This window comes from Palaemon carinicauda, chromosome 3 (genome assembly GCF_036898095.1).
Source record: "Palaemon carinicauda isolate YSFRI2023 chromosome 3, ASM3689809v2, whole genome shotgun sequence".
In the NCBI taxonomy this organism is placed as follows: Eukaryota; Metazoa; Arthropoda; class Malacostraca; order Decapoda; family Palaemonidae; genus Palaemon; species Palaemon carinicauda.
In genome coordinates this window covers 137,096,128-137,240,306 of record NC_090727.1, presented here as the reverse complement: position 1 = coordinate 137,240,306, position 144,179 = coordinate 137,096,128, and the positions used below count along the sequence as shown (strand labels likewise).

Here is a 144,179-nt window from a genome sequence, read left to right as displayed (position 1 = left end):
TCCCGGAGATAGCGGACTTCTTGGTTTATCTCAGGGACGTGGTCAACATGTCCATCCCGGCCATCAAGGGAGTACGGGCTGCTCTGGGTCAAGTCTTCCTCCTGAAAGGCATCGACCTGGGAACCTCCAGACATCTCTCGATGCTCATTAAGAGCTTCGAGCAATCGTGTCCCCCACAAGCCGTTCGGGTGCCACAGTGGGACGTGGGCAGGGTCCTGAAGATGTTGTCAGAGCCTCCCTTCGAATACCCCTAAAGGACATCGTGGACAAGGATCTCACCCTCAAGACAGTTTTCCTATTGGCATTAGCTTAGGCGAAACGAGTAGGGGAGATACATGGACTGTCCTACGAGGTCTCTCACTCGAAGGGTTGGCGGGAGTTCACCTTTAGGTTTGTGCCATCCTTCGTCGCGAAGACCCAGAATCCGGCCGTGTGGGATCCCAGGTTTGAGGGGTTCTCAATACCAGCAATTCCTTGATCGGACAACTCGAAGGACTTGCGTCTGTGCCCTGTCAGGGCCGTAAGAAATTACTTAGAGAGGACAGCCAGACTTCGGCCCGAGATCAAAAGTCTGTTTGTGTCCACGGGCCTGGTGAAGAAGCCAGTCTCGAAGAACACTATCTCTTGACTGAGGCAGGTGATCATCAGGGCCTACAGTAAGGCGGATATCCCCCTGCCGGGAAAGCCCAGACCCCACGACATTAGGGGTCTGAGTACCACGTAAGCCTTCAAGAAGAATATGGCAGTAGGCCAAAGTCCTGAGAGCAGGCACCTGGGCTAACCAGTCTACCTTCACTGCTCATTACTTGAAGGACTATTCAAGAAAATCCCTGGACGGGTTCTCGATAGGAACCGTCGTTTCTGCGCTCCAAACGGTTTAAAGGTCTAGCCCCAGTGATAACCACGGGTAGAAAGTACAAGAGACACAGGTTCGTTCCTTAACCCCCTTGTTCTTCCTCCCCCTATTCCGCTTAAAATGGTCTCAGATAGGACTCTGAACCGGGATACAAGGACCCCTACTTTGGAAGGACATGGCTCCTAGGATTTCTTGCAGAGGTGAGTTATTTAGACACTAAGATGAGCTTTTTGTGTAGGTACCTCTATTCTCGTTTTTCCTTGGGGTCATCAAGACCTAGCCTCCTATCTAGGTCTTTGGATATATCTCAGCACGGTCTCAGAAGATTTAAGGCCACTCCCACTTCCTAAAGTATAAGTCTCCTAAGAAAGTAGTTCGAGGTAAGTACTCCGTGTTGGAACAAATCACAAATTTTAAGTAATTTGTATTTTTCCTAACAGTACTTACCTCGAACTACTTTCGGGTAATGGCCCGCCCTTCCTTCCCCGAGTGCCTTATGGAATTCTTAGAGACCTAAAACTACCAAGAACTTACTGGAGGTCGAGACCTGAGCAAGCATGCTCTCTGACCCAGGGTTAGCCTCAGGGTGCGTATCACTCCGCCTGAGGTTACCCCTCATAGAAAATGGGTATAGGGTAAACTACACAAAACTCTGGTCGGTTGGGAGGAGATCCAAGATACTCCTAAGAAAGTACGTAGTTCGAGGTAAGTACTGTTAGGAAAAATAGAAATTACTTAAAATTTGTGATTTTTACAAATAAATGTACATACATGCAGTACTTGTAAATGTAGATGTCTACAATTTGGCAATTCTCCTCCCAACCGACTAGAATTTTGTGTAGTTTCCCCTATCTCCGTTTTCTATAGTGGGTCCCTCTGTGGCGGAAGGATACTCGCCCTGAGGCGACCCGGGTCAGCGTGCGAGAGCATGGAGCTAGGTCTTGGTCACCAGTAAGCTTCTGGTTGCGGCGTGATTCACATCTAGCCGCTCTCTCACATCCCGTGCGACCCTTTGTCCCCCCACGTTGTTACCACGTGTTTACCGATTCCCTTGTATCCTTTCATCCACCTCTTTCCCCTGTGTTCTTGTGTTGCTTGGTGCTTTTGTGTTCTAGTATGGATCACCAACGGCGTTGCCCCGGGCCTAAGACCGGTAAATCGTGTGGTGCGTTTTTATCTAAACCGGAGGTTGACCCGCATACCCTGTGTTCATCGTGCAGGGGTAGCGTGTGTTCCCCGTCCGCCACGTGTCCGGAGTGGGAGGCCTTATACGGGACAAAGAAGAAGAAGGCATCTAAGAGATCTAAGAAGGTGGGCGCCGCCTCGCCCTTGGTTTCGGCCACGGCTCCTTCGGAGAGAGGTTCCCCTTCACCTTCCCCTACCCAGAGTAGGGGACGAGGTAAGTCCGTTGCGTGGAAGCAGCCCATTGCCGCTCCCCATGAGTCCGATGTTCCTGATGTGGGGGATGTTGTTTCTTCGCAGGCGGGAGTGTGCTCGGGAGACTAAGTCCTGGTGCCCACAGGACCCGCCTCTACCGAAGACCCGGTGTGGGGGAAGACGGCTCCGGCTCCTTCCCCTGCATCATGGCAGTGTGTTTCAGGTACTTCAGCGCCCGGGGGAGAAGTAGACAAGGAGAGGCCACCGACAGGTTCGTCGGACCCTGACTCCATCGTTTGGACGACGCCTAGGACGCCCTTCAGGTTGCCGATGTGCCAAGAGGAAGAGTTCGGCGGCTGGTTCCCGTCCAGGAAGACTATTCGGACTCCCCCGGTGCCGTCGTCGACACTCCCGCCCGACTTTATGCAGCCGTTCACGCCGGTGAAGTAGCGCGTGGACCCTACATCGGCATCGGAGGTCTTCGGCGAACTCTTCTTCCACCTCTTCTTCGTCCTCCTCTTCACCATCCTCGTCAGACTCGTCCTGTTCGGAAGACTGATCCCCGTGAGGAAAGAAAGTAGCGGAAGAGGTCCCGGAGAAGGTCTCGCTCCCGCTCAGCCCCGTCCAGGAAACGATCGAGGACCTCCAAGAAGAAAAGCAAGAAAGGGCGTTCGTCCAGGGATAAGTGGGTCTGTGTGACGATTCCCCGCAGCGAGTTGATCAGGGCAGCCTCCGCTCCAGGCTCATCCGGGTGGAAAACGGCTTAAGCTCTTAAAGACCCCGAAGTAAGACGACAACAACACGTTTTCATAGTTTATTCTCTAATATAGTGATACTATAGTAATACCTCTTGATACGAAGTTTCTATATACGAAAAATTCATGATACAAAGAGAAACAAAGATTTTTTTCACCTCATATTACGAAAAACCCGTCATGATACATAAGTTTCACCCGGCCGCCGATAAACGTTAATCTCGCCATCATTGTCCTGCTCTCCATTGGTTATCTCCCTATGCTGATGTTAGCTACCTTACCGCCAAAAGATCCTGCTCTCCTATTGGTCAACATTTTTACCACCATAAGATCCTGCTCTCCTATTAGTCAACATCTTTCTCATCATGCATCTATGTATCAGTGCCTTCAAACATTTTGTTTCAGTAACGCTATTGTTCAGAATAAATTTGTGTAGGTGATTTCGATTTCGTACCTAAAGTTTTCGTGTTGCTTTATTCAACCCATAATTCTATAGCCATGGATCCCAAGACTGTTGCTGATGTCCAAGGTAAGAAGATGATGCTTTCTATGGAGATAAAGCTAGAGATAATCAAGAAGTATGAGGGTGGCATGCGGTTGAGTATCACTAAGGGGTACAGTATGGCCAAAATCTGTCAACGACAGGCACCATACTTGAGTAGAAAGAAGCCATCAAAGCAGCAACACATTATAAGGCCGTGACTGTCCTTTCTAGTAAAAGGAGCCACGTCCATGATAAAATGAAGAGATTTCTTCTGTGAATTAATGACAAGGAAATCGCTGGCGACACGATCACCAAAAGGCCAGCACCATTTTCTGTGATCTCGTGCATGCTCAGGCTGAAGACGATGCAGGAGAACGGATAGCAGCAGGCACCCCCTGAGTTCAAGCCTTCATGCGGGTGGTTTGAGAAATTCAGGCGGACTAGCGTTCATTCGGTGGTGCGGCATGGGGAGACTGCCAGCTTGGACACGAAAGCAGCTGAAACATTTCTTAAGAAATTCGACAAGTTGATTCCGTAGGAAATCTACATTCCACAGCAAGTCTTCAACTGTGACGAAACTGGGCTCCTTTGGAAAAAAAAATGGCTCATTGGACTTATATCATGGCAGAAGAGAAGAAGCTGCCCAGGCATAAGCCTATGAAGGACAGGCTTACCCTTGCACTTAGTGTCAATGCCATTGGGGATTAGTAAGGTCAAGCCGCTACTGGTGCCTTCAAGGCCCACAAAGTGCTAAAGGAGAAGCTTTCAGTGATGTGGAGAACTAATGCAAAAGCCGGGGTAACGAGACAGTTTTTCGTTGAGAGGTTAAACCTTTGTTTTGGTCCTACTCTTGAAAATTATCTGGAAGAGAACCTCCTCCCTCTGAAATGTCTGTTGTTGTTGGAAAACACCCCTGCTCAACCTCCTGGCCTCGAGGAAGATATCCTCAAAGAATATTCCTTTATCAAACAAGTCTTCCGTCCACTTAACACCACCCCTCTCCTCTAGCCCAATGGACCAGCAAGTGATTTTTAATTTCAAGAAGTTCTTTACGTCAAGACGTTTCGAAAAAACTGACAGCACAAACCTCACCCTTCATTGATTTTGGAAGGATCATTTTGTTAGTGTGATATGCCTCATACTCATCAATCAAGCTTGGCAAGAGATTTCCAGGCACACCTTGAACTTTTTGTGGAAGAAGCTGTGGCCTGATGCCGTCTCTGCACGAGACTTCAAGGGATTTGACGTAGGCCTAACTGAAGGCTTAGCCAAAATTGTTGACGATCCTGAACCTCTTTCGTAACCTGAGATTGAGAAAATCGTTTCACTCAGGAGGTCTATGGAGCTGGTCGTCGATGAGGATGACCTTAACGAGCTTCTCGAGGAGCTCACGACGGATAACCTGAAGCAGTTGGAGGCCATGCAACAAAGTCGTTCAGGAACAATTCTCTGGTGGCGAGGAGGAGGCAGACAAAGACATAACTACAACAATGGCAGAAATTAAGATGCTATCTTATCATAAACTGGCAGATTTCATAGAAAAGAAACTCCTCAAAAAGGGGTTTCAGAGGTCGTGCTCTTGCTCAGTGTAATGACATTTGCCTAAGTCGTTTCAGAAAGTAGACAGAAACAAGGTTCCTTAGATTGTTATTTTACAAAGAGGCCATTAGTAAGCCAAGGTGAAGGTCAAAGTGATCCAAAAAAAACAGTGGAAGTGAAGAAGAAATTGATGAAATTTAGAAAGTGCAAAACAAAGTAAAAAGAAAAACTAGAAAGCAGAAAAAATAATAGTTAATATTAAGTATTTAAGTGTTTCGTAAAATTAAGTGTTAATGTTTTCTGCCATTTCTAAATTGGTTTCGTAAAGAAGTGTTATTGTTTTCTGCTGTTTTCCCTCCTCCTCTGCCCCCATTTTTACTTTTGGACATCACCTCACTCGAAAGTTAAGGTTCCACATTTTCGTATTATTTTCCATTTATTATTGCATTATTCTAATATCTACTTCACTTGAAGTTATTACCGGTTAGGTTAGGTACATGGAATGATCCAAAGGTATTTAGTTTTATTTCAATTCTGGTTAACTTTATTATAAAATTTAATGTGGTATTTTTGTAGGGCTTGGAACGAATTAGGCTATTTACATGTAAAATGGCTCATTATACGAAAAAATCTTGTTACGAAAGCCACTCCCTGAGGCATAACTGTATTCCCTCTGAAGGGACCTTATGCCACCCCACCTGCCATGTTCTGAGGGGCGAGCAAGTGAAACAGTTACAAAAAAAGGAAATTAACAAAGAATGCCATTGCTAATCAGATTAATGAAGTAGTACCATCTAACCTCACGTATCATCGTAACTTGAATGGCCTGAAGGGTTGAAAAACTATACAGCACTATTCAAAGGTCCAGAAATACAAAATACTCTGATACTTTAATTTTATTATAGTTTATTTCTATGAGCCTTACCTTCAAATAGTAAAATGCTGAATCACACATTTCCCTGGCAGATGCAAGGTGTTATGCAAAAGACTTATGAAACCCTATACTGTATAACCTTTAAACTAAAGGATATACAATAGAGAAAAAGAATAATTACTAAGTTTTTACCTCTAACTCAACTTTGTTTCGTAAATGGAATACAAACCACGCTATCTAATAGGGGTATTATTTCAGCGTAGCTGAAATGACGAGCCATTCATTTTTAACGATGGTTAACTACCCACACCGCTAGTTAGCGGGGGGTAGAAAGGGTAGCTTGCTACCACTCCCCCTCACACACCTGTGATTGAGCTCACTTTGCTTTCGGCTCGGATGGTGAACGGTCGTTGCCGCTCTTCATCCTCGCCGACTTTTGGCAGCCATTAATGCCATTTTGTTTTCTCTTTTTCTCTTAGAGAGTGTGTGTGTGAAGTTGACTTCTGCGACCATGCGCACCTGCCCTGGACTCTCCGGCCGCCCTTGTGGAACATATATGTCGGCGGTCGAGACTGATCCTCACTCCCTTTGGCCTTCCTGCAGAGGTCAACGGTGTAATAGTGTTAAGTGTAGTGAGTGCAGGAAGTGGTCTTCCTCCCAGTGGGAGAGGTTTGCGCGATGGCGGAAGGAGAAGTCCAAGCGGGATATTTCTCCTTCAAAGGTTGCTTTGAAGGGAGAAAAACCCAAGGGCTCTTCTTCCGTCGCATAACCCTCCTCCGACGCTCCTACTCGGTCGAGTAGTAGCGTAGACCAAGTTATTTCTGACCAACCCCGGGTCTCAAGAGATGAGGTTGCTTCCCCTAGCGAAGCAGCCCCACCTCTCCCCCTGGGTGAGGCCTTGTCACTAACTTCCATTTTTCAGATATGGTACTCCGTGGGGCTCACAGGTTCGCCCTCCAAGGAGGCTCTGCTGCAGTTCATCCGCATGGGTGCTTCTGTTAAGCAATCTTCGTCGCTGTCAGAGGTAAATCCCCTGACACTTGTCGACGTTGTTGTGTCAGAGGTGTCTCATGCGGCATCATCCATCTCCTCTGCCACTCCATTACAGCTGTAGCTGCCGACGTAGTTTCCCCTGTTCCTGACCATCCGTCGAGGGGGAAACTAAGTTCAACGTCGGTCTATCCTGCAAGTGTTTCCTTATAGAGACTCCTCTTCGGAGGACTGCCGACGGTCAGCTTGCTGATCCAACGACCCCCAGAGGGCACATCCGTCGGAAGGCTTGCATTCCTCTTCGCCTTAGAGGTCAAGAGGCGCCTCTTTGGTTCAACGTCATCACTGCAGTCCCCCGCAGAGGAGCCTCCGTCAGACCTTCATACATCATCCATCACTGCACCTGCAACCAGTCTTGTGACTTTGGTCCTGGACCTCTCTGCAGATCATTTGCGATCTCCTTCGGTGGATGGTCGTCCTTACAAAGGACACATCAACCATCCGTTCTCCAGAGCTGCTGATCTTCCATCATCTTTCCTGACGCCTGTAGAGCCGACTGTAGCTCCACCGAAGTGCGCAACTGCGCGCCGCACTCTCGCCCTGTGCAACACGCCCCAACGCGCCCAGACCTCCTGTGCTCACCAGCAGCTCGTCACTCAACATGCCCTTCGGCGCGCCCCTGATCCTGCTCGCCCTCACAGACGGCAGCATCCTCACGAGCTTGCATGCCAACACGCGCTTACGCGCCAACGGTTTCCTACACGTCAGCGCTCTCCTACACACCCACGATCACCTGCGCACCCTGCCCGCACAAGCCCAGGGTTGCCCACGCGCCAGCACACCACAGCATATTTTTGCTCCTGCGTGCCCATGATCTCCTACGCGCCAGCGCTCTCCTGCGCCTACGCGCATACGATCTACGTGCCAATGCTCGCCCACACGCCAGCAGTCTCCTGCGCGCCAATGCTCACCTGCGCGTCGGTGCTCACCTGCGCGCCAATATTCCCCCGTGTGCCAGCGCTCACCTGCGCGCCAACATGTGCGCTCTTCATCACCCGCGCGCCAACGTGCGCTCTTCATCACCCGCGCGCCATCATTCTCCAGCGCACAAGTCTGTAGGGGAGACGACAACCACGTTGCCGCCCTCACCTACGTGCCAACCTTTACCAGCGCGCCAGCGCTTGCCTGAACTTTCGGGCTCACCTGCGCGCTGACTATCTCCCGCGCGCACACAGAGATGCGCCCGTGCGCCAACTCTCTCCTACGGACAGGCGCCAACACTCAGGCGTGCCCGCGCTCGCTCGCCAGCATTCTCCCGCGCACCAATATTCTCCCGCATGAGCATAGATGCGTCATCCGGAAAGGTCGCCATCACCTCATTCCCCTCCTCGCAAGTGCATACCAACTCGCACTGTGGGAGAAGGGAAACACTTTCATGCAAAGGGGTTCAGGATCCCTAAACTGCCTTCACAGTAACTCCTCGTAGGGAACCTTCGGTCCCTTTCCCTTTAGGGGATCTGTCTGACAGTGCATCTGTCAGCCAGCAGCCCTGGTTCAGTGCCTTAGTCAGAGCCATAACACAGGCTTTCAAGCCTGTCTTGTCTGATCGCTCATTAGAATGACCTAGACCTAAGGCACGGAACCATGGCTTCCTCTACCCCTTTGAAGAGGAAAAAGAGGAGTTTCTGACACGGTCACTTCCCCGAGGGCGAAGCTGACTCCATGCAAACCATCGAGGCAAGTTCCTCCTGTTTCTCAGAGAGAGAGAGACTCCCTCCCTGTCGGACGAAGATCTCCCGTCACCTAGGGAACCACGCAAGGAGAGAGACTCCCCCATCGCACCAATGGAAGAAATCTCTCTTCACACCTTGAGTTCCCCGCAATCTGAGATCAGAAGGGACATGCCACACAGGTCATCGATGTTGGAGTCTTTCCTCCTTCCCCGGAAGGAATCCAAAGACTCCAAAACTCTGCCGAAGTCCTCCACTAGGGCTAGAATGGAGACGGCCAGCAACTCAGGGAATGTCCACAACTCGCCCCAAGAAGAGCCTTTAGGGTTAGAAGGAGACTTCGCTGCAAGTCCTACAGCAGGAGGAGACCAGGAAGAGTCAGAGTATGCATTCTGGCAGGTTCTGACTCTGAGGGTTCTCAATGGGTTTTCTTTGGTACTCAGAAACCCTCAAAGACCAGGGCAGCCCTGCCATGGTCTCAAGGGGTGAAGAGTACCAGGGACAAGATCTCCCAACAGTTCTCTGAGTTTGCCTCCTCCAACCGTGCCGGTACCACGAACAAGCTCCTCCCACCTCCTTGGGTACAGCAGAGGAGGTACTTTGAGATCCTTGAGGAACCCAGTTCAGCTCTTCCTCTTCACCACTCTCTGGAAGAGCTAACCAGGGGAATCCCTCTTGAGAGACTCTCCATCTGGCAGGTCTCGTTCTCAGCAACCGAGATCCTTAATCAGAAGGTCACAAAGTATGCTATGCAAGCTACTTCGTGGCTGGACATCTGGTTAGGGACCTTAGGTATCCTGATACGATCCGAGGACTTTTCCAAGGAATGTACTAGGAAAGCTATGGAAACCTTCCTACTCTCAGGCACTCGCACGATCAAGTTTCTTGCCCAACAAGTCTTGAACTTGTGGGCAAACACCACCTTGAAATGTCGAGATGCAGTGTCTGAGAGGTTCCACCAGAAGGCCCCTGGCGTCGAGATAAACAGGCTCAGACATTCCTCTCTAGAGGGGTCTCATCTGTTTGAGCCTAAGGATGTGGAACTTGCTGCTGGGAGGGAGGAAGTCTCATCAAGACTCCCTCATCCATAGGGATTTAATATCTAAGCCCTATAAACCTCCAGCACCACAGCAGTCCTGTCCAATCAAAACCACAACGATGACAAAAACAGCAGGAAAGACAATGGTGTCTAAGCCCTTTCTTGTCAAAGACAGGAAAGGCAAAAAGTGTCTCCAGGGGAGGAAAAAATCCTAGAGGGAGCAGCCAAGGCCGCAAACGCTAGGATAGGCAGTCCCCCTGCATTTCCACCAGTGGGGAAATGCCTACAAAGTTGCGCAGACAGGTGGAAGTAACTCTGGGCCGATTCCTGGACAATCTCCGTGATCAGTCTAGGATATCGCGTCCCGTTCATAACATCTCTACCTCCCATGACCAGGAATCCAGTGTCATTGAACTCCCTTGCCATGGGATTGGCAAGGGTGGCAAGCCCTTCGGGAAGAAGTCCAGACCCTGTGGAAGAAGGGCGCTCTCCAAGAGGTCGTCGACGGATCCCCAGGCTTCTTCAGTCTACTCTTTCTTGTAAAGAAGGCGTCTGGAGGCTGTAGACCAGTCATCAACCTCTCAGCCCTGAACAAGTTTGTCAAACAAACTCCGTTCAGCATGGAGACGGCAGACTAGCAGTAAGACCGCAAGACTTCATGTGTACACAGGACCTAAAAGACGCGTACTTCCAGATCCCAGTCCATCCGTCTTCAAGGAAGTACTTAAGATTCAGCCTAGACAACAGAATGTACCAGTTCAAGGTGCTGTGCTTCGGTCTTTCCACAGCACCACAAGTCTTCACCAGAGTGTTTACCCTAGTGTCATCTTGGGCACACAGGATTGGCGTCCGTCTCCTCCATTATCTGGACGACAGGCTAATCCTAGCAGACTCAGTGTCAACCCTTCTTCAACACCGAGAGAAACTTCTGAGACTTTGCCAGGATCTGGGGATCGTGGTAAATCTCGAGAAGTCCTATCTGCTTCCTACTCAGAGACTGGTATACTTAGGCATGATTATAGACACCAATCTCCACAAAGCCAAACCATCAGATGACAGGATAACAAGGCTGAGAAAGATCGCAAGACCTTTTCTCAGACGAGAAGAACTTTCAGCCCAATCGTGGTTACGTCTCCTCGGTCACCTTTCATCGCTGGCCCGTCTAGTTCCCAATGGTCGCCTCAGGACGAGATCCCTCCAGTGGCGACTCAAGTCCTGATGGAATCAAGTTCACGACTTCCCGGACATCCAGATCCCCATGGGACCTGCGGAACTGACAGACCTTCAGTGGTAGGTGACAGACGAGAATCTACGAAAGGGAGTGGACCTTCTCGTCCGTCCCCTGAATTTGATGCTTTTCTCAGATGCTTCAAAAAAATGGTGGGCGGGCCCAAGTGGTGCACCACACGACCTCAGGCCTGTGGTCAGTCAGAAAAGTACCTCCACATAAATCTCCTAGAGATGAAGGCTGTCTTTCTGGCCCTTCAACAGTTCCAACAGTTCCTGGCAAGCCACTCAGTGGTGGTGATTAGTGACAACACCACAGTAGTCGCCTACATCAACAAGCAAGGAGGTACTTTTTCGCAGCAACTATTCCATCCAGCAGTAGAGATACGTAGATGGGCCGAAATCCACTCGATACCACTATCGGCACACTTCATTACGGGCAAAAGGAATGTGCTCGCCGACAATCTGAACAGAGCATCTCAGATAGTGAATACCGAGTGGTCTTTGGTTCATCTAGTAGCCAACAAAGTCCCGACTTTGTGGGGTTCTCTGACTGTGGACTTCTTCGCAACGGCCCTGAACTTCAGGCTCCAGCTGTATTGTTTCCCAGTCCCAGACCCCAAGGCTCTCTGGCAAGATGCTTTCCAACAATGGTGGGACAACATCAACGTTTACGCCTGTCCCCCGTTCTATCTGATGAGGAGGGTACTCAACAAGACCAGAACATCGGTCAATCTTTCAATGACCCTCATAGCTCCGCTATGGCATCACGCAGAATGGTTTCCGAACCTTCTGCAACTCCTAACGGAGCCTCCAAAAGAACTCCCTCCACGACACAATCTACTCAAACAACCACATGCCAACATCTTTCACAAAGCCGTAGCGAAGAGCCTGGAGACTATCCCGTATTTCCTCTCACAGAGAGGATTTTCGCAACAAGTTGCCATCAGGATGTCTGGATACCTGTGAAAATCATCAGCTGCAGTCTACCAGGCAAAGAGGATAGTGTTCTGAGGTTGGTGTCGTGGAAGGGGTATCTCTCCACTCGATGCCACTATTCCAGCAATAGCGGAGTTCCCTGTGTATTTGCGTGAAGAAATGCGCCTTTCAGTCTCGCCAGTGAAAGGCTATCGCTCAGCCTTAAGCCTCGCCTTCAGACTGAAAGGAATGGATATTTCCATTTCTTCATCGCTAGAACTTTCTTTACTCATATGGAGTTATGAACTTACCTGCCCCCAGTCAGAAGTGAGACCTCCCCCCATGGAACGTGGTTCAAGTAATCAGGTTTCTTAAGAGACCTCCCTATGAACCATTACGCAAGGTAACAAATCGCCACCTGACTTGGAAGACGGTGATTGTGCTAGCTTTGGCCAAACGAGTCGGTTTACTTCATGGTCTCTCGTACCACATCGCCCATTCAAGGGGATGGGGAGAGGCAACGTTCAGCTTCGTCCCTGAGTTTATTGCTAAGACTCAGAACCCGGGAGTAGGGGATCCTCGATACAACTCCTTCCGGATTTCTAGTCTCCGTACTGTAACAGATGACCCAGACCATCTCTTACTATGCCCAGTAAGGAGTTTGAGGCTGTACCTTAAGAGAACAGCCGCAGCCCGTCCTCGTGTGCCTGCACTATTCGTCAGCACAGGAAGGACCAAGAGGAGGGTCACCAAGAACACCATCTCAGCATGGATTCGCAGGGTCTTTGACCATGCACTGAATCCAGACCCTCCTCCGTCACGTCGCCCCCGAGCTCACGATGTCAGGGGCATAGCTACGTCCCTGGCCTTCAAAAGAAACTATTCAGTGACGCAGGTTCTTCAAGCTGGGGTGTGGAAGCGTCGGAACACGTTCACATCCCACTACCTGCAAGACGTGACCTACAGGAGACTTGATATGTTTTCTATCGGTCCTGTGGTGGCTGCACAACAGCTGGTTTAAAACCTCAACCTCCTTATTGGAGAAGTAGTAGAAGGTTGAGGGCATTGTTACCCGGTTTTAGTCTGCATGAATGAAAAGGTTTGACTGGCCCTTATTCTTTTCTTCATTCTCCCCTCTCTTGGGGAAAGCAGCATTCTGGGTTCTCTGCATAGCTGACCTTAAACCACTGCAGGTAAACCATGTTCCCTTGTATACCTAGTATTAACCCTTTTACCCCCAGGCTATTTGGAAATTTCCAACCCTTAACCCCCAGGGAGTTATTTTTTTCCCAGCACATTTTGCAGTATATTTTTTTTAAATTGCTCTAACGGCGTTAATTTTTGTCATAGAGAGGTCAGGTTGGTCTCATTCTCTTGGAAAATAACTGATTTTTCTCAAAAAATTATAAATATGAAAAAAATTTTTTTATAGCATTTTTATGCAAGAACGTATCTGTACGTCCATGGGGGTAAAGGGATGGCTTTTGTGAAACGTACCAGTACGTCCTTTGGGGGTAAAAGGGTTAAGATTAATACTGTTGCGTCCTTATACCCTGACGAGGTGGTATTGGGAAAGTCATAGTGCACAGTTTTTCCATCTAAAGAACTCGGAATAACTTTCCTAGGACAGTCACACTTCTACATACCTTCACAGACAGCTTGCGTAGAACGTGAACCTTGCGCAGCAAGGTTTTAGCAAGGCGCAGGGACTCCTTATTCCATGAGTGCTAACACACTCGGATAAGGAGCCCCCGGGTAAAGCCAAAACGCCAGATTGGCTGGGACGTCTACCCCTCCTAATGGGTGAGTCACCCCTATTAACCCACGAAGGACGACCCGTCCATTTAACAGATGCATTAATTGTCATCAACTTGCGAGCGTCTATATTGTGGATGCATTTTTTTCTTCCTTTCTCCCTCATACGTATGCCTTTAGCTCCGCCTTCTATTGATGTCACAGGCTACTTTAACCAATCAGTGATCGTTTACAAAGCAAAGTTGCCAGAAATCTTATACTTTGAGGTTATAGGAGTGTGCTAAGCATGCGCCGTTGGCGATGGGTGTAGGTGCCGTTTGGCTTATTGATAGAGATTTTATCTGTTGGCGGGATAAAAGATATTGATTATCTTTATGATTCAGAAACAAGTGCTGATGATTTGGACAGCCCTAGTGAGCATGATAATGATTATATTACTAATAGCGATGTCTATGACGACGGTCTTGACATTGAACCTGTTGCTTCATCCTCTAGCAGAAGCCCTACTAACAAAAGATATCCCTCACAGGAACAATAAAGATTAATTCTATATTTAGTTCTAAATGCTTATATTATCTATCAGCAAAATACTGATAGTCCATCCAAGAGATAATTATGAACGCTGTAATATTTTTGTAAATCCGCATTACCAAATGGTGAAAAAGTGTCACTTGATATGTTATATAATTTTTTTTTTATCACGTTATTACTGGATAGAATATTCTGTTTTTTTAGGACTTTTTCAAAATTACATTCTTTACAAAATTAGCACTGTTATAACAAATAGGAATAATAAGTTTTGTAATAATCAATCATCAAAGTGCCTTTGATTCCAAAGTAATTAATGTATTAAACAATAAATGCCCTATTAAAAAAGCTCATCTTCTTGTGGTTTCAATGTTACCAAATACTCATATATTAGAGTGAAAAATAATATATTTACAGTTTTTGTTTCTTTCTTCTATAAATATCAATAAACCGTCGTCATCCTTTGGTGGCGCCGCCCTTCGTCCTTTGTGGGTTAAATAGCGTGGTTTGTATTCCAGTTACGGAACAAATGACAAATTCATAGATAATTTGTATTTTTCCCAACTATACAAACCTTAGCTATTTAACCAAACTTGCCCGCCAGCCCTATCCCCCTTGAAGTCCTACCTCCAAGCAAAGTGAGCTCAATCACAGGTGTGTGAGAGGGAGCGTTAAAAATTAATGGCTCGTCATTTCAGCTACGCCGAAAGTAATACCCCTGTTAAATAGCTAAGGTTTGTATAGTTAGGAAAAGCACAAATTATCTACGAATTTGTCATTTTATTCAGTTTTACCCATGTCATAATACATTCAACATTTCCTCTTTCATTTTAATATTACCAATGTTATTCTGAAATATGGTAAGGAATAGAAATAATTCATATCTACTCAAAAGAAAATTTAAATATTTTAGCATAACACAAAAACTACCAGTTTTCACCTGAAACTTGCAATATTATATAGACAAACTGTATACCTTAATTTACAACAAATCTACAGAATTTAGAATTACCATATTTCCCGTGTCATAAGACACTACAAGTGGTAAGACGCACCCTTAAATTACCAAATCTGTTTTTGGAAAATATCGAATAGAGGGTTTTACAAGCTATCTTGGCAGCATAATCAGCACTCAAGTGACATTTTTGTCTGGCACAGTAGATTTTCATATTTTGGGTTTATTATGAAATGTCTAAGTTAATATTGATTAGCTGCATCCCAGTTACCCCAATTTTATTGCATATTCATATAAGAAATCATTAAACCAGTCGTAGTTGCCATTACAACTACAGTTTAGTGTTTAAAGTGTTTACATAAAAGCAGTGTTGCCAAATGTTCTCAATCAAATTTTAGTAAAGAAGTAAAAATTCCAGTAATATTTTTCAAATTCCTCATATAGCCTACACAGTTTCACACAAACTTAATTATTGATCAAAAGTCTCTAGAAATTCCTCTAGGTGGAATACTTTTGCTTTTGTATGTGACTCTAGGTCTTGGTAACACTGCACTCAACTGATCACCAAAAGAAACAAAGAACTTGCTACTGTACTACATTAAATGAAGTGCAATATAAAAATAAATTTATTTATTAGTTATAAATAATAATTGTAGGTTTATATTTTACGTCTGGTGAGTATGAGTGCTTGTATGTCATTAGTTGGGTGTTTGAGGGTTGTCAAACTCCCATATACAAATTTTTCTTAGTGTTGAGATGCATGGTGATTTTTGGGGTAATTTTTTCAGAAGAAAAGGTGCTTCTTATGACACAGGATACTGTATACGGTATACTGTACGGTTGCCGCAAAACAACCCCTACAAAAATTAAAGGACCAAGACTAAGCACATCCTCCAATTCATATAATTGCTCCAGATAATTAGCAAATATTGTCACCATAGATCTCCATGAGGTGCTGTCGGCACTTTCTCTATCGATAAATTCTTAACTATGTTAAAATTTGTGACCATCCCTTTGATATGATGTGCTTGAACTTCCAATAGAAAGTCCTTGAGTTACAACGGTATTGACATTTCAAGGATATGATACATCCAGAAATTATGAACATTTTTCAACCTAAGTTTGCCTTGTAAATATGAATGGGCATACAAATTCTGAGTGCAGCACAAAAAAATATCCTTTGGTGGTAGAACAACATGGTGCATCATGCTGCCTGAATGAAGAGCACAGCATCCTCTCTTCCTAGTGGTAGACTGTTCTGGATTGTTGCCATCTCTGAGCTTTTTTTACCAAGAGCCTTTTGCCCTTCATTATTTGCCCCAAGCATAAAGCAGACAAAGATGACAGCACTTTTAAGATGAGGAAAGCCATCAGTATGGAAGTGAAAATGACATATCTGGAAGTAATTTGTAATTTTCCTACCAATATAAACCTGAAATACTTTACAGGTTTGTACTCTATATGAGAACAATTAGATACTGTGGAAAAAGTAAAAGGTAAAGATCACCCACATGCTACAACTAAGCCATTAACCTATCGTGACGATTATCAATGATTAAGATTATAGTCTTGAACATGTGAAGGAGTCTTATCACATGAAATTGACAGTAATTTCAAAGCTTTGTAATTTCATTATTGAGATGGAGATGAGACAGTTCATTCTTTGGTTGGAAGACCAGTGTCAACAGTATATCCCAGTGAGTCTCATGCTAATTCTGGAGAAATAAAAAAAAAATTAAAAATAGGAAGAGAAAGAAATTGAGGAGTTTGTGGCCTATAGGGGTTGGTTAGGCAGTTTAAGGATTGTGCAAATTACCATAAACTTAAATAACAAGTTTAAGCTGCTAGTGGTGATAAGAATGGATCAAGTGTATATCCTAATGTGTTAGTTAATACAATTAAGGGCATAAGAAATATTAAAAATTTAAGTAATTTGTATTTTTCCCAAATAAACAAACTGAGTCTGGATCCTGTGTAGTGTTCTTCTGAAATACACGAGAATCCTTTACACGTATACACGACGTTATTTTAGGCGTAAATTTTCCGAGGGAGAGAAAGAGGGGTTAGTTGGAAACCTCCTACCCTCTGATGTTTAGAAAAACTTGAGATTGAACGAAATTTGTTTATTCCTATGATGATAGAAGACGGTCCCTACTGGACACTCTTTGGAATAGGGAATGTGAGGTCTACCCAAATTATATCGGAGACAATTTATAATTGTTGGCAAAAAAAACTACTGAATTCAGGGTGATCTTTATCCATAATGGGATCAATGTGAGAATCACCCTTACTAGTAAAGTAACTGGATGTCGATGGTCACGACTCAGGAGTCAGGGAAGTCTGTTGGCTAGACCTACCAGTCATAAAAATGCCCGAGGTCTGAAGAGCGCACACATTATATGCATGCATTTAGCTCTCGCAGGCAACAAAGTCTATTATGAAAGAGAATTCACACTTGCGCTCTTATGAGGCGCTTAAGAGTGATTCACGTAACGTTGAGGTGGGGTAAACAACCTATTCAATACTTCTAACTGGCTGAGCACATGCCAGGGGTTTAGTAAGGTTAGTTCTTCTACATGCACATTCATAAATGCCATGTTTAGGTGTGCTTGCATTGGCAGACCATGCAAGTACTCAGAAGAGCGAGCTTGCTCCAGTGAGAGTGAGAGTCCTGTGTTCAACTTGAACATCCGCATGTAGGCGATTAAGTCTAGTGAGGCTTCTACATGATGCTGATCTGGGCAATGGCCGTCTGAGTGAGGCATGTCTGGGCGCAACCACCGAAGGCGCATCTGGTTGTGGCACGTGTAGGTGTCTGGTAGAAACTCGTCTGTATTCTTCAAGATGATGAAGAGATCCCACAAAGGTTGACGTGCAACTTTGCTGAGGGTTGAGAGTGCTCACTTGGCAAGCACTTTTCAAGTCTAAAAAGCGAGATGATCGTAGACCAAGTCTGGCAATCAGTTAACTATTTGCGAGGTTGAGAACATTGATTCAACAGCCCTCGCTGGGGGACCTGTTGCTTGAGTGTATATCCAAAGAAGTTAACAATTTCTTTGGGAAGGAGCTTGTTCCTTCAACATCAAGAGTTTAACTTAAAGGTGAGAATCCTGCATTCTCCTTCAGCCAACCGATCGAGTTGTGGGAGACGTTATCTTTAAGCATATTTCAAACTCAAGGACAGTGTCCCAAGAAACTATAGCATCACACCCGGAAAAGGCAAGTGCTATCATAATGACTACTCAATAAGCAAGCAGAGTGACGGGGCTTCCCAGCTCCCAGCCAGGTAACTACGGGCCACCTACTTACACCTCGTTTTACAAGTTTTAGCTGTCGCATTCTCCAGCTTCACTGTTATCTCTCCTATGTAAAGGATGATGAGTTGTATTTTTGTAATGGAACAAGTGAACATTTCAACATAAACTTTATTATAAATTTTATTAAAAGACAATAAAAATTTACTGTCCATCTTTACTTTATGGTAAGACAATAAAAATTTACTGTCCATCTTTACTTTATGGTAAGACAATAAAAATTTACTGTCCATCTTTACTTTATGGTAAGACAATAAAAATTTACTGTCCATCTTTACTTTATGGTAAGACAATAAAAATTTACTGTCCATCTTTACTTTATTATATGACAATAAAAATTTACTGTCCATCTTTACTTTATGGCTGCTCAATTTCTTCCAAACAATGCATAGCAGTTTTATTTTTACCACAATTTATTAAGCTTTCAAATGTAATATTCAATTTCTTTATATCTTCATTCCTTAGTTAGTTATGCTACAAATGTTAACGTAATTTCGCATTTTATAATCAATCACCACTCCTTATCAATCGCATTTATAGCAAAATCATTGATACAGCATGGCAGATCAGCTATTTCTACACAATTTCCTTATAGAATAAAGTCCCCTAACAAAAATATATTGTGAATATTTTTACAAGTACAGTACAGGTGTATCTAACATTTTTGTAAAATTTTCACATTATCCTCACTTTTTTTAATGCTTCCTAGCATTGCAAAGATATTCTGCTTACATCATTAAAGAAAGATAATTTTCAACATAATAAACCAGAATTTCATATCTGTTATAGTTTGGCCATACTGAGGTGCAGAAACAATTTCTCATCAGGTGCATAAATTTTGGCCCTAGCCAAAAGTCATGAGCCTGACAGCAATTTTGTTCTGCTGAAGATCATAAAGAGTTGAAGAGCATACAGTATATTGTACTTAAAAATACATATTTTCATGTTACATATATCCATATATTTTACTGCAAGCAGTACGCTTAGTGTCAAATGAAGAAAATGAGAGGGAATTGTTGTATTGGTACTGAGGAAAGTTCCAAATAATCCATGCTATCTTCATAAATTTACAGCAATTTTGACCTTGGATGATTCCTCGTGCTATCTTTTAAATAGATTAAGTTTAATTCACTTGAATTATGCTGTATGGACTACGAGAGGTACAATCGCAGGTTTCGACTGTTTTGACAATATTCTCATTGTTTATCACTTCTAGTAAAGCTCCCACCTCTATAATACAGTATGTACTATAAACTTGTATGGTTAATAGTACTTTTTATTCTTAATGCCCTTTTCTTACTTTTTCACTCGGAACAAAATGGACATCCTTTTTTTTTATAACTAAGGCAAGTACCATAAAATTACATCATTCAATATATTCACTGAAAAAATAATTCAACATATCCTAATTTTTCTTTGTAAAATCATATTTTAAGAATTATTTGAATTTTTCCTAGCTGTACAATCCTGAGTCATTTAAAATGGATATACTCTAGCACGCAAGCTGGTATGGCAGATGAAAAATCATCAAGGATCTGGCAACCAATATGGCATGCCCTACTCGCCCAAATATCGAATCAAGAGTCTGTGGCATGAAGGGGAAAACCCGCTAAATCCAGGTGGGACTTGAGGGGTGGATGTGGCGGGAAGAAAAACTTAAATGTCTCAGGTTTGTATAGATAGTTGAAATACTATTTTCAAAATTTCTGTTTTGTTTCTACATGAAAACAAACCTTTGTCATTTAAAACGGGAGTCTACTTAAGGTAGGAGAAATTTCCGTTGGCCATCTGGCTAGCAAACAACCCAGAATGAATATGCACATTCTGGTAAGGTGAAAAAGAGTGCATGTAACCCTTGCATCCCGTGACACAAGAATAACTTATAATGGGTCACAGCCCACCGTGTTAGATGATATGCTCTCGTCTGTGAACGACATATTGACTGCAAAAGTTGTAATATGATTAAGGATTTGAAGATTAACTACAATCTCCTTTGAAAAGACCATGAGGATAATACTTCTACTTATCGTAAAAAACTGCCCATCACTAGTGAGCTTACCTGCATAAGTATCTGGCCAGCAGTAACGTCGTACATGACGATTCCAAGAGAGGATGATGACGATGAAGAGATGAAAAGAAGCATAGAAAAATTATGGGTGCAACTGCCAACTCACACACATGATATTTGTTCTGTATGGAGTGGGTTCACAACACCAATTGCTGGGCATCTACCATGTGTCCAATGGAAAACATTTACAGACATGAGCTTTAAGGTCTTGTGCCCTTGAATGGATCTTACAGAAAGCCATAGTAGGCTTTGGAAGTGGATTACATAGATGAATCTCCCCTATTCTTGAATGCTCTCATGATGATTTCCCAAAGATAGAAAGAGATGGTGTTTATACTTTCCTCTTTGTCCTCCCTGTACTGACAAAAGGATTCAGTATTTTAGGACAACAATAACATGTTTGTTTCAGTACTGTAAAGACAAATTGCCCGTACAAGCCAGAGAGTAACAGATCATCCATATTATGTTACTTCCCTTAGTGACGAAAGAGTCAAACTAGATGGGTCCTCAATCATAATTGGAGATGGAGAATCAGTGAGGTCTCTCCTAGGCCTTTTACTCTGCAGAGAAGCATAAGCATCTTCCTGCTTGATTAAGGGACGACAACTATTGCACCTTTCAAGAATACCTTAACGTTGTCTAACCAAGTCATTTGCAGGAACGGAGGAAAGAGACGGTGACAAAACCTGATCGTGCCAGGGCAACTCCACTGGAGAGGTTGGGTCAGGGACAGGGTATTGTTTAGCAGAGGGAAGCAGAGGTTTAACATCCTCCTCCCTTGACGTTGGGTAAAATTCAATCAGGATCAAACAGTAATCTCTTTTAAAACATCCCTTCTTAGAAGCAGTCGTAACACGAGACTCTGGAAGACGCGCATTAGAAACATATAGAATCGGGGGAGTACTAGGTCTAATGTGCCTAATCCCTCTTCAAGGATGATCCTCGGTAACCATCCTAGGGAATATAGGTAAAGTTTCTAGAAGCTGCTTTCTTTCAAATGTTGTGGAAGCAAAACGCCACAGCTGCCTTCTTAGGGACTGGGAAATTTCCACTTCTCTGAGGAATCGATCTAGGAGGTGGACGTGCCTAACCTGCAACACCTCATCCTCCTCCAATAAAACAAGTGGTGGCAGAGAATGAGTTTCCTTATGAGGTACTGAATAATCCACCCCTGAAGGATGACACTGTAAAAGACGAGAGCATGCACCAAACTGCAGAATGGCGGACGCACCTCTGATCTGCAGTATGACGGACAGGCCACCGGATTTTGGTTTGGTGACACACAACTAACTTGCTGTATGGCACGCGCCTCTCATACTCCCCTGAATGGTATGAAGGTGGGTGTGCCTTACTAACTTGTACTCTTTTTTGTTACTGATGACTCCCGTTACTATGTTGATGCTCTGTTCTGGGGATAAAATCATGACATTGAACTCTGTGAGCAACCCTCACCTGACGGGCCACCTTTAATGACGCTGTCAGAGAAGATTGGTGGATATACCTTGATTATCACGAAGTCGTGGCTCTCAAGGTGTAAGCGGAAAGCCAGACTTTATTGCACAAAGTGGAGAAGAGTAGGATGTTAAGAAAGGCAAAGGAATAGAGTTGGGCGAGGTTAATGAGTACGCTCAGGTGATGGTTGGCGCTCTGGCATGCATTCAAGCAAATGCTCAGGAGATTGTTCTGGAGAATGTTCTAAAAACCTCAGATGCAAATCACGAGAAGTATAACATGAGAACTCACTTTGATACCCCAAGTCAGAAATAAAGACCTGATCATAATAGGCCAGAGCACTGAAATATGGCGAAGGAGATAATTCAACATGATGCTCTTTAGCTGTCATGTGGCGAGTATCAGTAGAAGCAAACTCAAAGACCGGAGACAAAGAGATAACAAGGGGACTATCCTCTAATGTAAATTAAGTATCTCCTATCTCACTATGGAGGACAGAAGAATCTACATCTTCAAGATAAACCTGGAGAATTAAATGGTAGCCATCCTTCATCGGTTGGCCTGGTGGAAGACAATGAAGGCTCAGTCAGGGGAATTTCCAGAGTCACAGTAGAGATCTAGACTTCTTCTGATTCAACACTGAAGCAGTCGAAGGAGAATAAGAATGATCCTATTTAGATTTCTTCTTCCATCAGTGAAATTTCTTCCATTGGGAGACCAACCACTCCCTACAAACAGCAGAAGGGACTCTGAGGAGCATCGACGTCCCCTACACGTTGTATACAAAAGGATGAAGGTCAACTTCCACACGTCTCTTGAAAGCCCCACAGAGATGTCCTTCCACACCAGGGCAAGTCCTCATCTTGCTCTACTTGCACTCATTCTGGAAGACAAGAGAAAAACAATCAATGTAAAAGCAATGAAAACTTCAAAAGGCCAACAACGGATGTCTGAGTGTCAGCAGAGCTGAAGTTAGAGTGGGTTACCTGCTTCAAGCCACAGCCCGTCAATCCTAAATACAGGCAAGTAGGGCATGTCATATTAGTTATCGGAACCTCAATAATTCTTCATTGGAAGTACCAGCTTGTACACTAAACTATACCAATTACAAATAACAAAGGTTTGTTTTTGCGCAGGAATAACAGACAATTAACAGATACAGTACTTGCATAAAAATTAATGCTCTATGCAATTTATGGTATCAAATAGAATAATGTCACAAAATAAATAAAAAGATAATAGGACCTTGAAAAATATAATTTGGATTACGTTACAACTTATTCTTCCTTAATATCATGGAATCAAAATTCCAATGACGAACAGATTGATGGCTTGAATGTTCTTTCATGAAGATCCTACACGGTCACGAGGAATTAGTCGAAGCTCTGAGCCATGCTTTAAAAACACCGTTCCTGTGGACAACAATAACAATACTGTACAATAAATATGACAAATTCGAAGATAATTTGTATTTTTCCTAACCATACAAACCTTAGCTATTTACAAAGGGTTACCTTTTAGCGCAGCTGAAATGGCGAGCCATTAGAATTTAACGAGGGTGTATTACCCCCGCGCTAGTTAGCGGGGGGGTAGGGGAGTGGTAGCTAGCTACCCCTCCTCCCCCTCACACACAGGTGAATACTCACTTTCACTTAGAGGTAGGACTTGTCTTGGGGGACAGGGCTGGCGGGCAAATATGTGTAAATAGCTAAGGTTTGTATGGTTAGGAAAAATACAAATTATCTTCGAATTTGTCATTTGTTCCGTAACCGAAATACAAACCACGCTATTTACAAAGGGTGACTTACCCCTTAGGAAGGGTGGAAAGTCCCCAGCCATATTGGCTTTGGCTTTACCCGGGGACTCAGAATCCGAGTGAGTCGCACTCGAGAAAAGGAGTCCCTGCACCTCACAAGTTCCTTGCTCCTCAAGGAACCATGTGGTCTACGTAAGCTTGTGTGTGAAGGAAGAAGTGTGACCCGTCCTAGGCAGTTGACCTGGAGCTCCAGAAGGAACTCTGGGTTAGGACGTTCCCAATACCACCTCGTCAGGGTATGGGGGACGCGACAGTATTGACTCAATACTCGGAACACAAGGAAGCATGGTTTACCTGCAGAGGTTCGAGGTCAGCTATGCAGAGACCAGGATGCTGCTTCCCCGTAGAGGGGATGATGAAGAAAGAAGTAAGGGCCAGACATACTTCTTTCGTTCATGCAGACTAAAACCTGATAACAATGCCCTCAACCTTCTGCTACCTGTCCAAAAAGGAGCCTGAGGTTAGACCAGCTGTTGTGTAGCCACCACAGAGCGATAGAAAACGTATCGAGACTCCTGTGGGTCACGCCCTGCAGGAAGCGGGCTGCGAAGGTCATTAGACGCTTCCAGACTCCAGCTTGTAGCACCTGCGTCACAGAGTAGTATTACTCGAAGGCGAGGGACGTTGCGATGTATCCAACATCGTGCTGTAGGGCGACATGACGGGGGAGGGTCTGGAGACAGGTCGAGATGAATGTCCTTGAGTCCGGCCTGAAGAGGTATACTGGAGACTCTCCCCCATGTCCTCCTTGTGCTCCAAAATTGACTGCAACTGAGGACAAACTGCAGCTGTTCCCAGCGCTAACCTCTCGATTCCTTTACTGGCAAGAAAGAGAAGGTCTTGGGACATCAGATACAGAATGGAGACTCGAAATCTTGAATGAATCGGATCGAAGGGCCGGGACCCCCAGATTCTGAGTCTAGCCAACAACTCAGGAGCGAGCCTGAATGTTGCCTTCCCCTCTTCCTTAGAAAGGGGGGAGTCGTAAGAGACCAAGAAGATTGCTTACACACTGGCCGTGGCCAGAGTGAGCAGGAGACCCAAGGCGGAAAACAATCCGAGGCCTGTCGTAAAGGGTCTTGAGAAGATCTCTTAAAGGCCTAAAAGTCCGAGCCATGCTCCAAGTTAGAGGTCTTCTTCCGACTAGGGCAGGGACGATCGTAGCTTCGCATGAGCGAGGATAGATCCAGCGGGCAGGAAAAAGATATTCCTTTAAGCCTGAAGGTCAGGGAAAGGCTGAGCGACAGGCTTCATTGCCGAGAGCGGAAAGGAGTTTCCTCCCGCCGAAAGGCAATAAGACCGTTATTGCTGGAGAAGAGGCCTCAAGGGAAGAGGTATATCTCCCACGGCACCAACCACCTTAGACTCTTCACTTTGCCTGGGAGACCCCTGTGGATGACTATCGCAGATGACGCGACCTCCGTACCGCGACTGTAGCGGGTTGTCTCTTCTTGAGGAGGAAGCGTAGTGTCTCCAGGCATGAAGCCGAAGCGACGCCCCGGTTCGGGAGAGATGTCGCAGTGTGGTTGCTTGAGTAGTCTGCGCCGTGGGAGAAGCTCTCCCGGGAGTTCCGTCAGGGAAGCAGAGAGTCCAGAAACCATTCTGCGCAAAGTCCCAGTGGAGCTCTCCCATTGAAAGGTTGACAGACAACCTGGTCTTGTTGAGACCCATTGTCCACAGACAAAAAGGAGGGAAGACGCAGGCGTCGAAGTTGTCCCACCATCACCGGAATGCATCTTGCCAGAGCCTCGGGGTCTGAGACTGGGGGGAAGAATAGCGGAAGCTTGAGGTTCCAAGCTGTCGCGATCAGGTCCCCCAGACCAGTACTTGCTGGTTACCCAAGGTCAAAGACCCCCAGGTACACTCTCTCTACGAGGCTCTGCTCGGATAGTCTGAGAGAACATTCCCCTGCCTGGAATGAGAGAGCCGATGGTGGTATTGAGAGAATCTCAATCATCCCGGTATCTCTACTGCAAGATGTGAAGGTGTGAAAATGCGTCCCCTGCTGGTTAGAATACGCCAGAATCATGAAGTCGACGCGCACGGGGCGACTCGGCAGGAGCTGTAGGATCTGTAGAGGGGCCAGACTAAGGCCCCTAAGCCTGCCTGAATGATGGAGAGGTATCCTTCAGGTCTTGACCATAGGCCTGGACCGGAACATGCCCCCCCCCTTTCCTTTGACGAGTCCGAGAACCGCATCAAGAATGTGGGGAAAGGACGAGAATATCCACTACCATCAAGAGGCTCCATAGGTCAACACCCATTGCAGGTCTAATAGTTCCGCTGGTCCCATAGGGCCAGGGAGTCCGGTTAAACATTGCCTGAAGCCACCGGAACTTGGATCGCCCCACATGGAACTTATCCTGAGGCGACCGTTCGGACTATAGACGGGTCAATGAGGAAAGGAGAACTAGGAAACGTTCCAAGGTAGGGCTGAAAGCTCTGCTTGACTGAGAACAGGTACTGCGACTCTCCTCAGTCTTGCCACAGTCAACCGAAAGGAAGGCTCGGAGGATGTGGTAACAGAATCTGGCGTCCCCAGGTGGTCACCCATCCAAGTACCGACGTTGCTTAACCTCGCTGGACGGACGAGAAGCGGGGTTCCCAACGTGGTAAGGCCGTTGACTCAATATCATGGCCAGATACTCCAGATGTTGAGGCAGAGGAAGAGAAGGCCCCAAGTAAAATACCATGAGCCCACACTCATGGTAAGCATCCGGAAGCTTGTCCCGGCGCTGAAGAAGGTCGAACCTGAGCCTACCGGAGTTGACCAGCCCTCCAAACAGCAGAGGAGGCGGAAGCCCGCACCTGAGCGGCCAAGAGGAAGGCAGGGAGAGTTCTCTGGGGAAACAAACCTGCTATGCCACGGCGGGATAGCCACACTGCATCATAAGCAGGAATACTTGCAGTCTAGGCTGAATTCGATGAGCACCCTGGAAGATGGATGGAATGGAAACTGAAAGTACCCTTCCTTCCGATCCAGGGTTTAAGGAGTCCTGTCGCCTCGTTACCAGTCTGATCGATTCTGCTGGTCTACGCTGGCCGAAGTTTGTTCGACAAACTTGATCAGGGCTGAGAGGTAGACTACGGACATCCCCTCTCAGATCCTTCCTTACAAGAAAGGATCGACTGAGGGGGCCGGGGGTGAAGCCGTCGATGATCCTAAGGAAGACCTTCGCCTAAGGTATGGATAATTCTGCCCAACCGGGCCACTCTGCTGACGCTATGGCATAGAGGTTCAGAGACACTGAATTCGCTGACAGAGACGGCAGGCACGATATCCTTGGCTAATCACAGAGATTGTGCGGGAATGGGCATCGGGAAGCTGTCATTCGGATGAGTAACCTTTAGCATCCTCCCAGCGAAAAACCTGCAATCCTAGAGTTCGTGAACTCCTTTTAGGACTATGCCCCCCCGGGGGAGTCTCCCGTGCCATCTGTTCCTGACAGGAGGAAACTGCAATTGGACACCTTGTCCCAGTTGTCGTAGCCGATAACTTAGGCTGACGTGGTTGAAAGAAAAGGGCGCTGGAGCCCTGCAGAGTCTGGAAGAAAGCGCCTTGGAGGAGTGAAACCGGAAGTCGATTTCCTCCGCACAGCAGCTGTCTAAGTCTCTGTCCTTGGGCACAAACAAACTCTTCTCAAGGATGGAAGGGTGTCTGAGGTCGTCGACCTCCACAGATGAGACACCCGAAGGAAGCCCTCAGTCACCGCGTCCAGATGGTACAACATCGAGCTTGTCCGCAAGTTAGATACTTAACGACGAAAGGCCAAGGTGCCTGAGCTCGAGAGGAGGAAAGTACCCCTGATCTTCCTGTAGCTTCCTTGAACCAAACCTCGGGCCGTAACCGAGGAGGGAAAGAACCTGGTAAGCTCCCAGAGGAAGGGGTAAGCCGTCACCCCTTGTCCGATGGAGAAATCTCGAACGGAAAGCCCCCCCGCCAAAAATCCTTCCAGGGAATGACGGGGAAGGGCTAACCAGGTTCAGGAAAGAGGAGTGTTGCTCAGATCTCCCTTAAGTTTCTCCTATTCTTGCAAGTGCCATGCTCTGCGTTTATGGGGTGAGGCCGTGTTCTGGAAAAACGCTCCAGAAGAACTCGCCAGGCTGGCCATGCTGCGAAAACCCCATTGGGAGTCGTGGTCGCAATCGCCCTGGAGCTCGCGCGACGGTAATTCAAAGATTTTCGAGTGGGCGCACGTGGAAGCGCCCATGCGCGGTAACGCACACGGAGGTGAGCGAAGGAGCGCAAGCTGGTGGTCGGCGAGCAATAACCCATAGACGAGCAATGGATACTGCAAGAAGTAAGCCGACGTTTGTGCGAAGAAACACTGTAGGTTCGCGCGACGGAACACCATCCGTCCGCGTGATGGAAAACCGTTGGTTCGCGCGTGGGCGAACATTGGAGAGCATGGGCGTGGACGCGCATGAGCGTAGACGTGCAGGAACGTGGGCGTGTGGGCGCGCAGGCGAATGGTCGTGCGGGCGCACAGGCGAGTGGTCGCGCGGGCGCACAGGCGAGTGGTCGCGCGGTCGCGCAGGCGAGCGGTCGTGAGGGTGGGCAGGTGGATGAGCGCGAGTCCGAGGCCGATGGCGAGGAAGACCACTGGCGATATGGATCAACAAGCGATCGGTGGTGAGCCGGTGAGCGCTGACGCGCAGGTTGGCGATGGCGCGTTGTGTTATGCCGACGCGATGGTCGAGCAGCATGCGCAGGTGAGCGATCGTGCGTTGGCGAGCAATATGCGAAGGTGAGCGATCGCGAGCAGCATGTGCAGGAGGGCGATCGCGCGATGGTGATCAGCATGCGCAGATGGGCGGTCGCGCGATGGCGAGCAGCCTCTGCAGGTCGGCGATCAGCATGCGCAGGGTCGCGCGATGGTGATCCGCATCCGCAGGTGTGCGGTCGCGCGATGGCGATCCGCATCCGCAGTTGAGGGTCGCGCGATGGCGATCCGCATCCGCAGTTGAGGGTCGCGCGATGGCGATCAGCATCCGCAGTTGAGGGTCGCGCGATGGCGATCAGCATCCGCAGTTGAGGGTCGCGCGATGGCGATCAGCATCCGCAGGTGAGGGTCGCGCGATGGCGATCAGCATCCGCAGTTGAGGGTCGCGCGATGGCGATCAGCATCCGCAGGTGAGGGTCGCGCGATGGCGAACAGCATCCGCAGGTGAGGGTCGCGCGATGGCGATCAGCATCCGCAGGTGAGGGTCGCGCGATGGCGATCAGCATCCGCAGGTGAGGGTCGCGCGATGGCGATCAGCATCCGCAGGTGAGGGTCGCGCGATGGCGATCAGCATCCGCAGGTGAGGGTCGCGCGATGGCGATCAGCATCCGCAGGTGAGGGTCGCGCGATGGCGATCAGCATCCGCAGGTGAGGGTCGCGCGATGGCGATCAGCATCCGCAGGTGAGGGTCGCGCGATGGCGATCAGCATCCGCAGGTGAGGGTCGCGCGATGGCGATCAGCATCCGCAGGTGAGGGTCGCGCGATGGCGATCAGCATCCGCAGTTGAGGGTCGCGCGATGGCGATCAGCATGCGCAGGTGAGCTAGTAGCTGGCGAACCATGTTCCTTCAGAAGAGTTGGAGAACGTTGGCGTGCCGGCTGTAACACACGAGGGCGATCCGGAGATCGCCGAGAGACAGGTGATCGCTGGCGAGCTGATGATCGCTGACGAGCTGATGATCGCTGATTGACCCCGACCCGAACCGAAGTTCGAGATCGCGAGGGCGAACGTGGGCGCACAGGGCGCGTAACAGGAACCAACAGGAACCGCAGGGATGATCATCATGAAAGCGCTGACGAAGAGGAGAGCGCTGAAGAGCAGAAGAGCGCCTGTGCGTTAACACTGAGCAGGAGCAAGAGAGAACACATCAGAAGGGCGCGCAGGGAAACCCTAACACGCAAGGGAAGAACCCCCGTGGGAGGCAACCCTTTGCCCCGAAGGGATCGTTGTCCGCCGGGAGACTGATGTCCGTCGGAAGATCGCTGTCCGTCGGGAAGACCGTTGCCCGTCGGGAAGACCGTTGCCCGTCGGAAGACGAGATCAGACTGCTGTCCATTTGCACCAAGGCGGAAGATCGAGAAAAGGGAGTTGTAGGCTGCAAACGGAGATTCAAAAAGGCGCCTCAAGCACCCTTATAGGGAGATGAGAGGCCCTTACGACGAGGCGGACGGTGGGCCTTACGGCGAGGGAGGCCAACAGCAACAGCAACAGAAGAAACCTCCGAAGAGGAGTCTCTATGAGTGTACTCTCTCGCGAACGAAAGAGAAACACTTCGTAGAAGAGACTGGTCAGCCAGTGACCTAAAAGGAGCAATCCTCCGAAGAGGAGCTCCTGCAGTTGCCCAGCCCCTTGAGCGAAACTGCAGGTGTGACCGCTCAGCACCAAGAGCATAGTCGCACGAAAAAAAAGGCAAGAGGAGAACCCTCCATAAGGGGAAAAACTCAAGCCTGGACAGGAAAAACTTCCCTCGGAAGGAAAGTTACCTGCCCAATGAGGCAAGCCTCCTGAGAGTTCTAAAATGAACTGGAGAGCTGTCCGTCGTCGCGGGAGTACTTCCAGTAGAAGGAGACACGCCCCTGACGAAAACACAAGGGGGGAGGCAGCAACAGCCGAATCCCCAGGACTCAACAAGACAGCTCACACCGTTGCCATATTACAGAAACGAACTAGATCGGTAACTGTAAAAAAATAAAACAAAAAAACATTAGTACACATTCATTCCCCCGGGAAGGCTCCGAAGAGGAATCCCGAGGGAAAGGAAACAAGAATTACACAACAGGCACGTGCCCTCACAACCACTTACACTCACGAGAGGAGAGCTGTAACCAAAACAGAATTATAATTATAATTATGTAACTATGTAATTATGTAATTTAAAAATGAATGAACACTAAAGAAAGAACGAAAACCCCGAAAGGAATCGTTCTACAAAGCTGAAAAATCAACAAATACAATTAGATTCATAAACTAATTGAGACAAACGTACGGCGTAGCAAACCCCCCACACGGAAAGGAAGCTACAAGGGCGTAGTAACACGTAGTAAAAGGGTGAACGACCTCAAGAGAGAGAGAGAGAGAGAGAGAAAGACATAAGTCAAACTCGATCGCCACCCATAACGCCGTGGCGGCCAACTGTCGAGGACACCACGTAGAAGTACACTACACACACAAATCTGAAAAGGAAACTTACTGATTTCTAAACTCAAATATGTATACAAACATGAAAACACGTTTACATATATATTGAGTAAATGAAAAGTAAGCGATTAAGTAAAGACAAAACAAACAATGGCTGCCAAGAGAGGACCAAGACAGAGACGTCTGTCACAGTCCGAGCCTAAAGTGAAAGTGAGTATTCACCTGTGTGTGAGGGGGAGGAGGGGTAGCTAGCTACCACTCCCCTACCCCCCCGCTAACTAGCGCGGGGGTAATACACCCTCGTTAAATTCTAATGGCTCGCCATTTCAGCTGCGCTAAAAGGTAACCCTTTGTAAATAGCGTGGTTTGTATTTCGGTTACGGAACAAATTTTTTTTTATATTCTGACATAAAATCAGATGTAGTCTTAACTTACCAGTATCAGTAATTCTCTCTCAAATTAGATTACCTTTGCATGTTCTCTTCAACTTGATTATCATGTGCACGACTTATGCTAGATTACACTTTGTTCTCATTGACTCAATCATTAAATGCAAACTAAATTTTAGATTACTTGTATATTCAGTGTATTATTTCAGATTTTATTCATTTAATTTCCTAAATCCTTAAAAGAAAGTAATTTTAGATCATATAAGTATTTAATAATCAAATAAACTGTTTATTCTACATTATTATTAGTCAGTCATGCTCTTTTTAACTTAATCTTTAAATACAGTTAACTGTTTGGGATTATATTTGTTCTCTGACTTATTTATTAAAAAGTTTATTCTTGATTATATTTTTATGTTCCCTTCAACTTCAATTATCAAATACAGTAATACTGTCTTTATGCCAGTTCAACAAATGTCGGTTCTAACATGGTGGTCATCCTTGAATATTAAATACAAATACAGTATCAAATTTACATAACGCCATTTGACCCAACCTTACATCTCTCTGTAAGTCGTACAATGACAATGAAGTACTGTACATGGAGGTTTATTAATGAAGCTATCTGGTTTTTATAACATTACAGGTTATAAGTACTTTTTCCCGTTCAGTATGTGTATCGGGGAAGTATAAGTTACTTTATTCAGTAAATATCTGAACAATGTCGAATGTCGAAAACCAACTATTGTTCCAGATTACATGTATAGTAACATCCAACCATATGATCACTGTACTAATAACAACCTCTCAGCTAATACTGTGTGTAAAAATGTATTTCAATATTAATCTTTTTTATTTCTATATTCACCTGATTTTCATATTACTTCTTTCTCCAGAAGCTAGGTTTATTGACATTTACCCTTAAAATTTTTGAAAAATAAATCCCACTTTCTTTCCTTTCAAAAGACATATACCAATAGTAAAATAATGAGACACTAGCAGTTAATGGCAAGAAGGCCCTTGTTCCAGTTTCAAAGTCAAACTATTTCCTGTTCTCTGATATCAAGTTAGTGGGAAGGAGGGTAGTCATGTATATGAACAGCAGTTGAGTATAGAAATAAAAATGTTTATTATTAAGATGTTTATTTCTATAAAACTCCCTAATATTCATATTGCTGTCTCCCACACACTGATGGAGAAAGAGATAGGTACTGGTAAATAATACAATTAAAAAAGTATTGTAGTATAATCAAAATTCTAAACTCCGAAGTGATCTAGATTACAGGTAACAAACCTTCAAATATGAGACTCCTGACTGTTTTCCTCAGGATATTTGAAAATTTTTTTAAATATGAAAATCATATATTAACTGAACTGAGCCCAGTAATCTCAAAAAGAAAACTTGAACTCTTCAAAGTAATATTCAGCGAACAACATGGTGATGCCATTGAGCCGCCTCATTTGATATCTGCAAAAATTTAAGAGATGCAGATTTAATCCTAGTATCCTGATAGAGTAGCCAGGTGTACACTAGCACCCTCACGCGAGCTACACAGAACCATTCCATGAATCTCCAGATTTTCCATGCCCATAGAATGTCTCTAGAGGGGAGAAGGGGGGGAATAAAGGTTATATAACCAGCGGGTAAGTATGTTCAAAAATTTATTTTGTTATGAAAATATCATTTTTAAACATTAAACTTACCCGCTGGTAGACGAGAATGACCATGAATGCATGAATGGGAGGTAAATCAGTTTTTGTTTGCGGTTGATACTGTACTGGTTGCAGACACAGAAGAGAAGCGTGGATGATTAGTGACATAATTTGGAAGTGTGTGTGTGAGAGAAGGAAGTTGAGAGTTAATGTGGGTAAGAGTAAGGTTATGAGATGTACGAGAAGGGAAGGTGGTGCAAGGTTGAATGTCATGTTGAATGGAGAGTTACTTGAGGAGGTAGATCAGTTTAAGTACTTGGGGTCTGTTGTTGCAGCAAATGGTGGAGTGGAAGCAGATGTACGTCTGAGAGTGAATGAAGGTTGCAAAGTGTTGGGGGCAGTTAAGGGAGTGGTAAAAAATAGAGGGTTGGGCATGAATGTAAAGAGAGTTCTATATGGAAAAGTGATTGTACCAACTGTGATGTATGGATCGGAGTTGTGGGGAATGAAAGTGATGGAGAGACAGAAATTGAATGTGTTTGAGATGAAGTGAGTATGGCTGGTGTATCTCGAGTAGATAGGGTTAGGAACGAAGTTGTGAGGGTGAGAACGGGTGTAAGAAATGAGTTAGCAGCTAGAGTGGATATGAATGTGTTGAGGTGGTTTGGCCATGTTGAGAGAATGGAAAATGGCTGTCTGCTAAAGAAGGTGATGAATGCAAGAGTTGATGGGAGAAGTACGAGAGGAAGGCCAAGGTTTGGGTGGATGGATGGAGTGAAGGAAGCTCTGGGTGATAGGAGGATAGATGTGAGCGAGGCAAGAGAGCGTGCTAGAAATAGGAGTGAATGGCGAGCGATTGTGGCGCAGTTCCGGTAGGCCCTGCTGCTGCCTCCGATGCCTTAGATGACCGCGGAGGTAGCAGCAGTACGGGATTCAGCATTATGAAGCTTCATCTGTGGTGGATAATGTGGGAGGGTGGGCTGTGACACCCTAGCAGTACTAGCTGAACTCGGTTGAGTCCCTTGTTAGGCTGGGAGGAACATAGAGAGTAGAGGTCCCCTTTTGGTTTTTGTTTCTTTGTTGATGTCGGCTACCCCCCAAAATTGGGGGAAGTGCCTTGGTATATGTATGTATGTATCCTGAACATTAACCTTCAGAGCCTTTGTAAGATTTACCTCCAATTTACTTTGGGAATTTTTATGATCAAACTTTTTACTAGAAATGTGAATTTTCAACACAATGATTTGGTATCCTAATCTCCAATAACAACCTAAGGTTCAATTAATGAATGGCTCTTACCAGACAAAGAAATTTTTCAGATGCATTTTTATCTTACATCCATTTCCAACAAAGGGGAGTGAAAAAATTGTGGCAGACTCTCCGTCTGGAGATGATGTTTGCTCTGAAGGAAGGCATTACACAAAATCACCTTAAACTACTAAAGCTTACCTTATAAGATGTGTGTCCACAGCAAAATATGCATTTAAATGAAGCCAATGCTAATAGGAAAAGTATTTTAGCTGGGAAATCCGAAAGTTAAATATTTTTCTAATGTTCAAAAGTCGAGTCTTTTAAATACTGTAAAACCACCTTCAAACGCTAAAAATCAAAACTGATTACTGATGGCCTTTTAATAATAAAAACCCCAAATATGATATTTTCATAATAAAATAAAATTTTGAACATACTTACCCGCTGGTTATATAAGAATAGCTTGAGTCCTCTGACGTCCGGCAGAAATTCAAAACTCGTGGCAATCGCAGATAGAGTAGCCAGGTGTACACTAGCACCCTCACGCGAGCTACACAGAACCATTCCATGAATCTCCAGATTTTCCATGCCCATAGAATGTCTCTAGAGGGGAGGAGGGGGGGAATAAAGGTTATATAACCAGCGGGTAAGTATGTTCAAAAATTTATTCTATTATGAAAATATCATTTTTAAACATTAAACTTACCTGCTGGATATATAGGAATAGCTGATTGACACCCTTGGTGGAGGGTTAGAAACAGCAACATTGTTGGAATATTACTTAAGAGTTAATTGAAACAAGCTTAAGGGTTTGTAGCGGTTAGGGAAGCTGACTTCAATGATTCTCTGCCTCATTATGTCTGCTATCCTTATGAGATACAGCGATCCACCCAGGGGGCTGAAGATCTCTAGGAGCTGTCAAATGGGTAAATAACCTCTATGCTGACAGGACCTCAACTAATAGCCTTGTTCCGGGCGCTCTCAAGGAACAAAATGACCACCTGACTAAATCAAAGATTGCGGAAGATTGTCGACCAATCTCCACATACAACCATAAAAATATATAAAAGTTCCAAGAGAAGAACAAGGGTACTAGGGATTTTTGGAACGTAGTGGTAGATCCTTCACCTACTACTGCACTCGCTGCTACGAATGGTCCCAAAGTGTAGCAGTCCTCATAAAGAGCCTGGACACGTTTCAAGTAATGCGAAGCGAATACAGATTTACTCCTCCAAATGGTTGTATCCATGATGCTTTGCAGAGAACAATTTTGTTTAAAAGCTACAGAAGTTGCCACAGCTCTAACTTCATGAGTCTTTACTTTCAGCAGCTTAAGGTCTGCCTCACCACAGTGTGAGTGAGCCTCTCTAATTAAAAGTCTTATAAAAAAAAGATAGGGCGTTTTTAGACATGAAGAGCTTCTGAATTGCCTCTTAAATCTTTAGTTCTGTCCAGATAGAACTTCAGTGCTCTAACAGGACACAGGACTTTCTCCAGCTCTTCACCAACCATATCAGAGAGGTTAGCAATCGCAAAAGATTTAGGCCATGGATGAGAAGGACGTTCGCTTTTGGCCAGGAATCCAAGTTGCAAGGAGCATATGGCTTTTCCGTTTCTGAAGCTAATATTCTTGCTAAAAGCGTGAACTTCACTGACTCTCTTAGCTGGTGCCAGACTTACTAAGAAAAGTGTCTTCAAAATCAGATCTTTAAAAGAAGCCGAGTGTAAAGGCTCGAATCTGTCACTCATGAGGAATTTTAAAACAACATCTAAATTCCAGGCTGGTGATTCTTGTTGACGCTTCTTAGAAGTCTCAAAAGATCTGAGATCTTGAAGGTCTTTATTATTTGAGAGATCTAAATTCCTGTGTCTGAATACAGCTGCCAGCATACTCCTGTACCCCTTGATGGTCGAGGAAGAAAAGTTGTGCTTTCTTCTACGGTCTAAGAAGAAATCAGCAATTTGCGTTACAGAGGTACTGAATGAAGAAACTGATTTAGTTCTACAACATTCTCTAAAAACCTCCCACTTGGACTGATAAACTTTTATGGTAGAAGTCGTCCTTGCTCTAGCGATAGCCCTAGCTGCCTCCTTCGAAAATCCTCTAGCGCTTGCGAGTTTTTCGATAGTCTGAAGGCAGTCAGATGTAGAACTTGGAGGTTTAGATGGTTTCTTGCCAAGAGAGGTTGTTTGAGAAGATCTATTCTCAATGGCAGGCTTCTTGGAACGCCCACCATCCAATCCAGTACCTCTGTGAACCACCTTCTTGACGGCCAGAAAGGAGCCACTAAAGTCAACCTGGTTCCCTCGTGAGACACGAACTTTTGTAACACCTTGTACCGCACTTTAAATGGTGGGAACGCTTACAAGTTCATGTCACGAGCTGTTTGACGCTCGGGGTCGCATTGTGCTTGATGGTTAATGTTGCGTCTCGATAGACACTCGACGTCACGTCTTGCTGGACGCTCGACGTCACATCCTGCAAGATGTCCTGTTCCGCTGGAAGCTCGACGTCCTGTTAGGTGAACGTTTGACGTCACGTCTGTTTGCTTGACTCCTTGGGTTAAAAATGGCTAAAATACGACATTTAACTAGGGAGTTGTAAAGACATTCGTCATCAAGAACATCTTGACTAGTAGCCTCACTACGCTTGGTGTCCAGGTGTGAAGTTACCTGACACTCAGGGTCCAGGCCTGCTACCTTCTTGTTGTTCGCAGGCCGATAAACTAGCATGAGCGAAGAGAGCTTCTGTTGCATATCTAGCAGCATAATAAAAATAGGGTCTACACCGTTTAAAAAACACGCAGAGCGTCCAGAAGAAGATAACCAGTTTGACGGTGGAGAAGGAGCATGAACCGATGTCCTGCTAGGCCCAGACAACTGTCCTGCAACTGGGCGAGTTGGACGTTATTTGACAGTTCAATGGAATCGGCACTCGAGACAGTGGAGGAAGAGAGAGCGTGAACGGGATACGATACCCTGAAAGAATCACCTCGACCGTCCAGGGTTCGGCCCCGTGGTGAAGCCATCTCTGCCAGCGGCTTTGCAGGCAACCCCCCACAGGTGGGCAAATGGGAGGATTGCCTGTCTTATTGGGATCGGCCTTGACCAGATCACTTCTTACCCTTTCCTCCACAGAACGACTTTTTGCCGTGAAAGGCCTGCTTTGCACCCTTTTTACCCTGCTGTTTTGGGTCTCTAGCACTTTTCGGCTGCGGGTTTTTCTGTGCTTTCCGCTGTGGCTGAGAGGGGTAAGGTCTAGCTGTTAAGACCTTTTGGACGAGGGAGTCCTAACTGGACTTCCTCCACCTCTCTGCCACCCGCTCGACATCCTCGGGATGTAACAAAGCATTGCCCTCGAAAGGAGCGTTTCTCAGACTCGCTACTTCGGCCTGAGGGAGATGTCTATAGAGCTTGCCTATGACGGCATCTCTCCTCTTCAGGATAGTGTTGGCCCAAAGGTTCACTACCTGATGGGAGAGGAACTCGATGGCCCGAGTGCCAGACAATAGGAAAGTCTCCAAAGACTTCCTGGAGGACTCCCGAGACAAGTCTTTAGACCCCATCAGTTGTCCAAAGGATCCTAACCAGAAATCCAGCCACGAAGTAGCCTGCATGGCGTACTTCGCCACCTTTTCCTGGTTTAGGATTTCAGAGGCCGAAAAGGAGACGAAGTCCCATAAGTTTCTCGAAGGGGGTGGCCTTCGAGAGTGCCTCTATAGAGTGGTCGAGAGGCAGCGTTGGAAGAGATTCCCCGAGGATCTCGTAGTACCTCCTCTGAAACACATACGGAGGAGGTAGGAGCTTGGAGGACGAGTTGGAGCGGAGAGAAGAGGTAGACCCAGTTGCCTGGGACACTGCCTTCTGTTTGGCACTCTTCAACCCCTTTGACCAGGGCAAAGCTGCACTGGTCCTATGAGGTTTCTGAGTGCCATAGAACTGGTCAAGGACCGTTTCTTTTCCATCTAGAGGGTCTGCCGATGGATCTGTTAGCCCATTGATGAAACGGATGCAGGCTAGGACCTGCCAGAAGGCATGTTGCGACTCCTTCCTCTCATCCTCTGTAAGCTTAGGGCTAGCGGCTGCTGGGAAAGCGTCATCCTCGAGATCGCTCTGCCCTTCCACGTCCCAGCTTTCATCCATAGGAGCCCGGCATGGGTCGAAGTCATCAACTGTATAGAATGGGGATAGGGAGACTACCGGGGAGGTGCTTGCTTCCAGCTGCCTGGGAGGCAGTGAGGAAGAAAGCCTGGCCGAGGATTTGGGGATGGTGAACAAATCCTTCGGTTCCCTCCTACGAGGCCGGAGGTCTTCTGTCCCCAAGGGCCTAGAGGACTCCATCGGCTTACGGGTGGAATGTAAGTCCATTGCCGTACGGGGTGAATCCCGTCCGGTCGCAGGTCGTGCCTCCTTAGACACTATCTCGACCGGTAAAGAACGGAAGGAGTCTCCATAGTAAGTAACCCTATCCTCCTTGGTGGGCGAAGGACGAATCCTTTTCCTTTCCCCCTTTGGCCTGGCCTGTGGCGTCTTGAACTGCTGGGGGCTACCCTGAGGTTCATGCCTAATCTCCTCCAGAGGTCTTTTGCGAGGGGATGATTGTCTCCCCTTGCCTGAAGGACCCGCCTGTGCGGGAACTTCCGACCTCCTCCTAGGATCGGAGGGAAGAGAGGACCCTGGGAAAAGAGGAGGCGACAAGGGAATCCTAGGTGTATCGCCTAAGGGCTGGGAGCGGTGAACGACTCCCTTCATGGCTTGGCGCATTACATTGAATAAGGTGCTAAGTCACGGGCTCCTGAGGAACTAGCGGGAAGGTCCTTAGGAAAGGACTGCTCCCTGGGTTTAGGAACCTGAGCAGGTTTCCTAACACTCTTGTCTGATGGAGGCTTCCCTACAGGCAAGATAGGCACAGGTCTACCCTTAGGGATAGGATCTGGCCTCGGTCACACAGGTGACCGTTGTCTCTGTTGAGGCCTAAGAGGCTCGAGAGATCGATTGTGAGCGCCAAGATAATCGTGCGCTCTTGCGCCGAACTGTTGGTAGGCGGAAGGGAGCTCGTGCGCGCGCCTTTCCCGATTGAGCGCACCTTTTTCGCGCTCCTGGAGCGCATGAGGGGTTTCGCGCACCTGGCGCGCATAATGTTGCTCGCGCGCATGGTGCGCAGTGTGTTGTTCGTGCGCATGGCGAGCAACAGGATGTTCGTGCATATGGCGTGCCATAGGATGAACCCGCGCACCATGATCGCCATTTTGTTTGCGCGCGCCAAGACGGTCATGCGCGCTAACTTGGTCGTGCGCGCGAGAGCTCTCAGGTTGGTGAGAGAACTCATTGCTACTCTCACCCGAAGGTTCACGATAGCTTGTGTTGTGTAACCGCGAACAATCAACACAACGAGAGTTTAAAAACTCTGTCATAAAAAGAATGACTCTGGTGACGAGAACCCGAAAGTTCAGCGTGAACTGTGTTGCGTGAACCCGAAGGATCAACGCAACGAGAAACCAGAGTTTCTCTGTCACGATACACCGAAGTGTTAGCGTGACTAGAGTTACGAGAGCCCAATGGTTCAGCGTAACTCAGGTTAAGAGACCCCGAAGGGTCAGCGTAACGAGGAATCGAGGTTCCTCTGTCACGAGATCCCGAAGGATCAACGTGACTGACGGTATGAGAACCCGGAGGTTCAACGTTACCGTCGTTACGAGAGCCCGAGGGTTCAGCGTAAGAGAAACCCAAAGGTTTCAAGTCACGAGAGCCCGAAGGTTCAGCGCGACGGAGACCTGAAGGACACCTACTGTCATGAGAACCCGCAGGATCAACATGACGAGAGCCCGAAGGCTTACGATCACGCCAGCCCAAAGGGTGATCATCACGAGACCCCGAAGGGTCAACGTGAGGAGAACCAGCAGGTTCAAAAAGACGTCTCCTCACAGCCCGAGGAGGAGAACGCCCGGGGTGGAGAGGGGTTACCCACCCCTCCACTCTACGAACCTCCGGAGAGGAACATACAACAGACTCCGCCCGAGGGAGAGAGTGATTAAGGTCAACAGATAAATCCTCCGCAGGGGAGGAAAGTTCGCCCGAAGGAGAACTACGCTTATAACAAGGTTCTCTTTCCGCCCCTGGAGGAGAACCTAAAGCGTAAGGAGATTGCCGATGCACAGAGGCAACCTTCTCCCGCGAACGAGAGATATGTTCCCCCGAAGGGAAAGCTCACCTTGGAGAGAGCCCTGCCACCGCTCCTGGTGGGTTAGCTAACTCCTCGGTGTCGGAACCAGACCCAAGGTCTGGAAAAGAACAGGCACTCCCAGGGGGAAGAGAAGGAGCCGACTCACTAGGGGAGTCGGCATCCTCGTCTATCCTACAGGGATGACCTGGAGTCACAAGACCTGCGCTACTGCTCGACCGTACCCCGGAAGGGCCTGGTCGAGGATTAGCTTCGGGCAGAGATTTGGGCGTAGAGGAAGCAGAAGCCCGCGATTTCTTCGATTTCGAGGAAGACCCCGAAAGCGAAGATTCGCATTTAGACTTCTTTTTCTGCTTACGTGCAAACCTCTCCCACTGGGAGGCAGGCCACTCCCTACACTCGGAACAGGTGTTGTCCCGCGAACACAGAGTTCCCCGGCAAGCCGGGCATAAAGGGTGTGGGTCCGTCTCCACGGATGACATGAAGGTGCCACAGCGGCGGCCTTCAATCCCTGGACATGTCCGCATAGCGGGACAATAACCATACACACACAGACACACACAAAAGAAAAAGAAAAAGTAATAAAGTCAAGGCAGTTTGTTTAACGTGGTTACTCAACCGACAGGTGTGAGTGAGTGGGGTAGCTAGTCTACCCCAACCCCCTACCGCTAACTAGCGGATGGGGTAATTATCCCTCACTAAAATTGTCTTGGCTGGTTTCCAGCGTTGCCGAAAGTAATACCCTATAAATAGCGAAGGTTTGTATCTTTGTCAGAACAAACATTAGTAAAGAACAAACATTAGTAAAGAATATTTTTGTGCTTCATATGAACACAAGTAAAAATAATAGAGGAAAATATTACTAACCAGCACTCTGACTTGGATTGATGCCTATCCCATCATCAGTAATAATAGCCGAAGTTGCAGGCGCAACCTTAAATTCCTCCGCAGCAAACTTCAATACGGCAGTAAATGGGGTGTTTTCAGGTACACTAAGCCTGTGAGAGGATTGGAGATTGTGAAATAAATAAATATTAATGGAAAACTGACGACAGCATAATCACACAATATGTGAAGCATAATTGTACAATCAAGAATATCATTTCATGTTTTCAAAGATAGCCTTAATTTCACAAGTACAGTATAGTACTTTTTATCCCACTGCACAGTGGACAAACCCTTCACTCAAACTTAGGTGACCTCTTAATAAGAAATACAGTACCAAAGTCATAAGTGGATACTCCATGTATCAATTATTATCAAAATGGGATATTACCTAGCCCTATGAATCAAACTCACCTCTTAGAGAGCAGGCTTGAATAAATTCAAAAGAAAATATAAAATAATGAATATAGGTAATAAAAAATAATAAAAAAAAAAAAAATTCTGTAACAGAAATTCAAATTGTATTTACTGAATATGTGTTCTTTAAAATTGTTAAAATCTTAGATACAGAATCTGATACAATGTCGTAGATAGTTTTCTGATCTTTGTTTTTGAAAACCTGCATTCACAAAAAATTACTTTATCTTTAACTCATGTCACACTCACTGCACTTGGGACATCTCATGAGTGCATATTAAAAACAAAGCTCATTGCATGACCAATATGCAAAATAACTTCAAGGATAAACAGTTATGATTTTTCCCATTTATTACTTTCCAAAACATTAACCCACACAGTTCACCGTTTTCTTACTATAAAATTCTTTACTGCGCTTAGGTAATCCTTGACGGGGAGGTTAATGGTATGTTGTGGTAAATTTTTGCTGATATAGCAGCAACATCTGCTTTTTCATTACCAACAACTCCAACATAGGCCAGAATCCAGCATATCTCAATATTTACCAGTTGATCATAAAATCTAAGGAGCTCTTTTATTTGTAATACAGTACCAGTTGGCTCGTGTGTGTAACCTTTGAGAGCTTCTATAGCACTTCTCAAATCAGAATAAAGGACAAACTTCAGATTCACCCAATCTGCAATTGTTTCGATGTTAATTGCAACCAAAGTGTGGATAGTTTAGATGTAAATATAAATGCTTCATTAGATAATGGGGAGAGACATGTTTGTCTGAGGAATCAAATATTTAGTCTTCTGGCAAAAAGTGAGGGAAACCTATTTTTCGCGGTTTATGTATACCGGTAATTACACTGCCATATAAAGTACACGTAAAGTTAAGCTAGCCTAGCCTAGTTTATTGGTACAGGGCTGGAGTACATTATTTTATACAAGTTCACTACTATAGAAGAATGGCACTACAAAGAATACTTTAACCCTGGATAGGTACGATGGGTCGTTTGCGACCCCGAGCGTCAAAAAAAAACAGGTTTTTCTCACGTGACTCACCCCCGTGACTGAATTTGTGGGTGATCGACCTGCAGGAGGTGTCTCCCCTACACGCTCTAGTAGTGTCCAGATGTGCATTGCTGTAGCTGTACTCCTTCCCCGATTTCTGAGACGCGTCGGGGTCGAGCGCGACCGAGTTTACCCTTCTAAGGTAGTTTGCATAATTATCAAAGTTATTACGTATTATGAAATTGTCGTAGAATGGTGCAACTTGTATAGGTTATCAGTTGTGGAAAGTCTTGGTGGATTGTTTGGCTACCATGTGCATGATTTTTTTTTTAGTTAAAATGTCGTTCATCACCACGAGGACAATTTTACCACGAGTGCCCCTTTTTCATTTTTTTGCCAAGTCATTTTTCCGTAAGATATTGCCAAATAGGGTCGTAAAACTTTTGCTTGTTTAGTGTTGGAAAGTGTGTCTAGATGATCTGGCTACCCATGCATGACTTTGTTTTTGTCAGATACGACGTAGTTATTGGTATATTGGGTATTTAACTGTGGTTACCAATTTCTGTTTTTTTTCAATATTTGTAAAAATTACTACGTAGTAAGGAATTGCCGTATATTATTGATTTTTTTTTCATGTTTATGTGTTAGAAAGTGTGCCTTGATGGTTGGGCTAACACGTGCATGTCTTTTTTTTTATCTGAGATGCCGTATATTAGAATGTCGGGCATTCTACCGCGAGTGTCCCTTTTTCATTTTTTTTTCATTTTTTTGCCAAGTCATTTTTCCGTAAGATATTGCGAAAGTGTCGTAAAACTTTTGCTTTTTTAGTGTTGGAAAGTGTGTCTAGATGATCTGGCTACCCATGCGTGATTTTGTTTTTGTCAGATACGACGTAGTTATTGGTATATTGGGTATTTAACTGCGGTTGCCAATTTCTGTTTTTTTTCAATATTTGTAAAAATTTACTACGTAGTAAGGAATTGCCGTATATTATTGATTTTTTTTTCATGTTTATGTGTTAGAAAGTGTGCCTTGATGGTTGGGCTAACACGTGCATGTCTTTTTTTTTTATCTGAGATGCCGTATATTAGAATGTTGGGCATTTTTCCGCGAGTGCCCCTTTTTATTTGTTTTGCATTTTTTTGCTTAGTCATGTTACCGTAAGGAATTGGCAAGTAGTGTCGCAAAACTTATATTTTTATAGTGTTGGAAAGTGTTTCTAGATGATCTGGCTACCCATGCCTATTTTTTTTTTAGCCAGATATGGCGTATATATAAGTATGTGTTCGATTTTCCTGTGATTGCCATTTTTTCGTTTTTTCCCATTTCTTTCAAAATTACTATGTACTAAGGAACTATCACAGAGTAATATTTCATTTATATGTTTATTTGTCGGAAAATGTGCCTTGATGGTTTGCCTAGCACGTGGCTGAAATTTTTTTTTTCTGAAATGCCGTATATTAGAATGGCCATTTTTCCACGAGTGCCCCTTTTTATTTGTTTTGCATTTTTTTGCTTAGTCATGTTACCGTAAGGAATTGGCAAGTAGTGTCGCAAAACTTATAATTTTATAGTGTTGGAAAGTGTTTCTAGATGATCTGGCTACCCATGCCTATCTTCTTTTTTTAGCCAGATATGGCGTATATATAGGTATGTGTTCGATTTTCCTGTGATTGCCATTTTTTCGTTTTTTCCCATTTCTTTCAAAATTACTACGTACTAAGGAACTATCACAGAGTAATTATTCATTTAGATGTTTATTTGTCGGAAAATGTGCCTTGATGGTTTGCCTAGCACGTGGCTGAATTTTTTTTTTCTGAAATGCTGTATATTAGAATGTTAGCCATTTTTCCGCGAGTGCCCCTTTTTATTTGTTTTGCATTTTTTTGCTTAGTCATGTTACCGTAAGGAATTGGCAAGTAGTGTCGCAAAACTTATATTTTTATAGTGTTGGAAAGTGTTTCTAGATGATCTGGCTACCCATGCCTATCTTTTTTTTAGCCAGATATGGCGTATATATAGGTATGTGTTCGATTTTCCGGTGATTGCCATTTTTTCGTTTTTTCCCAATTCTTTCAAAATTACTACGTACTAAGGAACTATCACAGAGTAATGATTCCTCTAGATGTTTATTTGTCGGAAAATTTTGTTTATTTTTTTTTTGATTGAATATCATCAAATTTTTTTAGCTAAAATATTATATTGTTTTACATTTTTTTTTTCGATTTTATTTCCCTTCAAAAAATTTTTTTGGGTCAGAATTTTAATTTTATAGTCGTAAAATAATCGACAATTATCCAGCAACCCACCATACAATTTTTATGCATATCCAATAATAATTAGATTAGTAAATAACACCTTGAAATTGACATACCCTTCCTACATTTCAAGTGGCAGATTAGGGAGTCTGAGTCAGTGTGGTTGGCGGCCATTTTGTGGACATATCCGAAGCGTAAGCTGCCCTATCTATATATATTCTTGTTCCCTATAGAATTTGTGATATTTTGGTATATTTTTACCTGCATAAATATCATATTATATATTAAATATATGTATTTTTTTACGAAATTTCTAAGTACTCAAAAAATTACCTTTAGATATGGCCCCTGATATAAATGTAATTTACAAAATAATGAAGATTTTTTTACATATTTCTATTTTAGGATAACATATGTTTATTCCCTAAAAAAATTAGCCACTTCCTATTTCATTTGGGTACCCAAAAAAATTCATGAAATTTGGACAAATTTTTTTGGCCAAAAAAAGTTACCCTTTTTTTCTCATTTCAGATCTTCACCTCCATGGGTCTGACTTCATCCAAAATACATCAAGATGTGTCCTAAACATTCAAGAATCAATTCCTAAAAGGATTTGTGTATATATGTATAAACTTTTTTTTATGAATTTTTATGTCAGGTCTTTTTTTTTTCTACTTAATTTTTTAAAATATTTATAATAAATAGTTTTTCTGCAGATGAGTAGTATTTATCTTTACAGTTGTTTTAAGCATTCATTGAAGTTTTTTTTTGGCAAAAGAAAAAAGGAGGTTACTGCAAAAACTGATTTTTCAAGAATTTTTTTTGGCGTCGGGGTCGTTCGCGTCCGAGTATACCCTTAAAGGGGTGTCCGAGGAGCGTACCTATCCAGGGTTAAGGCTACTGGACAGTGAGAATTTCTCTAGAACATTACTATGTAACTTAAGGCTGCAGGACATGGAGAATTTGTCTAAAACATTACTATGTAATTTAAGGCTAAGGGACATGGAATATTTCTCTGACACTATTTTATTCAAAAAAATTTATATTTTGCTACATGCATATCTAACCATTCCTAAATAATTTTAAATAATTTTAATTGATTCTGTAGGGGGTACTTACCTACGATACACAGTCCAATGAAACTTTAATGATGAAGGCATGATAAATTAGCGGTGCAGCAGATGATGATGAAGAAAATTATATTTACTTCACAGCCAACTGTAGGCACCATTGTGATGTTTGATTGAAATTAATCAGATTAAAACTTTAACGAAAGTATACGTATGGCTTGGAAAACGTAAAGTAGAAAACAACAAGGAAAGAGGCTGCCTGGCCTAGCATCATTTTCTTGGCTGATGCTAGGATCCGAGGGCCAATCATCAGCCAGGATACAGATACCTATGCCCCAATTGGTTGACTCTCATCTGTCAGCCAATAGCGTGTGGTATACGATCTCACATGAGCAACAAAGATGATATAAGAAGTCTCAGCCCAGCGTCAGAATACACAGGCCTAGTGTATTTTCTATCATACTCTTGTTCCACCATGCTTTATTTATATTTTGTTACAATAACATATTTTTATCTAGTTTTGTTATATTTTTATTATTTTTCAACTTGTTGGGGTAGAAAATTATCAAATTATCATTAAAATTATTAAAATAATGGAATTTATTTATTTATGGCAAAATTCAGCACATTTCGTGTTTCGCAGTGATTTTCAAGACCATGAGATGAGCATAGATGAGAGCATATTCTTGTAATACTTATAATCCAAGGTAGAGAAAGAGAGATGATTGAATAAGGGTCATTCTGATGTTTGTAGATTGAATAGCCTATTTGTTGTACGTGAGCATGTAGGTTCATAATTGTTTATAATCATACATCACTTGGGTTCAAAAGGTTCTTCTTGGAAGTGGTGGTGGACATGATCTTCAAAGCACTTCACATTGTTACAAACTCTCTTTATACGGACAAAGGTGGCTCCCAACTTTTACATAAAACTGAAATAATTGAAGGAGATCTAAAGGCTCTACTACAAAATCTCATATATGTATTGAATCAAAAGATTCTAAAGCAGGTTCAAAGCCCAGTCCATATATTAGGCTACCATATTCTATCTAGAACATAAGAATGCTTTATAAATTGTCAGTACAGCTGAACACCTTACACCCAACTTTGTATAAGATACTTTCGTCATTAGGTTCAGAGCATTACTGCATTACATTTAATTTAATGTAAAATAGATACATGTGCTCTCCAACTGAACTGGGTATCTGATATTAATCCCATAAATTTTATATTATCTTTTAATTGGATTTGAACATCTCCTAATGTGAGATTTGTGTCTAGGTTTTGCTTCCACCTACTATTCTAGTAAAACATTATCACTCGAGTTGTTCCTGCATTACGTTTGAAACCAACTGATGCAGTCCAAGCATCACAAATTTGAAAAGTAATTTATATTCCTCTTAACTAAACCAACCTGTGTCCTTTAATAACCCACTGGATGAGGAGAGCCCTAGTTCTGAATCTTCCAGTGATCAAGATATTGAAAGAGCTGATTTATTTTCTGATACCAAGAAATAACTTTTCCTTATCGAGTGACAGGACAAAAGAGAGAGGAAGAGAGATCCCTTCACTTTAGTTGCTGATTCTAGTGGGTAATTTGTGGCAGAAAATAAAAAAACTCCTAATACTTTTATGGTGGATGGTGTGACAATACAAAAGAAGCAGGGTCATTCAGAGAGGGGGGAGGATGCATAACAGGTTAAGGATTCAAGGGAGGCACTTGACCCACAGAACTTAGATTTCTCCTAGTCAGCTTCATTTGTTTTCTACCATTGAATAGGAATTGGTGTATACTCTAATGTACTGCTATAAAGGTAGCCTAGGGTGTTCCATTCAAACCCATCAACAATGCAAGTGGAACAAAAGAGTTAAATCTATTGATGAATAGTATGTTCCACGAGATTTTGAATAGTAAGAGCTTACATCAGAAGCCAAGAAGGGTGTGCCTTCTGATCTGATTCTCTCAAGGGAAGACTCCTCATAAGTGTGAACACTGAGGAGTCAAAACTGAAGAGGTACTGATGCAAAAGACACTGACCTCCAGAACCTCAATGCCTCAAAGCGTGGGGGGGGGGGGGGTTTGTGGGACTGACTGCAAGCAAGAGATTTATCGGATCCACAGATCTGATAGCCAATCCATTCTAGGGCCAAACAGCAAGATCCAACCATGGCAGGTCCAGAGAAGGCCTTAGCCTTTGAGAGGCACCCAAGCATTGACCAACGACCAAAGACCTACCTTTGGTTGGGGTCATTGTCACCATATCCATTGGTTGCATTCACAAACAAATGCAAGAGCCTCCACAAAGTACAGTGCACTATGACAATGGGTTCTCTGCTTCTGTTGGTATTGGGCTCAGGTCTGTACCTTCAGGGCAAAAGAATCCAGAGTCCTCATCTCTTGCAAGGGATCAAGGCGTGGCAGTTTCCTCCAGAGGTGTACTTTCCATGACAATAACAAGCAATCTGTCCCCAAAGCCAAAACCAGCAACATAATCAGGGGCTGATGAGGGGCCAAGCTGGTTCTTATTGATGATTTAATTAAACACAGATCTGGTATCAGTACCCTTCTCTCAGTTGATTGTGGTAGACAGTAAGGGACTCTAAGTATGGTAAACAGCTCTTCTGGGAGGACACTCCAAAATCAAACCATTGTTCTCTGGTCTTGGGTAGTGCCATATCCTCTGTCCCATGGTCTTCCACTGCCTTGCGGTAGAGTTCTCTTGCTAGAGGGTACACTTAGGAACACTTTCTATTCTATTTCTCTTCAGACTTAGTTTAAGACTTATTTTAATGTTGTTACTGATCTTAAAAATATTTTATTTTAATTGTTAATTATTTTCTTGTAGTTTATTTATTTCCTATTTACCTTTCCTCACTGGGCTATTTTGCCTGTTGGAGACCTTGTGCTTATGGCATCCTGCTTTTCCAATTAGGGTTGTAGCTTAGCAGACTTATTTTAATGTTGTTACTGATCTTAAAAATATTTTATTTTAATTGTTAATTATTTTCTTGTAGTTTATTTATTTCCTATTTACCTTTCCTCACTGGGCTATTTTGCCTGTTGGAGACCTTGTGCTTATGGCATCCTGCTTTTCCAATTAGGGTTGTAGCTTAGCAAGTAGTAGTAGTAGTAGTAGTAGTAAATAATAATAATAATAATAATAATAATAATAATAATAATAATAATAATAACAATAATAGTCAACTTAATAATAGGGCCAGTAAACGAGGCATATGGTGCAAACACTCCTGAAAAAGCAATAATATTGCTAATGACTGAAGAAATGATTGATGAAACAGTGCAGTGGACAAATATGAGGATTCCAACTGAATCTGTGAAGCAGAAATGGACAATATCAGTTGTAAGACTAACAGAACCATCCGAGATGAAGGCTCTTCTTCGAGTATTGATACTTTGTGGTGCTCAGAGAGATAACCACCTATCAAAAGAGAAATGTGGGACACCAAGACAGGGTCACCCACTTATTGAATAGCCATGTCTGAAGCTCTATTCAAATTCCTGATAAGCTGCTTAAGATCTGATGATCGAGATGCACAGGATGCAAGACATGCAGTTGACAAATTTGCTCCACTTAGGAAACTTTGCAACATGTTTATAAGAATTGTGAAATCATGTATGTCCCTACAGAAACTCTGACTGTAGCTGAACAGCTATTTGCATTCAGAGGCCATGTCCTTTCAGAATATACAGACCAAAAAAGCTAGCAAAATATAGCATCAAAATTGAGTTCATATGTGGCAATCAGAACAAGTACATTTTTGGGGCTACACCACACACAACTGTTCTTCTCTGTACCTTTTCTGCAGAACTACTAAACAAATGTGGTATTACTAATGTCGGAACCATGAAAGTCACCAATTAAGAAATACAGCAAGAAATTAAAAATAAAAAAATATCAAAAAGCAGGTACTAGTGCCCTTTTCTTCATTAATGAAAAGATACTGGTCTCATACCAAAGCGTCAACAACGATGGTAAACACAAAATAAGAGATTTTAAAAATAAAACTAGTGGTAGATTAGACAGTTTTGATCAAATGTACTCTATGTACAGTATTCATGTGGAAGAGAGGCCAAACGGTGGCCTGTGCGTGTTTTCTACGGAATGATAAATACCAAAACTATCAACTCATAGATTATACATTCTGAAAACCTTGAAAGTATTGACAGTTTTTATAAGGAATACATGACTTCACCCTACAAATTTCTGTAGAAGATTTAAGTCAGAAAGTTCACGAATCGAGACTCTGCCATAGTGTGTGTTCGCGAAATAAGATTCACCTAGAGCGCGCTCGCAAAAAGAGACTTGCCTCTAGAGAGCAATCATGAAATGAGACTCACCACTGGCACGTACCCATGAGACGAGACTCGCCACTAGCATGTACCAATGAAACGAGACTCTCAACTGGCGCACACTCGTGAAACGAGATTCGCCCCTGCCGCAAGCTCACGAATGACACTTGTCCCTGACTCGCACTTGTGAACGAAACCTTGCCTCTGATTGTGATTTGCCACTAGTGCTTGCTCGTGATCGCGACTCATAACTGGTGCATGATTGTGAACAAGACCTGCCCCAAGTGCATTACCTTGGGTACCGCTCTATATCTCATGAGATAATGTGTGAAAGTGAGACAGATAGCTGGGCTGAAAGCGTGAAACTGTCTACACCAAGGATCCCCGAAAGGTCTGCCAGCTCAGAGAGGTGAGGATAAAGGTGTCCATCACCAGATTGAGCGAGTTCGGCGAACACTTTCATTCTGAGAGGAGGGCATGATAAAGAAGTGTTCCCATGAGCACTATCTTGCAGATCATTGAATGGAAAAGGATCTACTAATGCCAAAGGTGTAAGCCAGGTCCCTTTGCTATTATATTAGTACCCTGCATGTTAGAGCCGGGAAGCAGATGCATTACCTATAATAATCCAGTACTGTAGTAACCTGAGCACCTGCTCAGGTCTGTAATTTTAGGATTCATTTACTTTTCATCCACTAACTAACCCGCTTAGAGGTGTCAGATGTGTCACTCCTGCGGGCAGGCTAGAGGGAATATGACTTGAAAATGTCTGCTCTGTCGTGCCACTCTCTTATAAGAGTGCAAACCCCTAGCAGTCCATCTAGTGAAGCTCTACTGAGAGAGCAAACTAGAGGATTTACTAAAATAGTGAGAAATCGCAAAACAAATTAGCAAACACAAACACAGATGGAAAATGTTCCGAAATGCATGTAAACATTCCAGAGCTGCTTGTCTCAAGGTGTCAATCCAATGCTTGCTCGCCCGAAGTAAGGTTGGCAAGGCCTCAAAAGATCGCTAACAAGGATCGTTCAAGAAGGAAACTCCACAGTGCTCAACTATTGTAGTTTCTTTGTCCTCAATGAGGGGCTGATTAACCTTATTTCTTCCAATGGCAGAGAAAAGAATGACGGTAGCATTCAATGAATTTCTAACTGAATGGTCTTTAAAGACTATGCTTAAACAAAAGAAAATGGTCCCATTTTCTTTCAATTGAACCCCGTCAGCTGAGAGTTCAAGATTCTTTAAACTCTCTCTTCATCCGCAACTACAAAGGTTTCTGTCTTTCCCTTGTAATTCTTACGAAATTTGACCACCCTACATGAAAGGCTGTTCACAAACTTTTTCAAGAAGACTTCCGAGTCCGTAACTACAATACTGTACTGTACTATGTTCTTATATCTGAACTTAAACCTGAGACAACTGCCTACAACAAGTGACTGAAAACACTGACAGCTTATACTGAAGTAGTATGTGAATAAAATTTCACAAAAGAAAAGATTCCAATTGCAGGAATGTGGGCACATAACCACTGCTCCCATCACCTAGAAGGATAGATAACCTCGAGTAAGAAATACCTATCTCCCTACAGTACCAATAGCAGATGAATATGAATATGGAAAGATAAGTCTCCATAGCAGGAGGGTTACTGTGAAGTTATTGAATGCTAACGAGGAAAGAAAATGTCCAACATCATGTAGTCAAGATAATTTAAGTCAACAGTACCCTAAAATAAAATTATTGAGGGAATAATCAAAATTTATTTAGGAAGTTAAAAGGAAAATATTTTGGACATAATGAAGATGAGCAACTTAGATTTCACTAAAAAAAAGAAAATGGTCTCAAGACAGGAGAAAGAAATTAGAATACAGTGCACTATTTTACATAGCCTTCATATAGTACTTTATACCATACAAACTTTAGAGTACATACTCTTTTCAAAGATACTATTCCTTACAAATATTTGCATATGAACGCTTGCAAAAGAAACTTTTCTTATACAAATTTTATGCGAATGAACATGTTTTTAAAGAACATTCAATCTTAGGATTTTTTCCCATTACGAACATTTATGATTTTTTTCCATTACGAACTTTTGACATGAAGAGCTTTATACCCTATGTTGAGATACTACCACTAGAGAGTCCTTTGACTGTCCTCATACACCTGACAACACTGATATTACCAAAAATTCTTCTTCACCCAAGTGGTTCACTATTGCACTGTAATTGTTCAGTGGCCATTTCCCTCTTGGTAAGGGTAGAAGTAACTCTTTAGTAGTAATGGTAAGCAGCTCTTCTAGGAGAAGGACAATCCGAAATCAAACCATTGTTCTCTAGTCATGGATAGTGCCATAGCCTCTGTTCCATGGTCTTTCACTGTCTTGGGTTGGAGTTCTTTTGCTTGAGGGTACACTCAGGCACACTATTCTATTTTATTTCCCTTCCTCTTTTTTTTTGTTAAATTTTTTATAGTTTATATAGGAAATATTTATTTTATTACTGTTCTTAAATTATTTTTCCCCTTCTTTCCTTTTCTCACTGGGCTATTTTCTATATTAGAGCCCCTGGGCTTATAGCATCCTGCTTTTCCAACTAGGGTTGTAGCTTAGCAAGTAATAATGATAATAATAATACTTAGGCACACAAACTTTATCCAAAAAATTTTTTCTACACGAACTTTGGTCCGGAATCCTTACAGGACTGAACTACATTTACAATATTTTCACAACTGGCTTCAAGATTATGCTATACTGTAATTAAATACAAACTGATTTTTTTGGGTGATCTTTCATGTTCTGATATAAAGAACATAAAAGAACCTTTACCAGTAAGTACATTTTCCAAATATTCTTTAATTTCAGTTTGCATAACTGGTCTGCTAGCTACGGAATGCATTGATAATCAACAAAAACTTCAAGGAATTGCATTCCTTCCCCGACTCTATACTGTATACGACTGTTTCAAATGACTTATGGTCTGTATATGATAGAACATTAAAAAGTTTATCCAGGACAAATAATAATTTTTAAGGCTGGTATAATACTTTCATGATACAGTATGTACGACAATCGTCTCACTAATAGAAGCTTAATTGATTTGAAAAATTTGAAGGAGATAGACAAGTACTGAAATGTTCTTAGAGCAATGTACTAAGATCAATATACCGGAAGAACTATCTATAATTATGTTATAAAATCATACAGTTAAAGATCACAAACTTCAGTCATTCATATTTTTCCTACCTGTACAAATCTGAGTCCTTTAATAGGAGTAATTTCAGCTCTGCTTGCCCAGATGGGAGAAACAAAAGCATCCTGTGTGAGAGATCCGCAAGAGCATGAGGGAGAAGCGGGGAAATTAATTTTTTCTCCCGCATGACCCAATTCACCATTCTTGAAGGTCCCAGCCCAAGGGTTTGCGGGGAGAATGAGGTGGGAAGTAAACCTTAAAGGACTTGGGTTTGTATAGTGAGGAAAAATACAAATAACTAAAATTTGTGATGTGTTCAGATACAAATACAAAGCCTTGTCCTCTAAGTCAGAGAATAGCATATAACATCAATGAAAAAAATTATTTGTAATTCAAAACATTATTTCCAACCTAAATTCTTCTACACATTTTACCTTGTTCTTTCATTTTAATTAAGCATTCTAGACTCCTTTATGTTGCTTCTAACCACCTCTTTGACATTCAACCCATTAATAATTTGAGTCAATCAACATTATTTGAGCATAATTATTTTGGTCATCAAAACAGAATGTCAACAATAATTCTTTCAAAACTACAACCATAGAAAGTACCACATACTAAAATTCAGTTTAAAAATAGTGAAGTCCAAAGAAACCTGTAGATTATGGTACATTAATTTATCTGATACTGTAAGCTACTGTCTACATCTTGGTTTGCACATTGCACTATGGACAGTTCACGATTCTTTAAACTCTCTTTTCATCCTCAACTACAAGGGTTTCTGTCTTTCCCTTGTAATTCTTAACCTTCATATTTAGTAAACCAGCATTTTCAACTTTTATTTACCCTAATTGTGATTATAAATTTACCCTGTATGGGGTAGCGTCTACACTATCCACCATGTAGTGTAAAAGATATGGGATTAAAGGTTCCCCCCAAAACACAAAACATGACTAATTTTCATTGTAGACAAGAAGCTTACAAATTTGGTCCTCGTGTTTAAAATTTAAGACATGATGGTTTTCCAAAAGACAAATTGTTGAACAGTTTAAGTCACTGACTTTCCTCATTAGCAGTTCATGGAGGAGGGTATCCCACATAAAGGGCCAAAGTGCATTGCATAGCCCTTGATTTTTACCTCTTTTATATCTCTTCTCACATACCTCTTCCGTCCTTTCTACTATCTATAAGCAATTTTTCCCAATACAGTCATTCAAAACCAAATATGGCTCATTAAAACCAATTAAACTACAGGTAGTTTGAAACAACAATAATTCTCATTATGTAGGGATAACTTTGTTAATGAGATGTACCGTACAGTATAAAATTAAATTAATTTTTTCATGCGTTGTACTTTATTAAAGCACTGTATTCCATAGACAGCAAAATATATTTTATCACTTTGACCTACATTTAGAACATTTATAATGCATATAAAATATTTCTATACATATCAGAGGTACTATACTGCAAAATTACCGGTAAATTTTATAATTCTAATACTATAAAATATATTAATGGAACACAAAGTAAACAGTAAATTATCATGTTATTTTACAAATCTAAGCATGGAAATCAAACCAAACAACCCCTTTACCCATCAGTACCTGCCTCTAAAACTTCAGCACATCAACATCCATTGAAACTGAAATAGGTTTTTCAAGAGTTCTAAAAGCTCAAGAATCTATGTTATCTTCATCATCATCATAATTTGCTTTTTCTTAAATTCAGAATTATAAAAGAATTAGCTGTCTTCTGGATCTCTTCCTTATTTCCACTGTTCTATAAACTTTACATAAAATAATCCATACTTAATTTTCTAATACTTCATTTTTACCTGGAGGCATTGCAACAAAACTAACCAAAAACTATTGAATGAATTGCTCTAACATTCAGTCCAGTCCAATAAAACTTCATTACCCATCTTGAAAAAAAAATATAAGGGAAAAATCAATTAAAATCATAAACTTCACACTTTGCCTGATATATAAACATTCATACTGTACTGTATATGGTATATTCTTCACAAAATCCTGTTTCATGTGAGTTCCACAGTGTATACGATGATGGTTTTTAATGCTCTTTTATATGGTTTGCAGTATGAGCTAACACAGTCCCGCTTAATCAAAAATTTCTCCAATAAAATCTTGAGAAAACAAAAATAAACAATAATCTCTCACAATGTATAAAACATCTATTCAAACACCTACCACATGAATGGAAAAAATTCAGTGGCAATACAGTACTGGTTAGAAATTATTTGTGGTGTCCTACCACTACAGTATTGCTCATGGATTCTAAATATGACAGAATTTGTTGAATTCTACATACATTAAACACAACATATTTGTCTTTCTGAATTTCCTCCATTCAATCTCCATTTAGAGTGCTGATTATATCATTCCACACCATACCTCCTTCTTCTACTGACCAACATGATAGTTTTTCCTTAATATGTTTCGCAAGACTACCCTCGCTCACTAGAGAACGAAATATATTTATTATTCCATTATACTCAATAATACAAGGTTCATCTTTTAACGATATCCAGGTGCACTGTTCACCTTCATAGCAAGGTTCCAGTTTAGTTACCTCTCCTTTTAAAGATACGAGGAGAGCAGAAAGCAGCGATTCTTCTTCCCCAAAAAGCTTACACAGCAATACTGAAGGTAACATACCCAACTGAGTAATAACACTCACATAAAGATCATTACAATCGTATGACTGTAATATACTCTTTAACCACTTCATAAAGAATATTGAGCTTTTACTAGGATTTCCAATTGATCTCTGCGATACCCAAGCCTCCGTCAATAGCTCTAAACCATGTGACGACATCAAAACTTGCTCAAAGTGGGTGCTAATTTCTTCAACAGTAAAGGACTTTGCAGTTTCAAACAATAGACTTACTTGAAGTCTAGAGTTGATGTTTTCTTCATTTTTTCTTATATAATCCATTACTTTATCATGGTACTCAATTTGCTGCTTAGCCAATAGGTGTAGGTTATGGTTTTCCCCAAATGCTTCCAAAACTTTTTCATTTACATAATTTGACAGTTTCATCTCAAGCAACTGGTTTTGCATGATGAAGCTAAAGAAATACAAACGTGCATTCTGCAACTGTTGCAAAGACAGAACCCAGTCATGTTTTTCTGCCATGCCCTGAAGGGCAACATGAATGCTCCCATTATGAGAACACTGTCTAACAGCTTTCTCACAATATTCACTCCATGCTATAGCTCGGTCAAGGGCATCTTCTGTCCAGTTACCCTGACTATAAGCTGCAGGCAACAAGTCATGCATGAAGTACAAGATATTTTTTACAACCACTTTCCACATGATTTTTTATTTTCTTATTAACACCATTGCATAAACTTTGTTCATCAAGAAAGTTTCTTCCCTACCATAAACTCAATTATTAATAGTGTAATAAATACTTATATCTTTTCTTAATGTCATGTTTTTCTTTATACAAAAATTGTTCTACAAGATCTATACCACTCCCTCGAAATAATTATAATGCCACAAAAATTATGTACATGTCTTTAAAATACCAATTTATTCATAACTCTGTACAGTAACTGGTTACTACATTTGTCTTGTTTGCTTCGAGTGGCAAATCTTCATGAATTGTCCCCTTAAATTAAGCACTCCTCTTATTTTCCCTAAGAAAGCAGCCACACTGTGATGTATTTGGTCATTTTCATGAACTCTTCTTTGGGAATCTTCAACTATAAGTTCAGGATTCTATGCCTAAATTATTGCCTGATCATCTGTAGAAGAGGAGGAAGATTCCATTCAGTGTTCTTCCTTTCTCACAAAATTATGTTCCTTAACATTCTATAACTAATTACATACATATATACACACATTATATATATATATATATATATATATATATATATATATATATATATATATATATATATATATATATATATATATATATATATATATATATATACACACACCTCATACAGAAATGTATATATGTAATGAATATACAAAACTTGAAAGTTATTTGTATTTTTCTTAACTATATAAACATGAGTCCTTTAAAATAGGGAATTTCTTCAGTAAATCTAGAATGATTGTTGAAATAATAAATGAAGTACTAAATGAGTGATGGTGAGCATGATCACTTCTGTCAAAGCCTTCCCTTTTGACCTTCAGCTCAGGAGTGAGAGGGGTGGCTGAGGTGGGAAATTTAACATTTAATATTTGTACAGTATAGTTAACAAAAATACAAATTACTGTACTTTAAAAATTTATTTTTTCCTTCATGTATACTGTACAATACAAGCCTTTCGTGCTTCAAAATAGGGGGAGGCACTTATTGTTGGATATGAAGTCCTCCTAGAACTGAACTATTACTTCTTTTTCTTCTTTGGAATACACCAGTCTCTCTGGTCCCATTAAGGGAGGGATATGACTCCAGTAATCTCCTATCAGCCCATCATAGGGAGAAATAGGCTGATAGGGCCTGACCAGTACTTAAGTTATGTAGGCTACCTAGTAATCGGTCAATGAAGGAATTTTTCTCCCTCAAAGGGGGGAGAGAGTCTGGAATGAAATACTTAGCTTAAGATGACCAATGGGTAAGTAATCATTTTACCACCCTTCCCCTCATAAAGGGAGGATGGGAGAGAACTACTACTAACAGATACATCTAATAAGAATGGTACTTAGAAATATAGCTTACTGGCAACAATGTCAGATCCAGCAAGTAACAATATGAATACATCATCTTCAAGTAAACGAAGAGAAAGGAAAGAAGCAGACAACCCAATCATTCTACTATTATTCCAGATTTACATGTAACACGTTAATATAGACAGCACGATTCCTTTTTCGTATGGAAGCTTGGCTGGCAACACTTCAGCCGCCACTAAATGGCCAAGAACAATAGTACTCAAGTACAGAAGTAGGTATGCTTCCTTAAATAAAAGGCTGTGAAGGTTGTTTGCCACTTCCAAACTGTATCTCCTATCAGAAAGCAAAAATTCTTCAGTCTAAAGTGGGACTAAAACCCACAATTTTGTGAGCTCTAACTGAAGACAGTAATTTCAGTCCTCGACCCTCTCAAACATAGAAGCAAATGCTCTTTTATTGTCTCATGAAGTGAGAATGAGATGCTCTTCAGCACCTCGTTCTTGGTTCAGCCATTACTACGGAAGTAGCTGACACTCAACGATCAGATGTTGAGTCCTCTTCAAATAGCACCACAGAACCCAAACAGGACATAAAAGCTTCTTCTCATGACTATCTGCCAACACTAAATGAAGTGTAGGGATGGAGAAGGTTCAAAATATGGTCTTGTGTCAACTTTTTGTGGGTTTTATTACAAATTTAGACACAAAATAAAAGAAACTTTCTTCTAACCTTCAGGGTTAATATAGGAGTGTCCATGCAACTTGCCAACTCACTTCACTAAAGCTGCTACTAGCAAAAAGACAATTTTGAGTTAGAATTCTCTGATGACCTCAAAGGCTAATAGAGGACACAAGTAGGAGACATGAGTCAAGAGTCATAAGACAGGTCACATTTCACTTAGAGGGCATGAAGTCCTGGGGAGGGCAAGCTCCCCACATGCATAGACTACTCGCAAAAGGAGCACCGGCTTATACTCAGTTGGAAGACAAGGTTCCAGATTGAGCAATAGACTTTCAGTTACGACTGAGAGGCACTTTTGGACAAAGATCGACGAGTAAGTCTGTGACTTGTGCTACAGATTTTTTTAAAATTAGCAACAATTCCAACATGGTCAAGAATCCACCATATTTCAATACTTCTTGGGAATAGAATTTATTAAGTAACTCTCTTTTTATTTGTAATACCATGTGGTTCATTCTATATTCAATTGTTTTAAAAGTTAATTAAAAGCAAATTGCCAATAGCTCAGATGTAAATAGTGATACAGTACTTCAGTACGTAATGAAAACTCCCTTATTTTGCCTGAATATACTGCAGTACAAAATAATCTATCAATGATTTCGAGGCATCAGTATATATAGCAATATCAGGACCTTTCCTTTATACAGTATATATTCCAAGATACATTAATACAGTACAACTGTTTACAAATAACTTGGAATACCTTCATTTCAGTAGATGATCATGAAATTTAAAATCAGTACACATTCACTGTATCGGTCTGCGAGTAAAAATTTTCAGCCATATTTGCATTTTTAGTAAACAAGTAGTAATGAGATTACCACTCATACCCCTAAACCATTCAAAGGATTTTTTTGCCATTTTGTTTTTTATATTAGCTCACAACACTCACTTGCTCAGAGCCTAACTCTTTCACTCTCGTAGCAGAGCTAGTAGAAGAATAATTTCATTGGATTTTTTTTGTGAAGTTGTGACTCCATATTCATTGTTGAGTTGTGCTTGCTATTGTTTATCATACAGGCACTTTGTACTGCGCTGTAAAGTTAACAGTATTGTGACAATGGCCCCAAAACGTTATTAAAAAAAAAAAAAAACTGCGGCAGACCTGCAAAAACTTTATTTTTGTACTACAACATCCATGATTGGTAGTTATATTTCTCCATAAAGAGAATATCGAAGCATCAGATAAAGTGAAACGGACAATGTCATTGACAGACTAATAGCAACATCTCAACGCTGCTATATATTGTAAAGTTTATGCATTTATCAAATCAATTATCATTATTACTTGCTAAGAAAAGATAGATGAATACTATGAAGAACTGCAGAGGATAATAGATGAGATCCCAGAGAGATGTGAAAATTGTGATTGGCAACTTCAATGATAAAGTTGGAAGAAATAACCAAGGGATAGAGAATGTGATGGGTGTCGAGGGTCTTGGCAAAGTTGAAAAAGAAAATGGAGCAAATTTCATAAGTTTCTGTTCAGCACACAATCTTGTCATTGGAAGTGCTCTTTTTCAACACATCAACATCCACAAGTATACAAGGACTTCACCATGTTGCAATTACAAAAATCAGATGGATCATATTGCCATTAATAAAGAGAGAAGGAGGATGCTGAGAAATGTAAGAAGCTACAGAGGTGCAGATATTGTTAGTGATAACCAGCTCCTCACTGCCACACTGAAATTTAAACTGAAAGCACCCAACAGAAAAATTTATAAAATACCTAGGTTTGATACAACTAATCTTTTAAAAGAAGAGCACAGAGAAACATTTGCAATTGAATGTACGAATCGATTTGCAGTCTTAGAGACTTTAAGAGACAACAAACAGACAATTAATGAAGAACAGTGTGATATTAAGAAAATATATCAGTCAGTTGGTAGTGAAGTCTTGGGACACACAGTTACATGGAGAAAGCTGTGGATATCAAATGATACTTAGGATACTATAAAAAGGAAACAAAGACAGAAAATGTTATTTTGATAATAAAATAAATTTTTGAATATACTTACCCGGTGATTATATAAGCTGCAGCTCTGCTGCTCGACAGAAAACTCTACGTTAAAAATCCGCCAGCGATCGCTATGCAGGTAGGGGGTGTACTTCAACAGCGCCATCTGTCGTGCAGGTACTCAGTACTCATTGTAAACAAAGAACTCAATTTTCTCCTCGGTCCACTGCGTCTCTATTGGGGAGGAAGGGAGGGTCCTTTAATATATAATCACCGGGTAAGTATATTCAAAAATTTATTTTATTATCAAAATAACATTTTTCAATATTTAACTTAGCCGGTGATTATATAAGCTGATTCACACCCAGGGGGGTGGGTAGAGACCAGCAATAAATGTTTACATTATTATGAGCTAAGGATTTTTTATTTCATTTTAGCAGTTATCAAAATAACAAACATAAAATAAATAAGTACCTGGTAAGGAAGTCGACTTGAACAATTACTCTGCCTTTTTAAGTACGTCTTCCTTACGGAGCCTCGCGATCCTCTTAGGATGCTGAGCGACCCCTAGGAGCTGAAGTATCAAGGGTTGCAACCCATACTACAGGACCTCATCAAAACCTCTAATCTAGGCGCTTCTCAAGAAAAGAATTTGACCACCCGCCAAATCAACCAGGATGCGAAAGGCTTCTTAGCCTTCCGGACAACCCAAAAACAACAATAAAAACATTTCAAGAGAAAGATTAAAAAGGTTATGGAATTAGGGGAATGTAGTGGTTGAGCCCTCACCCACTACTGCACTCGCTGCTACGAATGGTCCCAGGGTGTAGCAGTTCTCGTAAAGAGACTGGACATCTTTAAGATAAAAAGACGCGAACACTGACTTGCTTCTCCAATAGGTTGCGTCCATTATACTTCGCAGAGATCTATTTTGTTTAAAGGCCACTGAAGTTGTGACAGCTCTAACTTCATGTGTCCTTACCTTCAGCAACGCTTGGTCTTTCTCACTCAGATGGGAATGAGCTTCTCGTATTAACAGTCTGATAAAATAGGATAAAGAATTCTTTGACATAGGCAAAGATGGTTTCTTAACAGAACACCATAAAGCTTCTGACTGTCCTCGTAAAGGTTTAGTTCGTCTTAAATAGAACTTAAGAGCTCTAACAGGGCATAAGACTCTTTCTAGTTCATTTCCAACCATATTTGATAGGCTTGGAATATCGAACGATTTCGGCCAAGGACGAGAAGGTAGCTCGTTTTTGGCTAGAAAACCAAGTTGTAAAGAACATGTAGCCGTTTCAGATGAAAATCCGATGTTCCTGCTGAAGGCGTGAATCTCACTGACTCTTTTAGCTGTGGCTAAGCAAACCAGGAAAAGAGTCTTTAAAGTGAGATCTTTAAAGGAGGCTGATTGTAGCGGCTCGAACCTTTCTGACATGAGGAATCTTAGTACCACGTCTAAATTCCAACCAGGTGTAGCCAAACGACGCTCCTTCGTGGTCTCAAAAGACTTAAGGAGGTCCTGTAGATCTTTGTTGTTGGAAAGATCCAAGCCTCTGTGACGGAAGACTGATGCCAACATGCTTCTGTAACCCTTGATAGTGGGAGCTGAAAGAGATCTTTCTTTCCTCAGGTATAAAAGGAAGTCAGCTATTTGAGTTACAGAGGTACTGGTCGAGGATACTGATACTGACTTGCACCAGTTTCGGAAGACTTCCCACTTCGATTGGTAGACTCTAAGAGTGGATGTCCTCCTTGCTCTAGCAATCGCCCTGGCTGCCTCCTTCGAAAAGCCTCTAGCTCTCGAGAGTCTTTCGATAGTCTGAAGGCAGTCAGATGAAGAGCGTGGAGGCCTTGGTGTACCTTCTTTACGTGTGGCTGACGTAGAAGGTCCACCCTTAGAGGAAGAGTTCTGGGAACGTCCACTAGCCATCGAAGTACCTCGGTGAACCATTCTCTCGCGGGCCAGAGGGGAGCAACTAACGTCAACCTTGTCCCTTCGTGAGAGGCGAACTTCTGCAGTACCTTGTTGACAATCTTGAACGGGGGGAATGCATAAAGGTCTAGATGTGACCAATCTAGGAGAAAGGCATCTATATGAACTGCTGCTGGGTCCGGGATTGGTGAGCAATATATTGGGAGCCTCTTGGTCATCGAGGTTGCGAAGAGATCTATGGTAGGCTGGCCCCATGTGGCCCACAGTCTCTTGCACACATCCTTGTGTAGGGTCCATTCTGTTGGAATGATTTGTCCCTTCCGACTGAGGCAATCTGCCATGACATTCAAGTTGCCTTGGATGAACCTCGTTACTAGAGAAATGTTTAGATCTTTTGACCAGGTGAGGAGGTCCCTTGCGATCTCGTACAACGTCATAGAGTGGGTCCCTCCTTGCTTGGAGATGTACGCCAAAGCCGTGGTGTTGTCCGAGTTCACCTCCACCACTTTGCCTTGAAGGAGAGACTTGAAGCTTTTCAAGGCCAGATGAACTGCCAGTAGCTCCTTGCAGTTGATATGCAATGTTCTTTGACTCGAGTTCCAAGTTCCCGAGCATTCCCGACCGTCTAATGTCGCGCCCCAGCCCGTGTCCGATGCGTCCGAGAAGAGAACGTGGTTGGGAGTCTGAACAGCTAGGGGCAGACCCTCTCTGAGGCTGATACTGTCCTTCCACCAAGTCAGGGAAGACTTCATCTTCTCGGAAATGGGGATCGAGACCGCTTCTAGCGTCTTGTCCTTTTTCCAGTAAACAGCTAGGTGATATTGAAGAGGACGGAGGTGTAGTCTTCCTAACGATACGAACTGTTCCAGGGATGATAGTGTCCCTATCAGACTCATCCACTGCCTGACTGAACATCGTTCCTTCTTCAGCATGTTCTGGATGCATAACTGGGCTTGACTTGTTCTGGGGGCCGACGGAAAAGCCCGAAAAGCTTGACTGTGAATCTCCATCTCTAAATACACAATAGTTTGGGATGGGACCAGTTGAGACTTTTCCATATTGACCAGGAGACCCAATTCCTTGGTCAGATCTAGAGTCCACTTTAGATCCTTCAGACAGCGACGACTGGAAGAAGCTCTTAGAAGCCAGTCGTCCAAATAGAGGGAGGCTCTGATGTCCGCTAAATGAAGGAATTTGGCTATATTCCTCATCAGCCTCGTAAACACAAGAGGAGCTGTGCTTAGGCCAAAGCACAGGGCTTGAAACTGGTAGACAACCTTTTTGTAAACGAATCTCAGAAAAGGTTGGGAGTCTGGGTGGATGGGGACGTGAAAGTATGCGTCCCTTAGGTCTAAAGAGACCATCCAGTCTTCCTTTCTGACCGCTGCTAGAACGGACTTTGTGGTCTCCATGGCGAACGTCTGCTTTGTGACAAAGACATTCAGCGCACTGACGTCTAGCACCGGCCTCCACCCTCCTGTCTTCTTTACCACTAAGAAGAGACGGTTGTAGAAGCCCGGGGTTTGATGGTCCAGGACTTTGACTACCGCTCCCTTTTCTAGCAAGAGAGACACCTCCTGTTTCAATGCTCGTCTCTTGTCTTCCTCTCTGTACCTGGGAGAGAGATCGATGGGAGACGTTGCTAGAGGGGGTTTTCGTACAAACGGGATCTTGTACCCCTCTCTGAGCAACTTCACAGATTGTGCATCTGCGCCTCTCTTCTCCCAGGTCTGCCAGAAGTTCTTGAGTCTGGCTCCCACTGCTGTCTGAAGAAGGTGGCAGTCAGACTCTGCCTTTAAAGGACTTGGTTCCTTTCTTCTTCCCACGTCTCCCTTCGGCACGAGCACCTCCTCTGCTGGAGGCTCTGCCACGAAAGGGCGGAATAAATCTGGACGCTGGAGTGTCCATCCTGGGTCTTGACAAGGTAAGCAAAGGGGTGGCTTTGCGGGCAGAGGACGCAACCAGGTCATGGGTGTCCTTCTGAATCAAAGAAGCAGCAATCTCCTTAATCAAGTCCTCTGGAAAAAGGCACTTAGAGAGAGGAGCAAACAGAAGTTCTGATCTTTGACACGGTGTCACTCCAGCTGACAGGAAAGAGCAAAGGTTCTCACGCTTCTTGAGGACCCCGGATACGAACGAAGCAGCAAGCTCACTAGATCCGTCACGTATGGCCTTGTCCATGCAGGACATGATGAGCAAGGAAGATTCCTTGTCAGAAGGGGAGATCTTCCTGCTCAAAGCTCCCAGACACCAGTCCAAAAAGTTGAAGACCTCGAAGGCTCTAAATACTCCTTTCAACAGATGGTCTAGGTCCGAAGGTGACCAGCATATCTTAGAGCGTCTCATGGCTAGCCTGCGGGGAGAGTCTACAAGACTTGAGAAGTCGCCCTGGGCAGAGGCAGGAACTCCCAAGCCGAGAACTTCTCCCGTGGCATACCAGACGCTCGATCTGGAAGAGAGTTTAGCAGGGGGAAACGTAAAGGCTGTCTTCCCTAGACTCTTTTTGGACTGCATCCAATCTCCTAAAACTCGTAAAGCTCTCTTGGACGAGCGTGCGAGGACGAGTTTCGTAAAGGCAGGCGAGGATGACTGCGTACCTAAAGCAAACTCTAACGGAGGAGAGCGTGGAGCCACAGACACAAACTGGTCCGGATACATCTCTTTGAACAGAGCAAGAACTTTTCTAAAGTCCAAAGAGGGTTGCGTGGTCTTGGGCTCGTCAAGGTCCGAATGTGGTTCATCAACGTGTGCCGCATCGTCATCATCAGAGAGTCCATCATCCGAGAATTGAGGAGGAAGCGGCAAAGGAGTAGGTATCGGCTGGTCAGCTGAGTCCGGTCGCACGGGTGCACGCGTGACTGAACCGGACGCAACGTCATGGAACTGTTGCCCAGTCTGTGAGCTGGCAACAACCATAGCAGCGCGGGGACGCACAGCGTCTACTCCAGACTGTCTAGTCTGATGTGGGCGAGCAGAGGCAACCACACTGGGTTGCGGAGGTTGACGCACCGCGTCAAAACAAAACAACTTTGACGGTTGTTGTACCTCGCGAACGTCAACGGAAGGTTCCGTGCGTCGCTGAACGTCAACATGCGGCTGGCAGGGTACACTGGAACGCATGGGTGGCGGGACTCTCTCAGCTGGAGTGCGCAAGAAGGTCGCCTCAGCGTCCACCGGACGCACAACCGTGGTTGGTTGTAGGCAAGAGGTTGGTGCAGCAGCAACCTTCTCCGCACGAAAGTCCTGCATCAGAGACGTTAACTGATACTGCATGGTCTGCAGCAAAGACAACTTAGGGTCTACAGGAGCAGGTGCGGCGACAGACGGTGTGACTGCCTGAGGCGGTACCGCTTTGCCTCTCTTAGGAGGTGAGCAGTCATCGGAAGACTGCAGCGAGTCCGAACTGACCCAGTGGCTACAACTGGGCCGTTGGACTTGCGCGGAAGGGACCGACTTGCGCTTAAGAGGTCGTGAGACCTTGGTCCATGGTTTCTTACGAGAAACCTCTTCCGCAGACGAGAAATAAATGGGCTCTCTCGTCTCTGTGTGGGTGGGGCGATCTTGGGTAGATACGCCCGAAACCACGGAGGGAACGTCTGTTCGCTGATTAAAGCCTCTCGAACCCTTTGGTCGTACGACATTGCTTCTCCCCTGGACTTGGGAGCTTGCAAGAGGTCCCGGACTAGGAGGACGACAGGCACGAACAGACGAACCCTCAAGCGCAACACTATCCACAACACTATCACTCACTTTATCACTTCCCACTGCACTCTTACACTTCAGCTCCTTGACGTCCGCCATGAGCTGGTTACGGTCACTAGCCAAGGACTCGACTCTCTCACCCAGAGCTTGGATGGCACGCATCATATCTGCCATCGAAGGTTCCTGAGTGCCAGAAGGGGGATTAGGAGCAACCACTACAGGGGAAGGAATAGGTTGTGGGGCATGAGGAGAGGAAAAATCAACGGAACGAGATGAACTTCTCCTGACTCTATCTCTCTCTAGCCTACATGTATATTTCTGGAATTCGATAAAATCGAATTCCGAAAGCCCAACGCATTCCTCACATCGATCTTCCAATTGACAGGTTTTATCCCGACAATTGGAACAAACGGTGTGAGGATCGATAGAGGCCTTCGGAAGACGCCTTGAACAGTCCCTAGCATTACACTTCCTGAATTTAGGGACTTGAGAAAGGTCAGCCATTTTGAATTGGTCAAAGGGGAATTCAAAAACTATCCAAAGTCGTCAACAAATAATCCGATATCAAAAAAAGAATGCAAGGATTTATTGAAGAGAAAGCCTGCACAGCGAAAGCTCAAAACTAGAAACGTGTACTTCACCAAATAGTTGTGAAAACCAATCCAGTTAGCAACAGCGAATTAGTAGGTCTTGCCGGTGGCACGACAGAGAGAAAATTGAGTTCTTTGTTTACAATGAGTACTGAGTACCTGCACGACAGATGGCGCTGTTGAAGTACACCCCCTACCTGCATAGCGATCGCTGGCGGATTTTTAACGTAGAGTTTTCTGTTGAGCAGCAGAGCTGCAGCTTATATAATCACCGGCTAAGTTAAATATTGAAAAATTATTGTTGAAAGTTTTTGAGGAAGTAATGAACATTAAAAGGTAGAGCGAGCTAAGTATTCCAGTATTGACAGAGAGGTCAAAAGAAAAGCCAGGAATGACTGGAGAGAATATTTTGAAAGTAAAGCAGATGAGGCTGACAAAGCTATGAATTCAGGAAGTGGCTAGGTGTAAGAATTGCTCATAGAATTATAATTGAAATTTCGGGACAAAAAAGAAGAAGCATAAACCCATCATAAAGAAAGATGGCTCTGTTATAGCAACAGAAGATGAAGAAAGACAACGGATGTAACACATTAGTGAGGTTATCAATAGGAGATATGAAGGGAATAATTTGATTGATATACCTGAAGCTGATGAAGCCCTGATGTGCCCATGAATGAATTCATTGTGTTTGAAATTGAAGCTATCTTCAAAAACTAAAGAGATGGAAAGCCCCAGGATGCCGCTTTCCCCAAGAAAGGGGAGGATGAAGAAAAGAATAGGAGCCAGTCAAACCTTTTCATTCACGCAGACTACAACCTGGTAACAGTGCCCTCAACCTTCTGCTACTTCTCCAATAAGGAGCTTGAGGTATTATACCAGCTGTTGTGCAGCCATCAAAGGATCGATAGAAAATGTATCGAGCCTCCTGTGGGTCACGTCTTGTAGGTAGTGGGCTGTGAAAATGTTCTGACGTCTCCATACCCCAGCTTGAAGAACCTGCGTCACTGAGAAGTTGCTCTTCAATGCCAAGGACGTAGCCATGCCCGACATCATGAGCTCTTGGGCGACGTGGAGAAGGAGAGTCTGGATTCAGCGCATGGTCTATGACCTAGCGAATACATGCTGAGATGGTGTTCTTGGTGACACTCCTCTTGGTTCTCCATGTGCTGACAAAGAGTGCCGGCACACGGGGACAGGCTGCGGCTGTTCTTTTAAGGTACAGCCTCAAACTCTTCAACTCCCAGGTTCTGAGTCTTAGCAACAATTACCATGGGACGATGCTGAACGTTACCTTTCCCCCATCCCCTTGAATGGGCAATGTCGTATGAGAGACCATGAAGTTCACCGACTCGCTTGGCCGAAGCCAAAGCTAGCAGGAACACCATCTTCCAAGTTAGGTGGCAATCTGTTACCTGGCGTAATGGTTCATAAGGGGGTCTCTTTAGAGACCTGAGAACTCGAACCACGTTCAATTGGGGGAGGTCTCACTTCAGACTGAGGACAGGTAAGTTCACAACCCCGTATGAGCAAGGAAAGTTCTGGCGATGAGGAAATGTCCCTTCCGTTCAGTCTAAAGGAGAGGTTTAAGGCTGAGCGATAGCCTTTTAACGCTGAGACTAACATGCGCATTTCTTTACGCAAATACACGAGGAACTCTGCTATTGCTGGAATAGTGGCATCGAGAGGAGAGATACCCCTTCCACGACACAAACCACAGAAGACTTTCCACTTTGCCTGGTAGAGTGCTGCTGATGACTTTTGCAGGTATCCAGACATCCTGTTTGCAACTTGTTGAAAAAATCCTCTCTGAGAGAGGAGTTTCTGGATAGTCTCCAGGCGTGAAGTTGTAGCAAAGCTACAGCTTTGTGGAATATGTTAGCATTTGGTTGTTTGAATAGATCGTGTCGTGGAGGGAGTTCTCTTGGAGACTCCGTCAGGAGTTGCAGAAGGTCCGGAAACCATTCCGCGTGATGCCATAGCAGAGCTATGAATTGAATTGATTATGGGATTTAGGCATTAAGCCAAGCACTGGGGCATCAAAGGCCATTCAGCGCTATATAACGAAAATCATTCAATCATATCTGTACACTCACCATTTAGTATCATTTTAACCTTTAATACAAATCGTAACACTTTCATACAATAAAATCTAGATGTGAAATAAATAGGGATTAAAAGGGTAAAATAAATAAATAAATTGATAAAATCAATTATAACTCGTAATATAACCCAATACTTTGTATAAATTTTCTCAAGTTCAAGGTATTACAGTTTTCCCCCAGTATATCTCTTAACGGTTTGTCCTGGAGTAAATGTGTCCTCCTCTGGAGATTAAAAACAGGACAATCGACTAAAATATGTTTAACATCCATTGTCACTTGACAGGTATTACAAAGAGGGGCCTGTCTCCCTTCCCCACTCTTCATTAAATAATTGTGCGTTGCATGTGTATGGCCAATACGCAGCCTAGTTAAAATAATGGTATCCCTTCTACTTGTAGAATTACAAGATGACCATTTATCCACCAATGGGTGGATTTGTTTCAATTTTGTATTGGTGGTCAGTTCAGACCATCGAGCTTGCCACTTATTTTTACAGTAAAGATGAATCTCACTTTTAAGATCTTTGTAAGGAATACTCAAGGGGGATGGATTACTTAGCCCTGAAGCTTCCTTTGCTGCCTTATCTACTTGTTCATTCCCATCCACCCCAACATGGGCAGGGACCCAACAGAAGTGAACACTGATACTCTTCCTAGATTGCAGAAGTACTAACCAGTCCTGCACCTGTTGTACTAGATGATGGCCTGGCATAATTTGTTTTAATGAGAGTAAAACACTATTGGAATCCGTAAAAATTGTATAAAATGTTATTTTTATTAATGAAATAAATTTTTGAATATACTTACCCGGTGATCATATAAGCTGTCAGCTCTGCTGCCCGACAGAAAAACCTAAGGACAAAATACGCCAGCGATCGCTATACAGGTGGGGGTGTACATCAACAGCGCCATCTGTCGAGCAGGTACTCAAGTACTTCATGTAAACACAGAACCAATTTTCTCCTCGGTTCCACTGGGTCTCTATTGGGGAGGAAGGGAGGGTCCTTTAATATATGATCACCGGGTAAGTATATTCAAAAGTTTATTTTATTAATAAAAATGTTATTTTCATTAGTAAAATAAATTTTTGAATATACTTACCCGATGATCATATAGCTGTCAGCTCTGCTGCCCGACAGAAAAAACCTACGGGCGGAATACGCCAGCGATCGCTATACAGGTGGGGGTGTACATCAACAGCGCCATCTGTCAAGTAGGTACTCAAATACTCGATGTCAACATAGAACCAATTTTCTCCTCTGTCCACTGGGTCTCTATTGGGGAGGAAGGGTGGGTCCTTTAATTTATGATCATCGGGTAAGTATATTCAAAAATTTATTTTACTAATGAAAATAACATTTTTCAATATTAAACTTACCCGATGATCATATAGCTGATTCACACCCAGGGGGGTGGGTAGAGACCAGCATTACATGTTGACATTATTATGAGCTAAGTATTCCGTATTTCATTTTAGCAGTTATTCAAAATAACAAGCATAAAATAAATAAGTACCTGGTAAGGAAGTCGACTTGAACAATTACTCTGCCTTTTTAAGTACTGTACGTCTTCCTTACTGAGCCTCGCGATCCTCATAGGATGCTGAGCGACTCCTAGGAGCTGAAGTATGAAGGGTTGCAACCCATACTAAAGGTCCTCATCAAAACCTCTAATCTAGGCGCTTCTCAAGAAATGACTTTGACCACCCGCCAAATCAAGTAGGATGCGAAAGGCTTCTTAGCCTTCCGGACAACCCAAAAATATTAATAAAACATTTCAAGAGAAAGATTAAAAAGGTTATGGAATTAGGGAATTGTAGTGGTGGAGCCCCCACCACTACTGCACTCGTTGCTACGAATGGTCCCAGAGTGTAGCAGTTCTCGTAAAGAGACTGGACATTCTTAAGATAAAAGACGCGAACACTGATTTGCTTTTCCAATAGGTTGCGTCGAATATACTTTGCAGAGATCTATTTTGTTTAAAGGCCACGGAAGTTGCGACAGCTCTAACTTCGTGTGTCCTTACCTTCAGCCAAGCTTGGTCTTCCTCATTCAGATGGGAATGAGCTTCTCGTATTAACAGTCTGATAAAATAGGATAAAGAATTCTCTGACATAGGCAAATATGGATTCTTAACTGAACACCATAAAGCTTCAGACGGGCCTCGTAAAGGTTTCTAAATTAGAACTTAAGAGCTCTTACAGGACATAATACTCTTTCTAGTTCATTTCCAACCATACGATAAGTTTGGAATATCGAACGATATTGGTCAAGGCCGAGAAGGCAGCTCGTGTCTGGCTAGAAAACCAAGTTGTAGAACATGTAGCCGTTTCGGATGAGAATCCGATGTTCTTGCTGAAGGCATGAATCTCACTGACTCTTTTAGCTGTGGTTAAGCATATCAGGAAAAGAGTCTTAAAGGTGAGATCTTTCAGGGAGGCTGATTGAAGCGGTTCGAACCTGTCTGACATAAGGAATCTTAGAACCACGTCTAAATTCCAACCAGGTGTAACCAAACGACGCTCCTTTCTGGTCTCAAAAGACTTAAGGAGGTCTTGTAGATCTTTATTGTTGGAAAGATCTAAGCCTCTGTGACGGAAGACTGATGCCAACATGCTTCTGTAACCCTTGATAGTGGGAGCTGAAAGAGATCGTTCTTTCCTCAGATATAAGAGAAAGTCAGCTATTGAGTTACAGAGGTACTGGTCGAGGATACGGATACTGACTTGCACCAGTTTCGGAAGATTTCCCACTTCGATTGGTAGTTTCTAAGGGTGGATGTTCTCCTTGCTCTAGCAAACGCTCTGGTTGCCTCCTTCGAAAAACCTCTAGCTCTCGAGAGTCTTTCGATAGTCTGAAGGCAGTCAGACGAAGAGCGTGGAGGCCTTGGAGTACCTTCTTTACGCGTGGCTGACGTAGCAGGTCCACCCTTAGGGGAAGTGTTCTGGGAACGTCTACTAGCCATCGAAGTACCTCGGTGAGAAATTCTCTCGCGGGCCAGAGGGAAGCAACTAGCGTCAACTTTGTCCCTTCGTGAGAGGCGAACTTCTGCAGTACCTTGTTGACAATCTTGAACGGAGGGAATGCATATAGATCTAGATGTGACCAATCTAGTAGAAAGGCATCTATATGAACTACTGCTGGGTCCGGGATAGGTGAGCAAACTATTGGGAGCCTCTTGGTCATCGAGGTTGCGAAGAGATCTATGGTTGGCTGGCCCCAGGTGGCCCAAAGTCTCTTGCATACATCCTTGTGGAGGGTCCAATCTGTTGGAATTATTTGTCCCTTCCTACTGAGACAATCTGCTATGACATTCAAGTTGCCTTGGAAGAACCTCGTTACTAGTGAAAAGTCTAGACCTGTTGACCAGGTGAGGAGGTCTCTTGCGAACTCGTACCATGTCAGAGAGTAGGTCCCTCTTTGCTTGGAGATGTACGTCAAAGCAGGGTGTTGTCCGTGTTCACCTCCACCACTTTGCCTTGAAGGAGAGACCTGAAGCTTTTCCAGGTCAGACGTACTGCCAGTAGCTTCTTGCAGTTGAAACGCATTGTCCTTTGACTCGAGTTCCATAATCCCGAGCATTCCCTACCGCCTAATGTCGCACCCCAGCCTACGTCCGATGCGTCCGAGAAGAGAACGTGGTTGGGAGTCTGAACAGTCAGGGGAAGACCCTTTCAAAGGTTGATAAAGTCCTTTCACCAAGTCAGACCAGACTTTATCTTTCCGGAAACCGGGATCGAGACCGCTTCTAGCGTCTTGTCCTTTTCCAGTGAAAAGCTAGATGATACAGAAGAGGACGGAAGTGTAGTCTTCCAAGTGACACAAATTGAACCACGGATGACAGTGTCCTAACCAGACTCATCCACAGCCTGACAGGGCAGCGTTCCTTCTTCAGCATCTTCTGGATGGATAGCAGGGCTGGGGGTTGATCGTCTTGTTCAGCAATGTCCTCATCAGAGGGTTCCTCATCCGAAACTGATGAGGAAACGGCAACGGAGTGGGCAACGTCTGACTCGCTGAATCCGGACGCACTGGTGGATGCGTGACGGAGCCGGACACAACATCATGGTACTGCTGCACAGTCTGTGAACTGTCAACCATGGGGACGCGAGGAAGTACAGCGTCAACCCGAAACTGTCTAGACTGTCTGGGTTGTGCAGTCAACCCCCTACCGGGTTGCTGAGGTTGCCGCACTGCGTCACAACAAGTCACCTCTGCTGGTTGTTGAACGTCTTCCTAGTGACACACTGAACGTCCACAACCACCTCCGAGAGTCGCTTAACGTCAACGTGCGACTGGCAACCCACACTGGGTCGCATCGGTGGAGGAACCACCTCAACTGGCGGACGCGAGTAGGATACCTCAGCGTCAACAGGGCGCACAACCAACCGGTAGGAAGGTTGTTGGCCCGAAGGTTCTTCTCCGTAAAAAAATCCTCTATCAAGGACCCAAGCTTGGACTGCATGTCTTGCAGCAAAGCCCAAGGGTCTACGGGAGCAGGTGTGGCAACAGACGGGGTTAGCGACTGAAGCGGAACCATTTACCATCCCTGGAAGCTTTGTTATGCTTTAATTAAAGTCCATAGGAGGCTAAGCAGCTTAAGGCTCCTCTCCAAATGACAGAGTCCTCAAAGGAATATCAGTAGGAGGGAGAACAGCACTTTCTCATCTACAGGAACCATGTCCGAGAAAAGCTAGGTTATCTCAGTGAGGGTCTCACTGGTGCATAAGCAGCAGACCAGAAGGCAACGTTATACCAGAAGGCAACGTTATGTAACTGCCTGACAGTCTGTGAACTGTCAAAAAACTGAACTGTCAACCACAACAGGTGCGTGAGGACATACAGCACTGGTGCATTAGTAGCAGACCAGAAGGCAACGTCATGTAACTGCTTGACAGTCTGTGAGCTGGCAACAACCAAAGCTGTGTGGGGAAGCCTCAACTCCTGACTGACTAGTCTGCTGCGGGCGAGTGGCGGTAACCACAGTGGGTTGCGGAGGCTGACACACCGTGTCAAAACACGGCAGCTTGTGGTAGCTCACGCACGGCAACGGAGTGCTCCGTGTGTGTGTGGGAGTCAGCATGCGTCTGGCAGGGTCGACTGCGCATGGATGGAGGAGCTCTCACAACAAGAGTGTGGGAGCAGGCAGCCGTAGCGTCTGCTGGGTGCACAACCGTGGCAGGTTGTAGGCAAACGGGTGCATCGTCAACCTTCTCCGCAGTCGGAGTGTGGGAGCAGGCAACAACCAAAGCGGAGTGGTGGTGCGTGGTGGGGACTGCCGTGGGTTGCGGAAACTAACGCATCGCGTCAAAACACGGCAGCTTGACTCCACCTTCCCACTGCTGATGCGGTAGCTCACGCATGTCAACGGAGGGTGCCGCACGTCGGCTAACGTCAACATGCGTCTGGCAGGGTCGACTGCGCAACGGTGGTGGAGCTCTCCGCAGCCGGAGTGTGGGAGCAGGCAGCCTCAGCGTGAGCTGGGCGCACAACCGTGGCAGGTTGTAGGCTAACGGGAGCAGTGTCAACCTTCTCCGCACGAAACTCCTGCATAACCGCAGCTAACTGAGTCTGCATAGACTGCAGTAAAGACCACTTAGGGTCTACAAAAGCGGCAACAGACGGAGCTACTGTCCGTTGTGACTGAGGGTCTAAAACAGCTGGTGCGGCAACAGACGGAGTTACTGCCTGTTGCGGTACCACCTTGCCTCTCTTGGGAGGTGTGCAGTCGTCGGATGACTGCAGCGAGTCCGAACTGACCCAGTGGCTACACCTGGGCCGTTGGACTTGCGCGGAAGGGACCGACTTGCACTTAAAAAGCTGCGAGATGTGGTCCATGGTTTCTTACGAGAAACCTCTTCCGCAGACGAGGAATAAATGGGCTCTCTCGTCTTTGTGTGGGTGGGGCGATCTTGGGTAGATACGCCCGAAACCACGGAGGGAAAAACGTCTGTTCGCTGATCAAGGCCTGTGGAACCCATAAGTCGTTCGACATTACTTCTCCCCTGGGCTTGGGAGCTTGTAAGAGGTCCCGGACTAGGTGAACGACTGGCACGAACAGACGAACCCTCGGACGCAACACTGTAACACTTTGCGCATATCACTTTATCACTTTGATTTTCTGTTTTGCACTTATTTCACTGAAATCGAAACTTTAACTGATTTCTACCTGAAACACGCAATCCTATCCTTCATTAAAAGGTAGTAATTGCGAAAACAGTCGTACAATGCAACAGAAAACATAAATAAAGATAAAGAATTCAGTGGCTGGGAAAGAGACTAAACACTAGATCAAATAAACTACGTTTACAATCTCTCACCGCACATAGCCTGGGAACAAGAATAAAACCCTAGAAACGTTTTACCTTCTTCCCCTACAACGACTAGTGAGGAGAGTAAAAAACGAGAACAACGTTACCAGCTTGAACGAAACGTTTAATCTCCTCTCTCTCCCTCCGTCTCTATCTCTCTCTCTCTCTTTCTCTTTTGATTTCGCACCTGAGAGAAGAGCCCAAATATATATCGTTAAAACATGTTATTTGCTAAAGGAAAAAACTGAAAGGTTTTCCAAATAAAAAGTTCCTTTAATTTAGAATTTAAACCATTTAAGCTAAGAAAGAATGAACGAAACGCCAGAATCGGTTTACTCTTACTGCAAAGTGAAACCGTGATACACTCTCTCTCTATCGTAACGATAGAGCGCATGTTGAACGTCCTGAACGTCAACAACTGCGTAGACTAAAAACTAAACGTTAGTTCATCTTTGAAAACAGTACGAGACTATCAAAGAAAATCTTTCATAAAACATTAAAATTTAAAAAGTATTAAATTCTTTAAAGGTTAAATACGATATAACGGGCTAAATGTTAATTAACTTCGGTTCCAAGTTAGGACCCGCCTACTATCAGGAAAGGTCGCATATAAACAAACATAAAAATTTATTGTTATATGTTTATAATAAATGGAAAGTTAATCGAAGAGGCCTATAAAGGCGGAGAGATATAAAATATATAGATCTATAACGTGTTAAGCAAAATTACCAAAAACCTAAACACACTTCCGTCTAAGGGAAGGGTCGGCCATTTAAAAGTGAAAGAGAGTCCATACTCTCTTCGTCACCATAATTAAATCTATCCAAAACGAGTTCAAGTTTTGAAATGAAGATAAAACCCCTGCATAGCGAAAGCTCAAAACTGGAATAGTGTACTTCACCAAATCGTTGTGAAAACAAATCCAGTTAGTAACAGCGTATTAGTAGTTCTTGCCAGTGGCACGACAGAGAGAAAATTGGTTCTATGTTGACATCGAGTATTTGAGTACCTACTTGACAGATGGCGCTGTTGATGTACACCCCCACCTGTATAGCGATCGCTGGCGTATTCCGCCCGTAGGTTTTTTCTGTCGGGCAGCAGAGCTGACAGCTATATGATCATCGGGTAAGTTTAATATTGAAAAATAACATTTTCAATATTAAACTTAGCCGGTGATCATATAAGCTGATTCACACCCAGGGGGGTGGGTAGAGACCAGCATTACATGTTTACATTATTAAGAGCTAAGTATTTTGTATTTCATTTTAGCAGTTATTCAAAATAACAAACATAAAATAAATAAGTACCTGGTAAGGAAGTCGACTTGAACAATTACTCTGCCTTTTTAAGTACGTCTTCCTTACTGAGCCTCGCGATCCTCATAGGATGCTGTGCGACTCCTAGGAGCTGAAGTATCAAGGGTTGCAACCCATACTAAAGGACCTCATCAAAACCTCTAATCTAGGCGCTTCTCAAGAAAAGAATTTGACCACCCGCCAAATCAACCAGGATGCGAAAGGCTTCTTAGCCTTCCGGACAACCCAAAAACAACAATAAAAAACATTTCAAGAGAAAGATTAAAAAGGTTATGGAATTAGGGGAATGTAGTGGTTGAGCCCTCACCCACTACTGCACTCGCTGCTACGAATGGTCCCAGGGTGTAGCAGTTCTCGTAAAGAGACTGGACATCTTTAAGATAAAAAGACGCGAACACTGACTTGCTTCTCCAATAGGTTGCGTCCATTATACTCTGCAGAGATCTGTTTTGTTTGAAGGCCACTGAAGTTGCGACAGCTCTAACTTCATGTGTCCTTACCTTCAGCAAAGCATGGTCTTCCTCATTCAGATGGGAATGAGCTTCTCGTATCAACAGTCTAATATAATAGGAAACTGCATTCTTCGACATAGGTAAAGAAGGTTTCTTAATAGCACACCATAAAGCTTCTGACTGTCCTCGTAAAGGTTTAGTTCGTTTTAAATAGAACTTAAGAGCTCTAACAGGGCACAAGACTCTTTCTAGTTCATTTCCAACCAAATTAGAAAGGCTTGGAATATCGAACGATTTCGGCCAAGGACGAGAAGGTAGTTCGTTTTTGGCTAGAAAACCAAGCTGCAAAGAACATGTAGCCGTTTCAGATGAAAATCCGATGTTCCTGCTGAAGGCGTGTATCTCACTGACTCTTTTAGCTGTAGCTAAGCAGACGAGGAAAAGAGTCTTCAAAGTGAGATCTTTTAAGGAGGCTGATTGTAGTGGCTCGAACCTTTCTGACATAAGGAATCTTAGTACCACGTCTAAATTCCAACCTGGTGTGGCCAAACGACGCTCCTTCGAGGTCTCAAAAGACTTAAGGAGGTCCTGTAGATCTTTGTTGTTGGAAAGATCTAAGCCTCTGTGACGGAAGACTGCTGCCAACATGCTTCTGTAACCCTTGATCGTGGGAGCTGAAAGAGATCTTTCCTTCCTTAGGTATAAAAGGAAGTCAGCTATCTGAGTTACAGAGGTACTGGTTGAGGATACTGATACCGACTTGCACCAGCTTCGGAAGACTTCCCACTTCGACTGGTAGACTTTAAGAGTGGATGTCCTCCTTGCTCTAGCAATCGCTCTGGCTGCCTCCTTCGAAAAGCCTCTAGCTCTCGAGAGTCTTTCGATAGTCTGAAGGCAGTCAGACGAAGAGCGTGGAGGCTTGGGTGTACCTTCTTTACGTGTGTCTGACGCAGAAGGTCCACTCTTAGAGGAAGTGTTCTGGGAACGTCCACTAGCCATTGCAGTACCTCGGTGAACCATTCTCTCGCAGGCCAGAGGGGAGCAACCAACGTCAACCTTGTCCCTTCGTGAGAGGCGAACTTCTGCAGTACTCTGTTGACAATCTTGAACGGGGGGAATGCATAAAGGTCTAGATGGGACCAATCCAGAAGAAAGGCATCTATATGAACTGCTGCTGGGTCCGGGATCGGCGAGCAATAAATTGGGAGCCTCTTGGTCATCGAGGTTGCAAATAGATCTATGGTAGGTTGGCCCCACAAGGCCCATAGTCTCTTGCATACATTCATGTGAAGGGTCCATTCTGTTGGGATGATTTGACCCTTCCGGCTGAGGCGGTCTGCCATGACATTCATGTTGCCTTGAATGAACCTCGTTACTAGAGACAGGTTTAGATCTCTTGACCAGGTGAGGAGGTCCCTTGCGATCTCGTATAACGTCATCGAATGAGTCCCTCCTTGCTTGGAGATGTACGCCAAGGCTGTGGTGTTGTCCGAGTTCACCTCCACCACCTTGCCTAGAAGGAGGGACTTGAAGCTTCTCAAGGCCAGATGAACTGCCAGTAGCTCCTTGCAGTTGATATGTAACGTTCTTTGATCCGCGTTCCACGTGCCCGAGCATTCCCGACCGTCTAATGTCGCACCCCAGCCCGTGTCCGATGCGTCCGAGAAGAGAACGTGGTTGGGGGTCTGAACAGCCAGTGGCAGACCCTCTCTGAGGTGAATGTTGTCCTTCCACCAAGTCAGTGAAGACTTCATCTTCTCGGAAATAGGGATCGAGACCGCTTCTAGCGTCTTGTCCTTTCTCCAGTGAACAGCTAGGTGAAATTGAAGGGGTCGGAGGTGCAGTCTCCCTAACGCAATGAACTGGTCCAGTGATGAAAGCGTCCCTATCAGACTCATCCACTGTCTGACTGAACATCGGTCCTTCTTTAGCATGTTCTGGATGCATTCTTGGGCTTGACTGATTCTGGGGGCCGACGGAAAAGCCCGAAAAGCTTGACTCTGAATCTCCATTCCTAGGTACACTATAGTTTGGGATGGGACGAGTTGGGACTTTTCCATATTGACCAGGAGACCCAATTCCTTGGTCAGATCCAGAGTCCACTTTAGATTCTCCAGACAGCGACGACTTGACGAAGCTCTTAGAAGCCAGTCGTCCAAATAGAGGGAGGCTCTGATGTCTGCTAAATGCAGGAATTTGGCAATATTCCTCATCAGTTTCGTAAAAACAAGAGGAGCCGTGCTTAGGCCAAAGCACAGGGCTTGAAATTGGTATACAACCTTCCCGTAAACGAACCTTAGAAAAGGTTGGGAATCTGGGTGGATGGGGACGTGAAAGTAAGCGTCCTTGAGGTCTAAAGAGACCATCCAGTCTTCCTTCCTGACCGATGCTAGAACCGACTTTGTCGTCTCCATGGTGAACGTCTGCTTTGTGACAAAGACATTCAGAGCACTGACGTCTAGCACCGGTCTCCACCCTCCTGTCTTCTTCACGACTAAGAAGAGACGGTTGTAGAAGCCCGGGGATTGATGGTCCCGGACTTTGACTACCGCTCCCTTTTGAAGTAAGAGAGACACCTCTTGCTGCAAAGCTAGTCTCTTGTCCTCCTCTCTGTACCTGGGAGAGAGGTCGATGGGAGTTGTTGCTAGAGGGGGCTTGCGCAAGAATGGAATCTTGTACCCCTCTCTGAGTAACTTCACAGATTGTGCGTCTGCGCCCCTGTTCTCCCAGGCCTGCCAGTAGTTCTTGAGCCTGGCTCTCACTGCTGTCTGAAGAAGGTGGCAGTCAGACTCTGCCTCTAAAGGACTTGGAACCTTTCTTCTTGCTCCCACGTTGACCTTCGGCACGAGCACCTCCTCTGCTGGAGGTTCTGCCACGAAAGGGCGGAATGAACCTTGACGCTGGAGTATCCATCCTGGGTCTAGACACGGAGGGCAAAGGGGTGGCTTTGCGTGCGGATGACGCAACCAGGTCATGTGTGTCTTTTTGAATCAAGGAGGCAGCAATCTCCTTGATCAACTCCTCAGGGAAGAGGCACTTCGAGAGAGGAGCAAACATAAGCTCCGATCTTTGACATGGGGTTACTCCAGCTGACAAGAAGGAGCAAAGGTGTTCCCGTTTCTTGAGGACCCCGGAAACGAAAGAAGCCGCAAGCTCACTAGAACCATCCCGTATGGCTTTGTCCATGCAGGACATTATGAGCATGGAAGTTTCCTTGTCAGAAGGGGAGGTCTTCCTGCTCAACGCTCCCAAACACCAGTCCAAAAAGTTAAAAACTTCGAACGCTCTGAATACTCCTTTCATCAGATGGTCTAAATCCGAAGGAGTCCAACAAATCTTGGAGCGTCTCATGGCCAGCCTGCGGGGAGAGTCTACAAGACTTGAGAAGTCGCCCTGGGCAGAGGCAGGAACTCCCAAGCCGAGAACTTCTCCTGTGGAATACCAGACGCTAGATCTGGAAGCAAGCTTGGCAGGGGGAAACATGAAAGCTGTCTTCCCAAGTTGCTTCTTGGACTGCAGCCAATCTCCCAGCACTCTTAAAGCTCTCTTGGACGAGCGGGCGAGGACGAGCTTCGTAAAGGCAGGAGCGGATGACTGCGTGCCTAAAGCGAACTCAGAGGGAGGAGAGCGTGGTGCTGCAGACACAAACTGATCAGGATATAAATCCTTGAACAGTGCAAGCACTTTCCTAAAGTCCAAGGAGGGAGGCGTGGTCTTGGGTTCGTCGATGTCCGTGTGCGGGTCGTCAAGATGTGCAGCGTCGTCATCATCAGAGAGTCCATCGTCTGAATGTTGAGGAGGAAGCGGCAAAGGAGTAGGAATCAGCTGGTCGGCTGAGTCCGGCAGCACGGGTGCATGCGTGACTGCACTGGACGCAACGTCATGGAACTGTTGGTCAGTCTGTGAGCTGGCAACAACCATAGCTGTGTGGGGAAGCAAAGCTTCTACTCCTGACTGTCTAGTCTGCTGCGGGCGAGTAGCGGTAACCACAGTGGGTTGCGGAGGTTGACGCACAGCGTCAAAACAAAGCAACTTAACTCCACCCTCCTGTTGTTGTGGTAACTTGCGAACGTCAACGGAGGGTTCCGTGCGTCTGTGAACGTCAACGTGCGGCTGGCAGGGTACACTGCGCATGGGTGGTGGGACTCTCACAGCTGGAGTGCGGGAGAAGGTAGCCTCAGCGTCTACTGGACGCACAACCGTGGTTGGTTGTAGGCTAACGGGTGCAGCGTCAACCTTCTCCGCACGATACTCCTGCATAAAAGATGCTAACTGTGTCTGCATAGACTGTAGCAAAGACCACTTAGGGTCTACAGCAGCAGGTGCGGCAACAGACGGTGTTACTGCCTGTTGCGGTACCACTTTGCCTCTCTTAGGAGGTGTGCAGTCATCGGAAGACTGCAGCGAGTCCGAACTGACCCAGTGGCTACACCTGGGCCGTTGGACTTGCGCGGAAGGGACCTTGCGTTTGAGAGGCCGTGAGACCTTGGTCCATCGTTTCTGGCGTGAAACCTCTTCCGCAGACGAGGAATGAACGGGCTCTCTCGTCTTCTTGTGGGTGGGGAGATCTTGGCAAGATACGTCCGAAACCACGGAGGGAACGTCTGTCCGCTGATTAAAGCCTGTCGAACCCTTTGGTCGTACGACATTGCTTCTCCCCTGGGCTTGGGAGCTTGCAAGAGGTCCCGGACTGGGAGGACGACAGGCACGAACAGACGCACCCTCAAGCGCAACACTAACACTTTTCACAGCACTACCACTCACTTCACTTCCCACTTCAACTCCCTGACGTCTGCCATGAGTTGGTTGCGGTCACTCGCCAATGACTCGACTCTCTCACCCAGAGCCTGGATGGCACGCATCATATCTGCCATCGAAGGTTGTTGAGTGCTAGAAGGGGGATCAGGAGTAACCACTACAGGGGAAGGAATAGGTTGTGGGGCATGGGGAGAGGAAAAATCAACTGAGCGAGATGAACTCCTCCTAACTCTATCTCTCTCTAGCCTACGTGAATATTTAAGGAATTCGAGAAACTCGAATTCCGAAAGCCCAACGCATTCCTCACACCGATCTTCCCATTGACAGGATTTACCCCGACAATTGGAACAAATGGTGTGAGGATCGATAGAGGCCTTCGGAAGACGCCTAAAACAGTCCCTAGCACTACACTTCCTGTATTTAGGGACTTGAGAAGGGTCAGCCATCTTGAATTAGTCAAAGGGGAAATTCAAAATCTATCCAAGTCGTCAACAAATAATCCAAAATTCAATCAAAGAATGCAAGGAAGTATTGAAGATAACCTCTGCAAAGCGAAAGCTAAAAACTAGAAATGAGTACTTCACCAAAATCTGTGAAAATCAATCCAGTAAGCAACAGCGTATTAAGTAGGTCTTGCCAGTGGCACGACAGAGAGAAAATTGGTTCTGTGTTTACATGAAGTACTTGAGTACCTGCTCGACAGATGGCACTGTTGATGTACACCCCCACCTGTATAGCGATCGCTGGCGTATTTTGTCCTTAGGTTTTTCTGTCGGGCAGCAGAGCTGACAGCTTATATGATCACCGGCTAAGTTTAATATTGAAAAAACTATTTTGGTTGCCATTTTTAAAAATATGTTGGACTGCGAGAATTATTGCGTACAGCTCAGCAGTAAAAATTGAACAAGAGTATGGGAGTTTCCTTCTAATAACAATATCCCCCACCACAGCTGCACTTCCAACTCCTGCAGCCGATTTGGAGCCATCTGTAAAAACATGTTTCCCATGATGTTGAGCAGCATGATTTAAAAACTCACTTTTCATTACCCTACTAGGTAAGGTATTTTTCCCTCCTGCCGTAAAACATACTTTAACAGGTGGATTACACCAAGGAGGAGACTTGGGATATCCTACCTCTGCTATCTGTGCTGTTAACAAGCCTACTTCTCTAGCATCATTTTTCAGCTGTACTTCCAAAGGCTTAGGCACTCTAGATCTGTTAGGAGCCCGATCTAAAGGCGCCCTAACATATTTACAGTTAGGATTGTTTCTCACAGCAAGGGACCTAGCTAAATACCTCAAACTCAACTCCTCTCTGCGAATGGAAAGGGGAGGTATGCCAGAATCAACATAGAGACTGTCAATGGGAGATGTTCTGTAAGCACCTGTGCAGATGCGAAGCCCAGCATTGTGAACAGTATCAAGTTTTCCAAGTAAAGCCTTTGTAGCTGACCCATATATTTGCCATGCATAGTCTAACTTGCTCAGACACAAAGATGTATAAATTCTAAGCAAAGTTGTTCTATCAGCACCCCAATCAAAATGCGATATCACTTTCAGAATGTTCAGTGACTTCTTAACCCTGATAGATAGGTCATTTATATGGGGACCAAATGTCATTTTCTTGTCGAAAATGACTCCAAGAAACTTGACACTATCCTCATATGGCAAAATACAATCATTTAAGAAAAGGGTGGGGATCTCTTCCCTTTTACGAGTACGAGTAAAGCGAATGGCTTTGGTCTTCTGAGGAGAAAACATGAATCCGCGAGAATTTGCCCATGCGGAAGCAGCATTTATTGCAATTTGAAGATTTTGGCATGCTTGTAGTGCACATGATCCACTACAATAAATTGCAAAGTCATCGACAAATAGTGATCCTTGTATGCCAGGAGGTATGTGACTAATGAGACTATTAATTGCAACAGCAAACAAGGTCACACTCAATACGCTGCCTTGGGGGACACCTTCTTCTTGCATGTAGGATGAAGATAATTCTGACCCTACTCTCACTTTGATGGAGCGGTTTGATAAAAATTCTTCAATAAAAGAGAACATATGTCCTCCTATACCCCACGAGGCCAATTGCTTTAAAATACCACCCCTCCAGGTGGTGTCATATGCCTTTTCGAGGTCAAAAAAGACACCCACCACCTGGTTTTGGTTAGAAAAAGCATTTGAAATTTCCCTTGATAACATCAGCAAAGGGTCTAGAGTACTTCGGTTCTTCCTAAAACCAAACTGTCTGTTAGATAAAAGATTTTTTGATTCTAGATACCACACAAGTCTGTTGTTGATCATTCTCTCAAATAGTTTGCATATGCAACTGGTCAAGGATATGGGCCTATAACTAGATGGCAGTTCTGGGTCTTTACCAGACTTGTGGCCTGGAATTACAATTGATGTATGCCAGGAATCAGGAGATGTATGGGAAGCCCATAGACCATTAAAGGTTTCTAATAAAAATTCCTTGGTATCCACTGGAAGATGTGATATCATTTCATACCGGATGCCATCCTCACCTGGGGCAGTTAAAGAAGAGCTGGAGATAGCATTTTGCATCTCCTCCATACTAAAAGGCAGGTTAAAAGCTTCAGTATTTGAAGAAGCAGGAGGAACAACAGATGTTGATGCTCTAATTTGTTGAAATGCTGGGGAATAGTTGTCAGCACTTGATACATGAGCAAAGTGCTTAGCAAGAACCTCTGCTACATCTTTGGGGTCAGATATATATCTATTATTTTCCCTTAATATTGGTAGAGGCTTAGGGACGAATTTACCTTGAAGTTTTCTAATCTTGTCCCATATTTCCTTTGAAGGAGTTTTGGTATTAATATTAGATATATATTTCTTCCAAGATGCTCTCTTTGCTTTTTTAAAAATTCTTTTTTGTTTGGCACAGGCTCTGAGATATGCTATTCTATCTGCTAAATAGTTTGTCCTCAAGTATCTTCTGAAGCAAGTTCGGGTCACTTTTCTTGCGTTGGCACATTCTTTACTCCACCAAGGAACTACAGAGCGATGAGGTAAACCGCATGTTTTAGGTATAAACTTGCTAGCATTATCATCAATAATATTTTCAAGATGTTGATAGGCATGCACTGGAGATGTAAATTCATCATATTCTTTATCAGTGTGTGAACAGTTTTCATAAGCTGCCCAGTCTGCCTCATCTATCTTCCATTTTGGTGGACACTGAGAAGGAAGATTATGGACATAATTTAACATTATTGGCCAATGGTCACTGCCATGTAGGTGTTCATTTACTGACCAAAGGTAGTCCAATCGAATGGATGAGGAACAGATTGACAAATCAATGGCTGATGTAGAGTTGTGGAATACATCATACCTAGTTGGAGAACCATCATTCATTAGTATTACATCATTGTTGTCGATTAATTCTTCAACAAGATTACCCCATCTATCGCACACATTTCCACCCCATAAAGTATGCTTTGCATTAAAATCACCCATTAAAATAAAAGGGGCAGGAAGCTGATTGATCAAGTCTTGGAGGTCAGAAAGTCTAAGCCTTCTTGGATTACCAGCATGATCTAAGAGGAAAAGTTCTAAGGATGGTTCAATATATAGCGAGCATAAAGTAATTTTTTTCCCGATATGAGTTCTAACTGCACAAGCCTGTAGTGGTGTATTGAGTGGGATTGTTTCAAATTTTACAGATTTGTGAATAATAAAACCTGTACCACCTTGAGCTCTTGCAGCTTGCAAAGGAGGGGATCTACAAAAATGATAATTGAGTCCAGGATTAAATGGTTTGTCACTGATCTTGGTTTCCTGTACGCAAATTACCTTCGTGTCTGAGTCCCTGGTTAAAGTTTTTATTTGCTCAATGCTAGTACTTAGACCTCTGCAATTCCACTGGATGATAGACATTATCTTTTGTTATTATTTTTCTTTGTCTCATTTGTCTTTTGGGACTTTTCAGATGAAGCCATGTAAGGCCTGGAGATGGAAGGCTTTACTAGGCCACCACTCTTCTTTTCTTTCTTTCTAGGATCTTTATAAGAGTCAACCTTAGGATCATGAGCAGTAGGGCACTTACCTGACTTAGATGAAGGTGAGGATGATGGGGACCTTTTCCTCTTTGGAAGATCTTGTTTTCCAATCTCCATCAAATCAGGTAGAGATTCTGCCTTAGACAATACATTTAAGGTGGTGGAAGCCACATTGGCTTCCTTGGAGGATTGTGCTAGAACTTCAACAGTTCGAGCACTTAACCCAGAAGGCTGGGCTACTACCTCTAGGGGAGATGCTCCTATCGGTGACAATACTTTTGGTGTGTTGGACACCATATTGACCTCTTTGGAGGTTTGTGCTCTGGCTTTTATAGCCTGAGCACTTGACCCAGATGGCTGGGCTACTACCACTAAGGGAGATGCACCTGACGGGCCAGGTGCTGCCACTGGTCCCCCTGTGGTAGTAAGGGGTAGTGGATTATAATCTTTTGTTGGCATCTTAACCGCGCGAGCAAAATTAAGTTGCCAATTGAGTAAATGCTTTGTATAACCTACACTTATATGTTCAGCATTTGCTTTCAAGATTGCAGCTTCTTCATTCTTGTATTCTCTACATCTTTTATCATTTGGTTTATGATTATCTTTACAGTTTGCACAGGTTGTATCTCTGTTGCATTGGCCATGTTCTAACAAAGAACAGTTAATACAGATCTTCGTATTATTGCAGTACCGGGAAGGGTGACCGTACTTGAAACAATTAAAGCATTGTAAAGGCCTAGGTTTATATTCTCGAACACGTACTCTTTCATTCTCAATAATTATATGATCTGGTATAACAGGGGTTTCAAATGTTAAAACTACCATGCTTGTTTGAGGGATCTTACTTACTTTCCAAACATTAGCAGGGCACATGTCCAGAATTTCTGGTTCTGAGAATTCATATAGATCTTTATCAAAAACTACTCCTTTACCATAGCTGAAGCTCATATGTGGTTTAATATCCTTAATAGGATCAATTTCTGCAATCTTCATGCCACAAAGCATGTGAGCTTGAGTATCTGATTTTGCATTAATCAAAATAGATTGCTTACCGTATCTACTAATATCCTTACTTTTAATTAAACCAACTTTTTTTTGTATAAATTTACTAATCTTATAAGTTATAATTATCTATCTTTCCAGATGCAATTATCCATGTTGGGGGCTTGGGGGTTCTTACTTCTGGAAGTCTATGCTCTATTTCTTTTTCCATCCATTCTTCTGGTTTATATACCTCTAGGTGTCTTGGTGCTTTATCACATAAAGCCCCAGAAATCAAACAATTGTCAATTTTTATGCTCTCCAAATTTTTATTTGCTTCTAAAGCAATCGCAAAACTTGAAAATGATACCCAAGCTTCCCAAAAGCCTTTACTACCATTAAGCTCCATTAAAATTTCTTTGATTGCTCCAAATCTACAGAAGGCTTCATAGATTATGTCATAGCTACAACCAATTGGTATGTTCTTTAAGTGGAGAATTTTCAGATTTTTTGTTGGATCTGGTAATGAGCCAGAACCAGAAAGTAAAGTATTACGGTTATTACAAGCATCATTTTCCACCAGTGCCGATAAATTTTCTTTAACAACATTGGTCAAAGAAGTATTGTTGGAGGAATCCTTTTTATTGCCGAGGTTGTCAACAGAGCTTTCCCTATTTAAACAAGCAGAAGTCGTCAACGGTGTCTGGGGTTCGCCATTTGATCCAGGGGTACGGGGAATATTAAGTTTACTCATTAATTATTTTTTCAGGGGGAGGGAAGGGGTCATAATAACAATGAAAAAAAAAAAACAATGGAAAAAAATATAGTTTAAGGGAGAGAAAAAATTAAGACTGTCTGAAATTCCAAAGAAGACACCGTTAGCCTTTCCTGGAATTAATTTCTCCACCAATGACACCTGTGAAAGCTGCTTACCAAATGTCCACTCCCTACCCTACCACAAAGGGATGGTACCACTATGATTAGAGTGGCTCAAGTGTATGCCAAACCCGCTTGATGGGACAGAGCATTTCAAGAATACAATCATCCCCACTCTAATCATAGTGGCAGGCAAACCGGACAGAATGCCGAGAGTCCTATCTCTATAAAATCGCCAACCCCTGGAATCCGAAGGCCAAATTTCCTAAGAGATAGTTCCGCGTGCCAGTATGGGAATACTGACACTCCTAGGTGTCCAAACATTTTCGGGCAGTTGGCAAGACCACCACAGCTCCCACAATTGATTTTGAAATAAAAACCGATCATGGATACAATGTCCCCTCTAAAAAACCTGGACAGTGAAATGGGTAAAAGAGTTTTGACAGCAAGGTTGGAGACAGCTGATAATTATGAAGGAGGAATAAGCAATAAGAGGTAATAGAAAAAGAATGAGAGAAATTTAGGGTCAAACTGAGGAAAAGAAATTCCCCAGTTCGAGAGCCCTCTTGCCCGTCACAAGCCTTCAGCACGGGAATGATATGCCGTGCTGAAGCCCAATGACTTCATCAAGGCATTCTCTCGTTAAGAGGGAGCAGAGCTATGAGGGTCATAGAAAGGTTGACCGATGTTCTGGTCTTGTTGAGTACCCTCCTCATCAGACAGAACGGAGGAAAGGCGTAAACGTTGATTTTGTCCCACCATTGTTGGAATGCCTCTTGCCAAAGAGCCTTGAGGTCTGGGACTGGGGAACAGTACAACGGGGACCTGAAGTTCATGCAAAGAGATCCACAGTTGGAGAACCCCACAGAGTCAGGACTTTGTTGGCTACTAGATGATCCAAAGACCACTCGGTACTCACAATCTGAGATGCTCTTCTCAGGTTGTTAGCGAGCAAATTCCTCTTGCCCAGAATGAAGCATGCCGATAGTGGTATCAAGTGAACCTCGGCCCATCTCAGTATCTCTACTGCTAAATGGGACAGGAGCTGCAAAAATGTAACTCGTCTGTTGATGTAAGCCACTAATGTGGTGTTGTCGCTCATCACCACCGAGGGGCCCGCCAGGAACTGGTGGAACTGTTGAAGGGCCAGAAAGACGGCCTTCATCTCTAGGAGATTTATGTGGAGGTACTTTTCTGACTCTGACCAGAGGTCTGAGGTCGTGTGGTGCAGCACGTTATTTCTAGATTTTTTATTTATCATCATTAGTCAGGTTGAACTGTATTTGTATAACACATTACAGCATTGTATTTCATAAATTTTGTGGACTGTTTAATTGATCGTCAGTCCATCACTAAAAAAATTTTTTTTATTACAGAGAGATGGTGGCCCACACCCAGCAGGGATTATAGGGTAGATGGAGAAGTTTTCAATAGAAATGTTACTCAAAGCCTGTTTCGTTGTTATAACTTCTTCCCGTACACTGATGAGTGATTCAAGCACGTCCTACTACATTGTGATGTAATTAAACTTGAGAGCAAAAACATAATTTCTGGGTCGATCTGTGGCGCCGGGTGAAAAGAGTCCTTCTTATATACCTTTTCTGATAAAACCTTCCAATTATACCAGAAAAAGATAAAAGCATGGAATGCTGAGGTTACAACCCTCGCGCGAGCACCTTTAGGGTGTCGTGTATAAAGCAAAGGCGCGTGAAATCCACTATTCACAGGTTGTCTTCCATTTAGTTAATTCCTTCGTCAAAGGGATGGGCCGATACAAAGGCCCTTGCCAACCACCAGCGCCACACCACCCACGCCACGACGCGAGCGCCATCTGAACAACATCCTTCTTTTTGGACTGATAGAATAGTGTGTAATTTGTGGTGCTCTCGATCGTTTTTAACAGTCATGGATTTATTTTGTCATGTCCGAAGCTCCATCTTCACACATTCCAATGTTAAGTACCATAGTTTGTTTTGACAGTATTTTATTGTACCGGGCTTTTGTTTTATATCCAGTATAGTCTGTTTTATTATTCCCGTCTGGCCTTTCATGGCGGCCATTGTTGGTTCACTTGTTTGGGAATTCATCTTTATCTGCCCGTTTAGTACTCTGTCACTTAGGTTCTTGGTTAAGTCCCTGGCCTTATGCCTTTAGAACCGTTATTATTTTTATTTTTTTGTGTATTTATGCTCATGGTACTTTTTGCTAGTAAGTCCAGCCTACGAACGAGATAGCGATTTAGCTTTGTTTTTGTTTAGTAACCGCCCGAGGCGTTCGTCACTCGACTGTGCTATTTATTTAAAGTTTTAGCAGATGCTATTCTTCGATCGTAGTGTTATATGGATGTACATTTTTATTTTATATGTTTATAATAGTGTTGTGTGATTTTTAGTCCTGTTTTTGTGTCCAAGAGAGCGAGAGATTGGGGTCCCCGTTTTCTGTTCGCAGTCACGAGTTACCCCTTTATCTCGTTTTCTTTCTTTGCTCTGGTGGTTGAGCGGATTTCCCGTTTTCCGTTTTGTGCGTTCAACGGGTTCTCCCTCCCTCACCTCTCCCCCTCGGGGTGGATGATAACTTACGAGTTATTTATTTTTCGTGACTTCAATTGTTAGCGTTATTTTGGTCCGTGTTCGTCCTCTCCCCGTTACGGCTCGGGAGTAGTTTATGAACGTTTTCCACTCCGCCTTGAGTTCTACTCCGGCTTGAGGGATTCTCAATGACTTTCGTTCTATTGTTATATTTATATATTGTTTACTACATGGGACGGGCTTCATATTGTTTAGATACGACCCTCCGGTGGCCCTTACTGCGGTCTCAGGCCACGGCCATATCCACAATAGCCATTGTTATTACAATTGTGTTTTTATTCACAATAATTATTCAGGACCTTTCTTCTCCCTCCGGCCTCACCGGAGTTTGTAAATACGCTTTGCTATGATCTAAGCCTTAGCCCTTAGCTGCGGCTTGGCTTTTATATCTTCACAATTGAATTATTAGCCACAATTGAATTATTCAGAGTATCTCATTATCCTCCGGCGTCACCGGAGGTCGCCCATACACTTCACACTTATATTTGCCTTGCCTTTGGCTAAGACGGCATTATTCAGGACATCTCATTACGCTCCGGCTTCACCGGAGGTCGCCCATACACTTAACACTTATATTTGCCTTGCCTTTAGCTAAGGCTGGTGTTTATATTTATTTTAAGGGCATGTCACTGCTTCCCCGACCCTCGCAGGTCGGCAGATTGCTTTAAGTTATTTATCCTTATGTCATTATCAGACATTAGGTAAATTACAAATATACAAACATTTGGATATTATAGTGCCAACAATGGTTTTGGCCGAATAGCGATTTAAACGTTTGCGATTTAGTCTGTTAGTTTGTACTCGCCCCAGGAAGGCTCGATTTAGACTATATCCTTATTTATTGGTTAAGTTGTCGTTATTCTTCGTTTTTGGTTATTACAATGACTAAAAATTAAAAAGAAAAAGGAAAAATAAAAATAAAATAAAAACAATCAGTTTTATTTTACTTTCCTTATATTATTGTGTGATGTTAGCTTTTATTATGTAACCACTACATTGTGATGTAATTAAACTTGAGAGCAAAAACATAATTATGCATATACTACTAATATAACAATGTAAGCTTCCTTGTTAGCTTTCCTTAATAACTAGATGAGTAAGATTAAGAGAAAATGAAACGAGAAAATAAAGAAGAAACAAGACTGAATAGTAGAGTTTAGTGATCTCCATGTCTATCCAGGAAAAACCATAAAATCCTTGGAAAAGTACCAATCTAGAGACTCCATAGTATTCCAGTGAAGATATAATGATAGTGAGAGTACTGACTGAGAATTATGCCAAAGTCAGAGCAACTTTAAATGTGTGTTTTATTATATAATTATTCTTATCACTGACAGATGTTTTCCCACCACAGTGTAATTGCCTTTTTTTCATATATTGACACACAGTTTCCATGGATAGTGTTTCACATACTCGTCCCCAGAAACAAGTGAACATACAGTGGCATAGAAAAACTCTCAGCAGCAGCCAAACTTTAAGAGTTGTCAATGTCCAAACCCGGCTGACTGTTCATGCAGATAATGAACCACAGTGTTGTGGGGTTCTCCTTTAAGCTTGAAGTTTTTTTTTATGTCACAAGCCTGGAACTTTCTCTGTAAAATATCTACCTTAACCAGAAAGGCTCTGACTTGATGTTGACAATTAGAAAATCTGCATCACAGATCAAATAGGGCTTGATCCTAAAAAAAGGGCTTTTATATGTTTTACCTTATTTTTGTGTGTGACTTTGCAATCAAGAGGAGGGGCCTCAAAATATTATTATATGTGGTCTCAACTCTTATCCATTTTCATGGTTGTAGAATATCCATGGCATACTGTGTATCAGCGAGGATTGTAAGCCTTTTGTTTTTTGTCTTTCTGATGTAGAGGTGAGAATGTAGAGAGAGGTCCAATGTGCAACCTTGTTTTATAATCCCTTTGATCTTGATGCAAGCAATCATTCAAATTACATTTGAATTTAACCAAGATATGTATACTATTTATACTTGCATATTTACTGTATATGAAATATTTTCTAGATTGAATCCTAAGAGGCTCTGCCAGGATATATCTAGGTTGCTGCTTCTGGTTTTTGGAGACCTGTACTTTCTCCTCACTATTTTTTTTTCTCAAAATAAATATTCTAATTTTTTAGTAAACTGTGTATTTTTTTCCAGTACATCATAAGTGTCCCTTTCTCAGCCTATAATTTATAATTTGTTTATATACTGTATACTGTAAATGGTTTTACTGTCATTTTCCTCTCATGTTAAATTACCTAAAAATTAAGAAAAACCTTCTCCTTCGAAAGCATGCTGCCGCTATCTAAATTGGATCCATGCATGCTAGTAACAAGTGAGACTTCTTACTTCTGAATAATATTAAGTAACTTCAGTTCTAGTTGGGTCCCCTTACCCAGTATAAAATCAAGGGGTGGTGCCCACTGCCCAGTTCCCTTGACTGTTTACCTGTTCCCCAGATTTCTGGGTATTCCACCGTTCAATCTTTTTGTGTAGTAAATGGAGTGTGGTCGGCATTCGGACATTAGGCAGTCTGCGTGCTACATCTGGCCATAGTCTGCAAACCGCTACAACGTCCGTTCTCTCCCAGCCAAAAGTAAAAAGTGATGTGGTTCATCGAACCGGAGTAGATATTGGTGGCTGGAAGATGAGCGATTTGCTCTCCTGCTCGCTCATCCCTCGTGAGAGCGTGCGAGAAGGAGCTTTAGAAAGGGATTTGGGGGTGCGGGTAGAAGAAGAACGAGTCCTGCTCGCCCTTGAGGGAGAACGATCCTGCTTAGCCTTCTTCCTCCTACGCCTGCTAAACTTCTCCCAATGGGAGGCAGGCCACTCCCTACACTCTGCGCAGGGCGAGCCCTGCTCGCAACGATGCCCTTGACACATAGGACACAGAGTGCGGGTCGGTCTCCAACGACGACATAAAAAGAGAAAGCAAACAAATTGAAGGGTCCAATCACAGTCAGGAGGAGAGTGGACACGTCAGATCACTACTGAGCCAAAAGAAAAAGTAACGTCTCACAGCTGTGAGAGTATATATAGAGGCAGCTGGGTACCCTCCATCCACCCGCTGCCTACCCGCTAAGCAGTTAGGCAGGGTTGCCAACTCGCACTCAAAAGTCTAATGGCTACCTCCAGCTGCCACTGAAAGAATATCCACATAAATAACGGAAGGTTTGTTAATATGGGAACAAATCATTTTTTTTAAATTTAGCTTCAGTGTAATGTATTGCGAGTATGAAATAAAATAACAAATTAATAAGATATGAAAAAATATCTAAATCTGTTGTTGCACATAGAAATATTAGGACCAAATTTCGTACCTATTAAGAATAATGTGAGAAAACACTTATAAACGATGAATATATAACTTAATTGGCCCCCTTAGATATTTAACTTTCTAATTAAAAAGAAAAGAAAAAAAAGACGACAAAAATTTTCTAAACCAACATTTGCTCTGCACAAATGGCATATCAACACAAGCCAATATTTCAGAATACTTAAATAATCAAGATTTTACTATAAAACAAATGGTGGACTCCTAAGAGAATACTGTATCATGGCTTCGTTATGATTACATCAAGAAACTTGTTAATTTTACTTACACTTTATAAGGAAGTTTGGGATCTGAAGTCAGAGTGATCTTGAAAGTAACTTTTGATCTGAAAAACAAAAATAAGAAATTATAGAAAACCAGTTCCTGAAACCCAAAACATTGTCTTGAAAGGTTCATCAACTACAATCACACTGCATGATTTTCCACTTAAGAATCTGAATTGGAACATTATACTTTTGTCTCAAACTTTTATTCTAATATAAAGTTATCTTTGAATGCCGAATCTCATTTCAAATTCTCTCAACTGGCTATTGTAACTAGTATACAATCATTCATTTGCTGAGAATAACTTTAAATCAGCAAGCAGAAATTCATGTACTAGAACTTCATACAAGTATAAAACTGAAAAATCTAATTTTTCAAGTAATTTGTCTTTTCTAACTATACAACTGAGTCCTTTAATAAAAGTATGATTAACAGCACAGCTGGAACTCTGCTATTAAACTTTATAACATGATGTCAGCAGTTACTGGCAGGCGGTAAGGAGGCCTTACCTCTTCCAGCCCACTAAGTAGCCACTTTGACCTTCACCTAGGAACTAAGGGGACGGATGAGGTGGGAAGTGTTACTTAGGTTTGTAAAGTTAAGAAAATACAAATTACTTTTAAAATCTTTGATTTGTTCCTACATGAACACAACCCCTTGTCCTTTAATGGAAGTCTTTTCTTAAGGAGGAGTTACTTCCTATGACCAAACTGGCTGGTTTAAAATCCCAGGATGTCAGGATACTCAGACATGAAGAGATGCAAGTGTTCTCCAATCCACCTCCTAGCAACCTGATAAAATTTTCTGTCTACCTTTCCTCTTGAAAGGAGGATGTGAAGAAAAACTTTTATCTTAATGTAAATAGAACAGTTGCTCAATAGGGTATCTTACTTGCATCCAAGTCTAATCCAGCAACATAATGGCTTGACTGCTGCACCCCAAGGAAGGGGAAATAAAAAGAGGAAAAAGGGCCAGACATTCTTAGTGCTCCTCCTAGATTAACATCACAATTGCTTATCTTGATGAGATGTTTCTTGTCCTACCAAGGAGCTAGGTATGCTACATAACCTGCTGAGCAAATACCACAGGTCCTAAAGAATAAAATTATTAAAGGTTTTGTGGTTACATTGAAATAGGTCGTGGGCTGTGAAGGTTGTATGGCATTTCCAGACCTTTGCCTTCAAGACTTGCCTGACAGGTTCTTACAGAAGTCCAGTGTTGCGACCACTCTAACTTTGTGAGCATGTACATGTGTAGGTTCTTCTGGTTCTACTGATTAGGTTTGCACTCTCCTCATCATATTTTAAAGCCAGATTTTGTTTTTGGATACCTTCTTATTATACCTTCTTGAGCTGATGCACAGGTTTTGGAACTACTGTCTCATAGGTTAAGTTTTCTTCAGGTAGTGTTTTAATACTTTCACAGCAACAAATCATCTAGATCATCAGTCACCTCCCTGAGTGAGTATATGGAGGTCTCAAACTTGGGGTCATCCACGGCCAGGTTCTGAGTTTTAGTGACAAACTAAGGGAGGAAGGAAAAGGAGACTTTTCTCCATCCCTCAGTATGGCTAACAAGATGCAAGATGATGTGATGTTCACCTACTCACTTTGAAACAATGCCAGGGCAAGCAAGAAATGACAAATTCGTAGATACAGTAATTTGTATTTTTCCTACCCATACAAACCTTAGCTATCTAAATAGGGTATTACTTTCGGCGTAGCTGAAATGACGAGCCATTAAACTTTTAACAAGGGTTTACTACCCCCTCGCTAACTAGTAGCTAGCTACCCCTCCCCCCTCACACACCGGTGAACTAGTTCACTTTGCTTAGAGGTAGGACTTATCCCGGGGGACAGGGCTGGCGGGCAAGTTTAATTAAATAGCTAAGGTTTGTATGGTTAGGAAAAATCCAAATTATCTACGAATTTGTCATTTGTTCCGTAACCGAAATACAAACCACGCTATTTGAATAGGGTGACTTAACCCTTAGGAAGGGTGGTGAGTCCCAGCCGTACTGGCTTTGGCTTTTTGCCCAGGGACTCAGTATCTGAGTAAGTAGAACTCAAGATAAGGAGTCCCTGCACCTCGCAAGTACCTTGCTCTGCAAGGACCGCGGCCTACGTAAGCATGTGTGTGAAGGAATGAAGTGTGATTCGTCCTAGGAAGTTGACCTGGAGTTCTTTAGATGGAAATCTAGGTTAGAACGTTCCCAATACCACCTCATAAGGGTATGGGGGACGCGACAGTATTATCTTGATACTAGGAACACAAGGAAGCATGGTTTACCTGCAGTGGTTTGAGGTCAGCTGTGCAGAGAACCAAGGATGCTGCTTTCCCCAAGACAGGGGAGGATGAAGAAAAGAATAAGGGCCAGGCATACCTTTTCATTCATGCAGACTAAAACCGGGTAACAATGCCCTCAACCTTCTGCTACTTGTCCATTAAGGAGCCTGAGGTTTAGACCAGCTGTTGTGCAGCCACCACAGGGCCGATAGAGAATGTATCAAGCCTCCTGTGGGTCACGTCTTGCAGGTAGTGGGCTGTGAAGGTCGTTTGACCCTTCCAAACCCCTGCTTGTAGAACCTGCGTCACTGAGTAGTTTCTCTTGAACGCCAGGGACGTAGCGATGCCCCTGACATCATGTACTCTAGGGCGACGTGACGGAGGAGGGTCTGGATTCAGGGAATGGTGGATGACCCTGCGAATCCACGCTGAGATAGTATTCTTAGTGACCCTCCACTTCGTCCTTCTTGTGCTCACATACAAAGCTTGCACTCGAGGACGAACTGCAGCTGTTCTTTTAAGATAAAGCCTCAGACTCCTTACTGGGCACAGTAGATGGTCTGGGTCATCTGTTACGGAACGGAGATTCGAAATCCAGAAGGAGTCGAACCGGGGGTCCGGCACTCCTGGATTTTGAGTCTTAGCTACAAACTCAGGGATGAACCTGAACGTTACCTCCCCCCATCCCCTTGAATGGGCGATGTCATACGAGAGACCATGAAGTTCGCTGACTCGCTTGGCCGAGGCCAAAGCAAATAGGAACACCGTCTTCAAAGTCAGGTGGCGATCAGAAGCCTGGCGTAATGGTTTGAATGGAGGTCTCTTAAGAGCCCTCAGGACTCGAACCACGTTCCATGGAAGAGGTCTCACTTCCGACTGAGGGCAGGTAAGTTCATAACTTTGTATGAGTAAAGAAAGTTCTAGCGAGGAGGAAATGTCCATTCCTTTTAGCCTGAAGGCAAGACTTAAGGCTGAGCGATAGCCTTTCACTGCCGAGACTGAAAGGCGCATTCCTTCCCGCAAATACACAAGAAACTCCGCTATTGCTGGAATAGTAGCATCAAGAGGAGAGATACCCCTTCCACGACACCAACCACAGAAGACTCTCCACTTCACCTGGTAGACTCTTGCGGATGACTTTCGCAGGTGTCGAGACATCCTTTCCGCAACTTGTTGCGAAAAGCCTCTCTCTGTGAGGAGATGCTGGATAGTCTCCAGGCGTGAAGCCGTAGCGATGCTACGGCTTTGTGGAAGATGTTGGCGTGTGGTTGCTTGAGTAGCTCGTGTCGAAGAGGGAGTTCTCTCGGGAGTTCCGTCAGGAGTTACAGAAGGTCCGGGAACCACTCTGCGTGATGCCATAGCGGAGCTATTAAGGTCGTTGACAGGTTGACCGATATTCTGGTCTTGTTGAGCACCCTTCTCATCAGACAGAACGGGGGAAAGGCGTAAACGTCGATGTTGTCCCACAGTTGTTGGAAGGCATCTTGCCAGTGCCTTGGGGTCCGGGACTGGGGAGCAGTACAGCGGGAGCTTGAAATTCAAGGCTGTCACGAACAGATCCATCATCAGGGAACCCCACAAAGTCAGGACTTTGTTGGCTACTAGAGGATCCAAAGACCACTCGGTACTCACTATCTGGGATGCTTTGCTCAAACTGTCGGCGAGCACATTCCTTTTGCCCGGAATGAAGCGAGCCCATAGTGGAATCGAGTGGACTTCGGTCCATCTCAGTATCTCTACTGCAAGATGGGATAGCTGTTGTGAAAAGGTACCTCCCTGCTTGTTGATGTAAGCCACTACCGTGGTGTTGTCGCTCATCACCACCTCGGAGTGACCCGCCAGGTACTGTCGGAACTGTTGAAGAGCAAGATAGACGGCCTTCATCTCTAGCTGGTTTATGTGGAGGCACTTTTCTGATTCTGACCATAGGCCTGAGGTCTTGTGGTTCAGAACGTGCCCCCCCCCCCTTCTTTTGAGGCGTCCGAGAACAGCATTAAATCCGGGGGGAGGACGAGAAGAGCCACTCCCTTTCGGATGTTTTCGTCTGTCACCCACCATTGAAGGTCTGTCCGTTTCGCAGGACCCATAGGGACCAAAATGTCCAGGGAATCGTAACCTTGATTCCACCGAGACTTGAGCCGCCATTGCAGGGATCTCATCCTGAGGCGCCCATTTGGAACTAGACGGGCCAGAGAGGAAAGGTGACCGAGGAGACGTAACCACGATTGGGCTGGGAGTTGTTCTCGTCTGAGGAAAGGATCTGTGACCCTCCTCAGCCTTGCTATCCTGTCGTCTGATGGAAAGGCTTTGTGGAGATTGGTGTCCAAGATCATGCCTAGATGTACCAGTCATTGAGATGGAAGCAGAGAAGACTTCTCGAGATTTACCATGATCCCTAGATCTTGGCAAAGTCCCAGAAGCTTGTCTCGGTGTCGAAGAAGGGTCGACTCAGAGTCTGCCAGGATCAGCCAGTCGTCCAGATAATGGAGTAGACGAATGCCGATCCTGTGTGCCCACGAAGAGATCAGGGTGAACACACTGGTGAAAACCGAAACACAGCACCTTGAACTGGTAGATCTTGTTGTATCAGGCTGAATCTTAAGTACTTCCTTGAAGACGGAAGGATTGGGATCTGGAAGTATGCGTCCTTCAGTTCCAGTGTACACATGAAGTCTTGTGGTCTCACTGCAAGTCTGACCGTGTCTGCTGTCTCCATGCTGAACGGAGTTTGTTTGACAAACCTGTTCAGAGCTGAGAGGTCAATGACTGGTCTCCAACCTCCAGACGCCTTCTTTACAAGGAAGAGTCGACTGAAGAAGCCAGGGGACCCGTCGACGACCTCTTGGAGAGCATCCTTCTTTAGCATGGTTTTGACTTCTGCCCGTAGGGCTAGCCCCTTTGCCGATCCCATGGCATAGGAGCTCAACGACACTGGATTGGCTGTCAGGGGAGGAAGAGATGTTATGAACGGGATGCGATATCCTTGACTGATTACAGAAACCGTCCAGGAATCGGCTTTGTGGAAGATGTTGGCATGTGGTTGTTTGAGTAGATTGTGTCGTGGAGGGAATTCTCTTGGTAGCTCCGTTAGGAGTTGCAGAAGGTCCGGGAACCATTCCGAGTGATGCCATAGCAGAGCTATGAGGGTCAATGAAAGATTGACCGATGTTCTGGTCTTGTTGAGTACCCTACTCATCAGACAGAATGGGGGAAAGGCGTAAATGTCGATGTTGTTCCACCATTGTTGGAAAGCATCTTGCCAGAGAGCCTTGGGGTCTGGGGAACAGTACAGCGGGAGTCTGAAGTTCATGGCCGTTGCAAAAATATCCACAGTTGGAGAACCCAAGAATTTCAGGACTTTGTTGGCTACTAGATGATCCAAAGACCACTCGGTACTCACTATCTGAGACGCTCTGCTCAGATTGTCGGCTAGCACATTCCTTTTGACAGGAATGAAGCATGCCGATAGTGGTATCGAGTGGATTTCGGCCCATCTCAGTATCTCTACTGCTAGATGGGATAGTTGCTGCGAAAACGTACCTCGTTTGTTTGTTGATGTAGGCCACTACTGTGGTGTTGTTTCTCATCACCACCACAGAGTGACTTGCCAGGTACTGTTGGAACTGTTGAATGGCCAGAAAGACGGCCTTCATCTCTAGGAGATTTATATGGAGGTATTTTTCTGACACTGACCAGAGACCTGAGGCCGTGTGGTGCAGCATGTGGGCCCCCACCCTTTTTTTTGAAGCGTCTGAAAACAGCATCAAATGTGGGGGGAGGACGAGAAGATTCACTCCTTTTTGTAGGTTCTCGTCTGCCACCCACCACTAGAGATCCGTCAGTTCCGCAGGTCCCATGGGGATCTGGATGTCCGGGGAATCGTACACTTGATTCCACCGGGACTTGAGTCGCCACTGGAGGGATCTCATCCTGAGGCAACCGTTGGGAACTAGACGAGCCAGCGATGAAAGGTGACCGAGGAAACGTAACCACTTTTGGGCTGGAAGTTCTTCTCGTCTGAGAAAAGGCCTTGCGACTTTCCTCAGCCTTGCTATCCTGTCGTCTGATGGGAAGGCTTTGTGGAGATTGGTGTCTATAATCATGCCTAGGTATACCAGTCTTTGAGTGGGAAGCAGTGAGACTTCTCAAGATTTACCATGATCCCCAGATCTTGGCAAAGTCTCAGAAGTTTGTCTCGGTGTTGAAGAAGGGATGACACCGAGTCTTCTAGGATTAACCAGTCGTCCAGATAACGGAGGGGACGGATACCAATCCTTTGTGCCCAAGATGATACTAGGGTGAACACTCTGGTGAAAACCTGTGGTGCTGTGGAGAGACCGAAGCACAGCACCTTGAACTGGTACTTTCTGTTGTCTAGGCTGAATCTTAAGTACTTCCATGGAGACGGATGGACTGGGATCTGGAAGTACGCGTCCTTTAGGTCCAGTGTGCACATAAAGTCTTGCGGTCTTACTGCTAGTCTGACCGTGTCCGCCGTCTCCATGCTGAACGGAGTTTGTTTGACAAACTTGTTCAGAGCTGAGAGGTCGATGACTGGTCTCAAGCCTCCAGACACCTTCTTTACAAGAAAGAGTCGACTGAAGAAGCCTGGAGATTCGTCGAGGACCTCTTGGAGAGCGCCCTTCTTCAACAGGGTCTGGACTTCTGCCCGAAGGGCTTGCCGCCTTGCCGATCCCATGGCAAGGGAGCTCAATGACACTGGATTTGTCGTCAGGGGAGGTAGAGATGATATGAACGGGACGCGATATCCTTAACTGATCACGGAGATTGTCCAGGAATCGACCCCGAGTTGCTTCCACCTGTTTGAGCAACTTTGTAGGCATCCCCCCCACTGGTGGACATGCAGGGGGACTGCCTATCCTAGCGTTTGCGGCCTCGGCTGCTCCCTCTAGGATTCTTGCCTCCCCTGCAGGACTTTTTGCTTTTCCTTTCTTTGACAGGAAAGGGCTTAGACACCACAGTCTTTGCTGCTGTCATCGTTTTAGCGGTCTTTTACTGGACGGGACTGCTGTGGTGCTGGAGGCTTATAGGGCTTAGATGTTAAAGCCCTATGAAGAAGGGTGTCTTGATGAGACTTCCTCCACCTCTCAGCGGCATGTTCCACATCCTTAGGCTCAAACAAGATGGATCCCTCTAGAGAGGAATGTCTGAGCCTATTGATCTCGGTGCTAGGGACCTTCTGATGGAATCTCTCAGCTACTGCATCCCGACGTTTCAGAAAGGTATTTGCCCACAAGTTCGAGACTTGGTGGGCCAGAAACTCGATCGTGCAAGTACCTGAGAGAAGAAAGGTCTCCATAGCTTTCCTGGTACGTTCTTTGGAGAAATCCTCAGAACGTATCAGGATACCTAAGGTCCCCAACTAGATATCGAGCCACAAAGTGGCTTGCATAGCACACTTCACAACTTTCTCTTGGTTAAGGATCTCGGTTGCCGAGAATGAGACCTGCCGGTTGGAGTCTCTCCCCTGGTAAGCTCTTCCAACGAGTGGTGAAGAGGAAGAGCTAAACAAGGGTCTTCAAGGATCTCGAAGTACCTCCTCTGTCATACGCGAGGAGGTGGGAGGAGCTTGTTGGTGGCACTGGAACGGTTGGAGGAGGACATCTCGGAGAGCTGTAGAGAGATCTTGTCCCTGGTACTCTTACCCCCTTGAGACCAAGGCAGTGCTGCACTGGTCTTGGAGGGTTTCTGAGTACCAAAGACACGGTCCAAGACCGTGTCCTTGCCCTCTCGAGGAGGGATCTCTGGGTCGGAAAACCCATTGAGAGCCCTCATTAGAGTCAGAACTTGCCAAAACGCATGTTCAGACTCTTGCTGGTCTCCTCCTGATGTAGGACTTGCAGCAAAGTCTCCTGTCCCCAAAGGCTCTTCTTGGGGAGAGTCGCGGACGTTCTCCGAGTGGCTAGCTGGCTCCATCCTAGTCCTAGTAGAGGACTTCGGCAATGTTTTAGAGTCCTTAGATTCCTTCCTGGGAAGGATGTAGGACTCCAACATTGATGAGGACGGCATGTTCCTTTCAGTCTCCGCCTGAGAAGACATCTCGGCGCGAGGAGAGGTTTCCCTCATTGGTGCGATGGGGGAAAGTCTCTCCTCGCGTGATTCCCGAGGACAGGAAATCTTCGTCCGAAAGGGAAGGAGAGACAGTCCGGGGGAAAGAAGGAACCTGCTTCGAAGGCTTGCGTGGAGTCAGTTTTGCCCTTGGAGAAGTTACCGCGTCTGGAACTCCTCTTTTTCTCTTCAAAGGGGTAGAAGCAGCCATGGATCTGTGCCCTAATTCAGAGAAGACAGGCTTGAATGCCTGCGTTATGGCTCTGATTAGTGCACTAAACCAGTGCTGTTGGCTGACAGATGTGCTGTTGGCTGACAGATGCGCTGTCAGACATACCCCTTGAAGGGACAGGAATTAAAGGATCCCTGGGAGGAGTTCTCATCATTGATGGGTTCGCCTGAAAAGGCTTTGCGATCCTGGACCCCGCTAGATGTTTCCCTTCTCCCACAATGCGCACTGGTATGCGCTTGCGGGGAGGGGAATGAGGCGATGGCGACTTGGCCGAGTGTAGTTTAGCAGTCTCAAGCGCGGGAGGATATTAACGCTCGCGCGAGGGAGAATACCGGGAATCGCGCGCGGGAGACGGCTGGTGGCGCGGGAGACGGCTGGTGGCGCGGGAGACGGCTGGTGGCGCGGGAGACGGCTGGTGGCGCGGGAGACGGCTGGTGGCGCGGGAGACGGCTGGTGGCGCGGGAGACTGCGGGCGCGCGGGAGACTGCGGGCGCGCGGGAGACTGCGGGCGCGCGGGAGACTGCGGGCGCGCGGGAGACTGCGGGCGCGCGGGAGACTGATGGCGTGCGGGAGACTGATGGCGTGCGGGAGTGCGTGAGGGAGACTGTGGGCGCACAGGAGAGCTTGCGGGAGACTGTTGGTGCGCACGCGCGCTCGGATGCGCAGGATCAAGGCGTTGAGCGCGCGGGCCTGTACCAGTCGTAGGGCGCGCGCGCGCAGGAGAAAGACACCTAGCGCGCAGGCGCGCAGTTGATGTGTGTGGGCGATGGCGAGCGCTGGTGCGAGGGCAAAAGCTGGCATGATGGCGAGCGCTGGCGCGTGGGAGAAGTCAGTCTAGTTGACTTCCCAGTAGCGCCCAGATCAGTCGATCGTTGGTGCAGAGAAGAGTTAACTGCTGGGCTGAGTGCTGGGGCACGGGAGAGCGCTGGCGCGCAGGAGAACATTGGCGAGCAGGAGAGCGCTGGTGTGCAGGAGAGCGCTGGCGAGCAGGTGAGAGTTGGCGTGCAGCTGGGCGTGGGCGCGTAGGCTTAGGTTCAGGCAAGGCCTGGCACGTAGAACGTGGGCGCGTATGTGCGTGAGTGCGTGAATAGCGCGTAGTGGAGCTGTGCTCCTGTTGGGACGTATGTGCGTTTTGGCGCATACGCCCTTGATGCCCTGTGTTAGGGTTTGTTGATGGGGCCTGACGAGCTACTAGAGCGCGTTCGTCAGGTTTCGTTGGCGCATAGCGCGTATCTGGGTGGTGCGCCTTAGCGTGCTCAGATGTAACCTTGCTAGGTTTAAACAGGAAGGGTGACGGCAGGTCGGCAGATCTGTCGGGTGAAAGGTCGACGTGTCCTTTAAAGGGATGACCTTCCACCGAAGGAGATCGCGAACGATATGCAGAAAGGTCCAGGACAAATGCAGGAACAGTGATCGGTGATTGTTGTCGAGGCTCCTCTACGGGGGACTGCATCGAAGATGTTGAACCAAAGAGGCGCCTCCTCACCGCAGGTGAAGGAAGGCCTCTCTGGCGGAGAGGAAGGTGAGCCTTGCAACGAATGCGCCCTCTGGGGGCCATAGGGTCAACGAGCTGACCTTCTGCAGTCCTCCGAAGAGGAGTCTCTGTAAGTGAACTCCCCCGAGGGGAAGAAACATTAGCAGGAGAGACTGTTGGACTTAGTTTCTCCCTCGTTGGTTGAACAGGAATGGGAGAAACTAAGCCGTCAGCTACCATAGGGTTTGAAGAGGCAGAGGTGATGGGTGATACCGCATTGGATACCTCTGACACCACAACATCGACAAGAGACAGAGGATCAACCTCTGTCGGTGACGGCGACTGCTTGACAGCGGCACCCAATTGGATGTAGTCAGGTAAAACCTCCTTGGAGGGCGAACCCGTAAGCCCCAAGGAGGACCAAAGCTGAAAAAAGGGGGTTAGTGTTATATCCTCCCCCGGGGGGAGAGGTGGAGCTGCTTCGCTAGGGGAAGCAACGTCATCTCTCGAGCCCCAAGTTTGGAGCTGCTTCGCTAGGGGAAGCAACGTCATCTCTCGAGCCCCAAGTTTGGTAAACAGAGCATCGGTCTACGCTACCACTCGACGGTCTCTCGAAAGAGACAGACCGTGTGGGAGCTTCAGAGGAGGTTTGGGCAATGGAAGAAGAGGCCTTGGGTTTTTCTCCTTTCAAAGAAACCTTCGAAGGAGAAATATCCCGTTTACCCTTCTTCTTCCGTCGTCGCGAAAACCTCTCCCACTGGGAGGTAGACCACTCCCTACACTCACCACACCTGTTATTACTATCACACCATTGGCCCCTACAAGAAGGACAAAGGGCGTGAGGATCGGTCTCGACCGCCGACATGAATGTTCCACAGGGGCGGTCGGGAAACCCCGGGCAGGTGCGCATAATCGCAGAGGCCAACTTCACAAACAGAACTAGAAAAAGAAAAAAGCTTTAAATGGCTGCCAAATGACGGCGAGGATGAAAGCAGACACATCCGACAACCATCCGAGCCGAGAGCAAAGTGAGCTCAAGCACAGGTGTGTGAGAGGGGGGGGGGGGTAGCAAGCTACCCTCCCCTACCCCCGCTAACTAGCGGTGTGGGTAGTAAACCCTCATTAAAAATTAATGGCTCATCATTTCAGCTACGCCAAAAGTAATACCCCTATTAAATAGCGTGGTTTGTATTCCAGTTACGGAACAACTGGCTTTTTGGCTTTACCCGGGGGCTCCTTATCTGAGTGTATTAGCAGTCAGGGAATAAGGAGTCCCTGCGCCTCGCTAAAACCTTGCTACGCAAAGTTTGTGGCCTACGCAAGCTCTGTGTGAAGGTATGTAGAAATGTGACTTATCCTAGAAAGTTATTCCGAAGGTCTTTAGATGGAAAACTGAGCACTAGGACTTTCCCAATACCACCTCGTCAGGGTATGGGGATGCAACAGTATTACTCTTAATACTAGGTACACAAGGGAGCATGATTTACCTGAAGTGGTTTGAGGTCAGATATGCAGAGAACCAAGGATGCTGCTTTCCCCAAGAGAGGGGAGAATGAAGAAAAGAATAAGGGCCAGTCAAACCTTTTCATTCATGTAGACTAAAACCGGGTAACAATGCCCTCAACCTTCTGCTACTTGTCTAATAAGGAGCTTGAGGCTTTGAACCAGCTGTTGTGCAGCCACCACAGGACCGATAGAAAAGGTAGAGTCTCCTGTGGGTCACATCTTGCAGGTAGTGGGATGTGAACGTGTTTTGACATTTCCACACCCCAGCTTGACGAACCTGCGTCACAGAGTAATTTCTTCTGAAGGCCAGGGACGTAGCTATGGCCCTCACATCGTGTGCTCTGGGGCGACGTGACGGAGGAGGGTCTGTATTCAGTGCAAGGTCAATGACCTTGCGAATCCATGCTGAGATGGTGTTCTTGGTGACCTTCCTCTTGGTCCTTCCTGTGCTGACGAATAGAGCAGGCACACGATGATGGGCTACGGCTGTTCTCTTGAGGTACAGCCTCAAACACCTTACTGGGCATAGTAAGAGATGGTCTGGGTCATCTGTTACAGTACGGAGACTAGAAATCCAGAAGGAGTCGAATCCAGGATCCGCTACTCTCGGGTTCTGAGTCTTAGCAATAAACTCAGGAACGAAGCTGAACATTACCTCTCCCCGTCCCCTTGAATGGGCGATGTCATATGAGAGACCATGAAGTTTGCTGACTCGCTTGGCCGACGCCAAGGCTAGCAGGAACACCGTCTTCCAAGTCAGATGGCGATCTGTTGCCTGGCGTAATGGTTCATAGGGAGGTCTCTTAAGAGACCTGAGAACTCGAACCACGTTCCATGGGGGTCTCACTTCTGACTGGGGGCAGGTAAGTTCCTAACTACGTATGAGTAGAGAAAGTTCTAGCGATGAAGAAATGTCCATTCCTTTCAGTCTGAAGGCGAGGCTCAAGGCCGAGCGATAGCCTTTCAGTGCCGAGACTGATAAGCGCATTTCTTCAGGCAAGTACACGAGGAACTCCGCTATTGCTGGAATAGTGGCATCGAGTGGAGAGATACCCCTTCCACGACACCAACCACAGAAGACTTTCCACTTTGACAGGTAGACTAATGCTGATGATTTTCGCAGGTGTCCAGACATCCTGATCGCAACTTGTTGCAAATATTCTCTCTCAGAGGGGAGATGCTGGATAGTCTCCAGGCGTGAAGTCATAGCGAAGCTACGGCTTTGTGGAAAATGTTGGCATGTGGTTGTTTGAGTAGATTGTGTCGTGGAGGGAGTTCTCTTGGAGGCTCCGTTACGAGTTGCAGAAGGTCCAGGAACCATTCTGCGTGATGCCATAGCGGAGCTATGAGGGTCATTGAAAGGTTGACCGATGTTCTGGTCTTGTTGAGTACCCTCCTCATCAGACAAAACGGGGGAAAGGTGTAAACGTCGATGTTGTCCCACCGTTGTTGGAAAGCATCTTGCCAGAGAGCCTTGGGGTCTGGGACTGGGGAACAGTACAGTGGGAGCCTGAAGTTCAGGGCCTTTGCGAAGAGGTCCACAGTCGGAGAACCCCACAAAGTCAGGACTTTGTTGGCTACTAGATGATCCAAAGACCACTCGGTACTCACTATCTGAGATGCTCTGCTCAGGTTGTCGGCAAGCACATTCTTTTTGCCAGGAATGAAGCGTGCCGATAGTGGTATTGACTGGATTTCGGACCAGAAGCCTGAGGTCGTGTGGTGCAGCACGTGGGCGCCCCACCCTTTTTTTTTAAGTGTCTGAAAACAGCATCAAATTCAGGGGGAGGACGAAAAGGTCCACTCCTTTTCGTAGATTCTCGTCTGTCACACACCACTGGAGGTCTGTCAGTTCCGCAGGTCCCATGGGGATCTGGATGTCCGGGGAGTCGTGTGCTTGATTCCACCAGGACTTGAGTCGCCACTAGAGGGACCTCATCCTGAGGCAACCATTGGGAACTAGACGGGCCAGCGATGAAAGGTGACCGAGGAGACGTAGCCATGATTGGGCTAGAAGTTCTTCTCGTCTGAGAAAAGGTCTTGCGACCTTCCTCAGCTTTGCTATCTTGTCGTCTGATGGGAAGGCTTTGTGGAGAATGGTGTCTATAATCATGGCAAAGTATACTAGTCTTTGGGTGGGAACAGAGAGGACTTCTCGAGATTTACCATGATCCCCAGATCCTGGAAAAGTTTCAGAAGTTTGTCTCGGTGTTGAAGAAGAGTTGATACTGAGTCTGCTAGGATTAGCCAGTCATCCAGATAACGGAGGAGACTGATGCCAATCCTGTGTGCCCAAGATGACACTAGGGTAACCACTCTGGTGAAGACTTGTGGTGCTGTGGAAAGACCAAAGCACAGCACCTTGAACTGGTATATTCTGTTGTCTAGGCTGAATCTTAAGTACTTCCATAGAGACGGATGGACTGGGATCTGGAAGTACGCGTCCTTTTGGTCCATTGTGCACATGAAGTCTTGCGGTCTTACTGCTAGTCTGACCGTGTCCGCCGTCTCCATGCTGAACGGAGTTTGTTTGACAAACTTGTTCAGAGCTGAGAGGTCGATGACTGGTCTCAAGCCTCCAGACGCCTTCTTTACAAGAAAGAGTCGACTGAAGAAGCCTGGGGATCCGTCGAGGACCTCTTGAAGAGTGCCCTTCTTCAACAGGGTTTGGACTTCTGCTCGAAGGGCTTGACCCCCTTGCCGATCCCATGGCAAGGGAGTTCAATGACACTGGATTCCTAGTCAATGCAGGTAGAGATGTTATGAACGGGACCCGATATCCTAGACTGATCGCGGAGATTGTCCAGGAATCGGCCCCGAGTTGCTTCCACCTGTTTGCGCAACTTTGTAGGCATCCCCCCACTGGTGGAAATGCAGGGGGACTGCCTATCCTAGCGGCCTTGGCTGCTCCCTCTAGGGAGGAGGCATAGCGGTGCCCGCGCGCGAGGGGGCATAGCGGTGCCCGCGCGCGAGGGGGCATAGCGGTGCCCGCGCGCGAGGGGGCATACCGGTGCCCGCGCGCGAGGGGGCATACCGGTGCCCGCGCGCGAGGGGGCATACCGGTGCCCGCGCGCGAGGGGGCATACCGGTGCCCGCGCGCGAGGGGGCATACCGGTGCCCGCGCGCGAGGGGGCATACCGGTGCCCGCGCGCGAGGGGGCATACCGGTGCCCGCGCGCGAGGGGGCATAACGGTGCCCGCGCGCGAGGGGGCATAACGGTGCCCGCGCGCGAGGGGGCATACCGGTGCCCGCGCGAGAGGGGGCATACCGGTGCCCGCGCGAGAGGGGGCATAGCGGTGCCCGCTCGAGAGGGGGAATAGCGGTGCCCGCGCGAGGGGAACATTGGTGCCCGCGCGAGGGAGAACATTGGTGCCCGCGCGAGGGGGAACATTGGTGCCCGCGCGAGGGGGAACATTGGTGCCCGCGCGAGGGGGAACATTGGTGCCCGCGCGAGGGGGAATATTGGTGCACAGGAGAATATTTGCACGGGCGCGCAGGAGAATCATGAAGAGCGCGCGGGAGTGTGTTGGCGCGCAGGAGAATATTTGCAAGCTGAGGGCGCAGGAGTATATTGGCGCGCGTCTGTAGGAGAGAGAGGGCGCGCGTGCGCACAGAAGAAAGATGGCGCGTAAGTGAGAGCACATGGTCTGGTGAGCGCTGGCGCGCAGGTAAAAGTTGGCGCGCAGGTGAGGGCAACAAGGTTGTCGCCTCACCTACGAACTTGCGCGCAGGAGAGTGATGGCATGCATGTTTTTGCTGCCGCGTTGGTTGGTCACAGGCGATGTGAAGCGCACATGTTGGCGAGCGGGAGAGCACTGGCATGCGGAAGAGCACTGGCGCGCGGGAGAGCGCTGTTGCACAGGAGAACGTTGGTGCGCAGGTAACTGGCGCGTAGGAGAAATTTGGCGCGCAGGTGGGCGCTGGCACGTAGGAGATCGTGAGCGCGTGTGTGCAAGGCGCATAGGTGCAGGAGAGCGCTGGCGCGTAGGAGATCATTGGCGCACAGGAGAGCGCAAGTGCGCTGTGGTGTGCTGGGGCGTAGGCGACCCTGAGCATGTTTGCGCAGGTGATTATGGGCGCGTGTGCGCATGGCGCACAGGAGAGCGCTGAAGATTAGGCTGGCGCGCAGGAGAGCGCTGAAGACTTGGCTGGCGCGCAGGAGAGCGCTGAAGATTAGGTTAGCGCATGTTGGCGCACAAGCGCGTGAGGCTGCTGCCCTTTGTGAGGGCGAGCATGAAGGGTGGTGCACCGAAGCGTTGATGATTGACAAGCTGCTTTGTGAGCGCTGGTCAGGGCGCGTAGGCGTGTGGTGCACAGGGCAAGAGTTATGGCGCGCAATAGCGCACTTTGGAGGAGCTTTATTAGGCTCATACAGGAATGGCGATGGAAGGTCGGCAGGTCTGTTGGATGGATGGTCGATGTGTCCTTTAGGAGGACAACCATCCACTGAAGGAGATCGCGAACGTTCTGCAGAGAGGGCCAGGACCGAAGTCACAAGACTGGTTGCAGGTGCAGTGATTGATGATTGAAGGTCTAGAGCAGTGGTTCTTAACCTGTGGGGAATTCCCCACTGGTGGGGAATGGCGGAGTTGCCAAGTGGGGAATGACCGGTCAGACAGAAGAACCACTGTCTTGTTGTCACATTTCGTGAATTTGTTTCCACCCACAAATAATCGATAGTGCTTCAAAATTTAATGTTGACTTACTTTACAAATCACAACCATTTACAGACTGTTTTAATAACAAAAACAACCAATATATGAGGTATTGTAAGTCATGTTTGGGTAAAAGTGACAACACTGTTGGGTTTGAAATGTCAACAGCGGCTCCCCGCAAACTCACTCCTGTCGCGTCTCTCCTTGGTGTAACAGGTTTTCGAGCATGGTTGAGATCAAAACCAAATCGCAAAACCGCCTGATTGACCTTGAATCTGATTTGCGCTGCACCATTTCAAAAGTGGAACCGAACATTGAGGCACTCGTCAAGGCGAAACAAATGCAAAAGTCTCATTAACCTGTATGCGTCTAGTGTTGCATTTTTTGTATGTTTTTTATGGGCCAAATAAATTGAGAAAAAAACAACGAATCTTTTCATGTGTATTTTATTTCCATGTGATAACTGTTTGTAAAAAATCTAATATATGCAAAAAAAATTAAAGGCCGTAAAATGGCACAAAAAAGCAAAGCGTATATTTACGTATTAAAGTTAAACACTGCATGGGTTAAACTCGAATTTGTCAATGACCGATGCTGTGGGGGGAAATGGAGAGTTGGCTCACTGAAAAGTGGGGAATTGGAGAAAAAAGGTTAAGAGCCCCTGGTCTAGAGGCTTCTCTGCGGAGGATTGTATTGAAAACGTTGAACCAAAGAGGCGCCTCCTCACCGTAGGTGAAGGAAGGCCTCTAAGGCGAAGAGGAAGGCGAGCCTTCCGACATATGCGCCCTCTGGGGGCCGTTAGATCAGCAAGCTAACCGTCAGCAGTCCTCCGAAGAGGAGTCTCAGTAAGTGAACTCCCCTGAGGGAGAGAAACACTAGCAGGAGAGGCCAATGATGAAGTTAATTTCCCCCCCGGAGGATGGTCAGGAACCGGGGAAACTAAGTCGGCAGCTACAGTAGAGTTTGGAGTGGCAGAGGAGATGGGTGATGTCGCATGAGACACCTCTGACACAACAACGTCGACAAGTGTCAGGGGATCTACCTCTGACGGCGACGACAATTGCTTGACAAAAGCACCCGTGCGGATGAACTCAAGCAATGCCTCCTTGGAGAGCAAACCCGTGAGCCCCAAAGAGGACCAAATCTGAAACACGGAGTTTAGTGACAAGGCCTCCCCCGCGGGAAGAGGTGGTGCTGCTTCGCTAGGGGAAGTAACCTCATCTCTCGAGACCCGGGGTTGGTCAGAAATAAATTGATCTACGCTTCTACTCGACGGTCTCTTGAAAGAGACTGACCGAGTAGGAGCTTGGAAGGAGGTTTGAGCGATGGAAGAAGAGGCCTTGGGTTTTCCTCCCTTCGAAGCAACCTTCGAAGGAGAAATAACCCGATTGGACTTCTTCTTCAGCCGTACCGAAAACCTCTCCCACTGGGAGGAAGACCACTCCATACACTCACTACACTTGTTGACACTATCACACCATTGACCTCTGCAAGAAGGACATAGGGCGTGAGGATCAGTCTTGACCATCGACATAAATGTTCCACAGGGGCGGTCAGAGAGTCCAGGCCAGGTGCGCATGGTCACAGAAGTCAACTTCACACACACAGTCTAAGAAAAAGGAGAAAGCAAAAAGCATTAATGGCTGTCAATTGTCAGTGAGGATGAAGAACAGCAACGTCCGTTCACCATACAAGCCGAAAGCAAAGTGAGCTCAATCGCAAGTGTGTGAGGGGGAGTGGTAGCAAGCTACCCTCCCTAACCCCCCACTAACTAGCGGTGTGGGTAGTTAACTGTCGTTAAAAATTAATGGCTCGTCATTCGAAAGTAATACCCCTATTAAATAGCGTGGTTTGTATTCCAGTTACGGAACAACTAGTATTTACTGTTTTCTAGGCTGAATCTTAAGTACTTCCTTGAAGATGGATGGATTGGTATCTGGAAGTACGCATCCTTTATGTCCAGTGGTCTTACCGCTTGTCTGACCGTTTCAGCAGTTTCCATGCTGAACAGAGTCTGCATGACAAACTTGCTCGGAGCTGAGAGGTCGATGACTGGTCTCCAGCCTCCAAACGCCTTTTTCACAAGAAAGAGTCGACTGAAGAAGCCTTGAGACCCATCAAGGACCTACTGGAGAGCGCCCTTCTTCAACAAAGTCGGGACTTTTTCCTGGAGGGCTAGCCCCTTTGCTGATCCCATCACAAAGGAGTCTATTGACACTAGATTCCTGATCACAGGAGGGAGAGACGTTGTGAACGGGACGCGATACCCTCAAAGAATCACGGTGACTGTCCACGGTTGTGCCCCAAGTTGCTTCCACTTGTCCCAGCAACTTTGCAGGCATTCCCCCACTGGTGGACAAGCGGAGGGAGTGCTTATCCAAGCGTTTGCGGCCACGGCCGCTCCCTCTAGGATATTTTCCTACCATGGACAATTTTGTGCCTTTCCTATCCTTGGTCAGAAAGGGCTTTTAAGACACAGCTGGCTTCGCTGCTGTCTTGTTTGTTGAGGTCTTGGCTGGCCGGGACTGTGGGCTTGGATGTCAAAGCCCTATGGAGGAGGGAGTCCTGGTGAGACTTCCTCCATCTCTCAGCACCGTGTTCCACATCTTTTAGCTCGAAAAGAGAGGATCCCTTTACAGAGGAGTTCCTGAGCCTAGCGATCTCTGCATTTGGGAACTGCTGATGGAATCTCTCAGCCACTGCATCTAGACGTTTCAGGAAGGTGTTCGCCCATAGGTTCGAGACTTGATGGGCAAGAAACTCGATGGTGCGAGTGCCTGAGAGGAGGAAAGTTTCCATAGCTTTCCTGGTACATTCTTTGGAAAAATCCTCGGTCTGTACCTGGATTCCCAGTCCCCAACCAAAGATCAAGCCACAAAGTAGCCTGCATGGCATACTTCGTGACCTTTTCCTGGTTGAGGATTTCAGCTGCCGAGAAAGAGACCTGACGGCTGGAGAGCCTTTCAAGTAAGACCCCCTAGGTAATCTCTTCCAGAGAGTGGTGGAGTGGAAGAGCCGGATGAGGCTCATCCAAGATCTCAAATTACCTCTGCTGGACGCAAGGAGGTGGTAGCAGCTTGGCAGTAGAACCCAAACGTTGAGAGGAAGTGAGGTCCGAGAGCTGTTGGGCGATCTTTGCCCGGGCGCTCTCTAGCCCTTGAGACCAGGACAAGGCTGCACTGGTCTATGAGGCCTTCAGAGTGCCGAAAACACGATCTAAGACTGTGTCTTTGCCCTTTTGTGGGGATATCTCCGGGTCGGTAAACCCGTTGAGTACCCTGATGAGAGTCAATACATGCCAGAAGGCATGTTCTGCTCTTTATGCTCCTCCTCTGAAGTGGGACTGGCAGCAAAGCATCCTCCTTCCACCCCAGAGAGCTCATCTCGTAGTGGGACGTGAACATCCCTAGAGTGACTAGTGGTTCCTGCAGGCCTGGAGGTCCTCGAAGCAGACTTTGGCAGAGTTTTAGAGTCCTATGATTCCTTCCGGGGAGCGGTGGAGCGCAGGCGAGCTAAAGGGCGCTGGTGCGCAGGAGAGCGCTTGCAAGCTGAAGAGCACTGCTGCGAGGAAAGCGCAGGCATGTAGGAGAGCACATATGCGCAAGAGAGCGCTGGAGCGCTGGCGAGCGTTGGTGCACTGGTGAGCGCTGGCGAACTGGTAAACGCTGATGCTTCGAATGGCATGAAGGCACTGGTGATCAGGAGATCGTCGGGGCATTGGAGAGCGCTCAAGTGCAGGAGAGACCCGATGCACCGGAGAGCGTCGACGTGCTGGAGAGGACTAACGTGGAGGTGAGCGCTGATGTGCCTATGAGCGCTGGTGCACAGACGAAGGCTTCAAACGCTGCGCAGGATGGCACGTTCGCGAAAAGGAGTGACACTTGGTCACATCGCGAGCAGGCAGGTCAGAAGGTTGGAGAGATGCAGAAGATCAGCGCGTAGGAAGATCTGGAACAGGAATGTGCCCTTTGGAAGGGCAAACATCCTCCAAAGAGGATCGCGCACGATCCACCAAAGAGTTCAGGGGCGAAGTTAGAGGACTAGCGGCAGCATCATCAGGAGAAGGTCCAGGAGAGGGTGAAGATCAAGGGCCAGAAGACGACGAAAGAGAAGGCTCCTCTGCGGGGAGAAGGCTGCGAAGATGAGGCTGAAGAGCCGAAGAGGCGCCTTTTCACCGATGGTGAAGGGACACCTCGAAAGAGAAGCGGAGGGCGAGCTCTGCGAGAACGTTGACGCCCTCTGTGGGCCGGTAGATCAGCAAGCTGACCTTTGGAAGCAGCAGTCCTCCGCAGAGGAGTCTCTATGAGTGAACTCCCCCAAGGAGGAGAAACACTCGCAGTAGACAGACGAAGGACTTGGCTTCCCCCTCGAAGGATGATCAAGAATGAGGGAAGCGCAGTCAGCAGCACCAGCTGAAGAATCTAAAGGAGCAGAAGCATCGGCAGCAGCAGATGACGCCTCAGACACCACTACGTCGACAAACGACAGAGGATCCACCTCCAAAGTCGACGAAGGTTGCATACTAGCACCACGTATGATACGTTGCAGCAAGGATTCCTTGGAGAGCAGACCCGGAAGCCCCAAGGATAACCACACCTGTACAAAGGGAGAATGAGACAAGGGGGGTAGAGGTGGGGCCGCTTCACTAGGGGAAGCAACACCATCTCTCGAGGACCGGGGTTGATCATCAGTTAAACGGCCTAAGCTACTATTCGATGGTCTCTCAGAAGAGGCCGAACAAGCAGAAGCTTCGGAAGTAGGTCGAGAAGCGGAAGAAGCCTTGGGTTTTTCCTTTCGAAGAAACCTTCGAAGGAGAAATATCCCACCCTGACTTCTTCTTACGCCAGCGCCCAAACCTTTCCCACTGGAAGGCAGACCACTCCTGACGCTCATTACAATTATTTTCACTGGCACACCATTGACCTCTGCATGCGGGACAAAGGGTGTGACGATTGGTGTCCACGGCCGACATGAGGGTACCGCAGGGCCGGCCTTCAAGTCCAGGGCAGGTATGTATAGTCGGCAGAAGTCAACACAAACACACACTGTTAAAGAGAAAGCACAAACACAAAGCATTAACGGCAGGCCAAAATACTGGTGAGGATGAAGAGCAGTAACGACTGTTCACCATCCGAGCCAAAAGCAAAGTGAGCTAAATCCCAGGTGTGGGAACAGGAGCAGTATCATGCTAACCCCCCCCTACCCCAGCTAACTAGAGGAATGGGTAGTTAATCCTCGCTAAAATTTTAATGGATCATCCTTTCAGCTTCCACGAAAGTAATACCCCTAATAAATAGCATAGGTTTGTATTCCAGTTACAGAACAATTGTCAGTTTGTAATAATGACATTTATATCAAAACAATTGCATCACCATGATAGATAAGCCATTTCTACATTATAATCATATGAAATAAATTCTTCAAAAATACATCTTTTATTTTTTATGCTTAATTGTTTATCTAAATATCTAAGTTTTTGCTAAAAAATACATGTTAATCACGCAATTTTCATTACTGTACTTCTTAGCATTATAGATATTCTACTTATATTATGAAAAAGCACCAAAACAGAGGCTTGTACCTATTATAGTATTGACATGCCAAAGCATGCAAGAAAACTTTTCTGCGAAAGTGTCACTTTTCTACTTAGGCAATAAACGTTAAACGTACCTCATAACATCAATGGACCCTCCGAAAATGAGAGGGTTTTTTTTATTTGCATTTTATCAATGTATATTAGATGCTTTGAATCGTAACTATTTTCATATGGAGGTTTTTTGCTTTTTCTGATCAAAGTAATTTTACAGATCAAAGGCAATAAAATTCCCTATCTTTTCCTGCTTGAACGACAAAAATTGATTCATATTAAAAAAAAGTAGGAGCTATTTTTCTCAGAAAACTTAAATTTTTGAGAAAAAGTTTTTTTTTTTCTTTTTTTTTTTAGATTGATTGAATATACTTTAGGATGGGCTTTTGGCATTAAATTCCCACACCATTTGGGTGAGTCCCTTCTCTCAAATCCAAAAATATCACTCCCCACAGACACGCAACATATGCTACATGTACCAAATGTGCACACATGAGCAAGAAATGGCAAGCATAATATATTCTAGTCTCTGTAATTTTCTGGGTAAATTTCATGTATTTGGTCAATCTAGTTATTGTCTCTAACACTAAATGCATCGTTCAAAATAATAAAAAAAATTTTAAATACAGTATATAAACAAGCAGACAAATGTTTATTTATGAATACATACAGAACATAAGAAAACTGATAATCTATTCCTCGGGACATCATAGAAATGGGGGGAACCATTGTAAATGGGATATTAAAATGGTTATTATATGATACATTAATTTCTAGCAAAACTGGAATTGACTATAAGAAATGGACGAGTGCTGGCTTGTTTGGCCTTTTTCTCTGTATGATCAATGGTGGCTGGGCATAAAAACTTATGTATCAATTAATTAAATTGTGAACACCATTTCATTGTCCATATCCAATGTTTACTTTTGGGAGACTGATTATGAATTACTGTACTGAACATGCATTGTTTGCATTTGCTTTTGCCAGCTGTTCTGTTTTCTGTATGATGTAATCATTGCCTGGCTTTTTCTACCCAATTAAGAACTTCCAAATATTTCCCCACAAGTTCCCAGATGTTCTTCTAAAACAGTCATCTTCTCCCACCTACCCCTTCAGTTCCTGCATGACTAATGTTACAAGAAGACGTCTACAAAAGTACAGTATCGTATAATTTATTTAAAAATTTATCTTGTAATTTCATCTATTTGGGTATATATAGCTGCCAGGTAAGTTCTATTCATAAAAATTTATATTGTAATTTTATCTATTTGGGTAATATGCTGAAAACCTTCTCTGTTCAGTGGAGTACATAGCTATTGTTGCTCAACTGTAAGTAAAAAGTATCCGAAAAATAATGACACATAGTTGACATGTGCAGTACATTTATGTTCAGCTTGCCAGATTGATTGATTGATTTAAGGTTTTCTGGCATCCTGATACCACTTGCCAGAACAGAGGAGTAGTGAGATTATGTTTATTTGCGAGTGAAGTGAGCCACGGCAAAGCAAAAATCATCAAAGGGATGTGAAATGAATTAGATACAGTAAATATGCTATTCATTTCCAGCCACTTACAAGAATCATATATTTGTACAACTCGTTAACTTGTGTTTATTGTGCATTTTGACCATTATTATTGCTGAAAATAACTAGTTTTTGGTGTTTCCCCCACCCAAAACTCCGGAAAACTAGGATTCTCTATAATTCTTTTTCATAAGGGGGTAGGAAAAATCATGAACTTGTGGTTTACCCCAATATTCCTAGCCAAAAATGGATAACAGACAAGATAATATGGAAAATATATGGTTCATGTATTTGGCTATAAATCAAAGAACCATATTGTACAGTATATTTACCATTAATATAAACAGCTTTCCTGGAATTTTTGAAGTTAAGTAAATAAATACACTAAAACAAATTTTTCATTAAAAAAAAACTATTTGAAACATGGAATAGACTTTCTCCTTGGCAAAAATACAATAACTTGAATTTCCAAAATTCCAATCCAGAGATCGTGCGTCATGCTCCTTGACATTATCGACAAGCTCCTGTTTTGGCAAACTATATATGCTGCTCTGAGTATTTCAGCATTATTCAAACATTAAGACCTGGCTTCGATTTCTCATTATCAGACTAAATGTATCAAACACACATTTCTATCCTAACCTAACATTATTCACACAACTGAAATTAGGGCATTATTACATTTTACATCCCAATATTGAAAACACATAACTAAGAAGGTATGAAGGTAAAACATTTTTTTGTTTTTGTTCAAGCAATTACTTTGCAAGATAAGCAACTATTAGATTTTTCTTTAGTGTGCAAAGGAACTTCTCATGGCAGGTGTCAAGATGAAAACTATAGAAGCAAAGCAGGAATTTGTAATAAAATCTGTATATACATTTATACTTAATAGGATGAGGTTCAACATAGTGAATTTGAAAAGATCTATTCCATTACGTAAATTTTAACGTCCTAACTATTATTGTACTATAATATAAAAAATCCTTACAACGGGGGAGAGCCTTTGCATAACAGCGGCCAGTTCCTCAAGCGTTGATTAAAAATGGACATCAACTAACCTAAACTTTCCCTCTTAACATAACTTACAAGCCATGTTCTTACCTACTTGCCTGCGACCACCCTTACGCTGCCATACTCTAAGTTAGACATAATATAACATACAGGTGACAGCTAACATACATACAACCCCAATTAACTTGCGAGGTAAACACCTATCCGTTTTTTTCTTTTTAGTGTGCAAAGGTGCTTCTCATGGCAGGTGTCAAGATGAAAACTAAAGAAGGAAATCAGTAACTATGTTTATAGTTAATAAGATATGGGGTTCAATATAGTGAATTTTAAAATATCTATTCAATTATGGAAATTTTAATGTGATAACTATTATTGTACTATAGTATAAAAAAAATCCTTACCATAGGGTATTTCTCTTTCACACCATAACCTACCAGCAACATTCTGCTACGTTTTTCCTTAACTTTTCAAATTTTGCCATTTTACCATCTGCAAGCTTGAGTAGTACTTTAATAGACTGATTGGTTTTTTTTTATACGAATATTCGTTCAAGTTGAGCAATAGCCTAAGGTTAGTGGCGATACCTACAATACAAAATGTGCCTTAAAGCAAAATATAGTATTCCTTATCTAGACCATGGATTTCTTTAGAATAATAATTCTTAATTATGATAATGTTAAATTAACATTATCTAAAAAAGTAATTATCAAGACCTTTAAGGTCCCAGTTGTGAGAGAAAGCCCTACCGTTACTTTCCATCACTCCTACCGCACACTGAGAGGACATGGCTTATCCATTCCAGCAACAGTTATCCTTATGTTTCTTTTTGACAAAGGGTACCCGAATATCAGTAAATATTCCATTGCGGTAACAAAATAAATAGGCATATGGCTCACACTTACGTCATGTTGTCCAAGCTTTGACAGGTCAGGGCGACGTGTTCTTAACTTTCAGAGGCAGGGTCGGGTTGCCAGAGTTTTTGGCAGAACTATCGTATTCTGGCTTCAAAATTATCATACTTGCGCCAAAGTTATCGTACAGAAATGTCAGGTTCCTTCTAAGACTATCGTATCCATTTCCCAACACTACTAATATTATCAATAATGTTAACAGGCATTACGAGGATCGTCTCAATAATGGTCATAGCTAAGTTCTACTTTACTTTAAGAGTTTTTTTTTACCTTGTCCTATCATACAAGGAAACACTATGCACTACTGGGCCTACGAGATATGTTTTGTCAAATACATTCTTAGGTATTTAAAAGTATCACAGCGTATTCGGCGTTAATTATCAAATTCACATTACTTACTTTAAGGGTTATTTCTTGATCCTACTGCACAGGGTGCAACACCGGCAAGATCTGTCTGTTGTATATATTCTTGGGTATTTAAAATATCAAACAGCATATTCCGTGTTTATTGTCAAATCCACATTACCGACGAACTTACAAAATAAAAGTCTTCAGTTTCTTCTTAAAAGCCTTAATATCTTGACTTTCGGATATTTACAGTAGTGGAAACTCAGGGGCGGGGGGGGTTTACACTTGGTCACACTATTCTATCTTATTTCTCTTTCTCTTGTTTATTTTTAGTTTTTAGTCTATATATGAAATGCCCACTTTAATGTTGTTACTGTTCTTAAAATATTATATTTCAATTGTTCATTACTTCTCTTATAATGTATTTATTTCATTGTTTCCTTTCCTTGCTGGGCTACTTTACCCTGTTGGAACCCTTGTGCTTATGGCATCCTGCTTTTTCAACTACTTACTTACTTTACTTTTGGATGACACTCTTGGCCCTCTTTCTGCCGAAGTCGGTAGCTACAGAGGGCACGACGAAGACATCAATTTAGACCTTGTAGAAGGGGTCCATCTCACCCGATTGGTAACAATCAACAAAGATGTGCGTCTTCAGTTTTCTCTTGAAAACATCGCAGTTCAAGCTCTGCTTCACCTCTAAGGGGAGCTTATTGAAAATTCTAGGAGCGCTTCTTTCAAAGGCTCTAGTACCAACATTGGTCCTGCTTCTCAGTTCCTCGAGACGATATGGATCGTCACTGTGTCTCAAGCTAACTACAGTATCAGGGCGAAAACTCTTCAACATATTTCTCATATACGAAGGTTTCTCAAATTTAAGTGCTTGGTACGTTAGGACACAAATCTTGAAAATAATCCTCGCTTTTATAGGCAACCAGTGGAGCTCGATAAGCGTTGGCGTGATCCTCTCACGGGGGGACAGGCCTTTTATTAGTCTAGCAGCTCTATTAAACACATTTTGTATCTTCCTCAAATTGTAGTTTGGTAAACCATAGTACAACACATTACAATAGTCTAGCCTGCTGATTACGTAATTGTGTATCAGCAATGTTAAAGTTTTTGTGTCAAGGTATTTCTTTAAAAAGGCAATATTTCTCAGGTGATAGCTTGCAATTCTGGTTACTCTATTTATATGCTCATTAAATGACAGACCGCAATCGAAAACAATACCTAAGTTTTTGATGGGATTTATCACATCAAAATCATTTTCAAGCACTCTAAGTTTCACAATATCAAGTCTTCTCAAATCATGCTTTTTCCCAATAAGCAGACACTCCGTTTTACTATCGTTTAACTTCAACTGTTTGGAATTCATCCATCTTTTAACATCAGTCATGACTTCATTTATTTTCCTTTCTGTGTCCTCTACATTACTCAATGACAGGTAGATTTGGGTGTCGTCAGCAAACAATTGAAAGCTCACCCCATGATTCCTCAGCAAATGCATCAACTCAATAGTGTAAATACAAAACAGGATAGGGCCCAGGACACTTCCCTGTGGGACCCCCCTGGCCAGTACTTTTGTCCCGGAGAAGGACCTGCCAATCTGAACACAAAAAGTTCTGTTTATTAAGAAAGTCTCCAAGTAATTCAGCGCCTCGCCCTTAATACCAATTGCTTTGAGGTCGTTTAGTAGTAATCCATGTACGACGGTGTCAAACGCTGCACTCAGATCAAGCAATACTAGAATGCCACACATTCCCTCATCCATCATAACCAGCAGATCGTTTACTATCGAACATAATGCAGTCTCCGTAGAGTAAAATTTCCTATATGCCGATTGATTATCAGGAAAGACATGGGCTACTTCCAGATAGTCCATCAACTGGTCCAAAATTACATTTTCAATTATTTTCGAAAGAAAAGACAAGTTAGATATAGGTCTATATGAACTCAAACTTTGGGGATCTAAAGAGCCCTTCAATACTGGTTTGAGAATTGCATATTTCTCACTCTCCGGAAACATTCCAGCTCGAATGCTAAGGTTAACAATTTCTAAATACACCCGCAGGAGATCATCAAAATATTCACCTCCAGTGACATCAGAAATCGGAAATGGATCATTATCACAATAAGTACTCTTTACTTTACTGACAATTGACTTGATCTTAATGAAGTCTACTGTTACAAAACGATTGAACTCGTTTTCACTGGTGGCCACCTGATGTAGGTTAAACCGAGCTACCTCCCCAAAGCCACTAATCAAATCAACAATTTTATTTTCAAAGAAATCTGAGAACTTGGTTGCAAGTTCCCCATCAGAGAAACCCTCAGGGAGAGTTATTTTCTTTTTGTTACCAGTCAAATTATTAATAACAGAATACAGCTTTTCTATATCTAAACCAAGTTCATCAATTTTTCTTTTATAATACTCCCTTTTCTTTTTCCTGATTAAACTATTCAGTGCATTACGTGCGGTACAATACTCAATTTTAGAAGCCTTATTTCTCGCAGCCCTCCATCGTCTCTCTTTTCTTCTTTTAACTCTTTTTGCCACCGAGACCTCATAATCATACCAGGGTGCATTGTCTTTTACCACTATTTCCCTCTCAACGAGGGGACACTCACTGTCATACAATTGTCCTGCAGAACTTTTGAACAGAGAGACATAACAGACAAGACAGCTTCTTTTATTCTCAAAGCCATGTTCACATAGATCAGATGTCTTTTGACCAATTTCATCTATAATCTTCTGGAGTAATTCATCCTTATTTAGGTTTCTCTTGTTTCTCTAAAGAATCTTCTTTCTTTGTTTGGAAAATATCCTAATTTCCAACTTAAACTTAATGATCATATGTACAGGAGACAAAACACATAAATCGTCCACATCAACACCATGAACCAGATCATTGTCACTTTCACTGAAAATTAAGTCTAGCATGTGACCGGTAATTGATGTAATCTTATTGACTCTATTTTGATAACCAAGTATATTCATTGTTTCAATGAAATCATTCGCATGTTGATTTTCTGGATTATCAACCCAGAAATTGAAATCCCCGCACACAAACACTTCATGTCCGACTACGTTCAAACTTTCAAGGTATAATCTAAATTCATCAAGAAAAAGGATCTCACTTGAATTAGGGCTTCTGTATACTACAATGAATACTAGTTTTCTTCCACCGTACACGGAACTGACCTGCATAAGTTCAAAATTATCAGTTATGGGCACTTTTTCTTTCTTTATTTTGGAGAGAGCGTTTGAGATAAAAATCCCAACCCCACCCCCCCTTCTATTGTTCCTAGGAACGTGGAGGAACACATGTGTGTCCGGCGTCATTTCCCGGATCTTAGCACTATCATAATTATTTAACCAGGTCTCTGTTAGTACTAACACATCTAACTCATTGTCATTTATATAATCCCGTATCTCATATGTTTTGTTTCCCACCGATTGAATATTCACCAAAGCACAGTTTAAACAACGATTAGAGTTATTAGCCATGATCGGTTTTATTTCTTATTTTGGCAATTTCAATCTGTAAAACCGGACAACACATCTCATTGGCAGAATGGTTCACGTCTACTTTACCAGCTTTAACACAATTTATGCACTTTTTCACATCCGAAGAGCAGTCTCCGAAAGAGTGATCTCCAGCACATTTCCTACAGCAAGGATCCTTCTCCTTGTCAGGACATCTTCCATGAACATGTCCATAGGTTAAGCAATGGCAACACATTGTGGCAAAGTGTCTATCTCTCACCTTATACACACCCCATTCCAATTTAATTTCATCTCCCTTGTTATGAATTAATGCTCTCACTTCAGGATGACACTTTAATATATAGTGCTTGGTTGCACTGGCAGCATTCTTGTCAAAAATCAAATTTATCTTGCCTGTGATGTTTTCGATCGACTGCAGGTAATCATTTCTCTGAATAATTGTCTGCACAAGGTTGTCCTTATTTTATTTTCTTCAGCACTAACATAACAAATCATAATTTTAGGGAGCAACTTTTTTTTATTTCGATACAGATAATAATAATAGAAATAATAATAATAATAATAATAATAATAATAATAATAATAATAATAATAATAATAATGATAATAATAATAATAATAGTAGTATTCTTAGGGGCCACATGTTTGAAAGCTTTAGAGCCTACAGTAGACATACTCGTACATCTAATTGGCTCGGCACAGTGTAAAATCCGGACGTCGGATGCCGTCCGGGAGAATAGAAAAACGCTTGTATCACCGGGAAAGACGCGAAAATATACCTCTTTTTTGTGACTGGCGATTATTTGGAACTATCTGTAACTATTATCGTGTCCACTCGATTCGTCTGCTGCATGTTGTGTAGTGCTATTATAAGTTATAGACGTCTGGTTCTGATAACTTGATGAATTATTGCACATATCTTAAAGGCTATTCTAGCTTTAAAGTTTATTATGTTTTATTTTTATTATTCCTTAAGTTTTACGTTGGGCAGATTGCAGTAGATAGAGTTACAGCGGTCAATCTTGGCAATAAAACAGTTTATCACAAGTTTCTTTACAGGCTATTCGCCCGCGTAATTCTTTATAAAGGAAATGTTTCTAATGTCGTATACAGTGGTTCATAGTACATTATCTATTTGAGCACAGAGACAAATTACAGCTGAGTGATACACCTAGGTTACGAACTCAACTAAATATTGTACTACAAATAAGTAGTAGGTTGGTCAGAGCACCAACCACCCGTTGAGATACTATCGCTAGAGAATCATTGTCATTTGACTGGTCAGCTAGATAGTACTGTACTACGTACTGGGAGCATTAGCCTGCTGTATTGGTTAAGGTATCCTAAAATCAGCATGAAGGCCTAACAATAGAATGAAGATCAATCACTTCAGCTGCACATAAAATCAATAAGAACACTTTCAGAACTAAGTTTCTTTAACTCAATAAATTATTTTAAACAACATGGTTGGAACATGTAAATATTTTGATTGTCTGAGGGAGGCATCCAGATGAGTCTATATGCTCAACATTGGAAATTTATCTGATTGTTCAAATTAGGCTGTTAATGCAATTTAAAAAAAATAGGATTTCAGTAAAAATCGATGGTCACTTTAACATATCCTATGCATTTATTCAAGATTTACACAATCTTTACAAGTGCCATCTAGGAAAAAAAAAACCTAACATTTGATGGGAACAATTATCTACATATATAACTTTAACCTGGTAATCCAGTGAAAAAGTTAATCAAACATGTCCTAAGAAAAAACCAATAAAGTACAAAAATGAAGCCAGAAGGTAAAGGGAAGTATAGCGAGAACTTACAAGAACTTGAATATGGTTATCCATGAATAAAAAGAAGTTAGTCAATACAAAAACGACAATTGATATCATATGTCCATTAAGATTACCATAACAAATAAAATACATCACAATGAACATACAGGCTACAAACAAAAACTTTGCGCGCACACCCGAATGTTCATATCCAAATTACTTAAATGAAATTGTCTACTTATTCATTAACTAAAAGGAAACGTGCAAGTTTTCCTTGGAATGTGAAAAAGACAGAGTTTATATTGGAGGGTTCATCCTAGTGACTGGCTTCATAGTCCAAATGAATTTCCAGTGAACAGTAGAGTACTCCCCGGGGATGTGTTTTCACCTATGTTGTTTATCCTCTTCATGGATTTTGTGATGTATAGAACAGTTGAGGATGGTGGAGAAGGATTGGTAACAGGATATTAGCTGACCTAGAGTATGCTGATGAAGATCTTATTAGCAGAATACCACAGGACTTACAAAGCTTGCTTACCACAATGCATGAAATATCACATTGTAGTGTGAATTGGTAACTGTGACTGCTGGTGTTTGTATGCTTGCTTGGCAACATTGAGTCTCTAACACTGTACCGGCTTGGCCAACACCTTTCCACAACTTTAAGCCGAATAAAGCCAACGTTCCAGCAACTGTGTTTGGTATTCCACAATCTATTAGGCTTAATATTCACCATGGACAAGTTTCTGAGGCCCAGCCCGATTGACATGGACCCAGAATCAGCCAATGCGGAGGACAAATGGATTATGTGGCATGATAACTTTGAGGCATTCTGTGTGGCCATCAACCCGGACTTAAATCCAGATAAGTTGGCCTTGCTTCGTGCTCACGTATCTTGTAAACTGTTTAAGATGATTAAAAGTGCCACCACATATGCCGCTGCCATAAGCCTGTTGAAGGCTAGATTTGTGAAACAGAAAAGTGAGGTGTTTGCCAGATACAAACTAGCCACCTGCAGGCAACAGAGTGACGAGACTCTGGATGCTTTTTTGAATAAACTCAAAGGTCTGGCCTCTGAATGTAGCTTCACTGAATGTACAGCCGCTCAGGCTGAAGAACTGGCCATCAGAGATTCATACATCACGGGTATGGCATCTAATGCAATCCGACAGAGACTGTTAGAGAACTTATCCTTGGACTTATCCACAGCTGTGAAACAAGCCCATGCACTGGAAATGACTCAACTGCACTCAGCGTCTTATGCAAGTGAAACCAATACCACAGTGGCAGCATTGATAGATGATCAGGCAAAACTCGAAACGGATCCCAACAGTTTTCTGATCGAAATGAGTGACTCCCAGAATCCAAGTGAGTGTGCTTCCGCCGTCAGCGGTCAGAGGTGCTTCTTTTGTGGAGGATCCTACATCCCAGAGCCCACTGCCCAGCCAAGAAAGCCTCGTGTTCCAACTGTCAGAAGGTAGGTCATTATGCTCGTGTCTGCAAGTCGCAAAGAAAACAATGGAACAATAATGGTAAATCAACTAACTCTTATCTTGTAGCTGGAATAGTCCCAGACACCCTCCCACAGTCCACCCCTGCTTCCATGACATGGACCGCTGTGGCTGCAGCTTCTTCTGCACTACAAAGTGTTTACAGAACTGTCCTACCTGTAGAACTGAATGGAGGCGACTCCCTGGACGGGCTGGTCGACACTGGAGCATTTAAAAACTTTATAGATGCCAAAGTAGCTAAGGCTATGAACTCAGTGACTCGTTCTTCAGCTTGCAGCATAACCATGGCTAATGCCAAACAGACAATGAAACTTAACAAGTGTTGCAATTACGATTTAACCGTAAGTGGAAGAGTATACCCTGCGTTCTGTCTGCACTTGATGGATGATTGCGTGGCTCCAGTCGTTTTGGGACATGACTTCCTACAGTTACACGAGCAAGTCAGCGTAGACTTTGGTGGGACGCTACCGCCTTTGGAGCTAAGCATCCAGTCACCTTGTGCTCTGATAGCGGCTCAAATTGACCCACCAGCCATCTTCGACTGTCACCCGATACAGGTGAAATCCAGATGGTATTCCAAAGAGAACTCCGAGTTCATCAAGAAAGAAGTAAAAAGGCTGCTAGAGGAGGGCATCATCACACCGAGTCACAGTTCATGGAGAGCTATAGTGGTAGTCGTAGATCAGTGTGACAAGAAAAGATTGGTCATAGATTACTCTCAAACCATAAACAGATTCACCAACCTAATTGCTTATCCTGTTCCAGGGATCACCGAGATGATTGAGAAAATTTCTACTTACCGCTACTTCAGCTCCATAGACTTGAAGGCAGCATATCATCAAATACCATTGAACACGGCTGATCGGAAATTCACGGCATTCAAAGCGGATGGAAGGCTGTTTGAATTCACGCGTTTGCCTTTTAAAGTAACCAACGGGGCTACCTGCTTTTAGCAAGTTCTCAACGAAATTATTGGTAAGGAACAACTAGAGGGTACGTTCACCTGCATAGATGACATCACGGTCTGCGGTCACACACGTGAAGAACACGACAGAAATCTGAAACGCTTTCAAGAAACTGTATTGAAGTATGGACTTACCATAAATGACAAGAAAAGTGTTTATGCTCAAACATCAATCTGAATTTTGGGCCATGTAGTGAATGATCACCAAATCCTACCTGACCCGGAGAGAATGCGTCCATTGCTGGAGATGAACCCTCCGGACAGTACCCCTAGTCTCAAAAGAACGTTAGGACTCTTATCCCACTACGCGAAGTGGGTACCGAACTTCTCCCAGAAAATTCGACCTTTAGTCGAAGTGAAAACTTTCCCGATGGCTAAATCCGCAGAACAAGCACTCGAAGAACTAAAGAATGAAATATCTATTGCTTCACTTGCTGCGATAGATGACAAAGCAGTCTTTGTAGTCAAAACAGACGCCTCTGCTGACGCCGTTGCAGCCTTATTGACACAAGAAGGAAAACCGGTGGCCTTCTTTTCTCACTCGCTCTCAGAATCGGAGAAATGACAATCAGCAGTGGAACGCAAAGCATGTGCTATCATAGAAGCCATCAAGAAATGGTGACACTTTCTGCTAGTACGTAAATTTACTCATAACTGATCAGCAATCTGTGCGTTTCCTGTTTGACGCCAAGATCCACGGCAAAATCAAGAATGAAAAAATAATGCAGTGGAGGTTGGAACTGAGTTGTTTTAACTTTGACATCACATACAGACCTGGATCAAAGAACCAAGTAGCAGACGCTCTCTCTCATGCCTCGGGATGTGTGGCTTCACTTACCTGTACTCAAGAAGACGAGCTGACTCAGCTTCACGAGCACCTGTGTCCTCCAGGAATCAGAAGGATGACCCACATCATAAGACAGAGAAACTTACCCTTTACCATTGAAGAAGCTCGGACTGTCATGCGTAAATGTCAAACCTGTGCTAAGATCAAACCTAAGTTCTCCAAAGAAATAGGAACATTGATAAAAGCTACCAGGCCATTCGAGCGTCTGGCTATCGACTTCAAAGGTCCGATGCCGTCCCCCACAAAGAACAGATGCATTCTCAACATAACCAACGAGTACAGCAGATTTCCGTTCGCCTTTGCAACAGAAGACACCTCAGTGAGTACCACCATTAAATGTTTGTCTACTCTCTTTTCAGTTTGGATCCTGCCTGAGTACATTCATTCAGACAGGGGACCTGCTTTCGTGTCGTCAGAGTACCAAAAGTTCCTTCATGACCGTGGAGTGGCTACAAGCGTATAACCCCCGTGGCAATGGCCAGATCGAGAGAGCCAATGGAACTTTGTGGCGCACCGTAAGGTTAGCTCTCGCTTCTCTCTCCCTCCCTATAAAAATGTGTGAGGCTGTCCTGGATCAAGCATTACACAGCATGAGGTCCCTTCTGTGCATCGCTACGAACCAAACACCGCATGAGCGCATGTTCCTACATCCCAGGAAAGCAACATACGGGCAGGCGGCTCCATCGTGGATGACAGAAAATGAGCAAGCTCTTCAAAAGAAAACGGTTAGGAAATCCAAGTACGAACCTGATGTAGAGGAAGTTAGACTCCTGCATGTCAACCCACAATGGGTTCGTGTTGCGCATCAAGACGGCAATGAATCCACTGTGTTGACTCGTCACTTGGCTCCTGCAGCTAAAGTATTCAGTTCAAACACCTGTCACAATAAAGGAAGCCGTCACATCTTCAACATGCAAGAGAATGGTAAGACTCCCATCAATCAAGGAGCCCCCCTCCCATCTGGAGACCCCAGCCAGAGAACGGAAAGAAGTCGAGTGGATACAGAACAAGTCCAGGGGAGGGAGCCTGCAACTGAACAGCAACAAACCACAGAACTGCCCACCCCAGGAAAGGCACCGTCGAAAGGAACGCCAACCTCAGAGGTGCCTCAACGCTCAAGTCGCACTAGGCGCCCTCCTGGCTATCTCTCAGATTTTTTCCTAGATGAGTGGGAGTAGTATGGGTGGTAAGTGTCCTTATGTCAATATGTTCATTATGAATTAGTAGTTATAAGGCCCATTGTTACCATTGTGTTTTTTATGTAAGTGAGATGAGCCCAGTTATCGAATAAAATAACTACTAATGAGTTTTGTAATGTGAATGTGAAATTTCTAGTGTCAATAAGGTTAGTTTTGTAATGCAAATGCAATGTGAGAATAATTGCAGTTGGTGTGAAATCTGAGTGAATTCATGTTTTGTTATGATACGAACGTGTACTGTACTGTATATTCTTCTTTTCAGTGGGGGTGAATGTGGTGTGAATTGGTAACTGTGACTGCTGGTGTTTGTATGCTTGCTTGGCAACATTGAGTCTCTAACACTGTACCGGCTTGGCCAACACCTTGCCACAACTTTAAGCCGAATAAAGCCAACGTTCCAGCAACTGTGTTTGGTATTCCACACACATGAGGTTGGGCTCAAGATAGATAAAAGAAAGGCAGAGAGGATGAGAACGGAATATGAAATGGAAGATGAAATATCATTAGAAGGAGAAAGGATTATTAGGTGGAATCAATTAAATATGTAGTAACTATGATCCCCAATACGGGATCTTTAGAATTTGAGTTTAATGAATGATTTAGAAAAGAACAAATCAGATAATGGTTAGGATAAGTAAAATTTGGAAATCAAATGGCCTGAAATTAAATATAAAACCAGGCTATATATCAGTTTAGTGAGATCTGTGTTACTGTATGGAAATGAGTCGTGGTATGACAATGAAATGATATCCAACAGATTTTGTAGATTTGAGAACAAAACCTTCAGAAGTATACTGGGAGTTAAATGAAGCTCAAGATAAAGACGACTGGCAAAATCTAATTGAGGTCTTTAGCACCACTAAGCATGGAGTAGATGATGATGAAGATTATTATTATTATTATTATTATTATTATTATTATTATTATTATTATTATTATTATTATTATTATTATTATTATTACTTGCTATGCTACAACTCTAGTGGGAAAAGCAGGATGCTTGCCCAGTGGCCCCAACAGGGAAAATAGCCCAGTGAGGAAACGAAACAACGAAAATTGAAATATTTTAAGAACAATAACATTAGAATAAATATTTCCTATATCAATTGTAAAAACTTTAACAACACAAGAGTAAGAGAAATTAGATAGAACAGTGTTCCGAGTGTACCATCAAGCAAGAGAACTCTAACCCATGGTACAGTGTCTATGGCACTACCCAAGACTAAAGAACATTGGTTTGATTTTTGAGTGTCCTTCTCCTAGAAGAGCTGCTTACCATAGCTAAAAAGTCTCTTCTACCTTTACCAAGAAGAAAGTAGCAACTGAACAATTGCAGTGCAGTAGTTAACCCCCCGGGCATAGAAGAATTGTTTCGTAAAATCGATGTTGGCAGGTGTATGAGGACAGAGGAGAATCCGTAAAGATTAAGCCAGATTGATTGATTGATTGATTTGAGGTTTTCTGGCATGCTGACATTTAAAATATTTGACGCCGGACTATTCTGTGTAGCCTATGTGTAGGCTAAGGGAAAGTGGACCGTAACCAAAGAGAAGAATCTAATGTTGAGATACTACCGCTAGAGCGTTATGGGGTCCTTTGACTGGCCATGCAGTATTACATTGGATCCTTCTTTCTGGTTATGGTTCATTACACCGAATAGTCTGGCCTATTCTTTACACATTCTCCTCTGTCCTCATACTCCTGACAACACGGAGATTACCAAACAATTCCTCTTCTCTCAAGGGGTTAGCTACTGCAATGTAATTGTTCAGTTGACACTTTCCTCTTGGTAATGATAGAAGAGACTCTTTAGCTATGGTGAGCAGCTTTTCTAGGACACTCCGAAATCAAACCTCTGTACCATCATACCATGGTCTTCCACTGCCTTGGTTAGAGTTCTCTTGCTTGAAGGTGCACTCGGGCACACTATTCTATCTCATTTCTTTTCTTCTTGTTTTGTTAAATTTTTTATAGTTTGTATAGAAAATATTTTAATTTTAATGTTACTGTTCTTAAAATACCTCATTTTTTTTTCCTTGTTTCCTTTCCTCACTGGGTTATTTTCCTGGTAGGGGCCCCTGGGCTTGTAGTATCCTGCTTCCCCAACTGGGATTGTGGTTTGGCAGGTAATTATATATATATATATATATATATATATATATATATATATATATATATATATATATATATATATATGTGTGTGTGTGTGTGTGTGTGTGTGTGTGTGTGTGTGTGTGTGTGTGTAAAGCCCCTTCCGGAATAAAAATTCAACTACTCAGTTACTTCACACACTTACACAGAAGTAATGAAGTGTGACACGTTGAACATTAGACTCACTTTGCCATTCCAGCATATCTTGTTTGTAGGCTACTCCTGTCCATTGTTTCATGGATGACAATCGTCTTCATTTAAGTCCTTTTCCTCCTACCTAGAACGTCAAAACTATGTTCTTTTCACTGGTCTATTTTGTCAATTCGTATCAGATAACTGAACCACCTTGAAACACTGATTCAGTCATTCACCTACTGTACGCTTTCTTTTATACCACTTATGCACATTTCAACATTCGCTACCAAAAAAGCATCCCTTAAAGTAAAGGTAATTTGATTTGTTCTTATATATATACAAAATTTTTAAGAATCTACCAATTAAAATTTCGGGTATATCATTTCGATAGATGGATGGTAAAAACATTTAACAGTTACACATAATACCTAGATAATTTTAATCACAACCTTGTCATATTAGAATCTACAACCTCCATAAATTCGATCCAATGACGTCGGAAGAAAAGGCTTTGCGAATTGGTGACGTAGCGAAGTTGCGGCTTAGTTGCCATTTGTTGTTGAACCTATTCCGGACTATGTTGTGTTATTTATAATTGTGTATTAAAATAGTAGCCCACATTGCATTTTTCCGTGTGTAATTTTTTAGTGCTCGTAAATTCCGCCTGTGTGAAATTAAGTGTATCTAGGCCACCCATTCAGCTGCATTGAGTCACTTTATGCCTTTGCTTGAGGTCTAGGCCTACAATAATCCAGCTACACCTAGGCCGCCAATGTACACTAAGGTAAGGTGAATTTATTGAATTTGTCTTTTTTTCTGCCTGGAATTTCATACTAGAATAACTATATATCTGTAAAGATTTAAATTTTATCTTGAAGGTTACTGTACTGGCCTAGGCTTATGGGCTTTAAAACTTAGCACTTAGGTGTACAGTAGTATAATATCAGTTAGGAGATTGGATTCAAACACTTCATTTGAACCATACAACATATATTTGGATGCCTTATTATTTAGCCAAATACACGAACTATTTATTTTCCCGTCAAATCTAGGTTGTGTGGTTCAAATGAGTCTTTGATTAAAAGTTTCAATTATGTCAGTTCGAAATCGGTAGCCTTTGTAATTGATTGGGATGGACCAGGCGTCATATTTTAAAAGTTATGACTGATAATCAACATTTTATAGACTGAAACCAATGCAAGAACACCACCCTGCCTGAGGCTCCCCACCTAGCCTAACCTAATGTAGGAGCTGTATCCTTACCTACTCGCGACCCCCCATAGACTGCCGTATCCTTAGCTTACCCCAATTCTAAGTCTCAACTCTGTGTTTGCTTCCCAACCAACTTCACTCCTGGCAAGGTAACATCAGGTCATCATAATATTACATAAATTGTAAAGCTAGATTCACATTAGTCAATTATATTTCAGACCAAGATAAGACATATTTTCCCCAAAAGAAAATGAATGTTACAAGTAATGAGTAAGTTCATGCCAGTTCCAATGAACTACGTTTACCCCTCAATCTCCTAACTAATATTGAATGTTGGGGTAAACCACCTGTTCATGAGTTTTCCTATCATGTGACTTATATATTATAACAGTTTCGGGGATCCCAGTTGGAAACTGGTTTTTGGGTTTGGGAATGGGTGGTAAATTTTTAGTTTCAGCCAAATTTGGAAAAATGCAATAAAAATATATTTGTTGCATCAGAAATAGTGTGGTTTCAATGAATTTAACGTTTATTTTGACTGCAAACCAACCGATTTAGAGATTTACTATGTATACCCTAGTTCATCCCACCAATTATGGGGGACACCCTTTGGGAACCGGGGTTTTGGGTGGGGGAAGGGGGGGGAGGGTGTTGGGGCATTGAATGATATTTGCAATAAATGAATAATTAATGTTCCAGCACCCCTCCCCCATACCCCTAACTAGGCCTACCGGGGGGAGAGGGGTAGGGCCCCCCAGCGACCCCCCCTTAGAGCCACAGTAATTTTCAGGGCACCACAGAACCTAACAAACCCACCTAACCTAACCTAGGGGCCCTGTACCCCTACTGGGGGGGGGGGGGGCTTCGCCCCCCCTGCGACCCCCCCTTATGGCCAAAGTAATTTTCAAGGCACCACAGAACCTAACAAACCCACCTAACCTAACCTAGGGGCCCTGTACCCCTACCGGGGGGGGCTTCGCCCCCCCTGCGACCCCCCCCCTTAAGGCCACAGTAATTTTCAGGGCACCACAGAACCTAACAAACCCACCTAACCTAACCTAGGGGCCCTGTACCCCTACCGGGGGGGGCTTCGCCCCCCCCTGCGACCCCCCCTTATGGCCACAGTAATTTTCAAGGCACCACAGAACCTAACAAACCCACCTAACCTAACCTAGGGGCCCTGTACCCCTACCGGGGGGGCTTCGCCCCCCCTGCGACCCCCCCTTAAGGCCACAGTAATTTTCAGGGCACCACAGAACCTAACAAACCCACCTAACCTAACCTAGGGGCCCTGTACCCCTACCGGGGGGGGCTTCGCCCCCCCTGCGACCCCCCCTTTAACCAGGGGTAAATTTGAATATATATATTTTGTTAAATCACTTCTTACCTTAAACGGAAGATGTAGATGAAGATGTGGAAGGTTGTGGTTGACCCTCTTCTGAATCATCAAGTACTGGAATACGTTCAGATTTGGTACAATACCACACATGTCTATCCTCACGAAAATGTAAAGGCGAATCACATTTACCACACTGGACACTTAAAGGTAATACGGAATGCTCCCTTAGAAAACGATTCACTACTTCAGGAGTTCCATTATAATTCCCATGAAATCGGCCGATCACATCAAAATAGGAATAACGACATATTTCACACAACCGTACCGGAGGATCCATGACAGTAAAATGACGTGTGATGAAAATATAGAAACCGGAACTTTTGAAAACCGAAAACAAACGACAATCACGGGTTTCTCCCATAATGAAATAGGGAAAAAAACAAAATAGTATCGTTTACAATGTTATATTGCACGAAAAACAGATCCTTGAAACAAGACTGAGAGACCAATGAATCGTCCAATAATAACCCTTGAAAAGAACCCAGTAGTATTTTGATTGGAGGAGCGACATTAATGGGAGGAGCAAATGCGCATTCAAGTAAATATTGTCACATTACGCAATGGGGCGGAGCCAAGTAAGATGAAAACAGACATACAAACGAACAAGAGCTACCTTGCGTGCCCATGGAAAGATATACACTAAACTTAGAAAAAGTCAAGACCTTCAATTCCTGAAATATTTTTTTTCTCTGTAAGTATGCATTAGCGACAATAATGTATTGAGAAGAAGTGTTTTGTTATCACGTGCTTTACTAGGAAAATATATTAATATAATACATTTCCCAATTTGGTTGAATCCAAAACTTTACCGAATGGGTGATTTAGGCAATATTAATGGTACAAAATTCATAATAAACATAAGTTGTAAAAATATCTGGTTCATGTAGTGGCATGAAATTTAAGTATCATAATTAATCTACCTATAATTTACATCACGTTCCTCGAACGGTGTTTACTCCTCTGTGGCTTGCTTTGCTCACAAATAAACATTGTCTCATTGCTCTTGTGTTCTGGCAACTGGTGGATAGTTTAGCTGCACACGCCATCCCATTGGGTCACTTAATGTATCGTAATTAGGTACCTGTAATTCATGGTATTATTAAAGTAAAACATGGAAAAATCTTTACTAATAAAGGGATGTGGTTTTACATGTATACAGTACATGAAAACTTGAGTTTTCTTCGAAAATAAAGTTAATTTCCTTCGCAATGAAAAACAGTAGTTAATAAGATATACCCAAATATATCCTACAGTAATGCGGGCCACCCAGTGAGAACTGGGGATTTTGGGTTGGGGAAAACTACTGCCGAATTGATAAATAATGGCAAAACTAACCTTTTCTTCTCCATACATTATTCTCTTAGGAGCAAAATAAATCAACATTAAATACACAAAACATGTGCATCTGCTTCCCCTGAAATATTTACAATACAGTATTTCAATTTTGTTTACATTTTACAAACCACGCGTATCTGCTACAGTTCGTGTGTTTTTTGTTTACAGTAGCTTGTTGCGCAATAACGACTTTATACTTCCTATGCATTATTCATCCCTCCACTTTCTTTCTACCAATGGAATTACTTCTGGTCGTTCATTTGTTCGTAGCTCCTCCTCCTTCCTTCCCCTACCATATGATGAAGTTTACCATATTTGAGTATGTTTGTATGCTTGAGTGTGACATAGGCAGTTCTGTGATCCATCAAATTTTCTTTGCACAGCTCTTAAGTTCCCTTGAAGCTGTGTTACGAGTTGGGTGTGCGTTATGGAGCCCTACGTAACAAAGTTTAATGGCTGCCATTATTGCTATACGGATGCTATAGCCAAGTTTTACGGTGAGTACAGGGATACTTCTTGATACAAAAGCTTCTGCTTACGAAATTTTCACACTGCAAAACGAGATGCGAAGATTTTTCCGACTCGCATTGAGAAAAATGTTTCATGATAAGAAAAGAGATTTGCCAGCCAGGCCTAGAATAAAAGTCACCCATTAAAAATATGAGCTCAGTTGAAGAAAATGTGTTGTTTGTGCATACAGTAATAAAATATGTATCTCTCTATAGGAAGTTTAGCTATAATAGTATAGTGCATATGGTACTGTATATTTTGTGTATGTACAGTATTAAACTGGATATATGCAGTATGGTCTAATAACTATTTAATTTACAGGTGTTAACAGTTAATTGTTCCGTAACTGACAGACAAACCACGCTATTTAATAGGGGTTATTACTTTTGGCGTAGCTGAAATGACGAGCCATTAAAATTTTAATGAGGGTTTACTACCCCACCGCTAGTTAGCGGGGGTGGGGGGTGGGGTGTTAGCCTGCTTAAACCCCCCCCCCCCACACACACTTGTGCTTGAGCTCACTTTACTTTTGGCTCGGAGCGGGAACGGTTTTTGCCTCTCTCTCCTCACCTATTTTGGACTGACATTAATTTTTGTCTTTTTACTTACTTTTTCTTATACTGTACTTGTAATATATATAAGCATTCTTTATGTTTATGTATATATTGTGTATAGAAATGTAGTAAGTTTTCTTTTCAGTGTTGTGCTGTTTGTGTGATGTACGACAACGACACTTGCGTAGCAAGGCCATCACAGTTTCTCTTCGTGGGGAACAACCTCTCCCTCTCGGGTACATCGGTCTTCCCGTCGGCATATTTCCGTTATCTCTGCCACCGCAGGGGAATCGTCATCGCCTGGACCCTCTTCATTCATCTATTATCTTCGCTTTTCCTCTTTTCCTCTTTTCCTACGGGAAACTTGGATTCTCAGCGAAGGGAATGTGGCCTTTTTTTAGATTGACTACGGTCTCTCTCTACTTGAGGTTGTTCATCTTTACTACAACTACGTACTATTACGGTAGTTGCTTTCCCGTTGCGGGTTAGGTTGCTATTCCGTTTGTTTGTTTCAATTATATTTAGTGAAATCTAATTGTATTTTAACTTTTCAGCTTTTTCCGTGGGGAACACTTCCCTTAGGGGGTTCAGTGGTTCTCACCATTATATTCTTAGATGATTAGATAATTATAATTCTGTTATAATTATGCTTTTATTACAGTTGCTCCGCCCCCCCCCCCCACCCTTCACCCGGGGATGTTATCTGGGGAGGTGGGCGCATACTTAATTCTTATTTTATGTTTTTTTCCCTCGGGGTTCCTCTTTGGAGTTTCTCCCTAGGGAATTTCTGTTAAAATAATTATTTAATTTTATTTTCCCAGTTAACTATGCAGTTTTTTTTCGTTCGACTAAAGAGTGCCAACGAAGCAGAGCTGTCCTGTTCATGTCTGGGGATTCTGCTGTCGCTGCTGTCCCTCAGAGCACGTCGTCATGGGCGTTATCCCTTCTCTTAGAAGTTCTCCCGTGACAACATGCCAGCACTTCAGATCATCTTAGAACGCTAATGGAGGTTCGCCTCCAGGGGTTGGACAACTTCCCTTCCGAGGGAGGTTTCCTCCCCAGGTGTGAGGTTTTCCCCCTTCAGAGGGAGAACTCCCCATACCTTGATAAATTCATCGCCTTTGACTACTGTTGCTGGCCTGCAGCCAGACTTTTCTCCCCCCTTGCTGAGTTTCTCTTCCTTCAGTGGTGGAGCGCAGTCTTGGCAAGTCTCTTCTACGAAGAGACTTCTCTTTGGAGAATCGCTACTACTAAGGTCAGCTTGCTGATCCACTAGCCCTAAGGGGCGTCACCACGAGTGTCTTCAGGTCTCTTCTACGAAGTGTCACCTCTCTCGTTCGCGAGAGAGACCACTCATAGAGACTCCTCTTCGGAGGATCGCTACTGATAAGGTCAGCTTGCTGATCCAATGGCCCTAAGGGGCGTCACCACGAGTGTCTTCAGGTCCCTTCTACGAAGTGTCACCTCTCTCGTTTGCGAGAGAGACCACTCATAGAGACTCCTCTTCGGAGGATTGCTACTGATAAGGTCAGCTTGCTAATCCAATGGCCTAAGGGGCGTCACCACGTGTGTCTTCAAGTCTTCTACGAAGTGCACCTTTCTCGTTCGCGGGAGAGGTCTCTCATAGAGACTCCTCCTCGGAGGATCAAGCAGAACTTCCAGTGACCTCTACTGCAACGTGGTCCTTTGGACTTCGGTCCTGGACTCTAACACGGACCTTTCACGGTCCCATCGGTGGATGCTTGCCCTTCCAAAGGGCACATCCCAGTTCCTGATCGTCCTGCCAGCTGACCTACCGATCTACCAGCGCAACTTTGCACTGCAACGAAGGACTTCGGTCCTGGACTCTAAAGCAGACCTGCTTACGGTCCTCATCGGGGGATGCCCACCCTTTTTTAAGGACACATCCCAGTTCCTGATCGTCCTGCCAGCTGACCCTTCAACCTTCTTCACGCGCTCGCCGATGGTCTTGCGCGCGTGCCAACATACCGCATGGGCTCTTCATTCTAATCCTGCACGTCAATCTGATTCCTGCGCACTCTATGAAGTCGCGCACGTCGCCCGCGCGCGAGCCCCGGGTATTCCCCAGCGCACTCCCCAGTGCAATCGCCAATACCCTCCCACGCGCGAGGCTGCAGGACAACGCGCGGTAAGGGCGCCATCACCGCATTTCCCCCCTGCAAGCGCAGAACAGCGCACTTGCCGGTAGGGGGAAGGTTCCAGAAAGGTCCAGGGACATTTCTTCCTTATCTTCTTTCTTCTTACAGGCGACTCCCCCTCTAGAGGGAGTGTCTGACAGCGCAGCCGGCAGCCCTGGTTTGGGGCTCTAATCAGAACGGTAGCACAGGATTTCAAGCCTGTTCTCTCTGATTTGGGCCACAAATCCTTGGCTGCATCTACTCCCCTGAAGAGGAAAAGAGGAGTTTCGGACGTGGTAACGTCTCCGAGGACGAAGCTGTCTCCTCGTAAGTCTTCGAGTCAGGCACCCTCCCCCCTCAGACTTTTCTCCCTCCCCTTCGGACTAGGATTTCCCGTCCTCAGGAGAGTCACGTGAGGTGAGACGTTCCCCCATCACACCATTGAGGGAAACCCCACCTTGCGTGGTAAAGTCTTCTTGAATAAGGGTAGAAAAGAGCCTGCCTCCGTCGTTGTTGGAATCCTGCATCCCTCCCAGGAGGGAGTCAAAATACTCCAAGACAATACCGGGAGGCCCTTAGCACCGAAATCTACAGGCTGAGACTTTCCTCCGTTATGGGAACGAACCTGTTTGAGCCTAAGAACGTGGAGCAGGCTGCTGAGAGGTGGAGGAAGTCAGCAAGACTCCCTCCTACATTGGGCTTTGACATTCAAGCCCTATAAACCTCCAGCACCCCAGCAGCCACGTCCCATCAAGACAACGGCAGTGAAGACAGTGGTGTCTAAGCCCTTTCCGATCATGGACAAGAAAGGCAAGAAGTCCTCCAGGGGAGGGAAGAATCCTAGAGGGAGCAGCCGAGGCCGCAAACGCTAGGATTGGCAGTCCCCCTGCATGTCCGCCAGTGGGGGGATGCCTACAAGGTTGCACAGACAAGTGGCAGCAACTCGGGGCCGATTCCTGGACGATTTCCGTAATCAGTCAGGGATATCGCGTCCCGTTCACAACATCTCTACCTCCCCTGAGGACGAATCCGGTGTCATTTAGCTCCTTTGCCATGGGATCAGCAAGGGGGCGGGCCGTTAGGGCAGAGGTCCAGATTAAAGCAAACTCCGTTCAGCATGGAGACCGGAAACACGGTCAGTCTTGCAGTGAAGCCGCAAGACTTCATGTGTATACTGGATCTGAAGGACATGTACTTCCAGATCCCAGTCCATCTGTCTTCAAGGAAGTACTTAGGATTCAGCCTAGACCACAAGGGGTACCAGTTCAAGGTGCTGTGTTTTGGTCTCTCCACAGTACCACAGGGTTTCACCAGAGGTGTTCACCCTAATATCATCGTGGGCACACAGGATCGGCATCCGTCTCCTCCGTTAACTGGATAACTGGCTGATCCTAGCAGACTCGGAGTCATCCCTTCTTCAACACCGAGACAAACTTCTAGGACTTTGCCAGGATCTGGGGATCATGGTAAATCTCGAGAAGTCCTAGGCATGATTATAGACACCAATCTCCACAAAGCCTTCCCATCAGACGACAGGATAGCAAGGCTGAGAGGGGTCGCAAGCCCTTTCCTCAGTTGAGAAGAGCTTCCAACTCAATCGGGGTTACGTCTCCTTGGTCTCCTTTCATCCTTGCCTCGTCTAGTTCCCAACGATCACCTCAGGATGAGATCTCTCTGGCTCAAGTCCCGACGGAATCAAGGTTGCGATTCCCCGGACGTCATGATCCCTATGGGTCCTGCGAAACGGACGGACCGCCAGTGGTGGGTAACAGACGAAAACCTACGAAGAGGAGTGGATCTTCTCGCCCTTTCCCCGGATTTAATGCAGTTTTCGGACGCCTCAAAGAAAGGGGGGGCGCTCACGTTCTGTACCACAGGACCTCAGGCCTGTGGTCAGAATCAGAAAAGTGCCTCCATATAAATCATCTAGAGATGAAGGCCGGTTTGTTGGCCCTTCAGCAGTTCCAACGATACCTGGCAGGTTACTCTGTGGTGGTGATAAGCGACAACACCACAGTTGTGGCTTACTTCAACAAGCAAGGAGGTACCTTTTCGAAGCAGCTATCCCATCTTGCAGTACAGTGAACCCTCGTTTATCGCGGTAGATAGGTTCCAGACGCGGGCGCGATAGGTGAAAATCCGCGAAGTAGTGACATCATATTTACCTATTTATTTAACATGTATATTCGGACTTTTAAAACCTTCCCTTGTACGTAGTACTGTTAACAAACCACCCTTTAATGTACAGAACACTTAATGCATGTACTACAGCACCCTAAACTAAAACAGGCACAAATATTAAAGGCGATTTTATATCATGCGTTTCCTAAACACCTAAAAAGCACGATAAAAAATGGCAACCAATGTTTTGTTTACGTTCATCTCTGATCATAATGAAGAAACAAACTCATTTAGTGTACACATATATGTATAGGTTAGTTTTTGCATCGATTATATTGATTATACAGTACTGTATGTTGATTTTTTTATTACCAATGTTTTAGTTTACGTATTTTTCTTAGGACTTCCAAATGAAATGTTTTTCTTTATGACGCCGCCTGAAACGACGGCGTCATAAAGTACTGTACGCTCAGTAAACAACCACGCTCAGAACAAACAAGGCATTTAACGCGCATGATGATAGTGATAAATAATGATACAGTACATACAGTATTTACAGTAAAAGCATTTACAAAATATGTTACCTTACAAATATAATTTACCGTATTTATATAAAATCATACAGTACTGTACAGCACATACAGTATTGTACGTAGCAAAGCAGGAAAACAATTTACGAGAGAGAGAGAGAGAGAGAGAGAGAGAGAGAGAGTGAGTGAGTGAGTGAGTGAGTGAGTGAGTGAGTGAGTGAGTGAGTGAGTGAGTGAGTGAGTGAGTGAGTGTGTGTGTACAGTAAGAATGTTAAAGTAAAAAATAAAGATTGTTACTGTACTCACCACGAAAGAAGTTGAAGAAAAACTTGAATGATGATGGCGATGAATTTGCTGCACAGTAGAAATGATGATGATGAAGCTGATGATGTGTTCTACTGTGCAGCCAGGTAGTATTTTACGTCTCTTCAGACGGAGGTGTCTTTTCCTGGGACACCTCTTCAACTTCTTCCTGGGAAACTTCTTCAATTTCTTCCGAAGGCGTACTAGCAGGAGGAACTGGCTCTTTTTTGCGAGGCTGGAAGAACATTGTGATCGGAAGTTGTTGCCGCTGCTTCTTTTTTCGATCCAAGAGCATTTTGTAGGGAGTCATGTCTTCATCGATCTTGTTGCAGAATTGCATCGAGCGAACCATATCCTCGTCCCACTCTTGCAACATTTCTTTCAACTCCTTCGCATGGTTGCAGGCCTTGGCAAGCCGTTCTAATGTTAAGCCCGTTTCTTCAACATTTTCTTGGGTCTCTTCCTGGGTATCACTCTCTTCTTCACTTGCCGATTTCGTCAGGTCTTCGAGGTCTGCGTCAGTTAGGGGCTGGGAATGGCAGTCCAACAACTCGTCGACGTCTTCAGTCGTCATGTCGCCAAACCCGTCACCTCCAATTATGGCAGCCAACTGCACAGATTTGCGTATTGCAGAGTGTTGGATTTCCGACGGAGTAAATCCCTTGTCGTCGTAAACAATATCGGGCCACAACTTCTTCCAGCTCGCATTCACGGTTGCAGGTTTCATCTCTTGAAGTGCCTTCTGAATATTCTGCAGGCACGTGGCTATGGTGTACTGTCGCCAGTACGCCTTCAAGTTAAAATCTTCATCCTCATCATCTTGGGCAGCATCCACACACGCAACGAGGTCCGCCAAGGTGTTCTTCGTGTAGAGGGCCTTGAACGCCCTGATAACCCCCTGGTCCATCGGTTGAATTAATGACGTGGTGTTGGGTGGTAGGAACTCAACCTGAATGCCCTCATGCGACAGGTCAGTTGCGTGTCCACCAGCGTTATCCATAAGGAGAAGGATCTTGAATGGCAAGCCCTTCTCTAAGAGATATTTGCTGACTTGCGGGATAAAACACTGATGGAACCAGTTGGAGGTCAGCATCTTCGTAATCCATGCTTTTTGATTATGCATCCAGTACACGGGAAGGAGATTCTTATTTTTATTTTTCAAAGCGCGAGAATTTTTCGACTTATAAATAAGCCCCGGCTTTAGCAAAAATCCAGCAGCATTGCCACACATCACGAAGGTAACGCGATCCTTGAATGCTTTAAAGCCAGAGGCTTTGGCTTCCTCTTTGAACAGGAAAGTTCGCGACGGCATTCTCTTCCAAAGCAAGCCGGTCTCATCCATATTAAAGACTTGTTCCGGCTTGTATCCACCTTCGGCGATAATATTCTTGAACGTCTGGTTACGTAAGTTTCAGCAGCGGCAGTGTCAGCGGAAGCAGACTCCCCATGCAGGGAAACGCTTTTCAGGGCGAAGCGTTTCTGAAACTTCGCGAACCATCCTTTGCTGGCGGAAAAACGTTTCTGAGGCTGGGAATCAGTGGATGTCCCTGGTTGAGGATCATCTTCAGCATGGTTGCCGTCGTCGTCTTTAGGTTCCTTTGCAGCAAAATTCTCATATAAGCTTAAAGCCTTTGTTTGGATGGTGTTCGTATCCAACGCTATGTTCTTCTTCCGGCAGTCGGCAATCCACACAGCTAAAGCACCTTCCATGCGTACGATCGTTTTATTACGCGTTGTAACGACTCGCTTCGCTGATCTGCTAAAGGTGATTGCAGCCGTCTTTCTAATGTTCGCCTCGTCCTTCTTGATATAGCGAACAGTAGATTCGTTGATGCCAAAATGGCGGCCGGCGGCCGCGTAACTTCTACCATCTTTTAACATGTCGAGAAGTGTAACCTTCTCAGCTATCGTCATCATCCTTCGGTGGCGTTTAGGCTCACTACCAGCCTTAAGAGAAGCAGAACGCTTGGGAGCCATTACAGTAGGATTTACAGTAACAAAAAGTTCAACTTAAAAAAGTCGCACACAGCACAGATTCACAAACTTAAGAACGTCTACTCAGCGATACGCGGTAACAGAGAGTGGACGATCCAGCCCCGCGAGAACTTAGATGCTGCGGGTATGAGATGATGGCAAAACACCAATCACAGGCTAGATAACAAAACTTGAGTTCTGATTCGTCATCTATCAGCGCTTGAACCAATCACAACCCGTCTTACAGTACTATGATGCGTAGGTTACCAACTCATAGAAGATGCCCCGCGCATACCGAACGTACGTAGATTAAGTAAATACCGTAATAATAATAAATAATGATAATAATACAGTACAGTACTGTAATAATAATAATAATGATAATAATAATAACAATAATAATTTTATT

At 44.2% G+C, this 144,179-nt stretch overlaps 1 protein-coding gene across 2 annotated transcripts; it reads right to left on the bottom strand.

Annotated features, from left to right (window-relative positions):
* Nucleotides 1-23,102: 23,102 nt before the first annotated feature.
* Nucleotides 23,103-119,457, bottom strand: LOC137638568 (ubiquitin-fold modifier 1). Of its 2 annotated transcripts, XM_068370741.1 has the most exons (4): nt 119,245-119,345; nt 94,001-94,057; nt 41,162-41,292; nt 23,103-23,273 (listed from the first exon to the last, which is right to left on the bottom strand). In XM_068370741.1, the coding sequence occupies exons 1-4, from the start codon at nt 119,247-119,249 to the stop codon at nt 23,206-23,208; spliced, it is 261 nt and encodes an 86-aa protein (XP_068226842.1). In that variant the 5' UTR covers nt 119,250-119,345; the 3' UTR covers nt 23,103-23,205. The 2 variants fall into 2 exon arrangements, with proteins under 2 accessions (XP_068226842.1, XP_068226841.1); XM_068370740.1 differs by lacking the exons at nt 23,103-23,273; nt 41,162-41,292 and adding an exon at nt 52,907-57,192 and having other exon boundaries at nt 119,245-119,457.
* Between the last annotated feature and the right edge of the window lie 24,722 nt (nt 119,458-144,179).

Excerpts from the sequence above, each read along its gene's own strand:
- LOC137638568 (XM_068370740.1), bottom strand. The coding sequence starts at position 56,758 with ATGTGGAAAGTGGTTGTAAAAAATATCTTGTACTTCATGCATGACTTG.